The sequence below is a fragment of the Zalophus californianus genome, chromosome 1 (genome assembly GCF_009762305.2).
Source record: "Zalophus californianus isolate mZalCal1 chromosome 1, mZalCal1.pri.v2, whole genome shotgun sequence".
NCBI lineage: Eukaryota > Metazoa > Chordata > Mammalia > Carnivora > Otariidae > Zalophus > Zalophus californianus.
This window is the reverse complement of record NC_045595.1, coordinates 109,189,105-109,333,283: the sequence shown is the minus strand read 5'-3', so window position 1 is coordinate 109,333,283 and position 144,179 is coordinate 109,189,105. Positions and strand designations below refer to the sequence as shown.

The window sequence follows — 144,179 nt, the reverse complement described above, 5'->3', positions numbered from 1 at the left end:
ACTTCTGACTTCTCCACAGCTAAGATGCTGTTCATATTTGCGGGTGTTCAACTAGGGAAAATTTAGAGATATAGCAGAAAACAAATCATTGAAATTTAAAGCTTCTCAGCACTTCTTAGTTATAAAATCTTTCCCCTAAGGACCAGGTTAAACTATTTACCATTCTCCAAACTTGTATCCACTCCTCTTTGATGGGTGGCTCATTATAGAAGTTCCTCCCATCTAAACAATCTTCCTGCCGACTTCATTGTTTTCCATCTTCACCTCCCACAAACGCTTGATTACCAACATCTGTTAATTTTTCCTCATAAATAGCTCCCAAGTTCATGTGCTCTTTACCATCACCACAGCCACACTCTCATCCAGCTCCCCTGGGCTTCTGCAACAATACTGTAATCCTCTGCCAGCACTTCACACCATTGCCACAGAATGGGACCCACAGTACACTGATATTAAGGGAGAAGTTTGCTTATGGCTGGAAACAATTGGACAGATATTCTGGCTATCCCAGTTTCCTCCTAGTTGCTCCCAAGATGGAAGAGATCAATATTTTGATTTGAACAGAATAATTATGAGCAATGAAATTGAATCAGTAATCAAAAAACTCCCAATAAACAAAAATCCAGGATGAGATGGCTTCACAAATGTTCTACCAAACATTTAAAGAAGGGGTAATACCTATTCTTCTCAAACTATTCCAAAAAAAAGAAGAGGAAGGAAAACTTCCAAAGTTATTCTCAGAGGCCAGCATTACCCTGATACTAAACCCAGAGAGGGACACTACAAAAAAGAGAACTATAGGTCAATATCTCTAACATAAATGTAAAAATCCTCAACAAAATATTAGAAAACTGAATCCAACAATACATTAAAAAAAACCATTCAACCACAATCAAATGGGATTTATTCTCAGGATGTAAGGGCGGTACAATATTTGCAAATTAATCAAGATGATACATCACATCTACAAGAGAAAAGATTAAAACTCTATGATCATTTTAATGGATGCAGAAAAAGCATTTGACAAAATACAACATCCATTCATAACAACCTTTAACAAAGTAGGTTTAGAGGGAACATACCTCAACATAATAAAGGTCCTATATGAAAAACCCACAGCTAACATCATCCTCAATAGGGAAAAACTGAGAAATTTTCCTCTAAATTCAGGAACAAGACAAGGATGTCTACTCCCACCATTTTTATTGAACATAGTACTGGAAGTCCTAGCCACAGCAATCAGACAAAAGAAAAGGCATCCAAATTGGTAAGGAAGAAGTAAAACTTTCACTATTTGCAGATCACATGATACTATATATAAAAAACCCTAAAGAGTCCACCCAAAAACTACTAGAAATGATAAATGAATTCAGTAAGGTCACAGGATACAAAATCAATATACAGAAATCTGTAGCATTTCTATATACTAATAATGAAGTAGCAGAAAGAGAAATTAAGACAACAATCCCATTTACAATTGCACCAAAAAAAATAAAATACTTAGGAATAAGCTTAACCAAGGAGGTGAAAGACCTATATTCTGAAAACTATAAAACACTGATAAAAGAAATTGAAGATGACACAAATGGAAAGATATTCCATACTCATGGATTGGAAGAATTAATATTGTTAAAAATATCCATACTATCCACAGTCACCTATAGCTTTAATGCAATCCCTACCCAAATACCAATAGCATTTTTCACAGAACTAGAATGAATAATACTAAAATCTGTATGGAACCACAAAAGACCCTGAATAGCCAAAGCAATCTTGAAAAGGAACAAAATTGGAGGTATCACGATCCCAGATTTCAAGATACACTACAAAACTGTAGTAATCAAAACAGTATGGTACTGGCATAAAAACAGACACATAGATCAGAATAGAGAGCCAGAAACAAACCCACAGTTATATGGTCAATTAATCTTTGCAAAAGAGGAAAGAATATGCAGTGGGAAAAAGACAGTCTCTTCAACAAATGGTGTTGGGAAAATAGGACAGCTACATGCAAAAGAAATAAACTGGGCTACTTTCTTATACCATACACAAAAATAAACTCAAAATGGATTAAGGACCTAGATGTGAGACCTGAAACCATAAAACTCCTAGAAGAGAGCACAGGCAGTAATTTCTCTGACATTGACTGTAGCAACATTTTCCTAGCTATGTCTCCTAAGGCAGAGGGAATAAAAGCAAAAATAAACTATGGGGACTACATCAAAATAAAAAGCTTCCACACAACAAAGGAAACAATCAGCAAAAGTAAAAGACAACCTACTAAATGGGAGAAGATATTTGCAAACAACATATCCAGCAAAGGGTTAGTATCCAAAATATATAAAGAACTTATACAACTCAAGACCAAAAAAGCCAAATAATCCAATTACAAAATGGGCAGAAGATATGAACAAATATTTCTCCAAAGAAGGCATCCAGATGGCTAACAGACAAGTGAAAAGATGCTCAACATCACTCATCATCAGGGAAATGCAAATCAAAACTACAATGAGATATTACCTCACACCTGTCGGAATGGCTAAAATCAAAAACACAGACAACAACAAATGTTGGGAAGGATGTGGAGAATAAAGGAGCCCTCATGTACTGTTGGCAGGAATGTAAACTGATGCAGCCACTGTATTAACCAGTATGGATGTTTCTCAAAAAAATTAAAAATAGAACTACTATATGATCCAGTAATTATACTATTGGGTGTTAATCCAAAGAATACAAAAACACTAACTCAGAAGGATACATGCATCCCTATATTTATTGTAGCATTATTTACAATAGCCAGATTATGGAAGTAGTGCAAATGTCGACAGATGAATGGATAAGCAGGATGTGTATATATGTGTGTGTGTGTGTGTGTGTGTGTGTGTGTGTACATGCACACTGGAATATTACTCAGCCATAAAAAAGAATGAAATCTTGCCATTTGCAACAATATGGATGGAGCTAGAGAATATAAAACAAAGTGAAATAAGCCAGTCAAAAAAAGATGAATACCGTATGATTTCACTCATATGTGGAATTTAAGAAACAAAAACAAAGGAAAAAAGACAAACCAAAAAATAGACTCTCAACTATAGAGAACAAACTGATGGTTACCAGAGGGGAGGTGAGTGGGGAAATGGGCAAAATAGGTGAACTCATCATGACGAGCACTGAGTAATGTATAGAAGTGTTGAATCACTATATTGTACACCTGACGCTAATATAACACTGTATGTTAGCTATACTGGAATTAAAATTTAAAAAAAGAGATCAATGTTCTGATGCCCTGCAGATGCAGATGGTGTGTCTGTCCTGACACACGGCATAGAAAGCTCTGCACTAAATTCTCAGTATGTTAGCATTTTAAGCATTTAGTCGTCTTGTATCACCATTTCTTAGCCATGTGTCTATCACATACCAAGTACCTAATAACTGTTGTTGAATCGGTACAAACTCATTTCTAGAGCTGGTATCTTGAAACACAGATTACTCATGTCATGAAGAGCAAAAGCTTTTGAGGAGCCATAATAAAGCCTTACTTCCACAGACAATCTTTCGTGATCCTCTCTCTTCCTCATGAGGCACCTTTTCAATCTGCCCTGGACTTTTACTTGTGAGATACCCGGGCTATCACCGAAGCCTCTTGGAACCAACTCTGCATTCTTATGTATGTCTATCCTTTCTTGTGTGATATCCTCAACGCAGGATGTCCTTCATCTCATTTTTGGCCTGAGGAAACTTGCTGATCCTTTAAAACCAACTAAATGTCACCTCCTCACTTAAGTCTTCTCCAAATGACTATCTCCTTTTTGTTTTTCCAAAGTACTTCCTTAATAGTCTGTAGTGGAGATTTCAAAAAATACTGTTAACAGCTGACAGTATTCTTTTTTTTTTTAAGATTTTATTTATTTGAGAGAGAGAGAGAGATAGCAAGAGAGAGCATAAGCAGGGAGGAGAGGGAGAAACAGGCTCTCCGTGAGCAGGGAACCTGTGGGGCTTGATCCTAGGACCCTGGGTTCATGACCTGAGCTGAAGGCAGATGCTCAACTGACTGAGCCACCCAGGCACCCTGAGAGTATTTGTTTTAGGGAAGAAATTGCTTTTGTTTAGGATAAGGTCTTGATAATCCTCCAAACAGGTAAAAGGGGAGAGAAAGATCTGGCAATAAAATAAGTTGCCCAACAGCTGTGCATGAGACATGAGCAGGAGTATACGAGTGCAGCGAGTAGGGGGTGGGGTTGGGGGAAACGGCTGAGTGACATGGCGGAGTATCCTAAAGGGTTAAGATAGGGATTTTGATACTCCATTTTAGGATGTTGTATCATTACAAGGTATTGCTAAAGATTTCAGTGAAGTACGCCACACATATAAAAGCCTCATGGAGGGGCGCCTGGGTGGCTCAGTCGTTAAGCGTCTGCCTTCGGCTCAGGTCATGATCCCAGGGTCCTGGGATCAAGCTGAGCCCCGCATAGGGCTCCTTGCTCCATGGGAAGCCTGCCTCTCCTTCTCCCACTCCCCCTGCTTGTGTTCCTTCTCTTGCTGTGTCTCTGTCAAATAAAATCTTTAAAAAAATAAAAAAATAAAAAAAAATAAAGCCTCATGGATGTAGGCTTCATTTTATTTCATTTGTTTTGGGGAGGCACATTTGGTTTGAAAATGGTAGAAATAAAGGTACACTCAGAAGACAGTAAAAAATAAGGTGGCCGAGGAGAACATGGAAGCTGAAGTTGTTACGAGTTACAGGACAAACATGGGGATTTGAGTCGATCTTCTCTAGATCTCACGGGGCAGCAAAGCCTTGGCTGCTCTCTGGGTTGCAACTCAATCACAGCAGTTATCATAATCCATTTTAGATTATAGATGATTATAGCTGACGTGTATAGTCCCTGGGGCTGGATCCCATTGAAACATGGCTGCCTCCACTGCAATCATGGATATGAGACAATTGGTAGAAGGAGAGTTCTAGGCAGAAAAACAACGTGTGTCTGTGATAGTAATTGTGAATGTCACCTACTGGACTCTTAATCCCGTGCCGTACACTGTATTGCTATTTGAGAGATCTTATATAGGTCTAGCCATCGCAATACACCATAAACTTCTTGTGGGAATATCACACTTCTATGCACTCCCTTTGCATCAAATGCAAGTTTACAAACAAGCTCAAGGGTGGGTTTTATGAGGGCAGAGATGGTACCTGTTCTGTTTAGCACTGTATCCAAGGACAGTGCTTGGCCTGCTCTATAAATAAAAATAAATATTTGTTAAAGTAATGAAAAAAATTAACAGTTGCTCAGCAAATTTTCAACTAGTTTCTTGAATAATGCATTCTAATGATCTGGAACTGGAGAAATGTGATTGGCAGCTGATGAGAAATAAGACAGGAAAATACAGAATGTGCTGATCTTTATAACCTATTTTTTTTGAAGATTTTATTTATTTACTTGACAGAGAGAGAGGGAACATAGGCAGGGGGAGTGGGAGAGGGAGAAGCAGGCTTCCCGCAGAGCAGGGAGCCTGATGTGGGGCTCAATCCCAGGACCCTGGGATCATGCTGAGCTGAAGGCAGACACTTAACAACTGAGCCACCCAGGCACCCCCTCTATATAACCTATTTTTAAAGTTGCTTTTTCTTTTCTTGGTGCCAACTAACCTCACTTGATACACAATGAAAGCATGGTTATCTTAAATCTGTGTTTGATGATTTTCCAATTAATTCACAAATGAATTTCAATCTTTGCTAACAAATTGAATTGGGTCCACTAAGACACAACCTTATTTTCTGTGCTATTTGAATTCTATTCCCTTTGTGCTTTAAAGCAAACTAGAAACGCATATGGAAGTATGGCCTGAGTTGGGTTGTTAGAGGCTACTCCTAAAGGTTCAAGGGAAAAGTATCTATGAAGTGTATCCTTGCCTGTTGCTTTTCATTCCCTAGGTTTTCAAAATCATAACCTACCTGCACTTAGCTGAAACTTAGGACTGAGTTTCAATAGTTAAATATCTTCCAGTTTCTTGCAGTATCAATTTCCTCTGCGACGTGGAAACATGTTTGTTGATTTCACATGCATGAATCTTGGAGAATACAGTTCTAGGAGGCATTAAAATTAGTTACCAGACTAAAAGCTTTTATTTTTACGAGTAATTAATGTAATTAAAATACTTGGTTACATCTGATGGCATCATTTTCCAAATACTCTCATAATCAGAGTAGAATAAATACATATTGATCAAATATTGCATTGCTTTTGCCCTCTGAATTTTTATTTGAGTTTTCCAAGTAATTTTGTGTTGTATAATTTGCAGCTGTTCTCTTGTTACCCTATATACTATTATTTTGTAGTTTACTGTCTTTATTTCCAGGGACATCCATAACAAATTACCACGAACTAAGGTTAGCTCCTTCTGAGGGCAGTGCAGGAGAATCTGCTCCATGCCTCTCTCCTGGCTTCTGGTGGGTTGCTGACAAATGCCGGTGTTCCTGGCTCACAGATGCATCACCCCAATCTCTGCCTTCATCTTCGTGTGTCATCCTTTCTGTGTGCGTGTTTGTCTTGGTGTCCAAATTTCCCCTTCTTAGATTAGGGCCCACCCTAATGAACTCATCTTAACTTGATCATCAGAAAAGGCCCTATTTCCAAATAAGGTCACACTCACAGGCCTGTGGGTCAGGACTTCAACATCTTTTGGGCAGACACAATCCAGCCCATCATGGTGGCATAGTGTTGTCAAGGACTGGTGTAAGGCAAGGTGAGTAAGAAATAGAAATTTCTTTGAAGCTTTGAGCTGGGCCCTGAAGGGGCAAAGTACAAGGCCTGGGGGAGAGAGACAGAACACTTCACAAGCTGTGGGAATAGAGATTTACTGTGATTCCTTTGAATGCCATCTAACACCTGAACCAAACACAAATCGAAAGGTTTTTCTGAAAGAGATAAGTTGTAAAAAGGAGCTGGATTTCAGTCCTCACTCTGCCATTTTTCCAGCTAGGTAACCTAGTATAAGCAAACCGACTTCTGCAAGCCTCTCTCCTCTTGTCTGTAAATGGAAGATCTACTAGCTTGAAGCTTAAATGAGACACTCTACGTAAAGTACCCAGAATTGCACCTATAATTTAGCAGAGCTCAAAAATAGGTCCTTCTGGAGTGCTTGGGTGGCTAGGTAGGTTAAGCATTCAACTCTTGATTTTGGCTCAGGTCATGATCCCAGGGTCGTGAGATGGAGCCCCATGGAGGGCTCAGCACTGAGCATGGAGCCAGCTTAAGATTCTCTCCTTCTCCCTCTGCTCCTGCGCCCCTAGCCCCCACGCACTACATGCTCTCTCTCCCATAGGTCTTCCCTATCTTTTTCCTCCCATGGAAAGCCTGTGCTTCTGGGCCCAGGAGGTGTCTGCCAGGCACAGTTCTGTATGTGAGGGTTGGCCGAGGCCAGAGGGAGGGCATTGAGGAAAGTCATGGGTGACAAGGGTAGGGCTCCAAGAACTTTACTTATGCCTTAGTACATTCCCGCTGGGAGGGGAGAAAAAGACACAAGAAACTACACACGACTAGACACAAGAAACAATGTCTTCCCAAGGAAATGAAGAGAGAACTTTGAATCCAGGTACAATGGGTCTCATTCAAAGAGAAGGAATAAAGAAAGCATGGGCTTCCCTTGGGCTCTGTTTTTTTATTGTTCGCAGTGATTTACCATTCCCCTTATTTAGTCACGCTGAGACTTCTTAAGTTGCAGTGAAATAACAGTGTTAGACTTTAGACATCACCTATCCAGCTCCCTCAATTTAGAAGCGAAATCGAAGCATGTAGAGACTAGGTAGCTTGCCCAAGGTCACAGCCTCCTTCCCTCACCTCCGGTCCTATTCTCTTTCCTTCTGGAGTTGTTAATAAGCAACAGCAATAAGATCATTTTAATTTTCTGATTGTCAATTTCTCTCTCTATATGTTTAAGTGGGATTTGATTTTCTGCTTTCTTTTCCCTGCTTCAATCAAAATTGAGCTGTTTGTTGGTGCGGAGATGCTCTGTGGTTTAAGCTTGGATTATTTGAAATAGAATTCATTATCTTGGAAGCTTGAATTTGTTCCTTCCCCTTGTGGTGATCCTTCTTTTTTCTGTAAATAGTCATCTTGACATGGTTTATTACTATGTATTCCCACCATTCCTCTAGCTATTCTTACCATTTGATTTTGATTTTCATTAACTACCAGGTGTTAGGCAGCTTTGCTCTGCTCGTTTTGGGTTCATCCTCATTTTCGAATTCCTTCTTTATTGGCCTGGATGGTTTTGTATAGGCTATCTTTAATGGCTTGGCCCAATTTCAAATTACAAAATAGGTTTTAATTAGTTAGATGCTTGCCAAATCCAGTTGATTTCAGAATGAACCATGGTTTTAAAATATTTTTCACTATTTTTCATCACTGACCTTATATGATGACTTTATTTGTAATCTTGGATTTAAAAAGAAGTTATCTCATATTGATCAAGGCTGGGAATGCCAAATAATTCTAAATTTGTTTTTCATGGTGCATAAGACACAGGCATTCAAACAAAGGAATTTTTATGTTAGTTTTATATTTCCTAATGAAGCTGGTATCTTACAGGAATTTATTGCATATATACCCAGTTTTATTGGTTTCCAGAAAGCAATAGTCTCTATCTTCCCTCAGTAGAACCAAGTAATAAATAACCTTATTAGCTACCAGGTCAACTTGTGGTGATAGACATTTTGGAAGCCTATGTTGCCACAAATGTTGTTTTATTTCAACTGTTGTATAGCATATTGGTAAGTCAATTAAAAATTTCTTGGATGGACGAAGTCTTCCCCAGCCCAGTTTATCTGCACTGACCTCTCTACATGACTTATCAAGGAAGATGTTGAATCCTCAGAAGTGTGCAGTGTAAGTTGGTACCTGCCTGGCTGGACTGAGTCTAGGTTAAGGGGCCATGCATTTTCCTGCTCTCTACTTAGGTCAAAGGATCCCTGGGCATAAAGTCCTTTGGAACAAGTGCTATTCTTTTCCCAAATCCTTCAGTAGTATCCACAACTGGATTGCCCTTCTGGGTAATAGAGCAGATATATATACTTTAACAACAATTTTCTATGGGGAGGTCATGAAAGATAGTGTGAAATATTGATTGAGCAAACTCCCTAACTTTTTGTAGGAAGGGTTCAACCCCCTGAATTTCTTTGGATCAGAGATCAATCAGTCTGATAGCCCATGTAATTTTTAAGGTATCTACTTCCCATTTTCTTGTACCTCAACTAGTGTAAATAATGTTTCCACATAAAATTAAATCCCCTTTCAAATCTTTAGACCCATTTAAATATGTCTAATTTGCTCCCACGATCACATTCTGAGAACACTCAAGAACCATCAAGGTTGCTGACCCACATTGCTTGACTACATCTTGGCCTCCTCACCAAGTTAGGCTATGCTTTCTACCAATCCTATTCTAGCCTCTTTGGTTAAAATAGTGACTTGTGTGGTCATTATTTTTAAAGAATAGAGTGTTCTAATATATGCTCCATTCCCTGGGAGCTCTGCATGACGGAACCCACAGAGTCATACCGGAATTTCTTTAATGAGAATCTGCAGAATGATTCTTTGGAGGACCAGTTCTCTATCAATACAGTGTTAAGGTCAATAGAATAGTTTAGGCTTGAAAATGGTTTTGGCTCCAAAACATGAAACTCATGTAAACGCGCATAAATTATATTTCATGTGGAATGTCAGTATATTTCAATATGTTTGATATGAAGTAGTGTGGCGTTTCTGAAAATAGAGTATCCAAAGTCTAAGAAACTTAAAATGCCTTTGTTTTGCCCCTGCATGGCTCCCGCAGCCTAGCCAAAGCTGATGGGTCAGTGCCTCACCCCTGTGCCAGTTCCACAGTCCTGCCAAAGCCAGTGGGTGCAGGCAGCTTACGGAGGAGATGCGCCTTGAGTGCCTGGCTGTGGTGGCTGGTGGGGTGGAGTTTCTGGGTCCCATGTGTCTGAAACAATTGGAGAGACGGTTCTGGGTAAAGGCTGTCATCCCCAAGGCAATGCATAGACAGCAGAGTAAAACACCCCTCCGTCTTCCTGAGAGAAAGGCCTATTTACTCGTCTTGGAGCTTTAGCCAGAGGGGCAGGCATCAGGTTTGCCACACATCCAGAAGCTATGGAGCGGCTCTCAGGAAACACAGGCCAGGAGACACCAACTTTGCACTGTCCTTTGGCCTCACTACCTCCCAGAAAGGAGCTCATACCTTCATTCCAAACCCCAATTTTTTTTTTTTTTGTATCAAGTTTTATTTACATTCTAGTTAGTTAACATATAGTGTAATATTGGTTTCAGGAGTAGAATTTAGTAGCTCATCACTTACATAAAACACCCAGTGCTCATCACAACAAGTGCCCTCCTTAATCCCCATCACACATTTAACCCATCACCGCACCCCCCCAGTCCCCTCCAGCAACACTTAGTTTGTTCTCTATAGTTAAGAGTCTCTTATGGTTGCCTCCTTCTCTCTCTCTCTTTTTTCCCTTCCCTTGTGTTCATCTGGTTTGTTTCTTAAATTCCACATATAAGTGAAATCATATGGTATTTGTCTTTCTCTGACTGACTTACTTTGCTTACCATAATACACTCTAGCTCCATCCACGTCATTGCAAATGACAAGATTTCATTCTTTTTGATGACTGAGTAGTAGCCCATTGTGTGTATATATATATATGTGTGTATATATATATATATGTATATATATATATATATATATATATATATATATATATATATATATACCACATTTTCTTTATCCATTCATCTGTCGATGGACCCTTGGGCTATTTCCATAGTCTGGTATTGTTGGTAATGCTGCTATAAACATCAGGGTGCAGGTGCGCCTTCGAATCTGTATTTTTGTATCCTTTGGGGTAAATACCTAGTAGTGCAATTGCTGGGTCATAGGGTAGTTCTATTTCCAACTTTTTGATGAATCTCCATACTGTTTTCCAGAGTGGCTGCACCAGCTTGCATTCCCACCAACAGGGTAAGAGTGTTCCCCTTTCTCCGCATCCTCACCAACATCTGTTGTTTCCTGTGTTGTTAATTTTAGCCATTCTGACAGGTGTGAGGTGGTATCTCATTGTGATTTTGGTTTATATTTCCCTGATGATGAGTGATATTGAGCACAGAACCCCAAGTTTTGCAACTATCTCCAGGGGCCTCCCCCAGATCACCTGGTCTGGAGGCCAGCAGGGTTTATGATCAATTAGTGTGATATACTACATCAACAAAATAAAGGCTCAAAATCATACGATTATTTCAATAGATGTAGAAAAATTATTTGACAAAATTCAACATCCATTTATAATAAAAACTCTCAACAAAGTGGGTATTGATGGAAAGTACCTCAACATAATAGAAAGGCCACATTATGTTAAGCCCACAGCTAACATCATACTCAACAGTAAAAAACTGAAAGCTTTCCCTTTATGATCAGGAGCAACACAAGAATGCCCACTTTTCCCACTTCTATTTGACATATTATGGAAGTCCTGGCCACAGAACTTAAGCAGGAAAAAGAAATAAAAGCCATCCAAATTGGAAAGTAAGAAGTAAAACTGTCACTATTTGCAGATGATGTGATTTTATATTTAGAAAACTCAGAGGATCTGAATAGACATTTTTTCAGAAAAGATGGCCAACAAGCATATAAAAAAATACTCAACATCACTCCTCATCAGGGAAATGCAAATCAAAACCATAATGAGGGCGCCTGGGTGGCTCAGTTGGTTAAGCGACTGCCTTTGGCTCAGGTCATGATCCTGGAGTCCTGGGATCGAGTCCCGCATCGGGCTCCCTGCTCAGCGGGGAGTCTGCTTCTCCCTCTGACCCCCTTCCCTCTCGTGCTTTCTATCTCTCATTCTCTCTCTCTCTCAGATAAATAAATAAAATCTTAAAAAAAAAACCATAATGAGATATCACCTCACACCTGTCAGAATGGCTATTATCAGAAACAAAGAAACAACAAGTGTTGATAAAGATGTGGAGAAAAGGGAGCCCTCATGCACTGTTGGTGAGAATGTAAGTTGGTGCAGCCACTGTAGAAAATGTGGAGGTTCCTCCAAAAAATTAAAGAGAACTGCTATATGCTCCAGCAATTCCATTTCCAGGTATTTAAACTCCAAAAATGAAGACACTAATTCAAGAAAAATGTATGCACCCCTATATCTACTGCAGCTTTATTTACAACAGCCAAGATATGGAAACAACCAGAGTGCCCATCAATGGATGAACAGATAAAGAAGATGTGGTGTGTATGTATACAACAGAATACTGTTCAGCCATACATAGAATGAAATCTTGCTATTGAAATCAACATGGATAGACCTTGATGGTATTATGCTAAGGGAAATAAGTTAAACAGAAAAAGACAGATACCATACGATTTCACTTCAATGTGGAATCTAAAAAACAAATAAAAAAAACCACAAAACTCATAGATACAGAGAACTGGTGGTTTCCAGAGGGGAGTGGAGTGCGGGGGGCAGGGTACAGAAATGGTGAAGGGGATCAAGAGAAAAGAAATTTTAACCTCTTAACTTTCATAAAATTGGGGCCAGTACTGTAGAATGGGGGCTATCCTGAGTCCTTCCTATTTGGCATATGTTACAGTTTATATACTTCAAGGCATATTTTATGGAATTGAAGTGGACTGGGAGTTTCAGGGGACAGCAGATTATAACTGATATGTTTAGGGCTGTTGCCTTCCAAAGCACTCAAAATGACTGCTGTGGAAGAGACTGTGGATACTCATGACTATCAGTGAGCTCTCTACATTTCTCAGTCTTGTGACTAGTTTTGGCCGATAAAACGTGAGTGAAAATGTTGGCTCTCACTTCTAGCCTTGGGTGTTCTGTGTGATTCCCCCAGGGTCTCTCTCTATGTTCCCCCACCCAGTCCATCTGGTGGGAAGCAAAGAATTCCAAGATGGTGGGTAAAAATGCTAGAAGGAGCCAGATAACAGTCATGAGTCAGAGAAGAACACCCAGGGAAAATGCCCAGCTGTACTAGATATCAGGCGAAGGAGAACAAAACTTTGATTGTGCTTTCCAGTTTGGTAGAATCTTCATTACAGTAGCTAGCACTGATTACCAGGACACATTCAACTGTCCTTTACATTTTGTTTATTTGTTCATTTGAGTATGAGGGCATGGGAGTTAATATGAGAGAAATGGCTGCAAAGACACCAGAAAATTTCTTTTACTATAATTCTCTCTTGTCATATTAAATCCTGAATAGGCCTGATTTCCATACTGTCATATGGTTTGTAGTGTATAACATCTGACGTTTAAGCCCACAGTTTTCTTTTCAATAGATATTAGTCTCACAGTGGCTGCACATTCCCTAAGATTGTATCATATAGTTTCTCTGGGCACTCATATACAAAAATTTAAACTTTTGTTTCTTCCTTCTAGAGACAGATGACTTTATAATGACTCCTTGTATTTGTTAGCATACAAGCTGAGCTGCTATAACAAGCAGACTCCTGTCCCCCTAATAAAACACACTCAAACTCAAACTAGATAGAAGTTTCTTTCTCATTTAATAGTCCAGAATAGGCCCAGAGTGAGCTTTGCCAGGGACCCAGAGTCTATCTATCTTGAGACTTTACCTGCCCAGACTGAAACTAGCTCATCGACACCACATTTGTAAGTTTAGGGATGTATTATAGAGTACAAGCAATCTCCTTAAATAATATGATCCAGAAGTTGTATACTCTGCTTCTGTTCACATTCTATTTGCTGAAACATAATTACATGCCCAGCCACCCCTGAAACATAATTACATGTCTAACAACCCCTGACTATATTTAAAATATAGTCTCGAGCTGAGTAGCCATGTGCTCACAAAACTCAGAAATTCTGTTATAAAAAGGAAGAGAAGGAGAATGGGCACTGGGACACAGCAGCTTTTACCTGACAAATCACACTGGGACATTAGGCCACATTTCAGTAGCCAGAAGGGATCTGTTTATCATATTCTGTACTACTGTATAATAAGTACCTTTGTGAAGGAAAATCACTGACATTCCTGGAGATAATTATCACTGAGAATGTTGTCACTAGTTCTAATTTGAGTCTTGTATCAAGAGGTCTGCAATAACAAGGCAAACAAACACTATCTATCTATCTATTTATCTATCTATTCTATGCTATATATATAGCACCATTTCTTCTATAATGAAAGCATGTGTTATATATATCCCCCTGCCCCTTAAAAATAAAAATCTTTGTGGAAGGTGGGAACATAAGGTGTCAATCACATGGTAGTTGCTGCAATGGAAAGATTCTGCACAGGAATCTCTGGCAGTAACGAGAGATAACGAGAGACGGAGCCCACAGGTCAGATGACTATGCCCTCGGTGTCCGGCATCAGCACTCTGGGAGCCGTATCCCTGGGACCAGGTAGCTGAGTCTGTTCCTTTCGTGGGGATTAGCAGTGGTAGCCCCCTTTATGGGCACCAGAGCACAGCTACTGCATTAGGAATTGGCATTAATAGGAAGTTTTCGCAGAAAACTGGAGCCAGAGAGGAGGGAATTCTTGAGTGGTCAAGCGTGCTGGACTTGCTTTGACATGGAACATGGGTGTGGTCCTCATAGGACTTTCAGAAATATTTGGGAGGAAGTTGAGAAGATCAGGAATTTGTTTCTATGTAATGAATGGAAGTTAAGACAAAGGGAAACTGGTGACATTTGCTGTGACACTTTCTGTCCCATCTCTCCTTGATTTATAAATAGTTAATGTTCTTGATCTATTGTGTCTAGTGCTTGCAGCCTTATCTAATAGAGCTCCAAGCCTGCTGCCTCACTGCTCTTGGACTTTGTCATTGATTTGTCCTGATTCCCAGAAGAAGGAGGGGCTCCAGCATAGCACACCTTCTTTTCAGGGAACAGGTGATACTGAAGCTGAAATTAAATGAGCCCCCTCACTAAAGTATCCTCCCCCCCTATTCTATTCAACTCTGTTTCTTTTGTGTTGCCTTGACCTCCCTTTGAGTACCCTTGGCTGCTTCTGATTCAAGGCTCCACAACAGACTGAGAACCACACTAATAAGCAAGTCTCCCTTGTTCTAGTCTTTTGTCACAATTTTCTATTCTAATTATGTCTGCTTAGCACTGGTCTTGCCTCTTAACTTTAACCTGTTAATTTCATTTTCATTTTTTTCATTTAAATTCAATTAGCCAACATATAGTACATCGTGTTTTTGATGTAGTGTTCAATGATTCATTGGTTGCATATAACACACAGTGCTCATCACATCACGTGCCCTATTAATTTTAACTGGCAAAATGTCTTACCAGAGGAAAAGATATTTAAGTCACTTTATAAAATGACTCAAGAAATAGTTTAAGATTGGCTTAGTTGGAATATATTGGAAATATTTTGACAGGTGTGTTTGGTGGTAGAAGGATTAAGTACAATGACATAAACTCAACTCATGATCTCCAAACAGAAAAGAATTTGAGTGCTACAATGTACTGGGTGCTGTACCAAGCCCAAAAGGTACAGTGGTAAAGAAAACAGACATGAATTCTCGTGTGGTTTACTAGGTGTCTGGTGTCACATTAGCACAATCCCCTTTTCTGACAGAGAATCAGGCTTTAAATTTTAAATGCACTTACAACATGTACACTTTTTAGTCCAGAATTCTAGATCCCCACAATTTGGCCCCAAACTACTTTGAGAAGTGAATTTTCCTCTGGTTAGTTTTAGACAACCCCATTGCCTCTTTGAAGAACTGTCCCATTTATCAACTTCGACTCAAGTTGTTCCAGTCTCTTAGAATTCTTGCTTTGCTATTCTGCATGGAGCACTGGGTATTATACGCAAACAATGAATCATGGAACACTACATCAAAAACTAATGATGTAATGTATGGTGACTAACATAACATAATAAAATAAAATTAAAAAAAAAATCTGTCCACCATGGGGAGCCTGGGTGGCTCAGATGGTTAAGCATCTTCCTTCAGCTCAGGTCGTGATGTCCAGGTCCTGGGGTCCAGCACAACAAGGGGCTTTCTGCTCAGTGGGAGTCTGCTTCTCCCTCTCCCTCTGCCTCTCCCCTGCCCCCCCTGCATCCCACCGTGCTTGTTCTTTCTCTCTCCAATAAATAAAATCTTAAAAAAATCTGTCCATCTTTAAAACCTTAGCTTAATGATGCATCTTACTGAAGCCTTTCCTAATGATTGCAAGTGGATGTAGTCTCCTCATTTGAACTCCTTTGTCATTTCCATCATGACTAAATCAGATATCATAGTTATTCTGACTTTAGTTAACCTCCTCAAGTTAGCATTAGCCCACATGGTGCCATTGCATGAATCAGAGGAAGCCACCCCTTTCTCAAAGCACCTTACATTCATCGATTGGAAAACTGTGACATTAGAATAAGAAAATTAGAGCCATCTGTGAGAAAAGTTACAAATACACAAACCCGTTATATCTAAGACATATAAGAAGTCCCCTAGATTGTGTTACTTCAGAAGGCCACCCCGGTTTCACTTACTAGATTTCAAGTTGCCTTTGGTCATGGCCAGTGGTGTGCTGGTAAATGATGAACAGCTGGATCTCTGGGAAAAATCAAACAACTAACCAATCACCCAACCAGCCAACCCTGATTTGCAGTGTTGGCTGATCTGAAGCTTCCAGAGTGATATCAACTGGCTTGCAAAATTCATAAAAATTTAAAAATCAGCTCTCATCAGCTGGTCATAGCGGGCTCCCACATACCACAGGCTGGGCTTTGTTCATTTTTCTCTCTACAGAACTGCAGGAATGAGGAAGCCCTGTACACATGGAACTCATGGGTGTTGTACGCTGAGAAATCAGGAACATTCTTGGTGTTGCTACCCAGGACAGCTTGCACTTGCCAGTGTGACTATCTCCGCTTTATTTTTAATGTTTGAGCACTGGGGCAATATGTCTTTTTTATGACATACTCCTGAGGCTGAAGTGCAGAAGTTCCTGAGAACACAACAATTCATTAGCTTGCCCTAAGGTAAAAATAATACCCATAAATAACCTTTCAGGAAAACACAGTATGCCAAGTGCAGTAAAATCTCAAGGCTGCCTTATGATTAGTATTTCCATAGTCCTGGGTTTCTATTTTCTCAAAGCTTTGCCTGAGCAATTTCTATTTTAGCTACTTTAATGGACAAAGCCATAAATATTTTCCTGACATATTAGTGCTTATATAGGGAAGGCCTTGTTGGTAGTTAATTGGTTTGCATGCTGAGATGAAAGGTGGGTGATAGGCAAGGTTTGTTAAGTGTCAAATACCTAATCTCTGTAAGGTGAATTATGCTTATTTTATAAAGGCCAGTGTTTTAGTCTTTGAGTGAGTGAATCAGTTATGACTTCATATTAGTTGAGAATAATGAAAATTCATATCTAGTTATTTCAAATTGATGTCATACCATATACTTCACTGCCTAGTAACAGATAATAGTATTCTTTGATTTTATATAGTCGCATATATTTTGCCATTAGAAGATAATATCCGAGCTTAGCATAATTTTCAAAACGTTTAAATAATTCTGAATTATGTAACTTGCAACATTTATTTATATCATGTATTTTCTATAGCTGCCATAACAAATTACCACAATTTGTTTGTGGTTGAAAACAACACAAATCTATTATTTTACAGTTCTGTAGGTCAGAAATCTGATAGGGGTATCCTTGGGCCAAAATAAAGGTGTCAACCGGGTTGGGTTCCTTCTGAAGTCTCTCGAGGGGAGTCTGTTCCCTTGCTTTTTCCACCTCCTAGAAGCTGACTGCATCCTCTCCCTTGTGACCCTGTTCCTCCACCTTCAAAGTCAGCCATAGCTGGTGGAACTCACATCGCTTCACTCTGGCCTTTATTGCCTGTTTTCATTTTTAAGGACCCTTGTGGTTACACTAAGCCTGCCTGGATGACCCAGGATAATCTCACCCTCTGAAGGTCAGGGGAGCAACAACCTTAATTCCCCTTTGCCCCATACCCTAACATATTCACAGGTTCTGGGAATTAGGATGTGGACATCTTTGGCGACAAGAATGCATTTACATTTTTACACTTACTTTGGAGCAAACAAAGTTTCAAAGGAGTTAAATAGCTTCCCCCAAATCTCTGGGCCAATGCCATTTTCTGAGCAAAGTGAAGGTGATTTGCCTAAATTGTTTTCCCCCAAATTATTGTCTCACTCAAATTTTCAGTTTTGTTTCGAGTGTGTTCTTGCTTTTGCTCTTTACTTTTGAAGAAATCCTCTATTTAAAGTTTGCACGTTTTGTGCCTTTTCTGTTTCAAGAATGTCTAGTGAGGAAAATGATTTAAAAGGAATCAAGTAAACGACTCACCTAGAGCAACATGAAAGACAACATGGTAAAAAAGAAAAAACAAAATTCTAGTCTTTTAGCTAAAAGCCCTCATGTTTTTAAAGACCCACAGGCTTCATTAGTGTCAAGGAGAAGTCAGAGGTAACCATCAAGGTATTAAATTTCAGTGCTGCATTTGCTGGCGACCGGTATAGTATCCTTCCCTGAGAGGTGCATGTGGTTATGGCCATTTTGAAGAGGAGGAAATTGAGGCATAGAGGAGCCAAATGCTTGCCATGTAGTCATTTGGCTGGTCTTTGCTTTGACCTTGTGTGTCCCTGGGTCTATCCGGCTCTCTCTGGATTCAGATTTTTCCATAACACTGTGCCCTAGTTCCTCTGCATGATGCTATCTTTCATCAACTCCAGGGAGTTTGGTTTGCAAAATATTCCATCTGCCTGCCTTCTGGTTTTGAAAAGGCTTTGATCTTAACTCTGATTTTAACTCTAAGACAATGGAAATGCAGAGAAATCGTTATTTGCTAAATGTAGTGATTTAGCAACAGGACTGGAATAAGAGTAGAATTCCAAGTTTCCAGGAGTGGGAGGAATATCCTTATCTTCTAGCAAATGCAAGAAATGCACAGGACTTTGTTCAAAGTGGAGTGATAATGAAGAAACTTTGAAAATAGCATAAGATCTCTGAATAAATAAGGGAAGCTTTTCTTTCAAGAAATGCTTACAAGACATGTCAAAAAGCCAATGGCTAACAACGGATAGCTGTGTCAAAATTCTCAGAGCTCGTAGTCCCCTTAGCAAGAGTCTGTCTTTGCTAGTGTTAATGTGGACTTCTTACTCGTTTGTTGGCTAATGTTCTACATGAGATACACTTAGCCAATATATTTCCTTGCCTCCTTCTCCAATTGTCAAAATCCCATCCATACTACCAACTGCAACATAGGTGTTACTGCTTCTGGAATGCCTGGCATGCTAGGAAAGAAAATTTTTCTGAATTCTCAAAGTTTGTTTTCTTGTATCTCTTGGCACATCACACATTCAGCTACATTTATTTGTGTACATTTTTGATGTCTCTACTATATTAAAAGGCCAGCTGTCTGCATTTATTTTTCTTTTCTAGTGGCCCAGTAAAAGATAATCTCATAGGCCTTTTTATGTGTGTAAAGGTGCCGGATGTTTCATCAAGGAAGAAGTGAATGGATGTAGTAAATAAGTGGAGTGCCAGCCAAAGACTATTACTTTGTCTTGTTCTTCTTTTCTAATTATTTTTATTTTTGTTTCTAATACAGTACCTTGAAGAGCAGATGTTCTAGAAGTATCTATTGGTATAACTTCAAAATACTTAATGTTCTTTTAAAAATCACAGTGGCTTCTGTAAAGCCATAGAAGTACTGGAGAATACATTATTTTTCATTAGTTTTTCTTAAAGGATATGTTTTGGGAGTTATTAGCCACAAATGAGTTTATTTTGATGGGCTAAAATGCATTTTATAGTGACACAGAGAGCTTTGATAGTAAATTTATGTAGATTTTGGACTTCAACACACCCTGGTTTGGTCTCTGGCCTTAACATTTACTACCTGTGTGAAATTGGGCAAATTAGTTAACCTCTATGAAACTCAAATTCGCCATCTGTAAAACAGGAGTATCAACATTACCTCACAGGTTAGTTATATTAAGTGGAAGCTCTATACAAACAACCTATATTATGTGTCTTGCTCACAATAAATAATAAGTATTATTTCTCTTCCTTTCTACCCTTTTATTATTGACTTTCAGTCTGCTTTTCTAACTAAAGTGCATACCTTCATTTTGATTACACAAAATTAAAGTTGACACTTACTCAAAATTTAATATGTACAACGTAATCCAAACTGAGATGTCTTGCAAAGCATTTAAGAAGTATCTAGTGTTACCAGTGTTTCAGACATCTGTTTCTTTTGCTTTCTCTCTTAGGAATGGTGATTTCTTTTCTTCTGGAAAGCTACCCTTCTCTGAGGACAGGGTAAGGGGATCAATGATCATAATTTGTACAACCTCACCACTTCCCCATGCCCTCCCCACTGGGGTAGACGTGTTTCCAAAATGGGCTTTTTCTCTTGGGTTTTTTCTAGGATACTAAAAGTGGACTGTAGTTAGATCCTGTCCTTCCCCTGTGAAGGAAGCAGAGGATCTTTGAGCCTGGGCACGGTTGACCATCATGGCTTTCTTTTGGAGAAAGGCAGTCTGCAACAATAAGGTAGGCACCTGGAAAGAAGACCCGATTACTCAGCCATACCCCACATTTGGTATCGTGGATCAAGAAAATCTCTAGTTTTGGCTAAACTAGCATGAGTGTGATCTTCATTTATGACCAAAGTAAAACAGAAACACATGTAAGCAGGGAGTTACCTGGGATTCATTGTATCCTGCTGTTTCCTCCCTGTTCAGCCTCTAAATTTTAGTATCTGACCCCCAGGTAAATCATGGTGCCTCCCAGGTAGAGCATTTAGGCCAATCACTGTATACTTTACCGGCTACTGTTTTAGTTATGGGCTGTAACCTTAACCACGGCCAGGATTTGGTAAATGCTAGGGTGTTGCGTGGGGGGAGACCTGGTGGGAAAGAGTGGCAAGATTAGTATCTTCAGGGGCAATAAAGAACAAAGGACGTCTGGAGCACAGGGTTTGTTCTCAGTGAGCCACTTTGAGCACAGTCAATGGAAGGTCTGAAAACTCCCCTGCTCTGTGTCAAGCAGTGTGTGTCAAAGCCACCTTGGGAAACAGATCTGGCCTGTTGTGGGGGAAGGGGGTTCCTGACCAAAATCTCCTTCACCGGATTCCTTGGGTCTAAGTTGCCCAAGCTACGAAACTGAATAGCTTCTTAAATAAATGAACACATCTTAAATTCAAAGGAATTAGGTTTTTTTGGGGGGGGCTCAATTTCCCCCATTCCTCTCCCTTACATCTTCTCTCCCTTATTTCCTCCTTTCTTCCAAGTAACATTTTTTAGATGACTTTTAAGGTGTAATGTTTTCACCTCATAGAAATATTTAAAATGCAGAGGAAAAAATGAAATAAGGATCACCTATAATATTACCACTCAGAGATATTCCCTATTAATTTCTGGCATATATTCTTCCAACTCTTTATCTATGCAACAATATTTTAACATAATTGAAATCATAGTGCATATCTACCACTGCAGCCTCTTGATATTTTCTTTTAACAAATCTAAACAGTTTCTCCTATTTCGTTTTTTCCTTCCTATTGCTTTGATATTAAAGGTAGAGCTGCCATGAACATCTTAGCATTGCATCCTTGATGCCATATTTCAGGAGACATAGAGCACTGATAGCATGTGTTTTGAAAGATTTGCACCAAGGTAAACAGATAATCCAGATACTGTACTTGACCCCATTTTTGTCTTCCTGCATATAAACTTTTCGTATGCATTATAATTTGATATGATCAGATCAGAGATGACACCAAGTGTGTTTATAGGAGTAGAATCAGATGTTAACATGTCTGATACCTGAAAAAATTATCGTTAGTTTCTGGGTGGGAAGGGAAATTCAGAAATATAAAACAGTCACAATTGCTAGACTTCTGGTCTTCCCTCACTGTTCAAGCTGAGAGCCCATCATGATTTCTAGCAAGAGTCTATGTTCATTTTTCTGTCAGGCTTTTCTTGCACAGCCTAGAGGATCTGCTTTGTCAAATAACAAAATAGAAGCACAGTAGTTTGGCTACAAAGTGGAAAATAACAGTAGTATTTCTCACTGTTTTAGAGGAAGTGCAAAATACAAAGGCGTTAAAATTAAGACAACATTGTTAAAGAAGAGATTAGAATGCAATATACATGTGCCACTTTGACAACAGTCACAGGTGGCTCCTCTCTTCACCTGATTAATCAAGTCAAATCCTTCAGCCCAGGGATGGTGCACAAAGACAACTTTTGTTTCTGCCTAAGCCATCATCTGGTTATACCTGTGACTCTCTATAACACTTGGCAACCTTTTCACTGAACCTTTGCAAAGAAATCGGATCAGAAAACCACGGTATCTTTGGAAGAATGAGGTGGTATATGCAAGAAAACATTGGTGAAATAGTTTATGTTATTCATTTTTAAAAGACCCAATTTGAGGCCGGCAGGAAGTGTAAGACGGCCCGAATGAAAGCTCCATTTGGCCGTAACATTTTTCAAGACATAGGGGAGCCTGGAATAGGCAGAAAAGCAATACTATGAAAAACTTTGTTTTTATTTTGTATTTTGGAGACTGGAACTGATAAAAACTTTCTTTTTCCATCTTTGACAGGGCAAGTCTCATTTCCAAACTAACTGTTATCTTCTACTTTGAAAATTCCCTCTGAGACAACAGGAAAAATAAAGGCTTTAGAGAAAACTAGTAAGAGCAGCATGGACCCTAAGGAGATCAAACTTTCGTCCTTGTCTTTGAACTACAATGTGGTCTAACTGGACTCAGGCATTTACATGAATTCTGAATTATCTGATGCAGTGGTTCTTCACTGGGGGACAGATTACAAGCAAAGAAGTATTGGACACATTCTCCTTCTCTTGTTGAGAATACTGATGGAATCTAATTTTCTTTTATTTCAGGGGGGGAAAGCAAAGGCCCAAGAGAATGGATCAAAGGCCCAAGGTCACCTTGTCATTAATGGCAGGCTAGGACTAGAATAGAAGACTCTTCTCCCAAGATAGCATTCTTTCCACCTCATGCCCAGAATCCACATGGACTTTGCAGCAGGGAGGCCCACTCTTTACCAGTGAGAACCTCTTTCTAGCCTCATCCCTGAGTTATATTAGCTTCCAACCCTTAGTGCCTCAGCTTCTAAAGTCTTTCCTTGACGAAGATTTGGCCACAGTGAAATTGGACTTATGCGTGAGATTACAGATAGGCCTTACCTGATGACACAACTCCAAACGATTGGGACTGGTTGAGAGAGACCCCCACAACCCAACAATGATGCCACATACAATTAATAATATCCTCACATGTGAGGGAGGGGGAGGTACTGGTCTTCTCACTTAGGTGTATCCCTCACTCCCAGGAAATCTCATATTTCTAGACCCAGGAGATCCAGGCATTAGAAAGGTTTTTTTTCCCCCCAGAAAAATGTCACTCAGGTCCTTCCATAAGGATGGGAGTCTGATGTTTTAAAGAGTGGGGAATCTAGTGTCTTTTTGTAATTTGTACTAGTTGCTCTTCAGCTGCTCTGACAGGATAGAAATTAAATGATTCAAAGGTAGTTGTTCTCTTCAGAACTGGACGCTCCTAGTGTTCCAACCACCAATCTTACTTATAAGTGTTTTCAGTTTATTTAAGGAAATATATCCATAAGTATACTTTGAATTACCCATAATAATGGTGGTAGTGATATAAGAAGAAAAATGAGGCTATCCATGGCTAGTTTAAAACTATATTTTCAATATTTATAATAACTCGACGAAATGTTTGTGGAAATGAGCTCATTAAAATCTCAAGTGAAAAAAGATGTGTAATATGCAAGTATGTATACTCATAATTGCACTATTTGTAACAGCCCCAAACTGGAAGCTTCTCACATGCCTATCAACAATGGAATGGATGAATTGTAGTATAATCACACAATAGGATATTATTGAGTAGTGACAATGAAAGATCCACAGTCGAATGCAACAATATAGATGAATCTCAAAATGTAACACTGAGTGAAAGAAGCCAGACACAAAAGAATACATGCTAATCGATTAAAATTAATGTGTGATACTAGGAGTCAGGACAGTGGTTGTCCTTGGAGGAAGGAAGTGGTAGTTGGAAGAAGGGGTTTCTAAGGCACTAGTAATGTTTTGTTTCTTAAAGGTGCTGGTTACAGGGCTGTGTTCAGTTGGAGAAAGTTCACTGAGCTGTACGCTTATGCTTAATGAAACTTTTGGGTATACGTTATATTTTCATTAACCTTTAAAAAAAGGTAAATAAATGGGCATTTTTCAAGAAGCAAGAAAACCAACACGCATATTTTGAATTGAAATTCCCTCATTTTCATTTTGTTAGGAAAAATAAGGAAAATGCCTCTTTTGTAAAATACTAATCAAATAATGAAGTTAACCAAACTAGCCAAAAGGACAGGGAAAGAGAAGAAGATAAAGCCTCAAGAGATGAGTTCCTAGCAGGGACTAGACAGGCCCCTCCCAGAACTCTAGGCGAGTTCGGATTTCAGACGCAGGTCTGTCCGAGTTGGGCAAGCCTCTCATTTATATTCAGAAATGCACTCTCCAGAGCTAGACTGCTGGCACAGTAGGCTCCGTGAGTAATGGGCTCACAATTCCAATTTAGGATAAAAATATTTCCATCAGATGGCAAACCTGAAAAGATAAGGAGATGCAGAGCTACAAAGATGCAGTTTTGTCCTTCTTTCATAGCCAGCTCAGGGACAGAGTTTATTTTGAAAAATTCTGCTTCAGAAAACTGTCCAATGGCAATTTTTAACCCAGAGTTTGTGCTTTAAGCTTTTTATCAATATGATTGATAAGCTTAAAAAGTCTCAAATCTTCATCTGTACATCACTTTACAGATCTTAGTCCATAACTATTTATCTGTCTGAAACGTCAATATTCAATGATTACCTATAATAATTACTTAGTCATAAATGTAGTTAATAATTAAATATAAAAATTATTATTTATACATTACTACAAATCTCTTAAAAAGATCAAGTTTTGAGAGAGAGAGAGAGAACAAGAAATTGCTTAGAAAATTGCATGGACCCTCAAGAATTTCATTATCGGTGAAAGCAGGTACAATCAAAAACAGTTTCAGACATTCATTTTAGCCCTAAGAGTAGCTTAAAATAAAATGATCTCAGAATGAATAAACTGATGATTGGCAAAATCGGTTTCAAATTACATTAAGTCCCAAGGCCCCAATATGTATAAGAATTCTTTGGAAGAGTTCTGTAGGAGTGAACAAGTTGCAAATAAAAGTAAAAACAAGTAGTGAGGCAATGTGTTTTCAACCCTCATGCCACTGCTGTGCTTTTGGAGCCAAATGTATGCTTCAATCTCTTTAATCTCCCTTTGATTAGCAATCCCAGTCTACATCAAGTGGTTAATACTGTTTTCAAGAGACGACATCAACTGGCAGATCATATGAGAAACAGAAATGAATGGTAATATCTTTAGAGATCAAGCATTATTTACACAGTGAGAGTGATTGATTTGATAGACACCAGACACCCGCCTCCTCTCTCCACACCTTTTCCAGAATAACCTAACTCCATTTCTAATATGATGCTTTGTCATCTCTGTGAACTATCCCCCATGTCATTACAGTGACCTCTGTGGACAGAGTTCCCCATTTCGGTGGTGTTGGCAAGTCTAGCCAAGGGCCACACCGCTTTCGCTGAAGATCACCACACGCGGCATTTCTTTTCTGGATTCATGTATGAATTCTTGCGGCAGTGAAAGGCCTCTGAAAACTCAGGGGAGTTCTGCAAAGTCCCAATAATCCTGTGAAACAAACAAAAGTCACATCAGCATTTGATACTTAGGCCCATGCCATGTAGGAGCTCTACAGAATTTCTCGAAGTACTTCTATTGACGGAATTTGGAATTTACAGCTTGAGAGGAAAAAAAAAAGTTCTACTCATTAACAGAATTTTTAAATGGACAGGTAACAAAGTATCAGAGCACAGATTTTGAAGACTGTGTGGCTTGAATCCTGGGTATGAGTTGTATTTACTTAGAATCTCTGTGCTTCAGTTTCCTTTTCTGTAAAATGCATATAGTAATAGTACCTGCATCTTATGGTTGTCACGGGGAGTGAACTTATAAACACCCTATGCGTGTTGTAAAATAAATGAATAGTTCATATTCAGAATTGCAGTTATTATACGAAGAGTTTAGTCAAAAATAAAATCACGATTTTTCATTACATCTTGGAAGGGCTCACACAATAACTTACATATAATAGACTTTAAATAGATACTTGTTGATTTGATCTAATAAGGAAGATCATTATTTTCTTTTTTTCCAAAAGAACTTCATAGATATCAGAAACTGGATTCAGCCTGAGTAACTGGAAAGGGCTGGCAAAAAGTCAATGTCTTCTTATCTCTGACCCCAGTGGGCAAAAACAACACTGTCCGACCCACTGTCGGCACCAAGCAGCATTGGAAGGGAGAGAGAGGTCAGTACAATGATGCAGAGGTGATGTTTTCACACCAACCCCAAACCAGCTCCTTCCTTTCTCTTCCTCCCGGGACCATCCCACCACACCCACCTTGGGCTGGGAGGAAGGGCAGGGAGGCAAACAGACGAGGGTGGTGGGAAGACCTCAGGCAAGTGACAGGAGAGTGTGTTCTAATTACTGAGATCTCCGTCCACGGCAGGTGTGCTGAGTATAAATCTTTGCAGTCTTATCTCCTCTGACCCATTCTCCACACAGCAGAATGACCTTTAAAGTTGGAGTCAAATCCCCTAATTCCCTTCCTTAAAAATTTCCAGGGGCTTGAATGAAATCCAACTCCTCCCCATAGCCTCCAATGTTCTGAGGGCTCCAGCCAACCTTCCCGGCCTCCTCATAGTACGTTTCTCTTCCTGTTTCTCATCAGGTTCAAACTACACAGACCGACTTTCCATTCATCAAACCAGCCAATTTCTTTCCCTCTTTAGGAACTTCTGCTCCTATGGACCCCACTCCCTTGAAAGTTACTGCCCAGTGACTCCATGATTCACTCCTTCTCAGCTTTCATGCCTCTACTTAAATACCCCTCCTCAGAGGCTTTCTTCAAAGAATGTCCAAATTAGTTCCTCCCACCCGTAGTAGCCCTCTCGGTTCACAACGATTTGTTCTCCTTCTTCACTTTGTGACATCACCACTACACTGTAATCTGAGGGCAAAATACTGTGTATCTCTTGCTGCCTGTTGCCCTCCCCACTGCGCTCCCTGCAAAGCCTACCACAGTGCTTTGTCTACTGTAGGACTCAGTACATACTAACTGAATAAATGAGACTGTCAGCTGGGCATGGTGATTACACGTATAGGAGGAATAGGTCATTACAAAGAAAAACACTACTTAGCATTTTTGTGTTTATTTGCAACTAGGACCAACTATGAGAAAAAGCAAGCATTTCTTTTCCTTATCCCCATTCCAGGGAAGACAGATCCATACCTAATTTCTAAGAGTCTGACTTCCTAATGTGTCAACCATTACCACATCAACTATCTCTCCAGCCCCAACATCACAACTCCCCTATCCTTCAGGGAGAATGTAAACGTTTTTGGTTGTGTGTTTTTTCTTAGTACTCCTAGAGGAGCCCTAAAGATTAACAGGAATCTTCCTGGTATGGGGGTGTTGAGGTGGGGTGGGGGACAGAGCTGGGGAATTTATATCTATTAGTCCACTTGAGATGGAGAAGACTGGCCTCCCCAGTGCTGAGGAGGGGCCCAGTAATGGAGGGTTGTGTGAATGACGGACATTCTTCCCACTGTGAGCAGGGCCCTGAGAGGACCTCTGATAGGATGGCATGTTATGGGGGGGAGCCCGAACATCAAGAGCAGTGGTTCCCGAGGCCCATGCCCATGACCACCAGAAAGAAATGGAGCCACCTGACTTCAGATGGAGCCTCTGAACTGCAGACATGTCAGCAGTGACCATGGCAGGCTGGAGATGGAGACTAATTTCCTAATTTCTGGGTCTTCGGATTCCTGTACAACCCTAAAAAGGAGTACACTGAAAACTACTGAAATTAAATTTCTTACTTCCCTGCTTAGGGTGGGAGCTTAGAGATTGAATTAATTTGCTATAATGATGATGACGGTGATGATGTGTCATTTCTTATATCTGAAAGTCCAAGAACAAATTCACCTGATACTTGGTCAAAAGTGGTCATGTATGTAGGAATAAAAAGATTTTATTTTATTTTTAGTAATCTCTGTACCCAACATGGGGCTCAAACTCACAACCCCAAGATCAAGAGTCCCATGCACTACTGAGCCAGCCAGGTGCCCCAAGGAATAAAAAGATTTTAGACATCAGGAATTTGTATTGGTCTTTGGTCTTTTAAGTTTCTAGGCTCATGGACTCTGAGACCGAGAGAAACTTTGATTCGTTTAATTCAATCCCCTTTCCACTTTGGGAAGCCCTATGCGCTAGCTTAGTGGCAGTCATCACGATGACTTGATTATTCCTCAAATTGAGCAGCAAGCTCCCTGATGGACAGGGAAAGCATCTGGGATCCTGTGACAAGAAGAGCTGCTCTTGTTTGTTTTCATTTTATTAAACTTTTTTTTTTTAAAGGATTTTATCTTAGATATAATCATAGGGGCACAAGTACGTCAGTAAAATGTCCAAACCCATGACTTAATTCTACATTTGTCATAAAAACACGAGGGAAATGAAAACAAAAACAAAAAACCCACAGACCTCAAGGAAGGGAACTCTTCACAAAGCACCAATGGCAGTTAGCCGTGGAGCAACACTCAACCTAATGCGCACTCAGCTCTCCATTTCCGTTCCAGCTCTTCTCTTTCAATCCAAAAGCTTCACTTAGATCATTTGGTTCTGAATAATTAGGTCAACCATGTACCAGGACTTCACTTACCTTCCCAGGACTCTGATTAATGTCTTATTGTTTACATTAATTCTTTGGATAGATGACATAAATAATCTATTTCAGAAAGTAGATACATTATTAATCAAATGAATCCCTTCTCTTAAGAGTGGGGTCATCTTTCATTAATATTACATAAAGGACTTACATGAATTTCATGCTATATTAAAACTGTGCAATGTTTGTGTTTATGATAACAGAAGATAAATGGCTTTTATTGATTATGTCTTAAAGTGATTTATTTGAAATTTTGACCTTATTATATAAAATGTTTTATTATACTGTTGTTGTTTATTCCCTTGGCAAATAATCACTTGTTTTAAAAACATCTAAGGGATATGGAGTTGAACATCAGGTGACCAAGAAGACTACTCCTGCCTGTGCCTAACTGGATTTTTTAATTACTGAATGAGTTTTTTGCAATTAATTGGTCTTCTGACAACCTTTTGTTACTTCTTATATTATTTATTTATTTTTTTAAAAAAAGACTTTATTTATTTGACAGAGAGAGAGAGAGAAAAAGAGAGAGACAGCGAGAGAGGGAACACAAGCAGGGGGAGTGGGAGATGGAGAAGCAGGCTTCCCACTGAGTAGGGAGCCCGATATGGGGCTCGATCCCAGGACCCTGGGATCATGACCTGAGCCGAAGGCAGACGCTTAACCAACTGAGCCACCCAGGCATCCCTTGTTACTTCTTTTAAATGAATGACTTGGTTATGAGGTTAACTAGCTGCATTTATAAATAAACTATCCAATCTTTATCGTTAACTGTTGTTCATGGTTTTGTTAAAGGAAGGTCACATTGATCAGCTTATGTTCCACTATAAATTCACAAAGAAATAAATGCCTGAATAGATTCCCAGATGTGGTTTGAAGATTAACAAGTGCTACAAGGTTCACCAAAATCCAAACTGACATTTACAAAATATCAGAAACCAATGCTAATATTTAAGGCAAATAGAAGAAACATTAGTATTTCAAAGAGGATTTAGCATACACATACTAAACTCATGGAATAATAGGGAACAAAATCGCCATATTACCTGAAAATGTCTACATAAAACACTAGAAAGAATATCTTACAAAAAGTACTAGAAATTAAGCTGTGGAAAAAATGTCTTGCTTTATTAGTGGTGTTAGTTCTGTAAAGTGCCCTTTTATTCTGACTGGAAGATAATATCGAGCAATTTAAGCATCTAAATGAGCACCTTTACTATTTAGGTAGTGCATACATTGGTATCACTTTGTCCCTTTGAACTTGCTTTAAAAAAATTATCAGACCCTTATATATTGTTTAGAAGTATTACATCTGAATAACTTTAGAGACACATCTGTAGATTATATGGTAAATATTAGCATAACAACCATTCCAAGAGATGGGGATGGCTAACAGAAACAGAATTTCCAAAAAGAAGTCATTTAAATTGTGAGTTCAATTTCTAGAACATCAAGGGGAAATGTTTTTATTTTAAATACTAAAGTTTTAGGGGCGCCTGGGTGGCTCAGTCGGTTAAACTTCTGCCTTCGGCTCAGGCCATGATCCCAGGGTGCTGGGATCGAGCCCCATATCAGGCTCCCTGCTCAGCCGGGAGTCTGCTTCTCCCTCTGCCTCTGACACTCCTGTTCATGCTCTCTCTCTCTCTCTCTCTCTCTCTCTCTCTCAAACTGATAAATTAAAAAAAAAAAATTCTCTCTAAATACTAAAGTTTTAGAAGTTTATAGGGGCCCCTGGGTGGCTCAGTTGTTAAGTGTCTGCCTTTGGCTCAGGTCACGATCCCAGGGTCCTGGGATCGAGCCCCGCATCGGGCTACCTGCTCGGCGGGAAGCCTGCTTCTCCCTCTCCCATTCCCCCTGCTTGGGTTCCCTCTCTCGCTGTCTCTTTCTCTCTGTCAAAAAATCTATAAAATCTTTAAAAAAAAGAAAAGAAAAGAAAAGAAAGTTTATCTAAACTACGTAAGACTTTAGTTAGGAAGACTAAAACAATTACAGCTCAAAACTAACAAATGGTTTTATAGATTCAGCTTTATATCAAATATATTTTGCCTTCTGTTTTAATACTGCCTTAAGCATAAGGTTACAAGATCTCTATTTCAGAAATGTTTCTACACAAACCACTATGCACAATTTCTCAATAGCAATTCAATGTCTATTAGTTTTAAGGCTTTTAAAAAAATATGTTTTACTTTGTACAGCCAGGAAGCAGCCCGTTTCCAAAACTAAATGTAACCTCAACCTTTTGCCGAGGAAATCCCTTTACCTCCAGAGAAAATAATAATTTCCTTGACAAAAGGTTGGCATTCCATTTACCCTTTTTAAAAAACAACACATACTTTTCTTACTAGAAACGAAAAATAGTCAAAGAGGCATCTTTTGCACCAGAACAAAGAAAGTTACAAATAAAGTTGTGAATAATTTACATATTTTATAAAAAAATAGTATGTATTTTTACAGATAGCAAATTTTACATATTTATAATAAAATTTTTTCAGTTTAAAATTGAGGGTAGAAAACAGTTATGTATTTACCTATATATCATCTAATCAGTGATCAGTTATTGACATTCTGAACTATCCAGACGTAAGAAATGAGCAACAAAAAGCCCTTGACTCTCAGGTAATAAAACTGTTGCAAAGTCCATATATTTACCCCTGGGGATTCTTAATTCTGTTCACACCTTTCTTATCTAAAAATAATCCTAGCACTAATTTTCAAACACATATATGTAATAGATACTTCTTCTGTATTAACATTAATCTTCTTAACAACTCTCAGGATAATTTAATCCTAATTTAAAATATCTAGAAACTGAGACACAAAGGTTAAGTAACAGCTTATAAATGGCAAAGCTGTGGGTGGAACTCAAGTGTTTCTTCCTTCAAAGCTTACATTCATTTTTTTCACCAAGTATAAGGATCTGCTTTCTGAGCTAATCAGAATGAAGGAATGGGATGGCAAAGGGCAGGCAATGTAGTAACAGCAAAGAGAACTAGGGAAGAAACAAACAGGAAAACTCTAATAAAAAGCCAAAATGAAAAGTCAAAAAAGCATCTCCATATCCCCATTGGTGGCTCTTTAGTGTAGGAATAAATAGCTCCCATACTCTAGCTTTTGAGGAGTTCACTAAACTAATAAACACTAAAATGCCAACTAATAGTCATAGCAATAGTCTGTGTCATTAAAAAAAAAAAAAGCTAGGTTTTGTTCAGGATACTGTGTTAATAAGGCAATAAGGTAGAAAATGTATTGTAACAGAGAAATTTTAATCCAGTGGTTAAGATAAAAATGTTAATAATCAAGGGACAAATTTTAGCTATCAAAATCTTTCAATTTGCAAGCCCCATTCCCTGAGGATATGCCAGGTGTACCAGGTATTACAATAATATTATTTAAATTCATTAGGTTTTTATGCACATATGCTTTAGTTCATGGGGATATGGAAGGAAGAGCTTTGACCAATTAGATTGTTATCATGGCTTATGTGAGCTTATAATAATTGCCCTCTGTTGTCTTCAGAATTAAATTCCTGTATTTTCACTTCTGAAGACTTCAGTAAGGAAAAAGACAAATTCTAAAAACGAAAACAAAAAGTTACTTGGGTAAACTACAATGGGAATTGATCCAGTGACTTTTGCTGCTCATTATCTAAAAAGAAGTTAATTTGATTATTCTAGCAAGACTGAATTTACCTTGGATTACACACTTAATGGGCATACAATAAACAGTTGTTGAGCGAATGAATTTTGAAAGAACAGTTAAGGCAAATACTAAATGATGGTGATTACGATGATGATACTAGACCAAGCTGAGTAAACTCTTTAATTTGTAAATATGCTATTTCATTGTTTCATAATTGAATGTGGTTTTTCCCCAGGAGTGAATGATCCAGGCAGTATGTTTATAACTATTTTAGGAAGGGCTTTTAAAACTCAGCCCATTAATTCTCTTTTGTTCTTAAGCTATTTTCCAACTACTCTATGAAATTTTGTTTGTTTTTCAGAATTCCTGTCTGAGAAGTGTTGTTGATCAGTAAATCAGTGATGAAGTGTTATTGTATGTGGGAAGGGGGAGCATTAATAATTTAGTCCTAAATTGGATACATGAGGATCCAGGATTTAACATTGAAAAGCTGGTTAGAGTGATTCTCTTTCAATACATTGCTCTCTTAGATTTTCTGATCTCAGAAGGACTTTAGATTTCTTCTAACTCAACCTTCCACTCTACAGAGCATTTCTCTCCAGCATCCTTGATGGGTTGTCCTCTGACCTCTGCTTCAAGGTACCCTCTCCTGGAGTTCTGTGGATAACTATTTTATGTTGGATAACCTCTAATTAAACCACATTTCTCTTTATGTTGAATGGAAATCTTTCTTTGGAATGGCTACTCATTGGTGCTAGGCCTAAACTTTTCATAGCCTCTTAAAAATGTCTTTGTGCTAGCTTTAAATAGGGCCATGATTCTCATGCAACATCTTTGCTGGAATCCATCAGGCACTAAGCACAGGTCACGTACATTCTGAGGATAAGAGCAGTCAAGGCTATGCTTATGTAAACATGACATTTATCCTGTTGTGTTCTGTTGATTCTATCCATGACCCTCAAAAGAAAAAACAAAACAGTGGATGTCCAGATTTTATAGTCAGAGTTAGAAAAGGCCAATTTCCAAACGTGGAAGTAATGGGGTCAATATTGGAGCACCTTGACTGCTGTTCAAACCCACGCACCTGAAATTCCCTGGACTGTGAACATCTGTTTTAATGGAGTTGACAGCATACTCTGGCCTGTAGGTGCCACACCACACCTAGGGATAAGAAGATAAAGGAAAGTAGTGTGCTTAGGTTCAATCAAAGATTATTTGTATGGGCAGGCCCACTACCTATTGCAAAAATTAAATTGGAATTCTGCATTTCTCAACCATTTGCTCTTCAAATAACGTTCAGAGATAGGCAACCAGGAACATAATTACCATTAATATGAGCTGATAGTCTGTTATAAACAGTGAAAGTCAGTCAAGTCAAATGCTCTGCCACAGCTGATTAAAACAAGAAAACTCAGCATGCAATATCTAATTAACTATGAAATTATGATTCAAGATGATTTTCATATCTATCAATCAAGAAAGATACAATACCTGGGCAAAGTTCAAGAAGAATAGTTGTTTGTGATTTAGGTCAAGTCCAGGAAGTAATTTTTCTTCACCATTCTTTTTAACATAATTTTGATAGGCCTAGGCAGTTAATGAAATAGAAACATGATGTTTATAATTTTCTAAATTTATGTATAATTCTGTGCAAAAGACCATGTAATCCAGTAATTAACCTTTTATATTGGGATCACCATAATAATCTATTTACATATGGCAACCTACAACTATTTCATGGATTAGAAAGAAAACCAGAATTCATTTACAAATGTTCTGAAAATGTCATTGATCAATAAATGTCAGTTGAATGAATGGATGACTTATATAAATGATAAAAAACTTATCTAAATGTTGTTCTATAGATAGATGGATAAGTCTTGCCAGTTGAGAGAATGGATTGCCAAGGGAGTCAGTCTGCAATTACCATATTTAGCTCAGTTACCACTCTTAGCAAAAAAGATTTACACCAGATTTTGAATGATTCATGCCAAAAGTCAAGGGATTCCTTAAGATCTCTTAAAAATAAGTACCCTACGATTCTAAGAATAAAGATGAGCAATTATTGTGGTACCCGGAAGACAGGGCAAAATAGACTGAACCTCAGTTACATTAGGAAGAAGGAATTTAGGTTACTTGAATGTCAGAAAATGTCCTTAGTTCTTAAAATTCTATGAATACCATTGAAAAATGTAGTTTTCCTCTACTAAACATATTTAAGGAATTTACAACAAACTTTCTGAGATGTGTTACTTCCAATTTAATACAAAGGAAAGTGGTCAGTTAGATAAGCAGAAGATATATTTCATTTCCTCCTCCTTGCCATTAACACAGATTTATTGAGTCTCTATTATGCAAAGATGCTAGGAACATGGGGAAGACTTGAGCCTGCTCCCTCCTAGGGAGCTCACAATCTAGCAACAGGACAGAGCATTAGATGCTATGATTTCATGTATAAAAATTATAATTTGCTTCATTATAATAAGTCTATACTTGTTTTAGGTGAAGGTCTTCATGGAAGTACCATCAACCCAGATTTTGGTTGCATTTTTACAGCAATGATTTTTAATCTGTCTGAATATTAGAAATAACTGTGGGAGTATTAATGGTGCCAATGCCTTCCACTTCCAGGCAAGATGGAGTCAGAGGGACTGGATTTACCTTCCTGCTGAAACAACCAAATGATGGACAAAATATATGAAACAATGGTATGCATAACACTGGACATCTGGCAAAAAAGAGAATGATCCCTCTGAGATGGTAAATAAGGTAAGCCCTATAATTGCCCCAGCTTACTGTCTTAAGCATTTCCAGGCTACAACGTAGAGAAGGGAAACTCAACTGGAGCCCAAGGGATGGCCTTAGTTGAGAAGGACCCGAGAGTTCAAAACACCAATGACAGGGTCCTAAAGAGGAGAAAGCTATACAGGAGAGGATCTCTAGAAATCAGATGGGCCCCTCAAGATTCACACAGTAGGGTCTTGCCTCAGCAGGGGAGAATAATTGTCCCTAGACTGAGCACTACCCTAGTCCCATCTAACAAGTTGTAAAAGCAAGTTTGATCCAGAAGGATCCAACCATTTCTGAGGAATTTAATCGTGTCTAAGAATAAAGCTCAAAATGTTTGTAGGAAAACAAAAATGTCTAGGACCCTCAAGGTAAAATGCACATTGCCTGGCATCTAGTCAAAATATTACCAGTCATTCAAAGGAGCATCAATCTACCATCCCCCAGGGTTCTGCTGGGACTCATTCTTTTGTAAACTTTGCAGGTAGCTTAATCTCCCAAACCACACATTTGGATCATCCATGGTCACTGCCAAGACACAGGCCCTCCCAGTCATCTCTCCCACACTGTTCTGAAGCTTCCCCTTTCCTGGCCCAATCACTGAGGCCCTCCCTCTCCCCTCTAACTCATACATTTCTATGGTGGACAAATAATCTTCCATCCTCATCCACTGCATAGAATATTACACACATCTTTGTCTTAGAGAAGTCTGGTTTTTCCTGGGGCACTTTATCCCCTGTACCTTCTCAAGCAGATGCTGCTCATTGGCCCAAATGTCAGCTACCTCAGGGTTGGAAGAAACACTCAAAACTACCCTCACTCCTTTTTTGTTGCTTCTAAGACCATTATTCTGCTACTCTTTTGTGAAAATCTCCACTTTTTTTTTGTGCACATGGCATCAAATAGACCACCCTTTAATCCCTGCTCTAATCATCAAATAATGACATATTTTATGGAGGATTCACAGCTGTGTCTCCAACACTGAGAATAGTGCCAAATACACAGTAAAGTCCTCAACAAGTATTTGCTGAATGCAAGAATGAATGGAAGGCTAAATGAGATTCTAAGGGATGTTCCATCAATATACTCCTCTGGGTATAATAGTTTGGATGACTACAAGGCCATGTGTTGGAGCTATATCACTTCAGTCTCTAACTGCGTCGTTGTAACCGGACTGTGGTTTATGCTGATTATAGTTCCCAAATATTGCTTCACCTGCTGTGAAACTGAGGGTCTTATTTAGTACATTGATCAATGACTAAAATAATCCTTTTGATGAGGCACCTTTTCTAAAACATTTATTTCAGAACTTATTTCTTAGAAAAATGTTGCTTCCTCTGTGAAACTTGCATGTCTCCTCATTTTTGCTGATATAACATTCCAGGTTTCCTCTTCTCAGCCTCTCAGAAACCTAGACTGTTCAGCTCAATCATAACCATACTGCCCTTTCTGGTTAGCATACTTACCATCCCCTTTTCCCCCATGTATTTTTTACTTCCTATTCATTGTTCACTGCCTACATTATATGTGCCTTTTGCAAAAGGCTTTAAATGAATGATTAAATATGATAAATATATACTCCAATCACTAAAATGGGAAAAAATATTATTACTCACTCTGTATGCTTGGCCAATACCTCCATTATCAGCAATATTTTCTCCCAGTGTATTAATTCCATTGAGCTGTTAAAAAACAAAAGATGTTTAAAGATCCTTACCTGTATTTGGATTGTTAAGAAGGCATCGATAATGCACTTAAGATTGGATATATCTATTCTTCAAAAAGTTAAAAATAGAAATACCATATGATCCAGTAATTTCACTACTGGGTATTTACCCAGGGGAAATGAAAACACTAACTTGAAAAGATACATTTACTTACTGCAGCATTACATTAGCCAAGTCATGTAAGCAACCCAAGTGTCTATGGATAGACAAATGGATAAGGAAGAAGTGAAACATGGCAACACATATACACAATGGAATATTATACAATCATAAATAAAGAATGAGATAACATGGATGGACCTAGAGGGTATTATGCTAAGTGAAATAAGTCAGACTGAGAAAGACAAACACCATACGGCTCCATTCATAAATGGAATCTAAAAAAAGTGAATAAACAAACAAAAAGCAGAATCAAAACTATAAATACAGAGAACAAACTGATGGGTGCCGGAGGGGAAAGGGTGGGGTTTGGGTAAAATGGGTGAAGAGGAGACAGAGATATAGGCCTCCAGTTATGGAATGTGTAAGTCACGGGAATAAAAGCAGAGCATAAAGAATACAGTCAATGATACTGTAATAGCTGTAATGGGACAGATGGTAACTATACTTGTGAACATAGCACGATGTATAAACTTGTCAAATCATTAAATTGTACACCTGAAATTAAGGTAACATTGTGTGTCATCTATACTCAAATAAAATAAAAGCATCAATAAAAACAACAACAAAGATTGAATATATCTAAAACTTTTCAAGAGAATGTGAACATACATGCTGTCCACCTGCTAGGTCCCAGGAGAAGTTTCCATACTGGTACACCATGCATTGGGATTGGTCTTTAAAATTATTTGCCGACTGTTGAGTCCACCAGTCAACAAGGTCTCCATCCTTGTTAAAATTTCTGCCTGTAATATAATGATTTAAATAAAAAGGGAACTCATTACATCAAGAATTACAATAAGATATCTTTAATTCAAAAAGCAAGGACTGAAATACCACTGTGTGAGGGAACACTCAATTGGACAGGTAATGAGAGGAATTGCTCCCCTTTCTCATCCCGTGTTGATGAAACATGCACTGTGAGGGCCTGCTTTGCTGATGGGCCTTAGTATTGATCCAGGCTTTGTACCTCCGTGGTTCCTGATATCTCAGCCAAGGCCACCAGCTAAGCCACTCCTGAAATCGTGCCTTGTTTCTCTTGGATGGTTTTCATATGGACCAAGTCTGTTTAATTTGATATTTTGAGATTGAAAAACACTCTTTTTGTTCTACATTCATTTCCTATCTCAAAGCCCTCATGAGACACTGAGGACTCAGAGTTTCCCTCTACTTCAAGCACAAAGAAAGAGTCGTCCTTCCTCCTAGAGCTTTCCTGCTAAACCTAAATACCTCGATCTTTCCCTTTTTTGAGCTATAGTGGCGTTTGTTAGATGCCATGTTTTAATACTTCATTTTATCATCCTTTTAAGTAGTTACTTATGATGTAGTGAATGAGAAGAGGGCTACAAAGATAAACTACTTGAACTCACATCCTGATTCCACTAATTTCCTAGCTTTGTAACTTCGAGCAAGTCTTTCATGCGCCTCTACTTTTTTCTATTAAAAAAAAAATGGAAGTGGTATTAGTACCCACCTGAGAAAATTATTATATACTTGAATTGAGTTAATAGACATGTAGTAAGTCCTTTCCAAAATTGTACCCTTCTTGTCACCTTTTCTTTATATGGCATTAAAGTTTATTCTAGTTAAGGCTTAATTATTTTCTATTATTTTCTTCCTATCTTCTCTCCACTTGCAAACCAATTTTTGTCCTAGCTTCAACTATCACTTCCCTATGTATCTCATGTCTTTACTTCTATGCCTCTCAAATTTCATCGAAACTCTAAATCTCTTTTTGCCATTTGAGGCAGCATATAAACATTTAAGTGTCCATTATTTGCAAAGTCCTGAATTAGGTAAAGGGTGCAAAAAAAAAAAAAAAAAGGCCCTGTCTATTAGCAGTTTAAAAGTCTTACAGGCACCTTACTTTTTGATTTTATATCTGATTTTAAGACATGAATCCTGTCCTCTAGAAGTCCAGATAGATAATACGTAAACAATCATGAAATAAGACCAAACATTATCATTGGTGTTGACAAACATCACAGTGTTTTCTCAATGTGAATATTTGTGTTATTCTGTCAGAGTGCAAAGCACACAGTGCTCATCTTACAACTAGACATTTCTGATCTTCTTAAGCAACAATTTAAAGGGAACGCTAAGAGTATGATTATTAGCCAATGATACCCTGATGATTAAATGTGTTCTTGTATTGATCAAGTATAATAACTCTATTCAGGTTTATTAGGATGTGTCTCAGCCAAAGGAAAGTGTCCACTGAACTTTACCATTGTCATCGAAGCCATGGGTGATTTCATGTCCTATGACCATGCCGATACCCCCGTAGTTCAACGAGTTAGACTGCTGGGCACTGAAGAAGGGGGGTTGCAGAATGCCAGCTGGGAAGACTACAAGGAAAGAAAATGGTTAAAGATGATCTGTGGCATTCTTCTTTGATGGCAGGCCTGGGCTGGGCTTTCTGCCTGCTGAGCTACACTTCCCAGTTTTGTCAGTTTCACTTAATTGTATACAAAAATCTTCTGTGATGAAACAAATGTAGGTCTTTTATGATTGATGACAACAAAGAGTTCATCCCAAAGCGGCACCATGATCTATGATTTATAATCACAATTCACTTTACAAACTCTGCTAAGATTGTTAGCAGAACTACGAGGAGTTTGGAGCTAGGGGAAATTATCATCTTCACTCAGAAGGACTTTTCCCCACAGCAAATATTTGGGAGAAACAGTTACTTAATAACACAAATACTACTTTTTAAAAAAAAATAACACAAGTATCATTTTTAATGTCATCTCTAACATTTTATCCATCTACAATAGCTTGTTAAATAAACAGAACTACTCAATCGGAGGCATCCCCCAACCACATTGCCCTATGTTATTTTCAACAAGGCATCTATGGCTATTTATTTCCTCATTTTTGGTTGTTGTCTTTCTTATCATCCTCACCTGCTCCAGCACCTCAAATATCAGTCCTGTGAGAGCAGACATTTGTGTGTCTATATGTATATTTGTTTATTTGTTGAGTCCATTTGTTTTTTTTACTCATTATGTCCAGCACCTAAAGCTAGAATGATGCCTGGAACACAATAGGTGCTTAGGAAATATGTTGATAGGTGAATAATCAACGATAAATGAATGAGCAAATAAATTTACCATGGTGTCCCAGAGACTACTGAATAAATAAATCACCTATTTTTTATGTCTACGCTGACATCTGCATTAACTTAGCTAGCTTTCTACACTTAGATGTCTCACAAACTTTAAATTTCATGTGTCAAACATCAAACTCATCATTTTCTCTTCTAAGCCATCACTCTCTTGACTTTATTTCTACTAGTGGCATTTGAAGGGTCTCAATCACACGACATGAACATTTTCTACTTCTCTTACATACCTATTTTTTTATTTTTTAGGTATTTTATGTATTTGTTTTTTACCAAGTCTTACACCGTCTACTTAGGAAAAGACCAGGTCATGTACTTTCCTTCTAGGAGCATCTCTTCTGTTTATTTCCTCCTATCAGTCTCATTGCCATCATCCCACCTCCTATTATCATTCTTTGTCTTAAGAATTACTTGATTTCCTACATGATCTTTCCATTTCCTGTCTCACCCAACTATAACCTATCCTAAATCTAATCCATCCTGCAGCCAGATTAAAGTGTAACTTTGGTCATTATCACTCCCTTCTAAAAAGCCTTCCAAAGGATGGCTGTGATGCTTTCTAACTAAATACAGCATCTTCTTCCTGACCTTTGACTCCGTGGTCCTCTTCTACTTCATCTCTCTCATGCCCTCTCCTCTGCTCATAATGCTCATAACTTAGCAATTTCATCTTTCATGTTTTAAAATTCTAGTATCTACTGAATTATGTTCTGTAATAAAAAAAAATCTTTAGCATCAACACCTATTGCATATAAAGCCCTAAGGGATCACTATGTGGGACTCCAAGAACACAAGAGAAGGGCCCTGACCTTAAGAAATCTAAGATCGAGTTCACATAGTAGCAAATGTTGTTTCTTTATCTTTCAGGTGGGGAGAATATGGCTGAGCCTGGCATGGATTTCAAAGATAAATATTAGATGTTTACAGAGGAGACTTTAAAAATATGCTGGACAATTTAAGTGCTCTTCAGAACTTAAAAAAAAATCTGGAAAGTTGCCATAACATCCAAATGACAAAATAATTAGAAAATAAATATTGCTGCCCTTGGAGGATTTTGATGAAAGTTATACCTCACATATAGCTGCCTGAGTTATCAACAGTGCCAAGAAATTATTTTTAGCTTAACGTATTAAAATTATGTGCAGTACTTTATTAACTTAAAGTGAATACTATCTCCCACACTATGTACTTTGATTAAAATCCACTTTTTATATAAAATGTTCTTATGAAACGTGCTATCAAGACTAAACATTAACTGTAAAGATCCTGCTGCTTTAATTACATCCTGATATGTCATTCTTCAGGCAAGTGATAAGATTTTTTTCTAAAGATTTCATTTATTTATTTGAGAGAGAGAGAATGAGAGATAGAGAGCACGAGAGGGAAGAGGGTCAGAGGGAGAAGCTGACTCCCTGCTGAGCAGGGAGCCCGATGTGGGACTCGATCCCGGGACTCCAGGATCATGACCTGAGCCGAAGGCAGTCACTTAACCAACTGAGCCACCCAGGCGCCCCAAGTGATAAGATTTTTATGGCTCATATTAAATACTAGCCTTCAAGTTCAGCTTTGCAAATTATGATTTCTCCTTTTACACTGTCAGCTAAATCTCAGTGATGAGGATTTTCCCCATTAGCCAATTGCTGTTACTAGTAGACTTCATAACTTGATAACAACCAACTGCTTAGTTGTACATTTTTTATGTTCATGATTGTCAACAAGTTAGTTAATTAAATAAGTCATTGGTCCATGAAACAAAAAATTATGTTTCTTCCTATCTCCCATGCCCTCACTTCCCGGGTTTAGTTTTTTAAGGCTGCAAACAATTCAATTTTAGAATCTTTGATATAAAGTTAGATGACATCAGGTAAAATTAATTTTGGGTGGAAAAAGTTAAATATTATTTTTTACATTAAATGGATATCAATATGTTTGGAAACATTTGCTCTTGATTTTCAAGTCTGAAAATAAGATTCCTAAGAACAAGTAAGGTAACTTTACAAAATTTAATTATTTCAAGGTAGTCATACACCACCCAGGCTGAATACACTAAATAATCCATAGAAGGTTTCTGAAGCTCTATGGAACAAATGTGTGGGGAATAAGAGACAGTGAATTAAACACTTTCGGTATGCCTTCCTGTCTGGGAAATTGATTTTTTTTTTTAATTGACGTGAAGTGGCAGGGGTGCATAAAATTTAGAATATAGCCTATCTGTGTGAGTTATAACAAAAAGTGGTTGGAATTGAATTAAAAAGAAGAAATTATTAATATGAATAACTCCTTATATGATAATAAAACAAGTTCTTTTTTGCCATAACATAGAAAGGCCAATCCCATGAGAAATTGCATGTGATCTAATTTAAGGTATTTGTGTGAGGATGGAAGGGTCATTTGTGAGACATATGCTATTTTTTTTAAAAGATTTTATTTATTTATTTGAGAGAGAGCACAAGTTGGGGGAGAGGTAGAGGGAGAAGTAGACTCCCCACCAAGCAGGGAGCCCGATTCGGGGCTCAATCCCTGAACTCTGGGTTCACGATCCAAGCCAAAGGCAGAGCTTAACCGACTGAGCCACCCAGGCATCCCGAGACATATGCTATTCTATACCAATTCTAATTCTATAATGCATCATATCAAAATTAAAAGTTGTATGTATGTAAACAGACACACACACACACGCATAGCCACAAACTCACTTTTCTTTTGAAGGATTTCTTTCTTTTTTAAATTTAAAAAAATTTTTTTATTGACATATAATGTATTATTTGTTTCAGAGGTACAGGTCTGTGATTCAACAGTCCCACACAATTCACAGCGTTCACCAATGTCTATCACCCACCACATACCCTCCCCAATGTCTATCACCCAGCCACCCCATCCCTCCCACCCCCCACCACTCCAGCAACCCTCAGTTTGTTTCCTGAGATTAAGAAGAAAGATGAAGGTCTGGATCTTCAATTACTTTTATTTAAGACAATCCCCACTTTGAAGATTTAAAAGAATTCTCAAAGAGAAAATGTACACGTCAAAGATTTCTTGTCTTGCATGACACTTTCCCCTCTTCTGAACTGCTGTTATTAGCAGATAAGCATATGAAAAGACTTTAACAATTTTTCAGATTTCGAATTTCTATCTGATACATTTATCTTGAGAGTCTTTAAAAGGTCTTTCTTATTAAGAATGCTTATTGTAGCCAATTCTTGATTATTCAGAGGATAACTATTTTGTGAAATGTTGGGCCACTTTTACCTTCTTTTTCCTTTTGCCATGTGCTTCTTTGGTTTGAGGGTATTAAGTTCAAACTGAGAACATTCCCTGGTCTTCTCTGATCAGGGAATCTCTGAGGTGAACCAATTTTGAGCTGGCTCCAGGGATATGGGGTAATTCAGAACCAAGCAAGTTACTGTCTTGATCTAAACTGTGTGGATCTGCTCTACAGAGGGGCTGAAGGGATGAACCCCTACTGAGGGTCTATATGGGTCTTCTTGTTGGAATGAATCAGTATCAGGTCTGATAGGATCCAGGGTCCTTCCTGAGCTGGATTAAAATGAAGCTATATCCCTTAGTCTATCCTAATACAGAACAAAGGCCAGGCTGTCTCCCTTTGCCTTGGAATTCCATTAAAAAAGGTCATTATCCTGTTTAAGTTCAAGTCCAGAATCATCTTACACTGACAGAACTACTGAATATCAAAAAGAAGGCTTCAAAGTGGGGGCGCCTGGGTGGCTCCGTCAGTTAAGCCTCAGACTCTTGATTTCGGCTCAGGTCATGATCTCAGGGTCATGAGATCAAGCCCTGCTGTGCTGGGTGTGGAGCCTGCTTAAGATTCTTTCTGTCCCTCCCCTCGACTCCCTGCCTCCCACCCCCACACACGTGTGCGAACATGCATGCTCTCTCTCTTTCTCAAAGAACAAAACAAAAAACAAAGGGAAGCCTCTGCAGAGAGAAAGATGCTTCTAAGAAAGGGTCTGAATGGTTTCTGGGAATACATTGCAAAAGATAGACTGCACGGGTTCTGAGTTGATCATTAAACAGGCGCTGGTCTGAGTTTAGGTAATCATTGCACTAGCTAGGAAATGTATTAGCTTAGACTTTGAGCTAATTGGTTTTGATAGGTGCACATGCCTTCCTTATTATTTATATGTTATATAAACAAACTTTTCTGATTATTTTATATAATTCATTTTCATGTCATGAACCAAAATAAATTCCAGATGGATTAAAGATTCATTTAAAAAATAAAGACCATAAAAATACTAGAAGAAAATGTAGATAGTTTCTTACTTTAACTCTTCCTAGGTTTAAAAGCAATGGGGAAAGCTACAATCAAACTTTAAAATAAAATAAAGGTCATAATTTCTTTTAAAATTTGTATGAAAAATCTAGCAGGATTTTTCATCATTTCTAATCTAATCTAATTAGTAACAGAATTCATGAAAAATTGAGGTTCAGGGCAGACTCTGAGATGTTTACTTTAGAATAATGCTGAAATTATCTTCCCTTTTGATTCCTGATTGCACTTAGAAATGAAGGGCTGAACTAGGTGCACCCGGAGAAGCTGATTGTAGGGTTTGTTTAGTATACCCTCGGTAGTACTGAAACTGTTGGGTGCCTTTCTACATATTTAAAATCCTTGGGAAAAAACGGGTCTAGCTATGTAATGCTTAAGAAAGAATTTAAAGATCTCAAGGTCTTCCCAGGAAGAGAATCAATATATCTTTGTTATAGTAGGCCATTTAGTTATTCATTATATCATTCACTCATGTATTAATTTCTACAGATTCCTATAGTATTACTATTAGTGAGCATATATTTTTTTCTTTTTTTATTAAAAGTAGTTAAGTAAATGCAATCTCACACGGTTCAACCTAATATAACCGACTTTTCAACTTTCTGAGACCTTTGGAGTTGTCTAGAAAAATAGGTGATACAGATCAGGACCATCTCCACCAGAGCCAGCTTACAGAATTGCCAGGAGAACTGGATCTCTGCAAAGCTGGTTCTTGGAACCTTAAACCCTTTAAGATTTTGATGCTTAAGGAGTCCTAAAGTCAATATAACTTAATGGAGTTATAAGAGATGTTTAAAAAGTATTTAGAAATAAAATAAAAGCACTTAGACATACGATAAACCACTTAGCCACAAATGAGAACATTGCAAAAGAAAGAAAATCACTTAATGTAATTTGTACTAACTTAAAATTTGCTACTATAGTGAAAAGAGGTACATGGATGCATTTACTTTCAAGGAGTATATTCAATAAATCAGTAATTCAGCCTCAGCTGTGCTTTTATGGGGAGTACTATAAATTGGACATGCAATGCACTACAAGTTGGTAACAACAGAGGCATATTAAAGAATTATTTAGGAATAGGCCTTACCTATCTGATTTCTGCCTGAAGAGTAAAATGCATTGACTACAGCTGCTCCGCTTATCCACCTGTGGAAAACATAAGAACTCGTTACAGATTATACTATTAGTATCTGATTCAATCTGCTCACCACAATAAAAGCATTATTACTATTCCAAGATGAATCTTAACTTTCTGTGTAAAATATGATCAACAAATTAATATTAGCTCACTAGGTGAGATATCTCATTTGAAAGTATTTCTACTTCTTGAAAAATCAGAATATATCCAGGTCTACAATCCATCACCTCACTTGTATGAATTTTTGTGGAAGCAAACCCATTCAGATGTATCTTTTTGGAAATTGCAAATGGATTGACATTATATTGAAATATGTTTACCTTTATGTTCCTAATACTAGGTAAGTATACCAACAATTCTGGAGCAGTTGACAGAATATTGAAATTCAAGTTGTTAAAACTTCAGATTCAAGTATAAATTTTTCTTAATTTCCTAGTTTATTTTGACACTGAGATATCCCCTTGTCAGGTAGTTAGTTTCGGGTAATCTGCCTCTGATTACTGCCATCTTAAGTTTTTTTTTTTTTTTTAATGCAGCATTCCAGCTAATTGAGCAAAGGTATACATTTGTATGAAAACTGCAAAATGAAATCCAGGTTGTTCATAAGTAGATTTGTCTGTCTGTCTGTAGGTGCCAACGTTCCCATGTCTTTCTGCTCAGATGTTATGATGATGGCATAACAATAATCATTGTTGGAATATTACTCAGCCTTACAAAAGAATGAGATCGTACTATTTGTGGCAACATAGATTAGCCTAGAGAGTATTATGCTAAGTGAAAGATGTCAAGCAGAGAAAGGCAAATACCACATGATTTCACTTATATGTGGAATCTAAAAAACAAAACAAATGAACAAACAAAAAGCAAAAACAGACTCATAAATACAGAGAACCGACTGGCGATTGCCAGAGAGGAGGGGTGTGGGGGCATGAGCAAAATGGGTGAAGGGGAGTGGGAGGTATAGACTTCCAGTTATGGAATGAGTAAGTCACAGGGATGAAAGGCACAGCACAGGGAATATAGTCAGTGGTATTACAATAGGGTTGTATGATGACAGATGGCAGCTACACTTGTGGTGAGCATAGCATAATGCATAGAGTTGCAGAATCATTGTGTTGTACACCTGAAATTAATGTAACATAGTATGTCAACCATACTTCAATAAAATAAAAAACAAAATCATTGTTATGCACCTTTTTGCAACAGGAGTAATATCCCCATCTTAATGGACCATTACATATATTTTTATACAGTCAATGAAAAATGTACAATTCTTGACTTCAGATAACCTCTTAAATGTCAGCACACATGTATACACTTAAGACAATCCTATGTTATTAGCTAATGGCTTCATTGTAGTTATACCACCTTCAGGACAACAATTAATGGGCAATTATTATCCTACTTATTGAAGGAGTTTACAGTAATCAGTACAATGAGATTAAATCAGAACTGTTTCCAGACCGTGCTTTGCAAGGTAAGCAGTACAAAGTCAGCTGCCCATGTCAGCATTTTAGCTACAATTTCAGTAACTATTGTGGGATGTCAAATGGGAGTCTTATTTTGATCTCTCAAAAAGAACTGAGAGAGGGCCACATATAACTGATAAATTGTAATTAAGTATGGGCTTTATCTCCAATAACATGATGAAGACATTCATATAAAAAATTGGGGAATTAAAAAAAATCCAGATAACATTTCTGTGAATTTTTCTTCAGAAAGAAAATAAGTTTGAAGACAGAGGGGAGATGGTTGATCAATGTGTTTCTTTAGTTTGATGTCACTGTCATTTTAAAAAGAGAAGAATATTTTCAAACAGGATGGTGTGACTGATACAGCAGTTTGTCCCAATTTCATCACAGCTGAGTCATCAGTATTTTAATTTCTTGCAGGTTGAGGATTACAAGCATATAATTGTATTTATTTTAATTCAACTCTACTCAATTTCCACATGATTTGTGACGACTCACAACAAAAATATGCAAACCCGGGGGTGGTAAGACTAAAATCAAGAGATCAGGAACTATACAGAACAAGTAGATTTTGTTTGCGTGACCAAAAAGCATTACAAAAGGAAATACTTATATAAGTAAAAATCATGATCAGGAAAAATGATTTATCAGGACTATGTTTACCTATATTCACAGAGTTATTATGACTTAGGTTCAAGTATGGTTCTAAGTTGTCTGGCAGGAGGGACAAAATGGAATATGTGCTCAGGCTCCCCGTGAGGAGAAACAGCATTCCTTACAGTGACTCTTTAGAAAGGCATTTCTGATGTGTCCTCAACATTTTGATAGCAAATATGGCAGCAGATTTTATGCATAAATAGCTTAAAATTATTAATTTTAATTGTTATAAAATTGATTTGACATGTTTCCAGATCTCAGTTGTTTTAAGGTTCAGTTTCTCCATTATGAACTGATTTAGTAACAGTATACTCTGCATGGACTTTTACAGGTAATCACAAATAATAGGCAAACTGGTTCTGAACTCAGGCACACGCTAAAAAGGAAAGACACAATGTGCCAATCCAAAATGTGTTCTTAAAATAAGTAGAGTACAGAGGGAAGGAGTTAGATATATGAAACTAATGTTTCACACAACAACAGAACTCAAAAGCAGGGCATAGATGAAGTTTATACACCCTTTTCATGTTTATTCCTTTTGTAAAAATAAATGTCATACCTTTGTTTTAGTGCTTTTCTGCTCTTCTCTTATATTACCGTGAGGGGTTTAAGATTGCATTTTGATTCATGTTTATAACTTTCCAGGAGGGAGTGTTTTACATATTAAAATGTCCACGGTGAGTTATACTTTCAAGAAAATACGAAGCTATTTATGACCACAGAACTCTCAAATAAAATTAGAATTATGGTGGTTAGTTCACAGAGCACGGGTGTGTAGTGTTTGCCTTTTCTTCCTTGAGAACTTTCACCATGCATCATCAGACCACCACCCCTGGGTGAGTACCCAGATTCAAAAGCACAGAGCATACTGTTCCTGGGAATGACAGGAACCTATAGTACTGTGATCGGACCATTACATCTTTTTTTTTTTTTTTAAGATTTATTTATTTATTTGAGAGCGAGAGCGAGAGAGAGAGAGCGCATGCGTGTGAGTGAGGGGTGGGGCAGAGGGAGAGGGAGAGAATCCTTAAGCAGACTCCCTGTTGAGCGGGGAGCCAGGACACAGGGCTCTATCCCAGGACCCTGAGATCATGACCTGAGCTAAAACCAAGAGTCAGCCACTTAACAGGCTGATCCACCCAGGGTGCACCCCTGGATCATTACATCTTAAATAAAATGATGATAACAGCTAGAGGTTCAATGTCTAATACGTCTGGTCAATCATGAAATATCTCATTACGTTACAGTAAAAGCTAAATTAGGGCAAAGAAAATATTTTTCAAGTTAAATGGTGATGTAACAAAAACTATAAGTTATTCTGATTTGGATGCAGCCCAAAGTTTCGGGAAAAGCTTCCATTTATGGGACACAGAAATTTGATGCTAAATAGCAGCACAGAAAAGAGAAACTGCACGACAGAAGAGAAAACCAAATGGAGGTGATTCTCGCCCTAAAATACTGGAAAGTGCAGGTTACTTGAGAATACCTTTCAAGTCCAGACTGGAGGCCAGACACTAGCAGCCTCCTGGAGCAGGTATCAAACCCAAGAGATGAAGTAGTACCCTGTTCTTTGATTTTTCTTCCAGCCTCCCATGGTCTCTGTGTGTAGGGGTTTGGGTGTGTGTGGTGTTCAGTGAGGAATAGGAAAGCAAGAAAGAGGAGAACTTTATTTTTAATTTTGGAGCCATAATTTTGTCAGGTGAACTGATTCCTGTTTGGAGGCATTCAACAGAACAAAGAAGGGCCCCTATAAGTAGCATGGCCCTCAAAGCTGAGCTAACAGTGTGGATGGGAAATACAACTGAAATACCCTTGAGAGGGGGACCAGGTGTTTCTCTTCTATCTCTTATTACCCTGAAGAAGCCAGGAGGTGAGGAAATGAAAGCACAAAGACATCATTTTTACAGCAAGGAAAAAAGGCAGAAGTCGACAGCCTGATCCTGCAGACTTTTGGATGTAATAAACCCACTGGATTGCAAAAGCACCTGGAGTAAAACGCCTCTTTTACCCACTCATGTGTAACTTTCAAACTTAAAACAACAAAATTGTTAATGCCCCTTTCCCTAAAAGCGTTCAGTTTCCCAGCATCTAGTGGTCCCAGAGCAAGTCCTTTAAAATCAGCAGTACAAAACAATGATTTTCTCTATTTCCCTCAAGTACTGGTGGAAAGGAGAATTCTCATTTTGCAACTGCAGTAACCACTGTAACCCTTTACATTTATTCATATTCTCTCACCAAGCCTTCAGAGTTTCCTAGATACCATCCATCTTTCAAGCCAGTCATAGAAGACAGATGACACCTCCAGTTTTCAGGTATAGAAACTAAGGCACAGCATGTTTTTCTGACTTTTTCCTAATACACTTACAAAGTGATACAATTCGGAAAGGCATATGTAAACTAAAGGGAAAGGGGAGCCTCTCATCTTCCGCTCCAGCTCAGTACGATGATGAATGCCATTTCCTTGCCAAACTCTTTAAAATATAAGTGCTCATTTTTATTTACTTATCTTCAATATACAAAACTCACTTTTATTTATATACACTAGCAATGAACAGTTCAAAAAGGAATTAAGAAAACAATTCCATTGACTAGAATCAGCATGCTGTACATTACATCCCTATGACTAATTATTTTATAACTGGAAGTTTATACATCTTGATCCCCTCTACCTCTATTACCCACCCTCAAACCACCCTCTGCCACCCTGGCAAGTACCATTCTGTTTTATGTATCTATGAGTTTTGTTTGTTCATTTGTTTTTTAGGTTCCACATATAAGGGAAATCATACAGTATCTGTTTTTCTCTATCTGCCTCATTTCCCTTAGCATAATACCATCAAATTCCATCCACATTGTCAGAAATGGCAAGATTTCGCTCTTTTTTATGGCTGAGTAGTATTCCATTGTGTATATGTGTGTGTGTGTGTGTGTGTGTGTGTGTATGATGTATATGTATAAATATATATATATATATATATCTCACATCTTCTGTATCCATTCATCCATCAATGAACACTTAGGTTGTTTCCATATCTTAGCTATTGTAAATAATGCTGCAATAGATATAAGGAGTGCATATATCTTTCTAAATTAGTGTTATTATTTTCTTTGAATAAATACCAAGAATTGGAATTGCTGGATCATATGGTAGAGTTCCATGTGTACTTTTAGGAAACGCTATACTGTTTTCCACAGTGGCTGCACAAATTTATATTTTCACTAATAGTGCACAAGAGTTCTCCGGACAACACTTATTTTTTCTTTTTGGCAATCATCATTCTAATAGGTGGAGGTAATATCTCATTGTGATTGATTTGCATTTCCCTGATTAGTAACATTGAGCATCATTTCATGTGCCTGTTAGCCATCTTGTAGGTCTTCTTTGGAAAAATGTTTATTCAGATCTTCTGCCCATTTTTTAATTGGATTGTGGTATATACATAGACACACACACACATATACACACACATATATATGTGTGTGTGTGTGTGTATGTATTTTGGATATTAACCTCTTATTGTATATATGATTTGCAAATATATTCCCCCATTCAGTAGGTGACTTTTGTTGAGTTAATAGTTTCCTTTGCAGAAGCTTTTAATCTGATGTAGTCCCACTGTTTATTTTTGCTTTTGGAGTCAGATCCAAGAAAATCATTCCCAAGACCAATGTCCAGGTTTACTGCCTAGGTTTTCTTCTAGGAATTTTAAGGGTTTCAGGTCCTACATTGAAGTCTTTAATCTATTTTGAGGTAATTTTTGTGTATGGTATATTTCTCTAGTTTTATTCTTTTGCATGTGGCCAGTTTTCCCAACACAATTTATTGAAGAGATTATCCTTCCCAGTATATTCTTGCCTCTTCTGTCATATATTAACTACCATATATGTGTGGATTTATTTCTGGGCTCCCTGTTGTTCCATTGATCTATGTATCTGTTCTTGGGCCAATACCATACTTTTTTTTTATTGCTATACCTTTGTAATATAGTTGGATATTAGGGAGCATGATACTCCAGCTTTTATCTTCTCTCTCAAGATTGCTTTGGTGATTTGGGATCTTTTGTGTTTTCTATACAAACTTTAGGATCTTGTTCTGTTTCTGTGAAAAATACCTTTGGAATTTTGATAAGGATTGCATTGAACCTGTAGATTGCTTTGGTAATACGGACATCTTAACACTATTAATTCTTCCAATCCAGGGGTATGGAATATCCTTCCATTTATTTGTGTCTTCTTCAATTTCTGTCATCCATGTTTTTTTGGTGTACAGGTCTTTCACCTCCATTTCTCTCCTGAGTTTGGTGACATCTTTAAAACCATTACTTTTAACTCTTTATCAGATAAGTTAGTTATCTCCATTTCACTACAATTTTTTTCCTGAAGTCTTAACTTGTGCTTTCATTTGGAACATATTCCTCTGATTTCTCATTTTGTTTGACTCTTTCTGTTTGTTTCTATGTATTAGGCAAAAAACTGTTGAAGGAGTGGTCTTGCGTAGGAAAGGAACCTTATCTTTCAACTTTGCCCTAAGTCTTTGTTGCCTCTCAAGCTTTGCAATTGTCAAAGCAACCTGATTTATTCGTCATAGGTCCCAGTTGTTGATGGTGTGCCAAGATGTGTCAGTGCTCCAAAGAGTGGAATCTCTTTAGTACCCAGTTTCAGGTTGATTGGAAGGCCCTCAGGCAGCAATATCTGAAGTGTGCAAGTATATACAGTTTTGAGGGACTACAATCATAAACCCTGCTGGCCTCCAGACCAAGTGATCTGCAAGTGTCTCTGGGTTATAGTTATAAAAATTGGTACTTCAGAAGAGTGTATAAGCTCCTTTTTGGGAGGTACTGGGGAGATGTAGTGCGGCTGAGGGAGAGCACAAAGATGGTGTCCTCCAGCCTACATTCTCTGAGAGCGCCTCCATAGCCTCTAGATTTGTGGCAAACTTGAAATCTGCCACTCAGACTGAAGCTCCACGACAACAGATCTTTTTATAGAAATACTGGACGTGTGTTTCAACCTGCCGTCTGTGTAGTGCCCTGAGGGTGCTTGCCTGCCAAAAACCATCTCTCAAATTGTTACAGTCCTATGGAATCCAGGAACACAAGCCCCTTGGCCACCAGAGCCAGTTAATTAAGGAACACCTCTGTGTTTCCTGCGTGCACTCGCTGGTTTCAGCAAGGCAGCAGAATAGCACAGAGTGAGGCACTCTTGCATATGCTATCAAGGTAGAGAGAGCAAAACTAGTACCCACCCCTGCCTCTGTCCCCACAGAGTCCCAACAGGCCAATGCCCTTAACAGATGCATTAAGATTAGCAAATGAATTTCCTTCACGTATAGTCTAGGCCCTTTTCAAACTGCTACTTTTGTGCTGGTCCCTGGAGTGAATTGAGTCTGCAGGTGAGCCCTTTAAAAGAGTTATCTCCATTCTCTCCACCCCTTTGCATCTCTTGGATTTGAATCCCATTAGTTTTCACAGGCAACATCTCTCCATTGCAGGTCTCATGGGTTGGGGTGCCTGAGGTGGGGAACAAACTCCTCACTCCTCAGGAGGAAGCTCTGAATTTATGAAATCCCTCCTGATTGTGGGTCACCGTACCACGGATGGGTTTCTGGCAAGGCCACCTATCTGCCTCTCCCACCCATCTCAATTTGGGCCTTTTACTGTTTGTCATAAAGAAACTATCCAGCTAGTTTCCAGGTCTTTATCAGAGGGAATTGTTCTATATATAGCTGTAGATTCAGTGTGTACATGGAAGGAAGTGAGTTCAGGATCTTCCTATGCCACCATCTTGGACTGCCCCTTTGAAAGTGCTCCTTTTAAAATTGCCTCACAAAAGAGCCTAGATGTCCATCAACAGATGAATGGATAAAGAAAATGTGGTATATGTACACAATGGAATATTATGCAGCCATCAAAAATGAAATCTTGCCATTTGTAATGAAGTGGATGGAACTAGAGGGTATTATTATGCTAAGCGAAATAAGTCAATCAGAGAAAGACAATTATCATATGATCTCACTGATATCAGGAATTTGAGAAACAAGAGAAAGGATCATAGGGGAAGGGAAGGAAAAATGAAACAAGATGAAACCAGAGAGGGAGACCAACCATAAGAAACTCTTAATCTCAGGAAACAAACTGAGAGTTGCTGAAGTGCAGGGGGGTGGGAGGGTTGGGGTGGCTGGGTGATGGATACTGGGGAGGGTATGTGCTATGGTGAGCACTGTGAATTGTGTAAGACTGATGAATCAAAGACCTGTACCACTGAAACAAATAATACATTATATGTTAATAAATAAATAAATAAATAAATAATAAAATTGCCTCACACTTAGGTTTCCCCCTTACCCTAATACACTTCAGTATGCAACGTCTATGCTACATGAAGTCTTTCTAGAAGACCCATCATGACCAGACTAAAACAACAGCTACTATTTAATGAACACCTAAGTTATATGACAGGCACATTATGCGATATATAATACAACCACCTGATAAGGCAGAAATAGATGTTATTTTCCTCAGTTTGTAAAGGAATCATTGATGCTCAGAGATATTATGCAGGTTGTCGAAATTTACACAGTAAGTGTCAGAGCAAGAATCTTAACCCAGGGCCACCCACTCTGTCTAACTCCCACATTCCACCATCCCCCCATCCCTAACCTGACTGCAAAGCACAAGCTCTTTCCACTGTTCCATAAAGGGCAGTATTTTTTACCCAAAGGTAAAAGCACAGTAGGACCAAAGGGTCCCATTAAACTATTCATTGTTGTTTCATAAGAGTTGTTAACATAACTGAAGTACTCTGACTCCTATTCTTACACGACATTGGGAGAATCCACTTCTCTTTCAACCAAATGCAACAGAAATCACTAACCTGGTTTTCCCCCCTAGAAGTCAACCAATTGCATGTGGTTCTAAGTTTGGCAACAAGGCACAAACTTGTACATTTATATGCACAGATGTATGGCACCTTCACTTATGTGATATACCAAATTCAGAGAAATTCCCAAACTGGGAAATATATGGGTGGGTGGATCACTTCTGTCAGAATTTTCTTTCTTTTTTTATAAAAATATTTTATTTATTTATTTGACAGAGAGAGACACTGCAAGAGAAGGAACACAAGTAGGGAGAGTGGGTGAGGGAGAAGCAGGCTTCCCACTGAGCAGGGAGACCAATGCGGGGCTCGATCCCAGGACCATGTGACCACGACCTGAGCCAAAGGCAGATGCTTAACGACTGAGCCACCCAGGCACCCCTGTCAGAATTTTCTTTTGGTGACTTTTTTCCTGATTTAGAATAATCTTGTGATCTTTCAGGAAAGAACTGAAACTTCTTCCATCCCATATAACCCTTAGCAATGATATAACTTGACATTATTGTCTGTCTAGCTCTATTAGACAGTAACTCCATGAAGGCAGTGATGTTTTTTTTAAAAATTGTAGTAAGAACATGTACCAGAAGATCTATCTTTTTAACACATTTTACCACATTGAAGTATACATTATTGTAAACTGTAGATACAATGCTGTACAGAAGATCTCTAGAGGTTATTCATCTTGCTTAAGTTAAACTTTATACCTGCTGATTAGTAACCGCCCTCTCCTCCAGTCCCTGGTGATCACAATTCCATTCTTTGATTTTATGAATTTGGCTCTTTTAGATATCTCATATAAGTGGAATCATGCAGTATTTGGTTTTGCCTGTCTGGCTTATTTCATTTGGCATAATGTCCTCATGTTCATCCATGTTGCTGTATATTGCAGAGTCTCCTTCTCTTTAAAGGCTAACTGGTATTCCATTGTTCGCATATACCACCTTTTCTTTATTCATTCATCTGTCAATGGAAACAAGTTGTTTCCACATCTTAGCTGTTATGAATGGTGTAATAAACATGGGAGGGCAAATATCCCTTAGAGATACTGATTTCAATTCTTTTGGATATATATTTAGAAGGGGGCTTGCTGGGTCATACAGTAGTTCTATTCTAATTTTTTGAGGAAACCCATACTGTTTTCCATAGCAACTGCACCACTTTGCATTCCTACCAATGGTGTGCAAGGGCTCCAATTTCTCCACATCCTTTACCAATACTTGTCTTTTTTGTTTGTTTTATCATGATCATCCTGACAGCAGTGATGTATTAGCTCACTGTGATTTTGACCTGCCTTTCCCTGATGACTAGTGATGTTGAGCATCTTTTCATGTGTCTGTTGGCCATTTGTATGTCTTCTTTGGAGAAATGTCTATTCAAGCCCTTAGCCTATTTTTAAATTGGCTTATTGCTTTTGTCGTTATTGAGTTTTAGAAGTTCCTTATATGTTTTGGAGATTAACATCTTACCAGAAATATGATTTGCCCTATTTTCTCCCACTTCATAGGCTGCTTTTTCATTCTGTTCATTATTTCCTTTGCTGTGCAAAAACTCTTTGGTTTGATATAGTCTCACTTGTTTATTTCATGCTGTGTTCTCAATTGTATCTCTAGGGCTTAGAACAGTTTAGGGAACATGAGAGGCACTCAATGTGTCCTCCAAGAGAGATGACCCTCTCATCCTGGGATGCTGGAGGGGGGAAGGCACTAGGCCTAGGTGAGGCACTGCTGCTATGCAGGCTGTAGAGAGCCATGGCCACCAAGAACCATGCACCAACTGAACATCATCCCCTCAAGATGGTGCACCAGTGTAAAGATTCCAGAATTCTTTTGCAAAATTCTCCTAGTTTAAAACTTCATTCTTTAAATTATTTAATTGCCCTCTCTATTTCCCCTTCCCCTCTAAAAACAAAACCAAACCAAACCTTCCTTGGATGCTAATTAAAAAAGCAGAAATGGGGGCACCTGGGTGGCTCAGTCGGTTAAGCGTCTGCCTTCAGCTCAGGTCATGATCCTGGGGTCCTGGGATTGAGACCTGCATTGGGCTCCCTGCTCAGTGGGGAGTCTCCTTCTCCCTCTCCCCCAGCTCATGCTCTCTTTCTCTCTCAAATAAATAAATAAATAAATAAATAAAATCCTAAAAAAAAAAAAAGCAGAAATGTTTTACCCCTATCACGAAGAGCACTAAGTAATGTACAGAATGGCTGAATCACTATACTGTAAAACCTGAAACGAATATAACACTGTATGTTAACTATACTGGAATTAAAACAAAAAAACTTAATTAAAAAAAAAAAGCAGAAATGTTTTTACTACTAAAATGTGTTTTGCTTATGGTCCCAAAACACACTGTAAAAGCACAAAGCCTGTCAGTTTAATGGGAGCATAAAAGATTGGAAATCTAAAATTTTAATCTATTACAACATGTGTAGGACATGAGCATTCCAAGGCTGATACTGACATGGGGAAGTAGAATGATTTGTCCAAGTTTGGTCTAGCTGTTATTCTGTCTTTCTGGCTCAGTAATACTTGATGAGCCAAATAATCTTTTTTGTAAATCTTCCCCACATATCTATGCTCATGGAGATTCATTTGTGTCTCAAGTTTCCAGCACTCTGCACACCCACCCTGGACAGTTCCTATCAACGCCAGCTCTGTACCACCTCATTTACCCATATATAACTTACATAATATATATAATGCCCACATATATAATATAACAGCCCTCCATACTGTTTTTCTTTGGATAACCAAGCTCACTGATACAGGACTTCATGAGAAAGAAGACTGGCTCTAGAAATAATATAGTGAAGGGGAAGCATCAGAAGGGATTTTTTTTTTTGGTATTATTTATTTATTTTTATTTTTAAAAAGATTTTATTTATTTATTTGTGGGAGAGAGAGAGCACAAGCAGGGGGAGCGGCAGGCAGAGGGAGAAGAAGCAGGTTCTGCACTGAGCAGGGAGTCTGACGTGGGACTCGATCGCAGGACCCCGGGATCATGACCTGAGCCGAAGGCAGACGCTTAACTGACTGAGCCACCCAGGCGCCCCCAGAAGGGATATTTTATAAAGAAGTGAGGTACTTCTCTACCTCTGGAAAGTATGTTCTTTTTCTCTTGAGTCACTTGATGTGTAGAAGCCAAGGAGGAAAACTGTTTGGCTCTTATCAACCTTCACAGTTAGGGCCATAGAGTCTTAATGCTGGAAAGAACCTTAGAGATGTTATACAGTCTAAATCAACCCGCTCATTTTATAAATAAGGAAACTACATGCCTTTTAAAAGGCCACAGGTGGTAAATGGCAGCACCAGGACACTGAGACAGCTCATGACTCACTGCAGTGGCAAAACTACAGTGTCACTTCACAGGTGCCAACCTTCTTGTCGTTTTTGGTGGTGTTGGCCTTTCAGGAAAAACCACAGAGAGCCACAGCTGTTGCACTGCCAGCCTCAAGGGGGCCAACTGCTTGTTTGGGGGACTGCTGTCACCCAATTAGCTCAGATCAGAAAAAAACAGCAGGCTTGAAGAAAGAAAGGGGAAGACAAATGAACCAACCATTCTGTTTTGTTTTAATTCTAGAGACTCCTCTGGTCTCATCCATATTAATTTAAATGCTGACATGTTGGGGCGCCTGGGTGGCTCAGTCGGTTAAGCATCTGCCTTCGGCTCAGATCATGATGCCAGGGTCCTGGGATCGAGTCCCCCATTGGGCTCCTTGTTCAGCCGGGAGCCTGCTTCTCCCTCTGCTTGTGCTCTCTCTCTGTCTCAAATAAAGATAAAATCTTAAAAAAAAAAAAAAAAGATGCTGTCCTAGCACTTTGTTTCTTTGTTAATAGCACCAACCAAACTCTGCCTTTTATCCGATATAATTGTTACTCACTTGTTTCTTGCCCTAGATGGTGAGCTCCTGGATGCAAGGCTACATTTTATTCCTCTGCATCCTTTATAGTGCTTAGCATAGTGCTTTGCACGTGGCAGCCACTCAATAAAATGCTTATTGTACTGGTTCCTGTCAATGTCTCTGTTTTTATTTTGATGCATAACAGTGGGAAAGATACAGCAATGAAATAAGTCTTTGTAGTTTATAGTAACTCCGTGGCTCAGTGGTCATGATTTACAAACACTGCCACATCACAATGATATCACAGAAAGTTCTGTCCTAGAAAACGAACAGAATAACATCAAGTCTAAAAAACAAGAGGGGTGCCTGCGTGGCTCAGTCGTTAAGCATCTGCCTTCGGCTCAGGTCATGATCCCAGAGTCCTGGGATCGAGCCCCACATCGGGCTCCTTGCTCGGCGGGAAGCCTGCTTCTCCCTCTCCCACACTCCCTGGTTGTGTTCCTTCTCTCACTGTGTCTCTCTCTGTCAAATAAATAAATAAAAACTTTAAATAAAATAAAAAACAAAAAAGGAACTCTTTTTTTGTTATTGTTCTTGTGCACTTTTTTCTTTTTAGAGTTTTGTTTTTTCTATTGACTCTAAGTGAATAATCATGTTCCCGGAAGTAAATCATTATAGATCATATCTAAGTAATTTTGCCAACGGATATTATATCCTCAATTTAGCACTATTATTATCTGATAATATGACATATTTGAAATTCTTTACAAACTGGCACCAAAAACCCAGAGAACATAATGTTTGAGGTAATTTTGGAAAACACTAGGCACTCAGAAACCGCAAGAACCAAGCTTTTTAAATTTAAATCCCTGCCCTTTGCAATTGTCAGCTGCTCAAATGGGCAGGAGGCCGTTTTAGTGAAATGGTTAAATCAGGTATATCACGTACAGACTTCCTGACTTTCTCAATTTTTTGAATCTCTTAAACAGGGAGAACAGCAGAGAGCTATTGCCTAACTTCACCAACCATGATGGCGAAATGGTGGGATGCGATAACCTTTACCCTTAGCAGCTGAGTCAACTTCATTAGCATGATCACAAACTGGCTATTGTAACATTTTTGAACCCCATAAACACTGAGGAAGTGTCTACATTCCGTTCATCAGTGTTCAAGCTCTAGTGACAGAAATGCATGGTGTTCTGCTTTTAACAAGGGCTAGTGCAGGGAAAGGTGAAAAGAAAAATGCAATGGGGTGCTATGAATAAGGAAGTAACGTTCCAGTTGAGTCCAACAATGTATAGGTTTCTGTTAGATGAACAAGGGCAGAAAGGGTGGTCCAAGGTAAGGGACAAGGAGGAAGAAAAGATGGAGCAATCACTTAAAATAATTCCTATGGCTGGAGCTTTGGGTAACGCTGGAGGTGGGGGTAGGGTGAATCTAAAGGAATTCTGGAGAGCTAGTGGGAGGAATACAGAGCTTTGTACCTGTTTCATGAGACAGGCAACACGGATATCCTGAAAGGTTTTCATCAGGAAATAACAGGACTCAATCTGTGTCTTTAAAACAAATCTCTAGGCTTGACACAGGACCAGTACATGTGAACACATCTAGATCAGGATGTCAGGTGCAGGGGACCTTCCTAAAGGAAAGCACCAGAAGCATTCCCAAAGGAAATGAACAATGTTCACTGAGTAACAACTGGCAGGTCTGGAATTCTTGTTCAGCAAGAACCCATACCCCGCTCCCAGCCTTCAGAAAGAAATAGCCTCAAAACTGGAGATACATCCCACGGTACCGCAGGTTTGGTTCAAGACTCATAAAGCAAAACTCAGGAAACTCAAACAACAGCAATTAGCTGGGGTGGAAGTCAAGACCAGCTCTTCCGAGAAACATGGATGCACCTCCAGCACCCCCTGATGGTGCCTACCCTGCTTCCCTGGTTTATACAGATCACCCGATACCTTCCTTCCAACTCAGCCTATGCTCCAATTTTAAGGCTCTCCCAGACCGTTCTGTTGGCCACACAATAGTCCATTTTGGCTACTGCCAAGATCCTAACATTTACTCCCTTTGTCCATTATGGAATCTCAAATTCTTTCCATAAGCTTCACTGCTAATTCTTTTGGTTCTTCATCTCCACAAAGAACTTAACGAGAGAAGCTAGACACAAAAGGTCAGATATTGTAATGATTTGCAATGATTCCCATACAAAAGACAGATACAAGATCTATGCAATATGGATGCATTTCAAAAATATCTCTGTGAAAGAAAAAAGACACAAAAGTGCCCGTGTGGTGGAATTGAGCGGAAAGAGGTGCTAAACAAACATTGGGATGGGGATGTTTCATGTTGTAATTAGGATGGCAGTAACCTGGATGTATAAATTCATCCAAAGACACAGATCTGTAACTCTATTATTATGCACACCACAAAAAACAAACAATCATGTGACAGGATGGAGGTGTTAGCTAATGTCACGGTGGTAATTATTTTGCAATATATAAATGTATCAAATCAACATACTGTACACCTTAAACTTGCACAGTGTTGTGTGACAACTGTATCATTAAAGCTGGAGAAAAAAATTTTAAATTATATCTCAATAAATACATATAATGGGACTTCTAAAAAAATAAATAAAAATAAAAAATAAAAAAATCTCTAGGGCCATAGTATGGAGAATAAGCTGAAGGAAAATAAGATGACTGGTGATAAGATTAGGAAAAAATTTGTAATAACTCTGGTGAACAATGAGACATGTCTGAATTTAGTCAGTGACCATGGAGATGATAAGATGCAGATCCCCTCACAATACGTATATAATATTTAAATAGCAGCTGGTGGGCATAAACTTTTTTTGTGAATGGGGATTTGAAGTAGATATCACTGTCAAATGTCAGAGATGAGAGAGAGGGATCAGTCTAGAATGATGAGTTCCTGATTTCTGTCTTGATAGCAATAAGATGAAAGTTGATGAAAGTATGGGGAAATAGGATATGGGGAGAAAGATGATCAATTTTTGCCCAAAATGGCAAATGCTGTGTTTGTAGGGTCAGTGGAACACCTACATAGAGGTGTTTCATAGGTAGCTAGACATTTGGGTTTGAAGCTCAGCAAATGAATCTGGGCCAGGTACAAATATTCAGTGGTCCTAACAATGGTAGAAGATGCCAAGAAGCACACGAGTTTGCTCAGTGAGGAAAAAAAAAGGTCCAGAAGTTTATTATTTGGATAATCGACTGAATTAATTTAAATTAATTGCTGCCTCGAAAATTTAATACATCATTTCTCTACAATACCCTACCGTGCAAACCCTACATAATCAATAGTTTTTCTCATCTCTGTCCCCTCAGTTGTGGGTATGGACACCTATTTCTCCTGCAAGACCATGGCAGTGAGGACCTGAGCATCTGAAAATGTAATTCTCTGAGAGGTAACTACAAACAACGAGAACAGAGTAGACACAGTAGATGTTTTCTGCCTGGACAGACACAGTGAGGATTTGAACTTGGTGCTACATAAAAAAGTAAGGAAAACATAGTGACTTTCTTACTATTAACCAGTTACAAAATGGGTCCAAAACCATCACTACAAGAAACCTCAAAAAATACAAGGAACTGTACAGTCCTAATGATTTGATGTGATAATTGTCAAAAGTGCTTGCAACATTTGGGAAAACAAAAAATAAATTTTAGGAGGGCCTGGGAGGCTCAGTCAGTTAAGCCTCTGCCTTTGGCTCGGGTCATGATCCCAGAGTCCTGGGATCGAGTCCCGCATCAGGCTCCTTGCTCAGTAGGGAGCCTGCTTCTCCCTCTGCCTGCCACTCCCCCTGTTTGTGCTCGCTCTCTCTGTCAAATAAATAAATAAAATCTTAAAAAAGAATAAATTTTAAACCTAAATTGCCAAATTAAAGCTTCACCCTGTAAAAAAATTCACAAAATTAATAAAGGACAGTATCATTAACAAAAAGGAGCTAACACTAACTCAGGGGTTCTCACCTGAAGTTGGGGGGGTGGTACTGAAAAAGATACCAGTATCCGGGTCTCCATCCACAGGCAAGTACATCACAAGTGAGGGTGGTGAAGTTGAGGCCTCAGTACTATTTCTATTGCCCCCCAGACGAGTCTGATGTGTAGCCAGAGTTTAGAACCCTTGTACTCAGTACACAGGCAGAAGAAGGAGAAGAAAAAGAAACTAGGCTGGCATGGCACAGAAGACCTTAGAAGACATATTGCACTTGTGATTGACTATCAAAAAACTCATGGGAAGGGCCCAAAATGTTCTAGTGAGCTATGCATGCTACCGATGAAACATTCATTAAAATATTGTAAGGGCACCTGGGTGGCTCACTTGGTTAAACATCTGCCTTAGGCTCAGGTCATGATCTCTGGGTCCTAGGATCAAGCCCCACATTGGGCTCCCTGCTCAGTGGGGAATCTGCTTCTCCCTCTCCCTCTGCTGCTACCCCTGCTTGTGCTCTCTCTCTCTCAAATAAATAAATAAAATCCTAAAAAAAAATATTGTACACAGCTTTCACTTGTGATTATTATAAGGGAAGAGGACTCAGGAGAAAATCAACACATATGATGAAAGGGAATGAAAAATGCAAACTGTATTACAAAATGATTATAGAACTTTGGGCTGCATTAACTTCAAAAGAAAACATCAAGTAATAATTCAACAACTATTTTTAAAATTATGAAACAGTCTTCTGGTGTCATATGGGTGCAGGTTATATTAGCTATTTTCAGAAACACCACCTGACAATATTTCTCTGTAGATATTTTACACGGTACTGACAATTATGAATTGTGAGCATATGTATTTTTAAAGAAATGAAAATCTTCAGACTTGTAAGAAACTTCTCAGATTATAAATTTACCCACTGCATATTCTTTTTGGTGACTTTTTGTGGGTTTCTAGAAATAGGTTTTCACAACTGATTATAACACAAACCATATGAACCCATTCTCCTTCCTTCTTTGTTAGCTAGGGCATAACATTCTCCAGCCTTTGCAGCCCTGTTTTTAGCACCAGACAATACAACACTTGCTGCAGTATAAACCCTGAGGTGAGCAAAAGAAATCAGTCTCTCTTTCAGGGTACCTGACATATTCAAATGTTCTGTAGGGATTAAAATGTATTGGCATTGTCATTTAGGAATTTTGTTCAACCTGTTCTTGGTTTAACTGGGAACAGAACAGCCTGCCATCAAACAGTCCACTATCACTTTGTACCTTTCCTGACACAACATTTCCTTTCTGGTGGTAGAGTTTATTATATCATGTCCTTGTAATGCAATATAATATAATATAATCAAGGTTCACCTTCGATTCTACTAGTTCCCAATGACACCTGGACTTAGTGTTCTAGAATAGTAGTTTAATAAATGAATAAATGAAAGAATAAATGAGCACATGAATAAACGAAGCACCTCACTGGCATTATTTTGTCCATTACCATGCAAATCAAGGTAGTATGTTTATTTTTCATTTGCTCATTCATTCATTCATTCATTCGGTTTTAACTGAAAAACCTTCTATGTGTTCAGCACTGTGCTAAACAGTCAAAAGGAACGATAGCCCCTCTTCTCCAGGAGCTAAGAGTCTAGCAAGAAAAAGTCAATATAAGCAGCTCTAGGGATCTAAGTGCACAAACACACGTTAATAAATATGTTAGCCACACCCATTTAGTTGAAAACTTAAGACTAAACTGTTAATGTTAATATGAAGTAAGAATGCCACTAATAAGCAGAGATGAAGAGACTTTGAAGGCGACTCCCATGATCTATTTGGCTGCCACAAGGTTGAGGGTGTTACAAGGAGCAGTCTAGGAAGGGGATGGGGCTGTGTGATGACTGGCCCATGGAAAACAGGTGGGGCTGGGGGTGCAAGACCATTCTCAGTATTGTAGGTGAGGCCTCACAGAAGGCTTGCAGGAGCTCTGGGTTACTTAGGCTAAGGTGTTCTTTTTTTTTTTTTAAGATTTTATTTATTTGACACACACAGAGAGAGAGAGACAGCCAGAGAGGGAACACAAGCAGGGGGAGTGGGAGAGGGAGAAACAGGCTTCCCGTGAAGCGGGGAGCCTGACGCGGGGCTTGATCCCAGGACCCAAGGATCACGACCTGAGCCGAAGGCAGACGCTTAATGACTGAGCCACCCAGGTGCCCCAGGCTAGGGTGTTCTTGAGAAACTTGTCCACAAACAGGTAACAGTCTCACAGAAAGCTTGAAAGAGCTCTGGGTTACCTAGGCTAAGGCGTTCTTGAGAAACTTGTCCAGAGTAGAGGAAATAGGCAGTAAATGAGAGGAAACCAAAGAAATGGGGGTAGCCTGAGGACACCTTAATAAAAAAATTTTTAATTTTCTTAAATCTTTGACCCATCTCTACTATGAGAGTCTTAGATGCTCTTGGAGGTACTCACTCCATTGACAGACATTGTACTTTTTTAACATTATTTTAAACCGACTTCTTTTTCTTAACCCAACTATGAGGGACAAAGCCCCTTTTCTGAATGAATATATATGAAACAAATATACATACTCATCCTTGTCCACCTTTTCTCGGAGCTTCTTTAGCTGTTTATTTTGGCTGAACTTCAAGTTTTGAATTATGTTCTCAAAGTATTCATCTTCCCTGTAGTTCAACTATATTACATAAAAGATTTTGGGAAAATTAGTCAAAATTTTTGCTAAAAGCATAGGAGATATGTTCTTAAATTGTATCAGTTAATAAAGTTAACAGAAAGCATTAAAACTTACCAAAGAAGGATTTAATTCTCATTAGCCTAGTTCTATATTACAGATCACTGTTGCTTTAACTGAATCACTACTTTAGCCTATTCTTCTGTAACTAATCAAATGAAACCAAGTGTCAGACAAGCTTTCCTATATTGACATTAACCCTTACATGACAGATGAGACAAGAGTCCATTCTTAATTTAGTACTTACTATGTCCGGGGCACTGTTCTTAGCGCTTCATATATTACATGTTTTTAATCCTTACAATATAATATAATCTTATGAAGATGGGTTGTTACCACCATTTTAAAGCTGACAAAACCAAGGCAGACTATTAAGTCACTTGCCCAAGTTAGTGAGTGGTGGAGCTGGAATTTGAACCCAATGTCTGTGAGTCTTTGCTCTTAGCCACTGGACTCCTGAGACAAGGGCCCCCGGGACTCACATGCTACAGCCTGTTCATTTACAAGAAATAGTCAAGCTTTTCTATAAATTGGAAGAGAGGAGAAGACACTGTGGCTTGCAAACCCCTACGTGACACCAGTAATCAATGGATTAGGAATCACTGTCATCCCCAGGTCTGGGCAAGGATCACCTTATTGTCACCAGGGTTTCAAAGTAGTTGTGGGGACCACAAGGTTAGCAACAGGACCCTCAGCTGGGTCTGAAATCAATAGCATAGTGACTTGAATCGATTCTGTTCTCTTTTCGTTGTTACATTACCAGAGAGGAATAAAATCGCTTCTGGTTTTCAAACAGTAGGTTTTTGTTTTGTTTTATTTTTTAAATACAGAGGCATGACCTGGTTTTTATCCAGTGGAGGAATAATTGGAAAGTGGAGGAAAACTGAAGACTTGACTTTTCAGGCCTGTACAAGATGAGATAAGGAGCCTGAGGGCCGCCTGTTGCTCATCACTCTGATGTCTACCCCTTGATGCACTTTAAAGGACACCAGATTTTCCCACTACTGTTAAATGGACTATATGGAAACCAAAATAACAAACGCAAATATGAACCAGGCCGATGAAACAAAAGGCTAAAACCAGAACATAGTTTTGGCTTCAGTGTAAAAGGCTTTATATAATGAGATCTTTGGCTTTAGGCTACTTCACATAATTTCTGGCACCCCACAGCTAGAAATGACATTACCACCAGTCCCAGGTATCAATAGCACAGTCTTCGTAGAGACTTACCTCGAGGTATTCATTATTCAGTTTATTATCATTTGAAATAATGTCATCAGGATAGCCAATTCTTTCTTTAATGGCTAAGGCCTAGGAAAATTAAAACATTGAATGTAAGGGCGATTATATAACTTCCAAATGCAAACATTATAATTTGCCATGACTAGCAATTGAATAACTTGATCCACATTGCTTACAAAAATAGTATTTGACAACACTTAAATAGAGATCTTTGAAATGGCTTCTCCCTAGGGTTCAAAATAAACAAAAAACAGTTCTGAAATTTTGCTTCTAATACCCTATTCTCATATGCTCCAGCTTTCCCAAGAAAATCAAAATGAAAACTGACAAGTCATTGTTCCACACATATTGTACTTCTATGAACTTTTTCTCTGAAAGGCTTTTTTCTTCAATTTTATAGGAGGGGTAATATTTAGAGCTTCCATTCTAGCAGCTTATAATTATCTTTCCACTTCACTGAGTTGGCTGAGAAAACAGATATGGGCTTCTAGGTTTAGTGCTAATATTCTTTCTGAATATTGAGTCCTGGTGTTTGTATGTTCTCTTTTGGTCTCCAAAGCCAGTGTACCTACCTGCCCACAATTAAATGAGTGGCATTATTTAAAAAAGTAGAGAACAGGATTTTCCTTGTTATACCAGCTCATATTGACCGCTTGCTTACTATCATTTCTAATTTTTATTTTTATTATTTTAGAATTGTTTACTTTTATTATTTCATTATTGCTACTTGTTTCCTATGATTTCTATTTCTATTTTTTATTTCTCTCATTTTTCTCAAAGATATTTGACTTTTGATTCTATCATATTACATTGTTCTTAAATAATTTAATTATGTTACAAATCTGTTTCGTAAGCACAGGATTTCCACAGCAGATCAGACAGGATATGTGTCAATAAACCAGTTTGGCCCAAGTCTGTTTTCTTGTAGATTTCCACGCCATTGCCCATTACAATCAGCCTCCTCTTGAAGGCTTTTTATTTTCTAGAAGACACTTCCCCAAAGAGTGTCCTAAGAGGCACAGAGTCTATAGAAATGGGTCTACATAAAAAGGATTTATTGTCCAATACTTTGGGTAAATACTGTGACAGAAACATTAAGCAGGCTTCTTTACTGCAGTCTAAAATGTAATGAGTATTAGATATGGTGCCTTAAGTTCATACCCTAGAAGCATGTAACCTAGTGTAAGGTGGGAGCAGGGAAGGCTTCCTATAGGAAGCAGTTTCCTAATTTCTTTGAGCAAGGGACTCTTTTTTCATGGAACTACTTATGGGTCCATTGGCTTGTGATACCACCTTGGGAAATGATGATCAAGCACAATCCAGTTGGCTACATCAAATAGAACCATGTCACAGATAGCTAGAAGAACATGAAAGGAATAAATCCAGCCTGAACTTCTGAGGACCAAGTCGGTGATGGAAAGATAGATATATTGTAGTGCCTAAATTCTAGACCTAACCTAGCAACAGCTTTCGGATAGCTGAAAAAGATAGTCCTTTCACATGCTTTAATCCTGGAAAAGAACTAGACTACCATTTGGTTTTTGTATTATAATAGGTTCATAAAATTTTTCTGTATCAGTTTGAAGAATGGTCTGTTCTTGTGACCTCAACTACAGTGGAATTATCAGATTGTATGTGAATACTACTTCCAAAGCATATACAATTTCCACTGGACATGTTCCTTCTAGTTTTATATAGTTATCAAGACAAATGATCATAGTGAATTTAAACCTAAGATTTCCTTAGACATCTGACACCTTTGTTCTTAGGCAAGATATTAGAAGTCCCAATAACAGATGCACAGTGGGGGTAGGTAGGAATAGTTATAAAAAGGCTCCCTCAACATCTCTTTAACTGTAAATCACCATGTAATACTTAAGTAATACATCCCCACCTTACCTTTGCTTGACAGAAATTTAGTATTTTTCTCCCTAGGTCATATAAAAATCTAAATAAGGCATGTTTTAAAAATTGAGCTGGAAATCTGCCGTAAAAATTGAAAGGATATTTTTAGGCTTTGGTAGAGTGCTTTTGGATATGTTTTATAAAAAGAGGAAAAATATGAACCACTGATAGTATCTTTCAGATCTTTATTGTTCATATAGGATTTTCTTCTTATTTTCTGAAGAGTCATTTTTAAAAAAGAAAGGAAAATCGGGGATCTTTCAAAATTTTGAATTGAACACGGAGAGTAGGAGTTTTTATTATCTCTTTGTAAAGAGATAATAAAAGGTAAAAATCGTAGAAACAAATCTTTATCCATGAAAACTGTTCCTGGAAACATGACATCTTGAAGGAGATTGCTTTCATTTTATGCAATCCCTGAATTTTTTTTTCTGAACTTCTTTTAAAAGTTGATCTTTTCTTGTAAAGAAATTGTTTAATAGTTAGCTCTGCCTTATTTATTTATTTATTTATTTATTTATTTATTTATTTATTTATTTTACCTTCTCCTCAGCTTTCTTTTTCGTTTCAGCATCCATCCAAGTGAGGTCATCTAAAGTCTGAATAAAAACCTCACGGATTTGTGTAATCAAATCCTCAACCTAAAACCAAAGGAAGAGAAGACAAATTTAGGAGTTGAATTAATTTTTGGTAACACAGATTTTAAAAAATAGGGCTATAAGCTGTCTTTATAGGACTCAATAATATGTTAATGCATGAAAATTTATAGATAAACTGTGATATAAACAAATGGATATATATGGATAATTATATATATATATTTATATGTGGATAATTATATTTTTAAAGGAATCTTGCTACTACCAACACTAATGATTAAATAGGTCTTATATATGAGTTAATTAAAAAATCATCTTTAGAATATAATGGTTTCCATGATTATAAAAGAATTCACATAAAATAGTAACTGTCATCACTGTTAGTAGTTCAATTAAGAAGTAGTATTTTAATAGTTTCTTTCACTTTAAGTTCCATTGTCTTCATTTCAATAACAATGAAAAATGGAGTACATTTTTTAAATATTTCAAATAAATTCTGGTTTACTTTCAAAGTTTTTCAGAAAACACTGATTCTTGGTCAAATTGCTAACAGAAGACTTTACAAATATCTCTATCATCAGAACACATGAGTGGATACTCTGAATACGCTTTTGGAAAATGGACAATTGGTTTTGGATTAGACAATATTAAGATGAAAAGGGCAAATATAAGGAAGAAACAATTGAGAAGATGCAGGAGTAAAATAATCTTGTATGCGACTTGAAATAAAAACTGTTAAAATGAAAAAAAAAAAAAAGATTAGAAACATAACCAGACCCTTGGGGGAAAGAGGAGGAGATTCACTGAGAAATAACAACAAATTATGATTCTGAGATTCTCTGCCAATTAATAAAACTAGCCAAATTATGAACTATTGTAATTGCTAATCGATGCAAACAACTAACTGATATAGTATCGTGCTGCAAACATTACCACATGTTTACTCTCTCCAGCAAATGCTGCTTCCACGTACAGCCTTCCCACAGCATTTTCCATATTTCCATTGACATAGTTTGCACAACGTCTCCATGTTGCTGTTTCTGATGTTGTGCCATATAGGGCCTATGGGTAAAAGAAAGGAAATGGCATCTGAACACAAGTAGATGGCCACAGCAAAGGAGAACACACATTCCACAGGACTCTGTTCTTTATGTCCCTTAAGTTCTTGCAAATGTTCATTGCTTCTCCTCACAAGGCATGTTGTCCTTGCCCACGACAAAATGTAATCCAATTGGACAGTTTACTTATAAATAGTCCGAAAACAAGGTATATTTTCGGTAGCATGTCCCAGTAGAACTTTAGGCTATTACAGGTGAATATCCTTCTAGACAGCTTCAGAAAACAACAACAAAATGCCCCCCCAACCAAAACCAAACAAAAAAATAATAGTTCCAACTGCATAAACATAAACATGAAGTAATGTTCAATTTATGTAACCGGGGAGAAATCTGGTATACAAGAAAACACATTCCTGTTTTTTAATGTTTTGGCTGAACTTTCAGTACTCAGAAGAACTGTATGTATATAAATTTAAGTACTAATGAGGGGATTAACTGAAATAAGGGAAATTGAGCAAGATACCATTTTTACATTCTTTAATTTTAAAACTTTGTCTACATTTTCTTTCAAAGGGTAAATGCTAAAAATTTCAATTAAACAGTTATTTCGTTTCCATAACACCAACCAGTACATTTGCCAAAATGTCTCCTTCTTCTATCCCTCCTGCTCTCTCCCCTCACCACGAGACTACTAGGATGATTGTTTAAATAGTGAAGGTACAGCCTAATAAAAGGCCTTATGGTTGTCCCCAGGTAGGTGTACTCTCAGTGGATTGTCTATATCAATGTAGTCCATCTGTCTGTGTGTCTAGTGTGCTACAAGCACCTGAAAGTCAAATTAATTGAGATATATACCCTTGCAATTACTTTTAACACAACAGAAAACCAAGCCAGTATTCTTTCACAAACTGCTCCAATAACCAAATGCATCTCCTTCCAGAGCATTTCAATCATGGTGCCAGAATAGACAATCATAGGATGGCAAAGCCCATGAAAGCTGGCTTTCCTAGGCAACATAGCCTAAATATGGGTGAAATAACCAACACTTGGCATGTTGACTCTTGGCAAAGTTCACCATATTCTAGCACTGTACATGGCAAGCCTTCATAACCATGTATCTCTTTATGCTTTAAGTCTTAAGAAAAGAGATTTTTTCTTCACCTTGCGGAAAGCATTTCTGGACTCCTTGTAGGTTCGGCTGAGGCTGCTTACAAGATCCATTATGAACCGCCAGGACATTAAATTTTGAAGATCTCTGTATAAAAAAACCCACCACCCAGCAACAGAAAAGATGAGGCTGTAAAGCTTCTAAAGAGTGATATTAAATGTAAATTTTGAGGACACAGACACTCTGACATACCTACCTGGCAGAATATTTGGTAAGAGTGAGCTTAAGTTTGGTTAAATATTCTGGAGCATAAACAACCACATCTTCCTCATTTGGAATATTAATATTCACAGTTGACATGATTTCATTTGTGAAATTTGACCAGCTGAATGGCTGGAAAAAAGCAGGCATAAAACATTCAGTAATTTTGGATTTCTCTTCTTGGTTCTAAGACTCAATTATGGTTATGGAGTCAGACATGGTTAAGGTGTCATTTGCATCACTCTATAATTATCACGATGGTCAGTGTGACATTTGTTTGGAATTTTTCCTCCATTGTTCCAATCAGTTTTTGAATAAAAATTAGTTCTGTAGCATGATTATTCAGATAGCAGCATTAAACCAACCATTTAAGAGCAAAAGCAAAGCCTCTAAGGATAGAGGATATACAGCTAGAAATTTAGCTCAGTGTCATCCATCTTGGTCTAACTCACACACACAAAAAAGAAATCTAGCTTTAAAAATAAAACTTCCTTGGTTTATGCAAAAATTTAAATGGGTATAAAGTGTTTATCTTTTAAAAGTGTATATAACAATCCATTCAAACACCATAATACACCTCAGTGGAGATCCTGCTATAAATGAAAGCATACTATTGTCATAGGAAAGGTACAGTAATGTTATAGATACAACATGAATGGTCCAATGAAGCCAAACAACACATTTGAAACTATCAATATTGGGTCTATAGGTGTGCAATTTTTACACTTTGGAGCTGCCAAAAGATGAAATCTTAGCTTTTATTCTCTAAAAGGGAATTGTGGTTATTCAACCACCAGTAGATATAAGAAAAAACCCATAGACATGGAGATTATGCAAATCTTGCTGAAATGCCATATTTCAGTGTTTGAGAAGTTTATACATTTGTAAGTATATAAATATACTGGTCACTTATTAAGTATTAAGTGCTATATGCTTTTCTTGATTCTCTTTGGTGGTTTGGACCATTCTTTCAAAATAGATTTATGAAGCCCTTATTATATTAAACAGTTCTATGTGACAAATTCCTAACAATAGGTCATGGCTTTACAAAGCCCCCCCTTTTTTTAATTGTAATTAGGGCCAAAGAGAATTCTATTACTGAATGTGATAGTTTGTAGATTTTTCTATCTTGCTTCACTTCCCAATCATGTGCATCAACTAATACACAAGAATACATACATAGTCCCCAAAAGAGATTACTGCATCCTAGCTAATGAATTACTACTATTTAAATGGAATTTAGGAGACAAATTTTTCTTATTTCTTGTGTTCTATTTCTCCATCATGGCTCTGAACATCTCGATAGATGGCCTTGATGAGAATATGGCAAGTTCTATAAATAAATTATCCTTTTTAGGAGTTAAAAAGAAATCTAGTGATTTTATTATTTGACTGTCCAAGTCCAGTGGCTATATAATGGTCTCTCAAAAGGATTTTCCATTTTAATGTTTTCCAAACCCTTTGCTACAACAGTTCCTAGTATCATTGCACAGCTGCCTTGAAAGGAATTTCACCTTTGAAGTTCACTTTAACTAAAGCAAATACAATGATTTCACATAGGTCTGTATTTTTCTTTTTCCAGTCTTATCATGAAGTCAAATGGTTGGTGTCATCTGAATTCATTTTGAAGTTCAATTTATTTCAATAAATAAGTAATCACTGAATTTTAACAAACTGTATTTCATTGTTATAGTTTTAGAAATGGCACAATAACAGAGAACACGAAACTTGCTACTTACCTTTCCACCGATCTCTAGTGAAAAGTTATTTTGGATCTGGGCTAATGTCATTTTGTTGTAAAGAAGCATGGGGTCATTTCGATCTTCAGGTTTAGTTGTAGCCTATGGATTTAATTTTTGATCATTATTTTAGAACTAAGAATACTTCAGAAAAACATAACTGTCTATGAGGGGAAAAGAAATATGGACTAGGCACAATATAATTTAAGTTCTGTTTTGTATACTTGTTTATGGTTAAAATAAATTCACATCAAAAAGAAAATTCAGGAGATTTTAAGTATATTCAGTAACAATCATCAAGATTTGGCTACTGTGTCAAGCATAAGATTCTTCAAAAATCTTTTTATGCTTTGACAACCACTGAACCCCCTAGGCAGTGTCCACAGTCCTCTTTCCTTCTAAGGGTCATGGTCAGCTCAGTTGTTTTTGTGATTGTTTTATATAATAACTTTCTCAAATACAGTCATCTGCAATATATCTCTCAAATATTCTCTCCCACTTCCTCATTGCCACCATTCAGTATCCCAGTTAAAATCCAGACAAGAAAAAAAAAGAGCCACAATGACTTCTTCAAGAATTTAAAGCGAGAGAAAAAATTCCTAGTAAACAGCAGTTATCTGAGTAGAGTGCTAGCACCTTCTACTTTTGTGACTGTCCTCCTATCCTGCTTAACCAGTTTAGTATACTCTATACTCAACAGCATCCAGTTTGTTTGTTTGTTTATTTATTTATTTTTCACGGAATCAAAAAAGAAATACAATAACAACTCCCCAACTAGTGGCTGAAATAGGAAAAAGCAAGAGAGATGAAAGATGGAAGTTTAACATGGGAATTATTTCTCGGAGACAATGGCTCCAGTTTTCCCTTTAGGTCACTTAATTATTTAAAAAATCATTTATTGAACATCTGAACGGAATAATAAGCTGGATAATGCCAGAGATGCACAGGTGATTCAAAGAAGACTAAGACCTCACCCCAACCTGAGTCTAAGGAGAAGAAACATAGACACAAATCATTCTGAGGTAAGATATGACTATCAGAGAGCTAAGGCTGATCAAAGGAGAACATGGTCTGGGAAGGTGTAATGGCAGAAACCCAAGGCAATACACTGTTCTCCTCTAACAATTCCGTTTTCAGCACAGAACCACATGTAACCCATCCAACTGCTATTCATCCAGAGGTGGCTTCAAGCAAAGTCTGGTTCTGATTGGAGATTTTGGGTGGCATGTAGCTCCAGGAAAACCAAAATTGCCCTCAAAGATCTTTAGTCTTCAAGATTCTGATGGCAGTGGCAAGCACCTGGGGATTCAGGAGCACAGACTGTTGTTTGCAATGTCAGGGAGAGCCCTGTAGATTCTAGACTGAAACTGACAGTGGGTTAAATCAGTAACCTTGATGCTGCTTAGACAGAGTTCACTCCTTGAGACTGCAGACTCTGTTAGAGGAACCTCAGACAAGAAAGTGCCAATTCAGACTCCAAGCGTTCATCTGAAACTACAGGAAACTCAGGAAAACATCCGATGGCTTTGCTGTTCCTGTCAGATCCTCTGAGCCAGACTGACAGTCGGAACTCAGTCACACTGAGCCATCACGTGGCAATGTTCAGGGACTAATATTAAGCAGAGGGATAGTCAATCTCTGTGATCACCTTAAACTTTAAAACAAACTAAAACTACACACATCAAAACTAAAACAACTTTGCTGAATAGTTAGCGATCACATGTGTCCTGAGTCTCAAGGACATCTCAACAACTGTTTGACTCCAAACAGTTAGGCTTTTGGTATAATCCACTTATAATTGTTAATTAAGTGTATCTAGTTTAATATTTGTCAAACTTAGTTATGTCTCCTTGATGTCAGGAACCCAGTTTACTACAAAATTCTAGTTTCAAAGGTCTTCTTAAAGTCAATGATTCATTACTGAGCTAGGCATTTTTACCAGTTGTTTAAAAAGTTGCCCTTTTTACCTTTATAATATGATAGATGAGAAAGAAAGAAAAGAGTGATACACTGGGGTGCTTGGGTGGTTCAGTCAGTTGAGCATCTGCTTTCGGCTCAGGCCATGATCCCAGGGTCCTGGGATCCAGCCCCACGGGGTTCCTGGCTCAGCGGGGAGTCTGCTTCTCCCTCAGCCTCTTCCCCCCTCCAGCTTGTGAACTCTCTCACTCACTCTCTCTCTCTCTCTCTCAAATAAAAAATAAAATCTTAAAAAAAAAAAAGAGTGGTAACATTATTCAATGAATGAGAGAAAATGTGTTTTACATTGGCAATTTCTTTTTCCAATTCCATAACTCTCTTCATTTCCAAAGAAAGCTGGTTTTCATCGATGGGCAGTCCTTTCTCCTTACGAATCAATCTGGCCACAGAAATCATAAAATCCACATATGCTGTACAAGCCTGGAAGAAATAAATAGCAATGAATTGCTGGAGAACATTCTAAATATTTATCATGGTAATTTAACTTAAAATTTATTTATTAATTTTTGGTAACACATAAAGCACAATAAAATAGAAGGCCTTTTCTAAATCCTGAAAGAAATGCCCGGCACAAATTCTTAGAAAGTCATCATGTGTTTGAATTAGAGCAGAACAAAAAAGTATCACTTTGAAAGTACTAAGTAATTTATAACCATTTGGTTTGGGAGTTCTATAATTTTCCATTTTTAATCATTATTTTAAATTGCCTTGCTAAGAATACAGTTGCAGAAACATTTGATAAGCAATACCTAGTATTTTTTCTTAAATAATAATAAATTCCTTTCCTGAATTCCATTTCTCAAGTTTTCTCTGTTTATACATATCTTATATATCTTTTTAAACTGTTCATGAAGAGATGGCCACAGACTCACATAATATTATCAGGATATCTTTACATCTCTTCTGGCCAAGCAGTTGTTTTTTGTTTGTGTTTTGGGTTGTTGTGGGTTTTTTTTTTTTGTTTTGTCTTATTTCTTTTTTTTTTTTTTCTGTAAATGAGAGTGTGTTCTCATGAGGTCCACAAACCTGGGGGTTTTAGTTAATTCTATAGTTGACTCACATTAATACGTTAATGTAAAATTTCTAGATTTGGCTATTGGCTCTTTTCTAAGGGCTAAATTCTTTCCATTTTATCTTCACATGCATTTTAACTTTGTGAGGTAAGCCATAAACTGGTTATATTATCAACCTTTTACAGAATATATAATTGCCTTATTCAAATTCAGAGTGGCATCAACAGCAGGAAATTGAATACCACTTTCGTAAATCTCAACCATTGCTATTCAGCCATTATTATCCATCAGCAATTAAAATAAATTATGGGGGAGCAAGACGGCAGAGGAGTAGGAGACCTAAACTTCGTCTGGTCTCAGGAATTCAGCTGGATAGGGATCAAACCATTCTGAACACCTACGAACTCAACAGGAGATTGAAGAAAAGAATAGTAACAACTCCAGGGCGCCTGGGTGGCTCAGTTGGTTAAGCGACTGCCTTCGGCTTAGGTTATGATCCTGGAGTCCTGGGATCGAGTCCCGCATCGGGCTCCCTGCTCAGCAGGGAGTCTGCTTCTCCCTCTGACCCTCTTCCCTCTCATGCTCTCTATCTCTCATTCTCTCTCTCTCAAATAAATAAATAAAATCTTTAAAAAAAAAAAGAATAGTAACAACTCTGAACAGAAAAGCGACCACTTTCTGGAAGGTAGGATGTGTGGAGAAGTGAATCCGAGGCTATATTCGGGAGGATAGACGGCAGGGAGAGGGGGCCTCTGTTGGCCGCTTCTGGAAAGAGATAGAGCAGCAGAGCACAAAATCAGAACTTTAGAAATTGGCTCTGCTGAGGGACGTCGCTCCAGTGGCTAAGCAGGGGGTGGAAACCTCGCAGGACAGTGTGGTCTCAGGACCCTCGGGGTCACAGAAAGCCCGGGGGTGCCTGAGTGTGACAGAGCTCCCAGGTATCAGAGCGGGGAAGCCAGCTGCAGAGATGGAGCCGAGGCTCAGGCTCTCAGCTCAGGGTTGCCATAAACTGTGATCCACTGCGCGGTTGGGCCACTGCTCCTCCAGCAGGGACCCAATAAGTGGCAGATCCGGGGAGACTCCCCTTCCTCCCCCGGGAGGAGCGGCGCGGGAGCGCACCGCAGGGATCTGCTGGGTTTGGAGACTCCACACGGGGTCGGGTGCCAGAGATAGCAACGCTCGGTCACAGGCCGGGTGAGCACGGAGTGTGGCCGCAGACCGGGGAGACGGGAGTGACTGCTTTTCTCTGGGGGCACACTGAGGAGCGGGGCCCCGAGTTCTCAGCTCCTCTGGGGCAGAGATTGGGAGGCCACCATTTTCACTCTCGTCCCCCAAAGCTGTACCGAGAGCTTGCAGGGAACAAAAGCTCCCGAGAGCAAACCCGAGCAGCTTGCTTAGCCCCGACAGGCAAGGGCGGGGCAATTCCGCCTCCGGCAAAGACATTTGGGAACCACGGCAACAGGCCCCTCCCCCAGAAAAATCAGCAAGAACAGCCAGCCAAGACCAAGTTTACCAATCTATGAGAACGGCAGAACTCCAGCGCTAGGGGAATACTGCACATGGAATTCATGGCTTTTTTACCATGATTCTTTAGTCTTTCAAAGTTAATTTTTTTAACTTTTTTTTTGAATTTTTCTTTTTCCCTTTTTCAACCAACATCTTATCAATCCCTTTTAAAAAAAACATTTTTATTTTTCATTTTTAGAGTCATATTCTATCCCTTCATAGTAGTTACCCTTATTTTTGATATATATATAAGTTGTTCTCTCTTTAAAATTTTGAGATACAGTTTCTTCTAACAGATCAAAATATACCCTAAATCTCTAGTGTATGGCTTTGTTCTAGTCTCCTGCCTGATCACATTCTCTCCCCCTTTTTCTTTCTTTCTTTTTTTAAATCTTCTTTTTTTTTCAAACAACTTATCTTATCAATTCCTTTTATAAAATTTTTTATAATTTTCATCTTTACAGTCGTATTCCATCCCTTCATCATATCAACTCTTATTTTGTACATATATAAGTCTTTCTTTCTTTAAAATTTTGGGAGGCACTTTCTTCTAACAGACCAAAATACCCCCAAAATCTAGTGTGTGGCACTGATCTATGCACCAGCCTGATCATATTTGATCATATTTGATCATATTGTTTTTTATTGTTTTGTTCTGTTTTTGTTTGTTTTTATCTTTTTCTTTTTTTTTCTCTCACTTTCTTTCCCCCTGGTTTCAGGTCTTTTCTGTTTTGTTTAGAGTACATTTTCTGTTATATACCCTGTTATATACTCTGTTATATATATACCCTATATAACCTCTTAGCATTTTGTTCTCTCATTCGTCTATTCTCCCCTGGACAAAATGACAAGATGGAAAAAAATCACCTCAACAAAAAGAACAAGAGGTAGTACTGTCTGCCAGGGACCTACTCAATACGGACATTAGTACGATGTCAGACCTAGAGTTCAGAATCATGATTTTAAAGATACTATCTGGGTTTGAAAAAAGCATGGAAGATATTAGAGAAACCCTTTCTGGAGAAATAAAAGAACTAAAATCTAACCAAGTCAAAATCAAAAAGGCTATTAATGAGGTGCGATAAAAAATGGGGGCACTAACTGCTAGGATAAATGAGGCAGAAGAAAGAATCAGCGATATAGAAGACCGAATGATGGAAAATAAAGAAGCTGAGAAAAAGAGAGATAAACAGCTACTGGATCACGAGGGCAGAATTCGAGAGATAAGCGATACCATAAGATGAAACAACATTAGAATAATTGGGATCCCAGAAGAAGAAAGAGAGGGGCAGAAGGTATATTGGAGCAAATTATAACAGAGAACCTCCCTAATGTGGGGAAAGAAATAGGCATCAAAATCCAGGAGGCACAGAGAACCCCTCTCAAAATCAATAAAAATAGGTCAACACCCTGACATCTAATAGTAAAACTTACGAGTCTCAGAGACAAAGAGAAAATCCTGAAAGCAGCTCGGGAGAAGAGATATGTAACCTACAAGGGTAGAAACATTAGATTGGCAACAGACCTATCCACAGAGACCTGGCAGGCCAGAAAGGACTGGCATGATATATTCAGAGCACTAAACGAGAAAAATATGCAGCCAAGAATACTATATCCAGCTAGGCTGTCATTGAAAATAGAAGGAGAGATAAAAAGCTTCCAGGACAAACAAAAACTAAAGGAATTTGCAAACACGAAACCAGCCCTCCAAGAAATATTGAAAGGGGTCCTCTAAGCAAAGAGAGAGCCTAAAAGCAGCATAGACCAGAAAGGAACACAGACAATATACAGTAACAGTCAACTTACAGGCAATACAATGGCACTAAATTCATACCTTTCAATAGTTACCCTGAATGTAAATGGGCTAAATGCCCCAATCAAAAGACACAGGCAATCAGACTGGATAAAAAAACAAGACCCATCAATATGCTGTCTGCAAGAGACTCATATTAGACCCAAAGACACCCCCAGATTGAAAGTGAGGGGGTGGAATACAATTTACCATGCTAATGGACACCAAAAGAAAGCTGAGGTGGCAATCCTTATATCAGACAAATTAGATTTTAAACCAAAGACTGTAATAAGAGATGAGGAAGGACACTATATCCTACTTAAAGGGTCTATCCAACAAGAAGATCTAACAATTGTAAATATCTATGCCCCTAACATGGGAGCAGCCAATTAAGGCAATTAATTACAAAAGCAAAGAAACACATTGACAACAATACAATAATAGTGGGGGACTTTAACACCCCCCTCACTGAAATGGACAGATCATCTAAGCAAAAGATCAACAAGGAAATAAAGACTTTAAATGACACACTGGACCAAATGGACTTCACAGACATATTCAGAACATTCCATCCCAAAGCAACGGAATACACATTCTTCTCTAGTGCCCATGGAACATTCTCCAGAATTGATCACATCCTAGGTCACAAATCAGGTCTCAACCGGTACCAAAAGACTGGGATTATTCCCTGCATATTTTCAGACCACAATGCTTTGAAACTAGAACTCAATCACAAGAGGAAAGTCAGAAAGAACTCAAATACATGGAGGCTAAAGAGCATCCTACTAAAGAATGAATGGGTCAACCAGAAAATTAAAGAAGAATTAAAAAAATTCATGGAAACCAATGAAAATGAAAACACAACTGTTCAAAATCTTTGGGATGCAGCAAAGGCAGTCCTAAGAGGAAAGTATATAGCAATACAAGCCTTTCTCAAGAAACAAGAAAGGTCTCAAATACACAACCTAACCCTACACCTAAAGGAGCTAGAGAAAAAACAGCAAATAAAGCCTAACCCAGCAGGAGAAGAGAAATAATAAAGATCAGAGCAGAAATCGATGAAATAGAAACCAAAAGAACAGTAGAACAGATCAACGAAACAAGGAGCTGGTTCTTTGAAAGAATTAACAAGATTGATAAACCCCCGGCCAGTCTTATCAAAAGAAAAGAGAAATGGCCCAAATCAACAAAATCATGAATGAAAGAGGAGAGATCACAACCAACACCAAAGAAATACAAACAATTATAAGAACATATTATGAGCAACCATATGCCAGCAAATTAGATAACCTGGAAGAAATGGAGGTATTCCTAGAGATGTATAAACTACCAAAACTGAACCAGGAAGAAACAGAAAACCTGAACAGACCCATAACCACTAAGGAAATTGAAGCAGTCATCAAAAATCTCCCAACAAACAAAAGCCCAGGGCCAGATGGCTTCCCAGGGGAATTCTATCAGACATTTCAAGAAGAATTAATACCTATTCTTCTGAAACTGTTCCAAAAAATAAAAATGGAAGGAAACTTCCAAACTCGTTTTATGAGGCCACCACTACCTTGATCCCCAAACCAAAGACCCCATCAAAAAAGAGAATTACAGACCAATATCCTTGATGAACATGGATGCAAAAATTCTCACCAAAATACTAGCCGATAGGATCCAACAGTACATTAAAAGGATTATTCACCACGACCAAGTGGGATTTATCCCTGGGCTGCAAGGCTGGTTCAACATCCGCAAATCAATCAACGTGATACAATACATTAACAAAAGAAAGAACAAGAATCATATGATCTTCTCAATAGATGCAGAAAAAGCATTTGACAAAGTACAGCATCCTTTCTTGATCAAAACTCTTCAGAGTATAGGGATAGAGGGTACATACCTCAATATCATAAAAGTCATCTATGAAAAACCTACAGCAAATATCATTCTCAATGGGGAAAAACTGAGAGCTTTCCACCTGAGGTCAGGAATGCGGCAGGGATGTCCACTATCACCACTGCTATTCCACATAGTATTAGAAGTCCTAGCCACAGCAATCAGACAACAAAAAGAAATCAAAGGCATCCAAATCTGCAAAGAAGAAGTCAAACTCTCACTGTTTGCAGATGATATGATACTTTATGTGGAAAATCCAAAAGACTCCACCCCAAAACTGCTAGAACTCATACAGGAATTCAGTAAAGTGGCAGGATATAAAATCAATGCACAGGATATAAAATCGTATACACCAACAACAAGACAGAAGAAAGAGAAATAAAGGAGTCGATCCCATTTACAATTGCACCCAAAACCATAAGATGCCTAGGAATAAATCTAACCAAAAAGGCAAAGGATCTGTACTCAGAAAACTATAAAATACTCATGAAAGAAATTGAGGAAGATACAAAGAAATGGAAAAACGTTCCATGCTCATGGGTTGGAAGAACAAATACTGTGAAGATGTCAATGCTACCTAGAGCAATCTACACATTCAATGCAACCCCCATCAAAATACCATCCACTTTTTTCAAAGAAATGGAACAAATAATCCTAAAATTTGTATGGAACCAGAAGAGACCCCGAATAGCCAGAGGAATGCTGAAAAAGAAAAGCAAAGCTGGCGGCATCACAATTCCGGACTTCCAGTTCTATTACAAAGCTGTCATCATCAAGGCAGTATGGTACTGGCACAAAAACAGACACATAGATCAATGGAACAGAATAGAGAGCCCAGAAATGGATCCTCAACTCTATGGTCAACTAATCTTTGACAAAGCAGGAAAGAATGTTCAATGGAAAAAAGACAATCTCTTCAACAAATGGTGTTGGGAAAATTGGACAGCCACATGCAGAAGAATGAAACTGGACCATTTCTTTACACTACACACAAAAATAGACTCGAAATGGTTGAAAGACCTAAACGTGAGACAGGAGTCCATCAAAATCCTAAAGGAGAACACAGGCAGCAACCTCTTCGACCTCAGCCACAGCAACTTCTTCTTAGAAACATCGCCAAAGGCAAGGGAAGCAAAATGCACTATTGGGACTTCATCAAGATAAAAAGTTTTGCACAGCAAAAGAAATAGTCAACAAAACCAAAAGACAACCGACAGAATGGGAGAAGATATTTGCAAATCACATATCAGATAAAGGGCTAGTATCCAAAATCTATAAAGAACTTATCAAACTCAACACCCAAAGAACAAATAATCCAATCAAGAAATGGGCAGAAAAAAAAAAAAAAAGAAATGGGCAGAAGACATGAACAGACATTTTTCCAAAGAAGACATCCAAATGGCCAACAGACACATGAAAAAGTGCTCAACATCGCTTGGCATCAGGGAAATCCAAATCAAAGCCTCAATGAGATACCACCTCACACCCGTCAGAATGGCTAAAATTAACAAGTCAGGAAACAACAGACCTTGGCGGGGATGTGGAGAAAGGGGAACCCTCCTACACTGCTGGTGGGAATGCAAGCTGGTGCAATCACTCTGGAAAACAATATGGGGGTTCCTCAAAAAGTTAAAAATAGAGCTGCCATATGATCCAGCAATTGCATTACTGGGTATTTACCCCAAAGATACAAATGTAGGGATCCGAAGGGGTATGTGCACCCCGACGTTTATAGCAGCAATGTCCACAATAGCCAAACTCTGGAAAGAGCCAAGATGTCCATCGACAGATGAATGGATAAAGAAGATGTGGTATATATATATACAATGGAATATTATGCAGCCATCAGAAGGAATGAGATCTTGCCATTTGCAACGACGTGGATGGAACTGGAGGGTGTGATGCTGAGCGAAATAAGTCAATCAGAGAAAGACATGAATCATATGACCTCACTGATATGAGGAATTCTTAATCTCAGTAAACAAATTGAGGGTTGCTCGAGTGTGGGGGGAGGGATGGGGTGGCTGGGTGATAGACATTGGGGAAGGTATGTGGTATGGTGAGCGCTGTGAATTGTGCAAGACTGTTGAATCACAGATCTGTACCTCCGAAACAAATAATGCAATATATGTTAAGAAAAAAAAAAAAGAAGATAGCAGGAGGGGAAGAATGAAGGGGGAGAAATCGGAGGGGGAGACGAACCAGGAGAGATGATGGATTCTGAAAAACAAACTGAGGGTTCTGGGGGAGTGGGAGGATGGGTTAGCCTGGTGATGGGTATTGGGGAGGGCACGTTCTGCATGGAGCACTGGGTGTTATGCACAAAGAATGAATCATGGAACACTACATCAAAAACCAATGATGTAATGTATAGTGATTAACATAACAATAAAAAATTTAAAAAAATAAATTATGGTCTCACCTTGTTAAAATTTACTCAATATTCAAGTTCCCAGCATCAGCTTAATGACAGACAGAGAACCATGATTGGGGAAGTCATGCCACACAAGGGTGGGATTAACGGGTATTTCTATGCTCCTAATACTTATTCCTGGGGCAAATACAAAGGAAGGTTATATAGTGCTTAACACTTTGTAGTTTCAGGAGGGTTTTAAACCCCCTACTCATTCATTATCAGTGAAAGGGGCACACTTCTATTCACTGTGAGTAGGAAAGGTACATCTGAATTTACAGCTACTCATCAAGAGGATCAAACATAAAACTTACAGGGAAATAAGTATTTTATCAAGCAAGATGTATAGGTATTATCAGTTTGAAAATCAAGAGGACAGCTTAAGGTAATGTTTAGATACAGGCATTCCATGACCTTCAGTAAATGCTAAGTAAACTGTTCCCCAGGGAGAGGGTTTCCCTTTTTATAGATACCCTGTAATGCTGGGGTATCTAGCTAGCATCTCTATACATGGATCTGCTACTCATTTGAACAAACTATTTTCAGCTGTGGGCCTGTATTAAAACCTAATCACTAAGGTAACGGGGATGAAAGGATGTTTGTATGTGTATTCTCACCAAATCCATTCTTTTCCTATTAAAAGGCAATCAGAATTCTTGTTTCACTTGGAAGTAAACAAATATGTCTGAGTTCATATCTCACGGGCCCAACTATTCCAAACTATAAGCATGCAATGTTTTGAATTAACTATATTTCAAATAATATGAATTCATCTGCATTCAGCAGGGAATTACTACTATGAAGGAAATGGTAATTTGAATTTTCCAATATCAGCCTGCTGAGATTTTTGTTCTTTTATTCTGTGGGATGCTTTTTTTGTTAATGAGGTAAGAAAGCAGTAACAAGAATGGTCTCCTGTACTTCCTTGACTCTGCAAAGTGGTTCTACTCCAGTATCTTTATCTTTACAGATACATTTAAAGACTATAGAGCTTGGCAAAAGGCAAGCACAAGAACTTTGGATGGTGCTTCTAGTCTGCCAAGCAGGTGAAGTTTCTCAGAAAACCGGAAGCATAGGATATCAGCAGGGTCTGGGATGCTGGACTCTTTAATACAGCTACATGGAATACACTACTTCCTCTAATAAGCTCCATTACCTGGCAACTATTCCAATGTGACTGATTATAACATGTGTCTTAGTATCTTGATTATCTTTCCTGGCTGCCAAATTTATCTAGTAGCTGTCAGAACCCAGGCTTACTCCTGCTGTTAAATCCTTTTTACAAGATATGATTCTCTACCCTAATGTTTTAATTTTCTTCCTTAAGATATTTTGTAGATATGTAATATGGCAAATGATAGTAATTGTCATGATTTGGGGAGAAAGTAATCAACATATATTTTAGCATTTAAATAGTAGGTTGGCTAGGATATTTTTAAAATTGAAATCCAGTGTTTCTATTTTGTCACTGAGAGAGCAATTAGTTACCAGGACAAGGTCAGAGCCAACTATCTTGACAATCATAAGGGAGTTTTTGTTGAAGCCTTCAAATGGCGAATCCTTTATGTGAAAAAGAATCCACCTAAATACCTGCATAGCCCTTCTTTTAAAAATAAGACATTGTAAATCCCAACTCCTATAATAGCAGGTTCAAAGATGATCATTGGTTTTACATGGTTTTATGGTAAAATCCATAATAGCAGTTTTGTGAGTTTTGAAATTACACGCTATCAACAAGATGATATTTACTAACACCCAAGACCATGAATTGTCACTCTAAGTAGAACAATCTTCATTTTGCAGGACCAAGCAATGGTATTTATAAATTGGCTCTGTTCAGAAATTGGGCTTCTGCTGCTTAGAAAAAAGCTGGTATTTGTTGGTTGCCAAAGAGAAAGACAGCAATGACATTTGACTATTGTCCTTTAAACTTTAGTATCTTTGTCTAGGAATAACAGCAAGACCCAGGGATGAACAGATAGCTTTCCAGTTAGATTGGCTGATATTTGGGTACTTTGGTATGACAACCACCTAAGGATGAGGAGTTTCACTTCCAAAGATTCTGTTCCGAGACACCCAGCTCTTACCAGTTTTCTGCCTTCCCTTTCTAGGGAAGGCATACGGAGCATGAAGTGACTGAAAAGTCACAGAACTGTGCTCTTCTTAGCTACCGATGCCCGGGGATTTTTAATAATGTTACACAGAAAGTTTCCTGAAGGAACACACAGGGGACTTCAAGCAGGAAAGCTAGGTTTCCCATCAAAAAGATCTCCCCCACGCCCCCCACCGTTTAAACATCATTGTCAGGGAGCATGCAGCTGCCAGCACATGGAGACTTGCTTCCCAAAAAGGGACGGCAGTTATCCAGAATCACACAGCCATTCCTGGGGACCAGAAGGCAGAAAGAGCCCCTGGTCTGAGCAGGATAAACAGAGGAACAAGAGGATCCACTGTGGACCAGCATGGGGACTCTTTGGAGCTTTCATCACATTACTAATGAGGAGAACCTTATTGTGTAACTTCTAAGGTTTATTGCACATTTGGGGGAAGATGCATGTAGTTCCTTTTATAAGCCAGATTCAATCCATCTCAAAAAATCCTCTTGTCAATGTCACACAGCCAAAACGAGTCTTGTCATACTCACTAAGCCTCAAGTTTTAAAGCTCCTTTATGTCTCAGCTTCCTGTGGCAATGATGAAGTAGTGGGCATTCTCTGAGGAGGGGTGCTCTGACTCAGAGGTGCTGGGAGTCAGGAGATACTGTCTTCCTTCACTCAAATCTGGGATAGAAATCCTTTCCATGCACTCGTGTGACATCTCATTTCTACTGCTGTTCCAGGTAGCTATTGCAGAAAAATGAAATCACTCCAAAACTCAGTGACTTAAAACAAAAACACTTTTTTCTAAACACAATCATTATGAAAAATTGAGTATGAACTTATAATTTAATAAATTATATTAAAATATAAAAAATAAAAGCTCCTTTATGTTTTGTTAAATACAGATGCCTGGCCTGGCTAAAACCTCCTGACTATTAGTCACCTGGTGCCCAGAGGGGACAAAATGAGGTCAGCAGTATCCCTTGTAGGATCTGTGCTATCAAGTCAGCCAAGGAGCAGCCAGAGTGGTCTTTTTAAAAACCAAATCAGGGGCGCCTGGGTGGCTCAGTCAGTGAAGCGTCTGCCTTCGGCTCAGGTCATGATCCCAGGGTCCTGGGATCGAGCCCCTCATCGGGCTCCCTGCTCGGCGAGAAACCTGCTTCTCCCTCTCCCCCCCGCCCCCGCCCCGGCTTGTGTTCCCTCTCTCGCTGTGTCTCTCTCTGTGTCAAATAAATAAATAAGAAATTTAAAAAAAAAGAAAAAAAAGAAAAAAAAAACAAATCAAATTACATCGAAATTATCCACCCACCCCTATCCCTAGTCACTCACCTTATATCATATCACCTTGTTTTGTTTCCTTTATAACACTACTGTCTGCATTCATCTTATTTCCTTAAATTATTTACTTGTTTCTTTGTTTTCTATCTCCTCCCATCAGAACATGAGTTCCAGGTGAACAAGGACCTTTTCTGTCTTGTTTCCTCAGTATCTCTACTGCCTAGAAAACTATCTGTCACATAGTAGAAGCTCAATAAATGTCTACTGATTTAAAAAATGAAGTTAAATTTTAAGTATATTAAGAAGTAAGTTTCCCTCACTTCCTGAGACATCAGATTCTCAGCCCAAGTCTGGAACAGTTTCTCTCAGCTTGTATTTTGGATAAGTGGGCAAACAAAATCCTCTCTAGGTTTAACTCAGTTCCAGCTTGCACCTGCTCATCTAAAGGACTGCAAAGCTCAGCCTGTGCTCCTTCCTTCTTTCCTGCTCTGCATTTTCTCTTATTCAGATACACAGACTCTGGATCATCTCTTTCTGGCTTCCAACCATCCTGGCCATGTTCCAAGTCCTCTATCCTTAACCCTCGAACACCTCCATTTTTTATAAACCCCCAGTTTTTCTAAGAGGATTCAATTTCCTCCTGACTCTGAACTCCTTCTTCCCGGCCATGCCTCATAGCGCTCACTCTCTCCTGTAGTTCTCCTTTCCCACTCCTGCCCCACCTCCTCGGGCTCTCATCCACTAGACCCAGGGACTCCCTCACTTTTCTTTTAGCCCTGAAATGCTCTGTTCAAATAATTATCTCCTTGGTGTACAAGCAAGTAACATAAATCATGATGGATTGTCTTAGAGTATGTAGATGTGAAGGTGTGGCTCCACAGAGCCCTGCCATTGACGCGCAGAGGTCTCAGGTTTGGAAACTGCTACTCTGGCTGATTCTACCCTCTCAGACAAACACAGGGCGTATACATATCTCTAACCCAGTTACGCAAAAATATTTAGGGTTGCTAACTTACAGATTTCTTTACAAAAGAGGACAAGGTAACAATTAATCTAGATAATCTACAGAGAGAAAGAAAGGGAAGCTTTGAAAAACAATTCCCATTTATCTCCAAATACAGAGTTCAGAGACTCTTCTGAAGGTAAGTGATTCCTTAAGAAAATTCAGGCTGTCATTCCTTTCAGTGAATCAATCAATATACAAGAGCTTCCTCACATAAGGCTGGTTCCATTGAAAAATTCCATGGATGGGATGATTATTTTTTATGGCTAGTGTGTATCTTTCATATTGTTTTCCTTGCATGAAATTTATACCCTTGGAAGGGATCGAATTGTTTCAAATCTCACTACTTCTGTCCTTTGACGTAGTAGTGTGTCATTCAAGTTAATCAGAGTAGGTTTCTATTGTTTACAATTCATGTTCTTAACTGACACCTGGATCTTTTAATCTGAGTTTAAGTAAGTCATTTTACTTCTTTGGGTCTCTGTTTCCTCATTTGTAAGATAAGGGTTTGGACCAAATCCTCTAATGTCCCATTTAGCTCTTTAAGTCTGTGCATGAGTAACTCTAATTATTAAGAAAATATAGGATCCTGGGGTGCCTGGGTGCTGCAGTTGGTTAAGCATCTGACTCTTGGTTTCCGCTCAGGTCATGGTCTTGGGGTCATGAGATCAAGCCCTGTGTCAGGCTCTGTGCTCAGTGCAGAGTCTGCTTGAGTTTCTCTCTCCCTCTGTTCCTCCCCACTGCTTTCTCTTTCTTTCTCTCGCAAATAAATAAATAAATCTTAAAAAAAAAAGATCCTGTCATGTAAAACAATATAAGAATATATATCTCTGGTTTCTCTTGCACTAGAGCCATGTTCCCTCTTTAAGTGAGAGGGAAAGTACAGAAAATAAAAAGGAAAAGTGTTTTAAGTTTAGAAAAATAACCAGAGAAATACAATATGCATTTCTCAAAATATAACATTTAAAACTGCCAGAATAAAAGCACATAATAAGTTTGAAAGGCAGGAAGATCTTTTAACAAGAGAAAAATAGGTTTTTTCTTCGAGGAAGAAGGTGAGAAATAGTTCTTGGAAAAAAAATGCATCATCTATTTTCATTACTTAGTTGTCTAACAGCACAAGGCATTTTACTGTTTTGAATGCCACATAATTATCACAACACAAAAATTCCATTTGGAGGGTATCAAAAGCAAAAAAAAAAAAAAAAAAAAAACCACCAAAAAAACAAAACCAACCAAACAAAAAAATACCAAAAAAAAAACCCCAAAACAAAACAAAACAAAAAAAACCCCACGCTTTCATGAAGCAGAATGGGCATAGGAGGTCAAGGAGGACCTGGGGAAATGGGCTTAGGTAATGATTTGATCAAGATCTATGATTAGGGTCATTTTGATCAGAGGGGGTGTGACCCTCCCTCATCCCCAGCCCCTGAAGCATATCTGCAGAACCAGACTCCACAGTAGAGTTTGAAAATCACTGGCTAGCATGACAGGCAAAGAAACCAGGTTTCTCTAGTCAAAGATGGAACATCTTTCTTGGTAAAAAGTTGGTGACCTTATGTTAATCCTCAAAACTTCTCTTGGTTATTTCCAATAAAATAATATGGAATGCAAAAGTATGGGACCCACTGAATGAGTGAATACATCTCAGGCAAACTGAATGTAGCAAAGAAAGAACTGGAGATTAAAAAGAGGAGAAGGGAGGCACAGTTGTGAGATGTGTGTAAGATGCTTAGGAAATACAGCCTGTCAGCTACTGAGGTTCTAGATCTCACACTTGCCCCAAAATCAAGATGAGGAACTAGGAAGGACCTCGAAGGACTGGGTGCTTCTACTTTCCCTTTTCTTTCCTCTCTTCCTGCCATCTTCCCCTTCAACTGTTCATCCACTGATTTATCCCCTGATTCATTTAGTATTCATTTGATAATTCATAAGGGTCAGAATCTGACCTGGATACTGGAAATAAAGCAAAGAATCAGTGAGACATGCCACTGTTCTCACTAATTTAACAGTTTCCTGGGGGGAGGGGGCAGGGAATGACCTTAAATAAAAAAGTATCCAGAAACCCATGTGATATGAGAACATAAAGGTATCTTCATCTAGTTAAAAGTTCCAGGGAAAGCCTTCATGAGGAAGTACAATTTAAATGTCAATTTAAAAGGTGAGGAGAAAGGAAGGGGGCTGGGCAGGTGGCAAGTGTGTATGGAATGTTCTAGACAAAGGGAACAGTATATATAAAAGCCTATAAGGGAGAAAAATCAATGCAGACCAGTCATAGACAGATACAATGGTATTAAGACTTCTTCCAGGTTTATGACTTTCCCACTAGCTGTCATTTCGTTAGCTTGTCCTTTTCACCATTTTTTTTTCATGAAGCAATACAACGCTGAGGAAAAAGTATTTAAGGGGGTTAACTTTTTTCAGAGATAGGAAGGTAGTGGTAAAACTAGAACTTTTACCTGATAGCTGGCTAGAGATGCAGAAGAGAAACTAAGTGAGGGATTACAGGTGGAAGTGGCCATCATCGAAGGGCACCTAACTTGAACCGATGATTTCCAAGCTGTAAATACCAGTGCTGCTGGGTTTTCTCTATCACTTGCTCATTTAAAGAACCCTACTAATATAAATTAATATTCTTACAAATTTGGAATGATGTAATGGAAGGAGCAATGGACAGGGACAAAAGTTCTAGCTCTGGTTCTACTATTGCTTTTCTGAGTGTTCTAGGGCAAACCTCAGAGCCTCAGATTTCTCTCCCATGAACTTTATAAATATATTACTCATTCCAGATTTGATCACCAATGCGTTGTTTGACTATAAATATTGTATTTCCCCGACCAGCAGATGCAAACTGTAGCAGGACTCTAAGATCCAAGATCCCCTTCTTCCTTTTAGTAACAGAACTTTCTTCCCCATCAACCAAATTTTAAAGAGGCACATACATGACCACTGAGCTGAAGGCTACATTTTCCAGCCTCCTCAATACTTAGTTGTAGCCACATGACAACATGCTAAGCAATGGAATGCATCCAACTTCTGCATCACTTACATAGAGAGAAACCTCTTCTTTTTCCTGTGGCATGAAATGTGAACAGAGAATTGGTGAACCAACCCTGCCCAAATAGACTAGTAACAAACACGAGAAGAGGTTGATGTTCGAGCAATGAGGTGGTCAAGGAAGCTTCCTTCCTCGCCTGGACTGCCTGCCTCCTTCTGTACTACCATGGGAGATAGAAATAAGCTTCTCTCTGGTTGGAGCTTCACTATTTTTAGGTCTTTCTGTTACCGTAGCTTCACCAGGACCCAACTAACTTACAAACTCAGCAGCATACAGGGACCAGGAAGTCAATATAAATTAATAGTCATCTAAATAAGGACTACTCAAACCTAGAGAACAAATGCCCCAGTGGAAAGAAGCAAACAGCTCTGTCCATTGCTGCCACATGGGAATGCAGGCCTAGGGTTTCCAATCCTACTAATTTGTCAAGAAATCTGGATTCTCAAGTAAAATCTTACAAGTTTTAAAAATATTGGCAACTAAAAACGTGGAAAATAAAATGTTTTCTTAACATTTGGTGGCAAAAAAATAAAAATAAAATAAATAAATAAAAATAAAAATAAAAATATTGGCAACTAATCCCAAATTTAAAAACACGACAAAACTGCAGGTTAAACAAAAATGCCCCTATATAGACTTAAGCTTATGACGGCCAGTGTGTGACCTGTTCTAGATGATGAGATAGCACTGAATATAAAATGCACAAATACACCCTCATCTTAACACACCTTTTTTGGGGGGAAAAATAAACTTTATCACATTAAATGTATACACTGACTGCCAGGTCAGCCTTGATATCAGAAATGTTAAAGTACAAAAAAACCACATATTTTTAGGATTGGAAAAATCTGCTGTTTTTAGGGCACAATCTTAAATATGAAAAACAACCCAGTTGATGATGATGACAATGTAATATAATGAGTCAAAAATTCCTCAATCACCCTCAGCTCTGCAATAGGAAGTAGCTCGAAAAGCCTATAATAGCTGCAGCCCACACAGTAACTAGATTATCATGAACTCAAATACCCCACCTCCATTTGACTGTCTGTGCTACTGATTGTGGCCTTTTATAATACATCTTTTTCTTCATTTCAGTGTTGGGTAGCCACTCAAAAAGATACTGTACAGTGAATTTAGTCCATGTCATTTAAACTTAATAAGGCAAAATAAATTTTGGCATAAACATATTTAGCTAATCATTTTCGCTAAGTGGTAAGTTCAGCCATAACCAGTACGTTGTAACCCATCAGGATCATCAAATGTAAACTTAATTTACTTCTGAGTTACAAAATAATGATGAGGAAAACATTTATAGAACTAACGTCTTTCACAAGTATCTGAAATCCATCCCATGGCTGAGTTTATCTTCTGTTGTTTTTTTTTTTTTTACATCAATAAGCCTAAGCACATGGACATAGCGTGAGCGCAGTAAGGCTCTGAGACAATACAAAACACCCCAGGATGTCCAGCAGTTTTCTGTGGTGTAGGGTGCCCCTTGGCTCACGGACCAGTGTTAGAGTCAGGAGGTGGCCGCAAAGGTTTGTCTGAACCCGAAGCTCCTACCTAGGTAGTTCCCTAAAGTGTCACATCCAAAAGCTCTGAAAGTGTACTGCAGAGTAGGATGTGTCTCACCACGGACCACTCCCTGATCCTCACGGGCACCACCCTAGACCATGATTCGTCTGTTCAGTTTTTAAATGACTCAGTTTATAGAGGAAATGAAACACTTAAAATTCACTTTTCAAAATGGGTCATCTGACTTCAATAGTAAGAATCGAGACACAAATCAGGAATTCCAAGTTTTCTTATTTCTCAAGAGACTTTCATTCATTCTGCTGAGGACATTCATTCAGTCAAAGGAAGCTCACTATTATGTATAATATTAAGCATCTGTTCTGGGTGAAGAACACAGAGGGTTAAGTTTAAAGCTGGCCTTAAGTCTTTTTCATTATTTATATAAGTTTATACCAATTGTTCCCGTAGTTTTGTGTTTTTGTTTGTTTACCTCTTCATATATTCCAGTGCACTCATAGTAGTCTCTGGAAGGGAGGCCAAGCCGAGGCTGGTCAATCTATAAGAAATATACAAAGAAGAAAACAAACCGTTCAGTTGATGTGGGACAGGTGGACAACATATGAGCATGTCTATCTATGTACGAACAAGATCCTAGTGTTCTTGCTGTTTATAAGGGTAACAATCAGACAGTGAGTGAATACAAATTAGGCAATGGTTTCCACACCACTTAGAAGTGTTACACTGATGGGTAGTTAGGCAATCTGGAAGATTATGCTGCAGGTATTTGAGGAAAACCAAAGAAAACTTGAATAAAAATACACTGGGAAGGATTTTTTAATGCAAAATAGAAGGGGCAGGTAGACAAAAACATGTTAGAATCTAGGACTTGGAAGTTTCTAAATTATACATTTACAGGACATTTGGCTTCCTGAGATCCTAATATGCTCTCCTGGGGGACATTCTCTTCTATTCTCACCCTTAATTGGGATGGAAAAAAACAAAACATTGGAAACCTCTATGGTAACTCTAGAACTGTTTGGCTAGGGGAAATCTTGCCAGAGATTTTTTTTTGACATCCCCTACCCTAGGGGGATAGAGGAGACTTCTCCTCAGTTCTCTTCTGCTCTGCTCAAATTCTGGCAGCTGGGTGTGTGAAAGAGGAAAGAAACAAGGCTCTGCTCTGGTGTGTCTGGTCCATTGCCTTCCAGTGAGAGCCACCTGGACACACTCCCAGTTCTGTGAGGTTGCTTCCTATGCACTGCATGGTTAAATGGGTCCGGGGCAAGTGAGAGCACAGATGGATTAGAGTGAGAAAGCCAGCAGCTGTAAAGAGCCCAGGACAATATGAAAGAAACAGAACCCAGAGGACTGGTATGGAAAGAGTCAGAAGGTGTCACCAAGGTAGGGCTCAGCCCCTTTCCAACCTTCCAACTCCCCCTAGGAAATCTCTCCATGGTGATCATGGGGGATGCTGGCACTTAAGAGCCAAAGGAATGAATTCTGGAAGGAGAAAGGGGTCGACTGTAGAAGAGAGCTGGTTTCAATCTCTTTTATGATTTTGATAAAAATGGCCATAAAGATTTATGCAATAGTGACATAAATACGAATCTGTGACTTGCAGCTTTTGGGGTACTTTCTTTTACAGGAAACCAAATAAAAGTTCTGTAAATGTTTTAGTTCATTCCAAACATACTCATTAAGTATTAATCTCATCTTAGGTGGCACCTTAAGTAAACCTAAATGAATGGCTTACATGAGAAAAAAAATCGAATAAATCCATTTTAAAAGAATATTTTATTTACTTTCACTGAAAAAAAAGTTCAAATATTCTTTAGTAACAACCAAAATTGTATTCAAAAACCCTTTTCTATGTTCTTTTTGGAAGCAATTAGAAATTTTGGTTTCTAGACTTGCATTACTTATGTAAACCAAACCATGCTCTTTTCATGAACACACAGAGAAATCGGGTGCTTTTTCTAAATAGGAGGCCCTTTCATTTCTTTATTTTACGAAGAAAGCAGTATCTAGACCTACGGTAGCAGAAGGGAGAGATGAATGTCTAAAACACAGCATTAAGAAAATACTTCCAAAATTGGGAATCCAGGTATTGGGGACAGAGCACGAATTTATTACTATCTTGCTCATGCAATTCAAATGAGAATATGCATTATTTCTAAATATCAATAACAATGTATGTAGACATTTTATTACAATTTTTTAAAAGATTTTATTTATTTATTTGAGAGAGAGAGAATGAGAGATAGAGAGCACGAGAGGGAAGAGGGTCAGAGGAAGAAGCAGATTCCCCGCTGAGCAGGGACCCCGATGTGGGACTCGATCCCGGGACTCCAGGATCATGACCTGAGCCTAAGGCAGTCGCCTAACCAACTGAGCCACCCAGGTGCCCAACATTTTATTACAATTTAAAGATAACTTTGGCTGTCAGCCACACAAACTTACATGAATTATATGGTTCACAGAGTTCTTATCATCAGTGCCGACAAAAAAATTAAGAATGACCTTTTTCCCATATTTAGAATTCAGTTGTGCAATAGATTTCTCAGCTGTCCAAGAAGTACCTTAAGCAATGAAAGGTGAAGTATACTTTTAGAAGGTTTAGTGCATTAATATGATACTATAATAACACAGATTTTACATGGAAATTATTTTTTTAAAAAAGAGGGAAAAATTGCCTTACCATATGTTTGCTCCCAGTTTTCTGTTGCTACTGGCCAATCATATATATCTGGTAACAGACTGAGTAGAGGTTTCCCACCTCTGCTATCAATGGCAGCTTTTGAAAACAATGAAAATAAATTCATTATGAAGTCTTTGCATATTTGGGCACACTGTTAATGAGATAAAATGGAGAGCACTTACATTCATTTATACAAGATCTGTACAATGTTTTTGCTTTCTGCACTGCTACTATATCTTCAGGTTTGGGTTCTTGAAGAACATCTAAAATAGAGCATTTAATAAAACACATCAATAAAATTGCTCATTTGCAGCTGTAATTAACATTTGCAATGCGGGTTCAGAAAAAAAGCTTGTTTTTGTGTACGTAGGTTCACTCCGTCCCCATTCTAAACTCTATAGGAAAAGCTAAACCCCTTACCTTATTCCTAGTGCAGAACTGGGAGTTGATGTCATTAGCCAAGTTAGATGAAAGTCTTTTTGACGAGATTATCTTTTTTATGAACAGTGAGGTGTACTGCTCTGCCATACATAAAGTACTGTTTTTGAAATTGAGATTAAAAAGAAATAATAATGCAGAGGAATATGGAATTTAATATGATAGTCTTCCACCTATGGCTGGAAATAATTATCTTTGTGTGATTGTACTATTCATGCTCCAAATAAACTGACTGAATTATTCTACTTGTTTGGAAGTTTGAAAATAGCAAAAATTGTGTTTCTACAAAGTAACTTCTAGAAGAGGGGAACACAGAAGATGGAGGATAGCAGAAGACTAAACAAGACTTCCTCAGCTTCCCAAGGCGAATGTCTTAGATGGGTTAGAATAAATATACCTGCTCTGGCATGCAAATGTCAGTAACATCCTCGACACAGTAACGACTCAATACTGACTTCGACCCAGGACCAGAGTGGAAAAACAATGGAGGTGGTGTTTAGTGGCCATCAATTAATTTCTTCTTATGTGAAATGGCATAAAGATGCCATCTATAAGAATGACAGAGCTTTATCGTATGTGTACCCACACATGAAAGCAGGAATGCTGAGATGCCAACATATCCATTTCAGTGTTACCAGCCTCAGAGTGACTTAGTGGTGAGCCACAAAACTTGGAGGGATTATCGACTTTAATCTTCTGTGGCATTCTCCATAATGGCTAAGAGTTGTATCTTTAAAAAATGGATATATTAAGAGAGAAATCTTTGATGCATAGACACAAACTCCACTAACCTTTCAAAATGACTTCTAGTTCATCTCTTAAAATGTCAAAGTTACTGTAACGGGAGCTGGTCTCAGGAATGACGTTGCGTTTCAACCAGCCTCCACAGGCATATTTAAAAAAGTCTGTACAAGGCTCAGCAGTAGCATCCATGTTCTGGATTAGTCGAGCGGCTGAAAGACCAGAGAAAGAACGAGACAAAATGAAGGATGTATTTCTTAAGTAGTTTGGAAGGTGGAACAAGAGGCTTGTTGTTTCTCTTTTATGATCAAGTCAACTGGACTGATGCTCCTTTTTCTTATGTTACTGTCAATTGAAGAGGAATGATGACTATGTATAGTCCTCCTCTCCTTTATTATAGTTGGTTAGGTTTATTTCTGAGAGGTCTTGGTCCTCCCATCCTACATCTCACCCCCACCTCCAAATAACTGAAGTTCTTGCTAGTTCCTATCTCAGATGAAAAAAAGAATACTAGTCTGCCTTTGCCAGCCTGAGCCCGGTCCTGACACAAGGTGTCTCTTCACTCTGGTAACTTCAGCTGCTAACTCTACTCTTCAAGGTGCTGTGACTTTTGAATGTCTCTGACACTCCAAGGGATGTGGGATTGTTTTTTTTGTTTTTGAGTAATCCTTACACCCAACGTGGGGCTCGAACTCACAACCCTGAGATCAAGAGTCGACTGCTCCACCAACTGAGCCAGCCAGGCGCCCCTGTGGGACTGTTCATGGATTTTATCATTTTAGTAAAGATCTGAAGCTGCCGTTATTACTTCTTGGACCTTGCTTACAATATTTTTGCAATTCAAATTGGACATCTGATTTGCATTTGTTTTTGTAGAGTCTGTCATTGTAAAATTGGCTGTAAGCTTGTTAGCTTTTCTTATGTCCACTCTTTTATCTTTGAGAACCACGATGAAAATGCAAATGAGCCAACAGGGAGTATTTACAGTGTGCAAAACACTGTGCTAGGTACCGCAGTTGATAGAAGGATGCATAAAATATGAATTACTGCCATTGAGGAGGATATTACGTCCAGCAGGCCCAACGCCCACAGTTTCTAACACCTGGAATAGTGAGAAAACCTTCCTACTGACCTCCCCACATTCCTTCTCCTACGAGTTGAACTGTTCTGCGGTGAAAACAAAAGAGCAATTGAGAACGCAGCTGTATCGCGAGAGGATAAGTTCTCAAACGAGCTTTTGAAAATACTTTGCTTTCTGAAGAAATTAATTCATTAATTAAAAACTTCAAACAATGGCTGAGGTGTGCGGATTTTTTTTCAACTGGGAATGATGGCTCAGTCTCTATTCCAGCTGAACGTCAAGCCCCCGCTTCTCATCACCTTCTGGGTGTGACGCTAAACTGCGGGTTGTCTCCAGACCAGTCCTCTCTGGACTTGTGCGCAATGGTGTAGAGCACGACCCGTATCACGGCCTCCCAGGTTTGAGCCTTGGGTAAAACTCTGTATTTCCCCCTGCCCTTTAGGCTTCTTGGTAACTCTTTTGCCTCTTTTCTGTACTCTTGCCTTGATCAGTTTTTCTTCTCACTCCCTTTTAACTGGCAGTCCCCCATCTACTCATCGTGCTAGGACCCTCTCTCTCCTTGGATACATCCCACGCATCTTTCACAGCTGAAACTTCCCCAGATACACTTTTGTTGGTCACTCTCCCACTGGAAAATATCAGTGGTTTGACACTGCCCAGGTTAAATTACAAAACTCTTTAAGTTGGCCTCTAAGTCTTTCTGAGAGTAGTCAAAAGTCTCTCTCTGCCTTTTCTCTTTATATCCTGCCTCTGTGTTCTTACACTCTCTGCTCCAACCAGATAGGCTTGCTCCATGTGCCACGAACACTCTTGTGTTTCTCTACCCAGTACTGTTGCTTCTCTCTCCCTCACCCCACCCTTCTAACTTCTCTTCCCTTTCTTCCCAAATGCTACCCACTATTCAGTGTTCAGCATATGTCCCATCTTCTCTCTGAAGTTCCCATGACTCCACACTTCAGGGACTCTTTCTTTCTCTGAACTCCTGAGAGCTCATGGCCTCACTCAGTCTTGAATGCTCAGATGAGGTTTCTGATTGTGGACACCTACTGTGTCTTCCCGACCGTTCTGTTGATGAACTTAGCCTCTTTGTATTCCCATCACCTAGCACCTCATAAAAGGCATAGGCATAAATGGTTATGTGTGACCACCACACTGAGTCATCTGTGAGTCCTCCTGTCTCCTCCCACACACCCCCTCCTCCACTCCTGCAGGTCAGAACAGTTCTCATCTCCTGGCCTCCAGTCCATCCCATCCTTGCAATGCCCACTGTTTCTGCTCTGTTTTGGGCCCTCCTTCTCTTAGGCTCTATCTAGGCCCTTTTGCCCAAGTTATGGCCCCAGGCCTCTCCCTACTCCAATCCATCCTGTGTGCCAGTCCGATTATTACCATAACATTTTTGCATGCCATTTCCACTCTGAGGTTTTCAATATGCTCCGTCTGCATTTATAATAAAATCCAGAAAAATATATAAATAATACAAATATAATAATAAAATCCACACCTGACACTAATATAACACTGCATGTTAATTATACATGAATAAAAAGAAAACAAATAAAATCATGGATGGAATAAATGACCCTGGAAGAAATTTAAAAAAGAAGAAAGATCCAGATCCCACAGCATATTCTCACTCTGATTTTATCCTGTGAAGCTTCTCTCTCCCCACTTCCTCACATGTGCCATAGGCCCCAATTTAAATGACTGTGCTCAGTTTCTGCTGTGAATGCCTATAGTTTTCTGCTTTTGTAACTTAGACCATGGTGCATCAACCCCTATTAAAATATCCTTTTTAATTTTTTCATGTTTAGAGATTTCAGGCATTTCCAAGGCTCAGTTCAAATCCTCCTTCTTCAAGGACTGTCCTCACTAAATCTGTATCAGCTGCCATCGTATTCATTTTAGTTGTTGTTGGAAAAACCATGAACCCCTCACCTAGACTGTGTGGTTCTGGTAAAGAAGGGAATGCGCTTTCCAGGTCTCTTACAGAGCCTCATGTTGCACTCAATCAAGATTTGTCAGTAAAAACTCTAACTTGAAATGTCAGGTAGAGCTGAGGAAATTGATTTCAAAAAGGTAGAAAAAGTAATTCCCTTAAACGTCAAAGGAAATGAAGAGATGATGACAGGGGAAATGAAAATAAAGACCCTCAACACTTGGAGAATTATGTAAAAAGTGAAAAACCAGAAAATTGGAGGCTGAAAAAAGTGCTAAACAAAGATGTTCTAAGCATACATTTTTAGCAATTTTATGTAACTGTTGTCTTTTAAAATACTTTTTAAGTATTTAAACTGAATGTGGTAGAGGGAACTGCCATTTTGGGAGCACTTCCATTTTCTTCCCCTCCCTGGGGAAATGGATGGTTTATGTCCTAACACCACAAGGAGCAATAAACTCCGAGGGGGGAAGAGCAGTGAACGAGTAATGAGTGAGTAAAATGAACAAGGACACTAATGAGCAAGTCTTACTGCCAGTTTGGAAATATCTCATGCTCTTTTAAACACCTTGAAGAAAAAGGAGGAGCAGTGGAGCAGCTCCATGCTTGTGAGCACAAGTCCGCTGCCATGTGAAATGCCTCTACACTTCTCACATCTCCCACAAAGGAAACAAGTGATCTTTCCCCGCTCAGGTTGAATTCGTACTTGACACCCAGTTAAATGACTTCTATCTGGAAAACAAACCAAAGAAGCAGTGTTCAAACAATTTGTGAGGGCTGTGCAGGCCAGAGATAGGAAGAGGCAAATTTGCCAACTCTTTCCTGTGCCACTTTTTAAAAATTTCCCTTTGACCAGAGAGCTCATCTGAGCATGGGCGCTTCCAATCACTTCAAAGAGTGCTCTCTGTTCTGGTGAATATTTTGGGGCCATGGGCCAAGGCAAGTCATGAGCTAGCACTTTTATGCTGGGTCTTTGATCAAGCTTCCTTTAATCTCTTATCGTGGGTTTGATTCTCGGTTTGCACCTTATCCTCCGGACCTCCTCTGTGCTGACTTTTCTTTGAAGTCAGCGGTAGACCTTTGGGTAGAAGGGCTGTAGGAAACAGACACACAACTGTCAAACTGGTTGTAATTGTTTTTATATTTTGCACTTTGTTTTGAATTACTCAACCTCTCCACAGAGCCACACCTGGGCTCTTCAGATGTTTCCTTATCTGTGTGTTTCTGACTTCTGAGTAAACAAGTGTGGTTTAAAAACAAATAAAAGTACTCACCTTCATCAGCAGACATAAAAAATGATGTAGGAAAGGCAAACGTATTGACACGGAATGTTGCTGACCAGATGTTCGTGAAGTGAAAGAAACAGTACTTACACTTTTTAAAAATCTATATAAAAGCACAGAAAGTCTAAAAGACGTTTACAGCAGTTATATCTGGGTGGGTGGATTATGAGTGTGTTTAATTTTGTATTAGTTGCTTATCTTTATTTTCCAATTGGTATTAGATGAACATGCATTGCTTTTGCAATATGAAAAAAAAGCATTTTTAATTTAAGAAAATAGTCACATAAAGACAAGAAAAGTAATCTATTAATAATGAGCTTATTTCTTCCGAATGACAATTCCAAATGTTCTAGGCTGATAATATATGACACACCATTTTTTTCCTAACTAATCTTCTTGTAACATTCTCCCAACTTCCTTGACTATAGGAATTTTAAAACAAGCTCAACTACCGTCTGGGAAGTTATTAATTACTGTATTCATTACCAAGGGTCCATTGTGTGGGTATGGATTAGAAGATGCTGTATAAGCTGGGAAAATGTTTGGGGTCCTTAAATCAGGCAGACCTGTTTTGAATCCCTGAGCTTCACCACTTTTCAGTTGTACAAGATTAAGTAATTTCCCCAAGATCAAGCAGCTAGTAAATGATGGAGCCCAAGGCCTTGCACTTAGGCTCCCATGGGGGCTCCATTTCACCACCCCTTCCCTCATATTTTGGGTAGACCAGATGGGGCTGTGTGAGAAGCAGTGATCTGCATTCTCTCTTCTTTTCCGCTCCTTCTCAGCTGCCCTTTATTTTCCGTTTGCCCTCTACTTCCTCCCCTCCCTGCCACTATGTAAACATGGCTTCCCTCCTTCCCTAATGTCAACCTTATCACCAGCACCTAGCCCTGGGTCAAAGGTAGGAGAAAGCGTCAGGACTTGGAAGGTCTGTAGTATCCAGGAAGAAGGAAGAGGTTAAAACAACAACAGATGAATTCATCACAGCAGGGCAAGCAGAGAGGTGAGTGGCAATGGAGCCCATTTGTACTCAAAGGCACGTCCAGAAGTGCACCTTCTTGAAGTGGGCATGTAGCAGCATTCCTGCCTAATCGATCTTTGGATATAATCCACTGGGTTCTGGAGAGTGAAAATTCTTAGGGATATGTTTCAGAGCAGTACTTTTCAACCCTGGCTAACCATGTGAATCACCTTAGAAGACTTTTAAGCATCCAGATGCCCAGAATTCACCCCTGATCAATTAAATCAGAATCTTCGAGATGGTCCAGGCATTTTTTTTTTTTAAGACTTCCCTAGTGGTTCTAATAAGCAGCCAGGGGAAAACCATCAGATTAGAGAACAGAGAAACATGGAAAATGAGGACAAGATATTCCAATACCATACTCATACTTACATGAATCAGGCATATTTCTTCTTGCTTTTCCGGTCTGTGTCAATGGGCTACCGTCATGACAACCTATATTTCTAACTGCATTTCAGTCCCTTATAAATCCTTGGCACAGTATTTCAGGAAGCCACACATGTGTCTCCTGTGTACAAGCCCACTCCCCACCTCCCAGTCCTCCACTCTATTCTGTTGCCTTTGGCCTCTACAACCTCGCACCCCAGCCCCCACCCATGACCCAGCTCCGGGTGTAGGAACTGTGTGAAACTGCCTTTCTGTCATCTGTCATTGTCCTGGAGGAGTCCCAAGGAGACTCCTGGTGCCTCCAGGTAAATAGCTGACTTAACATTTTACTTCCATGCCTCCCTCTCCCAAGACCACAAGGACAAATAGGCCTGGTTTGGGGGAGCATATAATAACAAAACCTGCACTCCGTTCAGAACTATTTCTCTTCTCTGATGGGCAAGGCTTTGTTCAAGGGACATTTTTGTTTCTATTCCTCTACCATGAGCTCTCTCTAATCTCAGGAGGCTCCTGGGCTGCTCAGGTGACAGCCCTGAGGCACAACCACTCCACCAGTGGCCAGACATAATTAGACATGATGAAACGCCAGTTGCACTAGAATTCCTCTGCCTGTCAGCTCAAGAAGGGGAGATCCTTGGTCTGTCTTTGAATGCCAATGGCTTCCATGCCACATGATCCCCCTTTCCTACCTGTATACCCTGCTTTTTTTATTTTAAATATTTTATCTATCTATTTATTTATTTATTTATTTGCGAGAGAGAGCGTGCCCGTTCACACACGAGTGGGGGGGGCAGGAAGGGGCAGAGGGAGACGGAGAAGCAGGTTCAGTGGGTACTGAGCAGGGAACACAAGGTGGGGCTACATCCCAGGACCCCTGGATCACGACCCGAGCTGAAGGCAGACATTTAACTGACTGAACCACCCAGGAGCCCCTATACCCTGCTTTCCAACAACATCAATAGTTTGCTAACTGAAAACAATATTTTGGGCACTATGCACAAGAAATATTTCAATGTTTATACATGTACATTCCCTAGAGGCTAGTTTTCTGGTCTTGTGTGTGTGTGTGTGTGTTTAAAGAAATTTCTTCATGTGTCAAGTGCTCCTGGGGAAACTTCAGTAAAATAAGGGAAATCAGAAATAAATATGATTGGCACAAGCAGCAAATAAATAAACTGGATAACATAAAGCTTTGTGTTGTGGCACTTTATTGTGGACTTAACCTTATTTAAAGTTGGTTCCTACTTAGTAGATCACTGATGCTTTTCCATGAGAATGAACTCATGGGAATTATGAATATGGTCAACTCTTTTTATTTGATGGAGTTTGTTGTAAAGTCACAACTAACACTGAATTACCAAGTACAGAGTCATCGATCCTTGGGAAAATACAGGGTTGGGTTCTTATGAGCCTCTGATTACACAGCATTTTCATCAGCTGATCAATACATAATCTTGTTTTATGTGTGTTTTTATTTAATTGAAAGACATTTTATTTAATACGTATCATTGACTCATTAATACTGAACTCACGGCCAATAACGCTATAACTCATGATGGAACAAAGCTAACTAACACAGGTTTTTTTCTTTGTAAGGCACAACACAGCTTTCTGGTGCTTAGAAACACTAACAGCCCTTCAGCACTATGTCTGGGAGCCATTTTAAACCAGGAGATTACCAACAAAAAGCACAAAAAATATGAAAAATACGGCATTAAATAGACCAAGAGAAGGACCCTTGCTTACAGTCCTTGTTGGACCTCAGCCAGGGACACAAGTGGAGGGCGACTCACATCTTTCACCAACTGCTCAGGTCTGCAAATGACCTCAAAAGCACCACAAGTATTGATTCTGGGGTTACAAATAAATTTTAGCCAGTAGGGGAGTTAGCAAATAGGGAATTCGCAAATAATTAGAATCGACTATACTTTTGTCCTTCATTCCTTTGAGGCTTTTGATCTATCCAGGAAATGTACAAAACAGGCAACAATATTAAGTGGGAATGGACTTAAAGAATTTCATCCTCAATTATTACAATTATATTTTAGTGTCAAACATTGTAAATAGGTTAGGCATCTATTTACAACATAAGTGCCACACATCTGATTCTACGAAAAAATTTCTTTTCTGACCCTCTTACTCTGCATGGAGCTAAGGTTTAGGGAATGGTACATGAGCAAAACTGTTTTCAGCTTGTTCTCTCCAAATCAGCCCAAGTCCTTGGCTTTTTGACTCCAAGCCACACAACATTTTCATTTCATTTCCTTAAAATCACTATAATCAACCTGGCTTATGACTGTTCTGGAAGTGTCCAGAAGAGGTCAGAGAAATGTTGGGGTACCCAGGAACAAATGCTCTTGTAAAGACCTTAGGACACCCATTTCTGACCCAACCTTCTGTCCTAAATGTTTGTCTTATTAATAGACATTGAGCCTGATATTAGTTACTAGGCAAATTTGACAAGTTAAAAATCTTTTTTGACAACATTCTGAAAGTATTGCTGACCTCATTCCCCTGCTGCTACCCTCCTCCCACCATTGCCCAGTCAAAATTAAGGCAAAGTCAGAACGTTTTGAAAGAACACAAGGAAAATGCAATGTAATCACAACGGGTCACAAAGGACTCCATTCAAAAGGCAGTAATGTGGAAACTAGAATCTAGGGGACCATTCCTGAAGGGAAAATGACTGAAAATTAGCAAGCACACAGACTAATGCTAATAAAAACCAAATGGTTTTCGTTACAAACATTCTGGATTCTTCCACGGTCCACTCCTCACTTTTAAATGAAATCCTTGTCCCCAAATTACTTTTGTGATACCTTGGTTAAAGAAAGGTTGGGGTGGGGGTGGGGGGAGTACCTCATGCTGAATGTAATCTAGACTGCTAGTTTATCATTTAATCAACCACTCCCTGTCAACCACTAGTTAAGTTCCAGCTAAGCCAAGGTCACGTCTTACATTAGTCTAAATGATCAGCACCAAGAAAAGCCATCATTATACATTTGTTCAGAAACTGTCTGTGGATTTATACAAGTAGATCTGAGGGAAGCATAGTGAATTATTCTGTAGAACAACTCTCAAGAAAGGAGACCAATTGGGGCACCTGACTGGCTCAGTTGATAGAGCATGCAACTCTTGATCTCAGGGTTGTGAATTCAAGTCCCATCTTGGTTGTAGAGATTACTTAAAAAAAAAATTTAAAAAAAAAAGAAAGGAGACCCTTTATTTTGTGTTTTAGCTTGAGCAATAATTAGTTTATAACTATTTTATATAAGCATGTGACCAATTTACCTTAAATGTATAGACAAAAACACACACATGTGCACATGCACACATTTCTAAATGCTTAACCTGGAATCCATCTGCTATCAGATTTACAGATAAACTCGATATCAGGTTCACATATAGAGTGTAAAATATAGGATCTTCTTTTGGGTTCAGCCAAAGATGCTCATGTAATACTACTACTGCTACCATTACTAATAATATTCAGTGGTTGACATGTATTAGGCACCAAACACTTACTGCTCGAGAGGCACGTTTCTAAATTCTTTAAAATTTGTTTTTATTAAACTGTATATGGTAACTCTATTTTTGTCCCCATTTTAGAGCTGTAGAAATTGAGGATGGTTGTTGAGCAATAAGACCAAGGTTTGACCTCAAGCAGTGGTGGCCAGAGTCTGAGTTCTTCTGTGATGTTAAATTGCCTTTCTGGCTTTAAACTTTTTTTCCTTATTAATTGCTCCACACAGTAAGACATATTACCTCTATTTTAAGGAAATCTGGGCACAGAGTGGTTACATGTCCAAGATCACCAATATGACTTTAGATAGAGTGTAGGTCTAATTTTAAGTTGACGTTTTTAATACAGTATCATTCTTCCATATCCAAATAACATTAAAGAAATTTCAGAAGCTACACAGAGAGGGTAAGAGAATCCAAATTAAATTATATGGCAACCAGTTTTTTGGAGGGGGGAGAAGGTTTGATGCCCAATTAAGGTTTTAATCGCTCTATAACATGAGTATAGCTACATGAATTCTTTTCACCTCATTTGACTTTGAATTTTAGAATCTGTTGAGATAATCACAGAAATCTCAAGCCTAATGGACCCACAATAATAATCATTTTTTGGCTCTCCCCAAATTCTTCAGCCTTATCTTACAGCCCATTTAAATGAATGGCTCACAGCAAAGAGAGCACAGTCAATAATTTTCCAATAGGGATTCCTCCAAAATTCACAACCCAAAACATATTCTGTTAATAATTGAAAGCCCTGAAACTGTGTTACTGTTAAGTTAAAGTGCCATATGTCTAAAAATAATTTTTCTTTTCCAGGTCCAATTTGCATTTTGAATCCTAAAAGATTCTTTGCTAGCAAAAAGCTATTAGAGATTCTCCTGCAATTTAAATACAATATATCACTTAAAATGTTACCAGGGCTGCACGTTGATTATAATGTTAATGAATAAAAATGCTCCTCTTTGAGGAAAGATATTGAAGGTGATGAAAAAGGTTATGTTGTTCCCTCAGTCACTCCCATCAGGTAGACCCCAAGCTCCCTGGACACTGGCAGGTGTGTCCGAAGAGGAAGCAGGGAGCTTGCATACCCATGTTTCTCCCATGTAAGCATTTTGTTATTTCAGGTCATGTTATTGAAAAAGAATGATCAGAGCAACTTCAGTAATAGGTAATTACTGAGAATAACTCAAGACATTCTGCCTTTGCATCAGTTTTGGTTAGAGAGTGGTGCAAAAAGACCGCAGCAGGAGGATAAGCTGGGTCATCAGTGCTTTTAGACTACTGAAGTCAAAATCGGTTAAGAAGGCTCTTCTCTAGTGAGCACTATTCAATTCCGTACGTATAACAAACTAAGCGCTGAGTTGACATAAGGTTGTGTTTGGCTCCACATGTTTATATTTTGTAATGAATAAATAGCTTTTTTATATTATCGAAAACACAGAGGATTATGCTCAATCATTTGCCTTCTCCAAAAAAATTTTCTCCTTGTGGAGCATGAAAAGACTTGGAAACTTTTCATTTCATCTTCACAAATATTTTTGAGTCCCCCTATATATCGAACACTATTCAGAACTAAATACACCACAGTGAATAAAGAGCCATAATTCCTGCCCTCAGAGCTTGCAGATTTTCCTCTGAAACAAGACTGTTTCCTTCATAATGTACATGAACTCCTCTAAAGTAACTGTATCTAGCCATGCTCGGTTCTCACTTTCAAATTGCTAAGCTTACCCAGTATTCAGCAGACGGGTAAAGCTCCTATTTTATACGTAATCTAAGACAAGGAGTCATGTGCAGTGTGTCTGTGTGCTTGTGGTCGCATGTGTGAGCCGACCGGGAATCTGGATGAGCATGCTGTGAATGAAGCAACCAGGGATAGGGAGAAACAGCAACGCTCAGCTAATTCAGGGCACCCAAGAGAAGGAACGCACAGGGGCTTCATGAGACAAGAGCAGAAATGGGCTGCGGAGAAGGACAGGAGCTCCGAGAAAACTAGAGGCGGACAAGAAGAGCCAGACTAGTGGTAATGTGGGTCCTAGAGAGCTGGAAATGCTTACCTGAGTAGGAAATGAGTTGAAAATTCTCCCTGAAACAGGAGAATAGAGGGAAAGAGAAATACCTCCAGAAATTGTTTCCTTGCCAACCTGATTCGAGCTTGGGAGCATAGAATTAGCAAGGTAAATGAAACAACTGGGAAGAGAGTGACTGACTTCCCTGCCAGCAGAGGAGACAGATGAGACAGAGGAAGGCTGAACTCAGGACCGCCGAGAGAGAAACACAGAGCAAAGAAATCTGACTTCTCTAAGCAGGACAATGCCTGAATGAGGACACTTCTTTGTGACCATATTTGTGTATCGGGTGCCCTGACAAATCACTTTGCCTAGACAGCAGTGGTTTTGTGACCTCAAGATCAGGAATCCAAGAATAAATATAAGAAAATAAATAAATAATTTAATTATTCAACCAATATGTATGGACAACTTACTATGTGCCCTGCACCATGCTAGGCCCTGTAAACAGAATGACAAGTAAGATAGAAAAAGTCAAAGCTTTTATTGCAGTGGGCAAAACTAGACATTGGACAACTAACTACAAGTGAGATGTGAGCTATGGGTGTGCAAGGAGTGCTGGGAGTGAAGGAAGAATTAGCTGGGCAAAGGTGGAGAGGAGCATTTCATTCATTTATTCATTGGTCATTCAACAAATATTTGAGTAAGGTACCAAGCTGTTTTCCAGGTTGAGAAGGTGGGTGATGGCCTTGACATATGAGGACTGGAGTGTAAGAGGCTACAGGTGTGGAAAGGCAGGCCAACCTCTGAAGGAAGGATGCAAGATGGACAAAGGATGAAGAGCTACATTCCCAAAGCTTCAGCACCCCGGAAGGAGCCCTACCTCTCTGTGACTAGTGGAAACAGACAGGTGGGAACTAATAAGCAGGGGCTTGGCCTTTGTCACCTTGTCCAGTGAAGGGGAGGGATTTGATCATGGGAAAGAGTATTTACTCTTGTGGAGGCTGCAGGAAACAGCCAGCCTTGTCCTGTTAAGTCCTCATCATGGGCATGACATGGAGACAGCTTTCCTTTTATTTTCTGTCTCCACGGCTGGTCACAAAGTTCTAAAGCATCTCTTGGACACATGCCCTGCCATATTGGCTTATGATTTTCTGAGCCCTTGCTTGGATGGATCTTCTCCATGAATCCAGAGATCTGGTGGACCACAGACGTTAAGCTGTCGGCTGACCTCCTCTATGTTTCATACCTCACGGCACCATTTGTATGACTACATGGTGAGGTGAAAGATGGAGCCTCAGATCATTAACAATGACAAGAGTTACCAGTACGAGATGCACAATTCCTGAGAGATAACTCAAAGTATATTCCACAGAATATAGAAGCAATAATAATTGTAGGTACACTCCCCACCCAGAGCAAGGAATCTAATCCCAATACTTTGCACAACGAATCGATAATGGACATTCCAAAAGAATCCTTCCTTCTCAGTTAAGTAAGCCTTTGCATAGTAAATTATCACCATCTGTTATTTAAAAGCTTTGAAAAGCACACATGTACTCTATCAGCATCTTAAAACATTTTGATATGACTTCTTTTTTCTGTTACTAAGCTTGCAGTAAAAATGACTTTTATTGTTCATTTAAAGTCAGATAGGCAATATCTGAAAAAAATTTAACTTTCCACACATAAATTAGATTTTTTTGTATTAAATAAAACAAGACAAAAACATGATTCTTCCAAGTTTTTAAAATTAATAGGTGTGGTAGTTGATGGCTGAGGGAAAAGCAGGATCCTTGGCTTCCTGTGTTGACATACAAGATTAGTGAGCAGTCCCTCCCTCGGTAAACGAAGAAACATTTGGGCTCAGGTAGAAGTAGTCTGAGCCAGTCCAGTGAGACTGAATCCTATTTTAGCTAGACTATAAGGGTCAGCAACAGAAGAAGTTCCCAGCTAAGAGCAATGGAGGGATGAAAACCCACAACCAGTTGTGACAAAGGAGCTGTGAACCAGCAGTGTGTTGATCCAAGGAAGTTCTGTAAGTTCTGGCAAAAGGTAATGTGGTTAAGAGCTAAGCTACGTTTCAGGCCCAGAAGACAGGGAAGGAAAAGCTGAAACTCAGTTTCCAGAGGTGGGGAATGAGCCAGAAGTGAGGTCCCAAAGGACAAGGTAAGAACCCACGTAACTGGAGCTGGGGTCTGCGGCAGCTCAGGAGGCATGAGACTAAGCAAATTTGGAGTCAGAGCCACTGACCGTGGCCTGAGTGAGTGCCTGGGCCTGAAATGGGTCTGACCCTGCCCCATGGGCCCTGCATGGAAGCCAACGAGTTTGTAAACTTTGCAAATCTTCTCACTTCTTTTCTTGGTTTTAAGTTGACTACCATAGTTAAAATATATCATGTTAAGTTTCATAGTGTCTATTTCTACTATCTTATAATCCCTTTGAAAAGATTCATATTTGCATGGATATGAGTTTATGGGGGCTTTCAAGGTATCACTCATGCCATTTCTTCTCGACATGTTGTTATATCCTTGTTACTGGATAATATAGATAGTGCTTTGAGAAATTTTCTGTTCAGTTAATGACTTTTTATATATTGCTTCCTTTACTCGATCCACTCAAATATAATTAAATTATTTCTCTGAACAAATACAATTATTAATATTTTGCTCCTTGGCTTCTAAGTTAGTGAAATCATTAATTGCTATATACATATGTTTGGGGATAATGAATTCATCTGGTCTCAGACTAGCAGAGGTATCAAAACATCCTAATTTCACTCAGGTAATTTCATTATACCAGAAAATTAAGCCCATGGATTTAACAAAAGCTTTCTTTTCTGGAAGTATTTTTAAGTAACTACTGGATCCTCAAGCACATCTTATTATAAGTCTTTAATGATTTGGGAGTTCTTTAAATAAGAATTTCTTTGAAGTTCAGGAAAGCCTTGATTAACCAAAGAAACTATTTAAAGATATGGCTTGGGCCATAGCCATCATTTTTTAGTTGACTTGCTTGTTTCTGCTTTAAGCATCAAGCACAGAGAAACAGACACAGGGCTGGCTATTGGTTGCTTGCTAATTGATTCCAATTTGACTGCCCATTGATCTAGTCTGTGCTGTGGACTGAACCCCCTTTTTTTTTTAGCTTCACAGCTAAGGTCCTACTGCTGTTAGACTCCTCTGGACTGAAGTTTTTTAAAAAGATATTTTGGGGTGGCTGGCTGGCTCATTTGGTAGAGAATGTGACTCTTGATCTTGCGGTTGTAAGTTTGAGCCCCACGTTGGGTGTAGAGATTACTCAAATATGGAATCTTTAAATACATACAAAAATACATACATACATACATACATACATACATACATAAATTAGGGGCGCGTGGGTGGCTCAGTCAGTTAAGGGTCTGCCTTTGGCTCAGGTCATGATCTCAGGGTCCTGGGATCGAGCTCAGCATGGGACTCCCTGCTCAGCGGGGAGTCTGCTTCTCCTTCTTCCTCTGCCCCTCCCCCTGCTTGTGCTCTCTCTCTCAAATAAATAAATAAAATCTTTAAAAACCAAATAAAATTAAATAAATAAATAAAAATTATAAAAGATATTTGGATTTCTAAAATGTGACAAATCTATTTTGGGTTGTTTTCTTTTTTTTTTAATTTTGAAGGAAGATTGTGCCTCTGAGAAATGTTTAAACAAACATTTTGTTTTAAGATAAGAACTCAAAGATTCACTCTGAGTGAAAAGATAAGTAAAAATGAATTCATTAGTAATTCTCTCAAGTGGAGCTCAACAACAGTATGCCAGACAGGTGGCCCTCCACCATTTCCTCTCGCTGGTTGCTATTTACCCACTTGAATTATATTCAATTACATATGACAACGTGTGAGCCAAAAGCCCTAACCTGTGTGAACTCATTTCTAGATCAGGTGGCACACCCTACTAAGACTCTAGAATCTTAACTCTTGTCAGCAAACATTTACCTCCATTCAGAAGGAAATCTCCTGCAAACTTCTCCCTGGAGTAAGAAAGATATGGGTCTGGGATGTGAGAGGAAACAGGATTAAAGGAGCATATTAAGTGTTTAAGTAATAAATAAGTATTAAATTAAGTCTTTACGTATTAAGTGCTAAGCCTGCTCACTCAGTGCTGCCACCAGCTCTCTGCTTTAACCAAAACCCCTCCTCCTGAAGCTCCTGGGCCCTCTAGCATTTCAAGACACTGAAAGGCACAACTAGCCTTCTATTATCACTCCAAGTAGCATCCAAATCATCACTCGCCATGGGGCTCATTTAGGCTTCTGCCAGTTGACCATTCCAGCCTCAACTACCTTATTTCTTTAACTGTCTAGACATTAATCGCTGTTTATTAGAGATGGACACCTCAGTCAGTCATCCCCTCCATGAAAGTTCCACCACCTTCCCAGGTAATATCAGGGACTGTGGAGACCACCTCTGGTCCTCTTCAGCTATAGAATTTCTTAACCTTCTGACCTGTCATGACCTTCCCCTCCACTCCACATCAGTACATGCATTTTTTATGGTAACATCCTGATGTTGCCATCACCCAGAATAGTTCTACCTCTGAAATCTTCAACTTGAGTAACCTATGCTCTGACCTTCTGATCCTTAGAAGTGTTTCTCTTTCTTTATTCCCTCTATACCTGCCCTTGAACTTCACCGAGAACTCTCAGCCCACGCCCACTCTGTTTTCCCTTTGCCTTTATCTTCTATCCAGCCTACATCCTGTAGTGCCATCATTTGAACCATCATCTCATCAAAGTATTTCATTCCCTTGCCCCCTGCAAGTACGCCTACCCTGAATCTACCCAGCTGCCCTCCTTTCTCCTCCAATTCTAGGCTGAGATATTTAATATGTATTTTATATATTGATTGATTGACTGCCTCCTTTTTCATTGCGAGCTTCTTGTGAGCAGGGACTTTGTTATTCGCTTCTCCATCCTCAGCAACTAGAGCAGTTCTCAATAAATACCTGTCGAAGATACACTCAGTGATGCTGGGAAAACCCTGTAACTGCCTGGCTTAATACCATTTCAAATAATGGCCTTCAGCTTCAACAGGGTTATCAATCCTGTGCACAGCCTTCCTACATACTTGGCCCTGGTTAGCCTTCCCTTCCCCTCTAATACACTGCCCCCTTTCCAGCCTTCGATACTCCTGCTTTCTTTGCCAGGTTTTGCTTCTTACTTCACAGCGAAAAGTGAAGTAACTGGATGATGAGTGACACACCTTCCTATCCTTCCCAGCCTCCAGACGTATTTGCATTCAGACCACCATTGCCTCTTTCCTCCTGGTAAGAGAGGACGCGGGGGCCCTCCTCTGTCGAAGAGGAGTCCTGCCATCTTTCCCCTGGATATATACTCTTATGTCCCCAGGAACAAGACTTACCAATTTTCCCACCTTCCTCCTGAAACTTCAACTTCTTCCTTTCTGCTTTCATTTCTCATCTTAGCAACCTCTCAGCTGCACCTAACTCCAGCGATCTAATTTTTAACATACTCTCTTCTTTTTGCTTTGGTAATTTTACACCTCACTGCTTTTTCTTCTCCCTCCCCGACTCCTCCTTCGTCCCTTTTGGAAATCTTCATTTCCTTCCTGGTAAATCTCAATCACATCACGCATATGCTGATGGTTCCTGAATCCTTATATCCAACCCTAACTTGGCCCCATGGAAGACTTACTGGTATCTCAAGTCTACACCGTCTCAAAAAGGACCTTTTACTGCATGTTAAAATCTGTCCATTCTCTCCACCCTGTTACCACTCAAACCCAGACAACCATTAGTTCTCATCCAGATAAGTGGGCAGTGGCCTAATTTCCTGCCCACAGACATTCCTTAGTTATAGTCAGTAATCCTACCCAACAGTTCTCATCAAGTCATGCTTCATTTAAAACCCTTCCTTCTGTAATTTCTCGGTGCTATTAGTAGAAGGTCCAAACACTTTAACATGCACTACAAGATCCGACACCTGCTTATCTCCATGCCAACATTCAACACTTCCCCGTCTCTTCCCCACTTTTACATCCTCAGACATACCCTCTATGACTTAGCCCTACAGCTATCCCTTCAGTTCCCCAATCTTGCCAGGCTCCCCCTCACACCTGGGACACAGAAATGCTATTCCCTTGTATGGGTAAGTCTTAGCCTCCACTTTACCAGGTGTGAGCTAGATAGCAGGCAAGCTTGAGAATGCTACACCTCTGCTTAAAATCCTTCAGATTCTCCCTGTAAGACATTTCTTTATTTTCTATAGACTTTAGGAGGAATTACAAGCCATGCAGTACATGATCAAGCCCCCATCTACTTTTCTGGTATCATGACTTGCTAGCCTGGTGCATCCTTCCAGCCATCATGAACCATATGCAGGTCCTAAGCTCACCAAGCCTTCACTGGCATGTTACATCGAGCGCATGTACATGCTGCTCTCTGCTCCACCAGCCCCGCAATCTCTGACTATCCTTCAGAACTTAGTGGGTGACTTTTCCTCTTGAGAATGCTTTCCTGGCCCATTACAATCACTCTAGCTGCCCACTCCCATGACTGATCTGGTTCAGCTGCTCCTTTCTCAGAGGGCCTAAAGCACATTCTGCTTGTCTCTGTTATAGCACTCATCTAAACCATGTGGTCATTTTGTTTCTTGGTCTGTTATGCTGACTGGACTACCACTTTCCTAAGGACAAGGGGGTATCTGGGTTCATATTCCTGGGTGTCTAGAAAAGTGTCCAACATTTAGAAGGTGCTCGCTTAATGTTTTTAGAAAAAAATCAATAAATGAATGGAGAGATGAAGGAATAAATGAATGAATGGATGAGGAAAGAAGTGGTTCTGAAGTCTCTATGAAAACATTCCTGCTCACATTATTCCTGGGACATTTGAGAGGACATGCCATGTTCAACTGCTCCATTACTAGCGGACAAAGTGGCCCAGTGCCTCACCCACTCTTACTTTACACAGGGTAGCACAGCCTGAAATTGCACCTGTTAAAGCAATTCATCGGTTAACATACACTTTCTTTTCAAAAACGCAAACATCCGCATAATTCTTACATACCTTAATGTCAATTGATTTAGTTAAAATGTTTTTCTTCCTGACACCTAACAGAGACCATTCCACTGAAGGAGCAGGAACTTTTGTGTGTCAGAGATGGTTTGGCATGGGTATATTTTAAAAGCTTCCCCAATTATCCTAATAAGCACCCCGAGTGGAGAATCACTATTCTTCAGCACTTTTCAGACTTTATTATGCACACTATTCTCCTGGCGACTATACTAAAATTGCAGCTGCAGATTCAGTAGGTCTGAGGTGGGGCCTGAGAATGCACACTTCCGCAAGTTTCCCAGCTGATGCTGATGCTGATGCTTTTGGCCTATGGACCAGACTTTGAACAGCAAGGATCCGGTTATTCTCCTATTGCGGCAGGTCTCTGGCTTATTTACTTTAAGGGGGTCAGTCAGTGGCAAGGGAAGGGCCAACGGTGAGAGTGTGCAAGGGTGGGCATAGGGTAAGTACGCATTCAAATCAGTGTGCCTGCAGGTAGGTTTTGCTTTATAGGAAACATGGATCTAAGTGCCCATTTCTGAATCCGCTCATTTTAACTTCTTCACAGGCTGACCTGTCATCCCCTGTGCTAAGATAGAGCACAGAAGTCAAGGAAAATGTTAAAAAGGGATGAAAAATTTTACCCGAGAATATATAGGAGATACTACTCTCTCTCCGTCTCCCTCCCCTTCCCTCTCTCTTTTGACCACGCTTTCGTCTTTAAAAACATATTGACTGCTTTTTGATTCTCCATAAGTAGCTTTAAACAGTGCATCTGTAACCTGCATGAAAAAAACACATGAAACGGAATATATCTGTGCATTATACCTACGGGGCATCTCCCCGAAGGATGTGTAATGTGAAATGGGCTGTCATTAGTCTTCACTGTTTCTCTGTAAGATGAGACACTGTAATTCCAATTTTGTAGATAAGGAAAATAAAACGCAGAAAGCTAAACTGACTTAATTAAGATCACATGCTAAGAACACAGGATGTGGCCAAAACTTGCATCCCAGTTCCCCCATGCTACATTGGCTTAGTGGAAAAAGAAGCCGTAATCTTTCAAAAGATTGTGCCTTAATTATTCATAACACGTTTATCTCTTTGAAATACAGCTTACTATTTAACAGCCTTTCTTCTACCCACATCTACTGCTGGAATTTGTCTATATCCTATTCATCCAGTTATTAACCTATTGAAATGAATCCGAAGTGGCCTTACAAGGCAACATAAATTAACTCCTACACAACGGATGAGAAACAAAAAGGAGGATAAGAATAATGCTAATGAGTCAAATGGCACACAAAGAGGTCCTATGATTACCAGGTAGAAACAAATTTGACTTTTACTAGCAGTCCAGGTGAAAATGGAAATATTTCACGGGTCGCACATATGAAACCAACACATTTTCCCAAAAGCAGGACTATCCATGGTAACTGCTCTGTGGTAGACCCCATATTCTGACCTTGTTTCAGAAATGGCTGGTCCACCTAGCCCTCCGATACCACATGCGTCTCTGACTCCCTCTGAAAGTGAAACCCTGGCTCATGCAAACAATGCTTCCCATGTCCGATTCCGAAGTAATTTTAACTTCCTACTTGATTTTCTGTTTCCAGAGACTCTCGTCAACATTACCCTCATTAAATCCAAGAATAGATACTCGCTCAAATGGAGAAGCTTGAGTTAGGTTATTTAGTGAAGATTTGGTAGGCACTGAAAACGACACATACTCATTTTGAATTGCAGAAATGGGACTCAACATTTAATAGCAATCAGAAGATCAAAATATAATTTTATAGGTAGACATTGGGGAGATGGAAAAAAGGGATGAGGGTGGTTTTGTTTTGTTTCTTAATGGTGGTATTGAGTTACAATTTGCATACCATAAACTTCAACCAAGACTTTTTAATAAATTTATACAGTTGTACAAAACCATCACCACAATCCAACTTTAGAACACTTCCACCACCCAAAAGTCTCCCTTGTACCCATGTGCAACAACCCTGCCCCACTCCCAGCCCCCGCAATAGCTATCCTGCCTTGTGCCTCTTGTAATTTTACCTTCTCTGGAAATTTAATGGAATTGTATAATAGGCCGGTTTCTGTGTCTGACGTATTTCACTTAACATAATGTCTCTGAGGTTCACACATACTGTTGTATATGTCAACTTTTTATCGTTGTGTGGTATTCCCATTTATGGCGATACTGTATTTTGTTTATTCACCTGTTGATAGACATTTCCATGTTTCCATGTTTGGGCTATTATGAATAATGTCGTAATGAGCAATCACATAAAAGTTCTTGTGAGGACATGTGTTTTCATTTCTCTTAAGTAAACACCTAGGTGTGGAATTGCTGGGTCGTATGCAAAAAGGTGTGTTTAACTTTTTATGAAAATTGCCAAATGTTTTCCAAAATGATTTTTACATATTCAGCTGGGATATACTGAGGTGTTCTCCATTCCAACAATGTATGATGTCTCCAGTCTCCACATCCTCACTAACACTTAGTACTTTTTTTTTTTTTTTTACAGCCTTTCTAGTGGGTATGAGGTGTGGTTGTGTTGAATAGAGAGAATGTAGTCTAGTTTTCAGTCAGTCAGAAATAGGATCAAAAGTAGTCTCCCCCACTCCACCGCTACACTACACTATCTCCTTTCCTAAATGATCGGAGGGAATGAAATCTTTCAGGATTCAAGGGTTTGGGAATTTGCCCCTTATGATTTTTTAATTCTCTATTTTTAAATTTCCCTTAAATAATCTATTAATATTATCAACTTGATCTTCATATTATATCAGAGAGTTACTGGAAAGCACCTTGCTAGCCCACGGATTTGGTGATGAACAGAAAGCACCTTGCTAGCCCACGGATTTGGTGATGAACAGAACCTGAACAGAACAGGTTCCAGACCCTGGAACCACAGAGGGGTCTTCCCCATACCTCTCATTCTCCGATGGTAAGTGTAAAGCTAGGGTCCTCATCCCAGCCTAAGCTACAGTTTATAGCCACTCTCCTTCCTATATAGGTAATTTTCACAGCTGTAAAACAAACCTTAGGATTCCAAATAAGCTTACCAGGCATTGCTAATTTTCTTCCCCTGCAGTCATTTCATTCAGCTTATCTATGTTTTCCATGCCTTGGACAGGCATTTAGGGGGAAAAAAATGACAGTGCACTACTGCTTAAATTCTACCCAGCAGGTAAGAAAAATATGTTACATATGTTTGTATTTATCACATAACTGATTCCTTTCTTGGAAAGGATTTGATTGACAGATGCTAATTTTAACTGGAGAATTTTTAAAGCATGTATTGCTCCACAATTGTCAGGAGAATGATACCAGGAAAGCTGCCCAAAGCAAACTGTCACATGCCACATTTAAATTAACAAAGGTGCACTTCAGCCGGCTTCCACTAAGATACCTGCTGTGGATACCTGCTGTGTTCTTATTGCCTGGAGGATTTTTTCCATCTTAATTACATAATGAAATAGCCTCATCTCCTACTCTGAAACACTGGCCCGTGCCTGGTAGCCCTCCAGAGTCATCTGCAGTCGTTCCTGGACTGATCTAGTTGTGCCATTTTTCTTCATGGAGACTTCTGGGCTGTTAACAGGCAAGAAAGGAGAGACCAGGGCCAAAAGTGAGCCAGAGAGTCCCTGTTGCTTCCAGGAAAAGGCCAGCTGGTGCCAAGATACCTCACCTAGGGCATTACCAGAATCTGACCCTTGCAAAAATAATCAGGAATTTGAAGGTTCATATTCAGAATATGAATACATTATCTCACCATGCTGAATCTATCTTTCAAGTGAACAGAATGTCCCTTTTCTTTCTATTAATAATTAAATACTCATCAAAAGTTTGCTTGGTAGAAAAAAAAAAGTTTGTCTGGTGAGTAGAAAATTAAAGGGGAAAGGAAATGAACAGTTCTGAGAGGTCTCATCCAGGTCTCGATGCTCCATGAACCAGTCTCTCGGGGCTACCAAAATACAACCTGCACAATTGTACAGGCAGTCTTTCTTTCTCTCTTGTGCATTGTATTGCTCATGTATCTTAACTTGGCTTCTCTATCCCCTGGACAGTCTAAGACAACACTGCTAATTAATATTTGCTTCTTTAGACCCCTCAATTCCAGGTTGTTTCTGATGTACTAAAATCACTGATGAAGATGCTCAATGTTCTCAGTAAAATAGCTGGTTTCTGGACTGAAGAGAGATTTATTTATTCTCCTCCTTCTCAGTGTGGATTTAATTATTTCAATTCTCAGAGAGTCTTCTTATGCCTCTTAGCATTAGGTTCTAGCAGGAGGGGAGACAATCTGCTTCCATATGTACAAGACATAGGGTACTAAAAGTTGGATAGACTCCTAGTCTCCTTTGAGGCAACATGGAGAAGGGGTCATGAGTATAAGTTCCAGAACCAGACTGCCTGGGGTGGAATCCTAGCCCACGTTGGATCATCTGTAAAAATAAGACATAATGGTACCTACCTCACAGGGTCATTATGAGAATCAAATGTGTTAATACATATAAACTGCTTACAGTAGTGCTAGACACATAAATATTCAGTGTTAGCTATTATTATTTTATTGTATTATATTCTATTATTATTCACCTGTATTTTATTATTACACTCCTCTACAAATCTATTTAACATTCTTTCCCTATATCTCTATATTACACCCCTCGATTTAGTAATGAAGGGGCAGCTTGGTGGGAAACACTCGTGTGTGTATGTGTGTGCATGTTTCAATTCTTCAGAGATAGCCTTAAAATAAGTAAGTATGGAGGGTGTCTTAGGTCCCTCTCACTGCTCCAACAAATTACCACAAACTTACTGGCTTAAAACAGCAGAAATTTACTATCATGGAGCTCTAAAAAGTTATCAGTGCTGCATTCGTTCTGGATGCTACAGTGGAGAACCATTCCTTCCCCCCTCCAGCTTCTCAAGGCTGCACACATCCCTCGGCTTGTGGCTGCCTCACTCCAACTCTGCTTCCTGCGCTTCTGTGGTTGTATCTCCTTCTCTGTTTCTAACCCTCCTGCTCCCTTCCCCTTAAAAGAATGCTTGTGATTACATAAGGCCACCCAAATAATTCAGGATAATCTCCCGATCCTAAATTTCAAGATCCTAAATCAGATTTGCAAAGTCCCCTTTTTCCAAATAAGGTAACATATTCACAGGATCAGGGGATAGGAAGTGGCTATCTTTAGGGAGGCATTATTCCACTACAACAATGGGAAAGGCACTGGATGATCTCTTGAGATCATTCAAGCCAGTGATACCTAGTTGGAGGTGATTCTACTGTCCCAAGGGGACCATAGCAATGTCTGGAGACATTTTTTGGTTGTCTCGAGTTGGGAGGGGAATGGTACTAGACATCTAGTGGGTAAAAGGCCAGGGATGCCGCTAAACATCCTACAATGCACGGGACAGCCCCTTCCCCCAACAAAGAATTATCCGGGCCAAAATGTCAACAGTGATAAAGTTGAGAAGCCCTGATTTAAAGCATGTCATTCCTTGAAATCTTCTGAGTTAGTAAGGTTGCAGTGCCCAGGAAGCCAGTTTCAGGATTTAGATTTACATGGAGAAGTTTGAGGAATCACAAGCAAGCTCTCTAACTCCATATTTTTGACAATCTTATAGGGTAAATAAGAGATGAATAATATTACTCATGCTTTAATAGTAGGGTTTTGAACACTGCCTTAACTTGTTATTTGTTAAGTAGTGTTTGTTTTATTTTAGGTTTGGTGTAATCTTTCAAACTGATACATTTCATACACAGGCAAATTATCTTTAAGTATGTATTATAAACATCATTTGTGTATATTACAAATGCTCAGATTTAAAGTACCTAACACCAAATACATTTCAAGATGCTCCACAGCCTTCTATAATATTTCATTTTTGCCTCAGTATGACTTGACTTCTATCCCTTGACTTCAAAGAATCAAAGAGTTTTTGTTTTTGTTTTCCCCTGGCTTGTAATTTATTTATTTTTATTTATTTATTAAGTTAACTCCACCCCCAATGTGGAGCTCGAACTCACAACCCCAAGATCAAGAGTCGCATGCTCTACCGACTGAGCCAGCCAGGCGCCCCCTCGTTTGTAATTTAAATGTGTCCGGTGATCCTTCTGAGTGGCTCAGAGAGCAATAGGCAAATAGACAGTCTATATGTGAGCTCTTGTGGTGATTTCCCATCAGGTCATTCATATTCAGTTTACAGGGCTGGTTAGGCTGCTAGGAATCTTGTAAGCAAGGTATCAGGCTATTTTCCCAAGAGCTTTATTGGCTCCATAAAGTCAACTGTAGCTCCTTAACAATGTCTGGTCATACCTGAGTCTATGCATGTTTCTCTCAAATGTGACATTTCAGTCAAAACCTGGGCATCATGACCAATGTTTCCAATTATGTCCCCGTCAGCCCTCTGCGGACAGCTGGGTCTCTGGGAGCCTGTGCAGCTCCATGATCACTTGCCATGACATCCTTATCTACCCAGAGAAAGATTTAAGTTAGAACCAACTTTCACTGAAAATAAGCACCTTGTCTAGCAATACCTACGTTTCCAATTCTCAAGGATTTCTGTGCTTAGGTGTGAATTCTCCCAGTCTTTTGAAGTCATCTAGGATTGTCAGTGGGAGACTTTATATTCTTTTCAACATCCTTTTATCCTGTCTCCCTCTTCCTTTCCATCTCTTGGACTCTGCTCATTCCCTTTCTTTCATACTTTCTTCTGCCCAACCATTCCCCTAGAATTTTGTTAATTTGCAGCAACTTCTAGAAACAGTAGTTGTATCTTCTATAGCAGAAAAAGTTTACTAACCAGCAGGGGACTGTGGGTGTGTGAGCAGGCATGGGTGTGAATACTGTATCCACGAGAGTGAGTTTCATCTTTATTTTGTCTCCCAGGAAGTATCGTAAACATCAAAGTATTCTAACAGCTTGTAAACAAACAGAGCTGAATAAAAACAGAGTTACTCAGCAACTTTGTTTACCACTGACACTATTTCTATAGTATACATTTCTCTGCCAAGAAAGAGTTTTGCAAGTGTTTTACATTTGGTATGATTTCTAACCTACAATTAAAGGATACATGTCACTATTAAAAAAAGCCAGAGCCTCACCCCTAAGCAGTAAGTCACATCTGAGATTCCAGATTCCAGGTATCACATTGCTAATTGGGGTAGGTACCACTAGAGGAACCTACTTTGATCTCTACGCCTAACTAGGGAAAGGATTCCGTTTCTTCAAAAACAAAATAAAAAAGAAAGAGAACAACGGAGTGAGAAAGAGAGAAAGTGTGAGAGAGAATCTATAGACTAAGAGACTTAAAAAACATGTCAAGTGTATTAAGGACAGAGAAACTTGGAGACGATTAGAGGTTGATACGTAAGCAGGAGTTTCTTGAAACAGGATAGGTCATGAGCATATAGTAAGAGCAGCAGGTAGAGAGAAAAGTGGGGCAGGGTTTGGGGGAGGAGCAAATGGTAACTTTGACAACTTGGGCCCATACCGATTCTGGCACAGTGACCCTGGACATCTCCCAGCCAGGGTATCTGTGCAGCCATTTCCTGGGGAATAAAGAATCTGCTCTTGTTCTGGGAAAGTCCTTGGATGGGTAAGTCCCTGTTAGTATGTTGAGCAGCCAATGGCTGATGTCCCAATCAGGCCTCCCTCCAGCCACCCACATCATGTCTTAGGTGTCCTGCCGGTGCACATGAGGTCCAGAACGACTATAGCAATGAAAATATCAAAAAACAATACAGAAAAACGAAGGGCAAACATTCAGATCATTAGACTATCACCTAAAATCCCGAGATATTTTCTTATCATTATTTTGCAAAGGTCAATGAATAGCAAAAACCCAGATAAAACCATCTAAATGGTTCAAATGGTTCAAAATCATTTGGGACAGGTTATTTCTTGAAAGAAATGTAAACATTAGGAAGGAGGTTTAGAATCTCCTGCCAAAGGAGACAAGAGGTAAATACCGTGTTCATATCCTAGGGTGTTGTGCTCAGCTGCGACCTTTCTTCTTGTCAAAATGTTCTCTTTTGCACCACACTCTAACTGATGTGACATCTTACAACTCCACACACTTTCTCTGTTCCCTTCTCTGACTTTTCTTTTCCTTCCACTCTAATTCTTGGTGTCTTCTTAAGTTTGGCCCTTATAGCTCATCTCCGTTTTGGGAACTCAAATATTCCCAAGGCTTCACTTAGCACCCCTGGACAGATCCTAAATGCACTGCATGAGAGATCTTCTTACGCTCCGTCTCTACTTTTCTGCTGTCTCTCCCCACTTGCATGTAACCCCTGGCTCAGACACCACATGTCCAAATCCATATTAATCACATCTCTCCCTAAAACAAACTTACCTCCTAACTTCTCTATTTCTGCGCGCATTGCCACCATTCTCCTGAGTCCTTAGGTTTTCAAATTTGGCCTCATTTTCAAATCCTTCACGTCCTTCATTGAGTGAGTCCGTTCCACCGAGCCATCCCATTCTCCCTTCATGTTGTCACGTAGCTCTCTCATCCCACCGCAGGCTGGCTCTTCAATGCATACCTGCATTACAGCGGCCTCCACCGGCCCACCCTCTCTGGCTCAGGGCTTTGCACTCAACCCACCCAACCCGGCAGTCCTGGAATCATCGTTCAGCTTTTGCCTTAGTGAGTGATCTCTTCTGTAAAATAGCCATTTCTCCTTCACTACAACATCAAGGCTAACACATGGATTTTCAAAGCCCTCTACAATGTGTCCCTATTTATCAAGCCTACACATTCACCGCTTCTCAACATGACTTACTCCTGTTGTTCTTTCTCGCTGTATGGCATTCCCTCTTCTGTACCTCCACTTCCAAACCCTAGCCCTGTTTCAAGGTCCCTCCCAAATCTTCACTTCTCCATCCATCTTTACAGACTACATTTCACTCTCTCCTTAGTTCTTACCCCTCTCGTGATCTGCATCGAGAAAGTAACATAATGATACGAGGCTCACCATTTCAGTGTGTTGATTTTCTTTCTCCAACTACATGGCAAGCTCCATAAAGCTAGAGATATAGTTCTCTATCACCCTACTAAACACTCCAGGTATGAAAAGACTGAATTCTTTTTTAGAATAAACTAGCTAATTAATCTACTACTTTAATACATTTAGATTTTCCTCGACTATAAATAAATGAGGTATAAGGAATAAAAGTATAAACAAAGAAAATGTAGGGATGGTTGCCTATTAGCATTTGATTTTTAAATGTTATACATTACTTGTAAAACTATTAAATTTAAAAACCATCTTCTTACCTGATTTTATGCAGTCTGACGACTTACAAATACCATCTGGAAAAAGAAGGGTATATGTGTAAATATTTGCAGTACAGTCTTCTAATTTCTCCCTATCATTTGTTCTTTTAAAAACTGCCAACTAAATAATCAATTCCTTAAAGGAAGAGCTAAAACCTGAGTATTTTATATCATTGTCAAAAGCTAGAAAAAACATACAGAAATAAAATAGGCAAATCCTAAATTTAAATTTTTTATTATGAAGAAAGCAGTGCATTCAACAGTCTCATCTCTACCCACTAAGGTCTATTAAATTGAAATAATCAGTCGTTTTAGTCTGGTAATTTTTTTTTTTCCTATTAAGGAACCAATCTTTTCTAATCCGTATCGTGAAAAACTTCCAAGACTTAAATTAGACCTCTTAGGTCCTGTGGAGCCTTTTAGAATTTCAATGACACAACAAATTTCACTAACTGAGGTTGGCCATAAAATTGTGTACACTTTAATCAAATAAGATTATACATTAGAATCCTAATAAAATAAGCATGAGTGCACTAAATACACTTGGCAATTAATAACTTAGCTGAAACATAAAAGACATTGTACTTTAGTCCGAGTTAACTGTTTTGACATACTGATGTTACATTTTATAAAAGAATCTTTATGCCACCATCCTGAAGCGTCCCTCTCCTTAACACATTCGTTTGGCAGATGAAAAAAGCGTAAGATGAAGATTCCACTCTCCTGTGCATGGATGTGTGCACAGGTGTGGGAGTACCTCACCATCATAGGTCGCATAGAGTGCGATCATCGTCACAGCGATGACGGTAAGGAGGAGGACAAAGACGGACAGACTGATCTCCAGTGGGGTCCATCGTTGTCTCTTTGGCCTTGGAGTGCTGATATCAGTTATATCCATCTGACTTTCTGATCTGCCCATCACCTAAAATCTATAAAAATTTTTTAAAGTCTTTAAGTACTAATAACAAATTAATAAAGAGAGAATAAGAAGAGGAAATGTATGTACAATTTTCCAAATGCTTAATGCAGCTAAATAAAAGTAACAGGTTAATTCATTTTAAATAGAAATAAATTGTAGTTGTTGTTGTTGAAAGTCAGAATTTTGATTCTGAAAACAAAGAGTAGAGAGCCAATGAATCTGACATAGGTCACAATCTTTCTTTCTTCCTTCTTTTCTTTCTTTCTCTCTCTCTCTCTTCCCTTCTTTTTTGATATATCACTGAAGATCCAAACAAAATTAGACAAGAAGACTCGGGTAATACTCACATAGGATTCCTTTGGCAGTTCATAAGCAAATAACTGATGCACCATCATACAGCAAAGTTTTAAACTCACCCTTCTGAACTTTGGACAACGTCAAAGGTGAATTTTATATCTTGTACCAGTGGCTTCCTTTATAAGCATGGAAATCAATGACTAAATACTTCGAGGTTTTGACTAAGCAATAATTTGAAACACGAATACCGATAAAAACAAAAAGAAAACACTTGTGATGGTTAATCTTTAGTCTTAAAAACAACTTTTATTTTTACAGTTCAAAATTACAGCTACTGCTGATGTGGGTATATATTAACTGGTTAGACAACATTCTGAAAATGGTCACTCACTAAGTCAAAAGTCAGTGGTTTACACCCAAGGATGAAAGATACTAACCCTAATGTTTCTTGTGCAATTGAAGAAGGAAAAAATATATGATTAAAAAAAATTCTACCCTGCAGGTCAGGGTAACAATTGTTAAGATACTTATTTAATTTGTATTTAAATTAATATTAATTCTTCTACTAATACTAGCTGATATTTATTGAGTACCTCCCATGTGTCAGTCACTAGTTCTTAGTGCTTTACACGTACTAATTGATTTCATCTTTGTAAGGTGGGTATTAATATTCCAATTCTGTACTTGAGGAAACTGGGGCACAGAAAATTCAGGTAATTTGCCGAACTACACAACTAGTAAATGTCCTTTAAAAAGAACACATTTGGTCACTGCTAGAAATAAAAATATATCATATCACAATAAAAGCTATTTTAGATCTTATTGCAGAAGTTTTGGGGAGGGGAAGGGAAATCGTGGGGATGTAAGCTTAAATATTAAATTTCATTATGTTTCTTTTAGAGGCCTCATGAGTTTTTATCGACCATCCACCAAAACTCAGACTTCAATTTTTCTGCATGACTGTAGAAAAGAGCATCGTAAACTAACAGACTAGCTGTTTATAGCTTGATACAAATTAAGCATATAATTTAGTTCCTAGATGAAGCGACTGCTCAGAAATACTCTTAGAGTTAAAGATCTTTGTTGAATACCCACAATTCCCTGAGAGTGTGTTTTGTGGAAACTGAGGCACAGGATAAAGTCGAAATAGAGTCTATATTTGAAGTGTGGCCTGAGAGATCTCGCTGATAACTAGGAATTTAATCTCCCCAGTGAGTTATTAATAAGTGAGCGACAACTGGACTTTAGACTTCTGGATACAAAGTCTTAAGCATGCTGTTCTCTTGATTACACGAGACTATAACCAAGGACAGACTATCAAATAAAAATATTTTATTAGACCATGAAAACTGTGTCTGCTCAATAAAAGTAGAATGTAATGTACCTGAATGTTAAAATGTCTTACTTAATGGTTATGTAACTCATGTTGGCTTAGTCTCACAGCCCCTGAGGTTATGATATGGAATTGCATTGATCATGGTCCTTGGAGTTTTAATAGGGATGGTGATTGGGGAAAGAAAAGATGGAACCGAATTTAGTACTTGGACACTGTATTTTCCCAGTTTCCCCAGAAGAATTCAAGAGCGACCTAAAGAGCATCTGAATATTAATCACATTTACCTTTCTGGAGCATTTGTCCTCCTGCTCTAATGTTTCAGAAGACAATCTAGAGAAAAGCATTTCTGAAATAATAAGACCCGCTTCTCTTTTTAGTTCTTAGAAACAACAATCAGTTTGTCTAGAGCTAGGAATCAGGGCAGCCACAGGGTTAAATTAAAGGTGCTCTTTGGCACCACCAGGCTTCCAACTAGCAAGAAAACTAGTAGGCAGGCATGTCTTTCTTTCTCGCTGCTGGGTGACTTTTTCCTCACTTCTCCTCCTTGCCCTTGAGATGGGGGTACAGAGGCAGCTGGGTTCTCAATAGCTGTGTCCCTAAGCCTGCAGAAACTGTTATAGGGAAATAAAGGCAGCGACTAAAGCTGTTAGTTCTTTTGCTGGCATCAAAAGGATATCATCTTTGAATCACCTGCAAACTCCCCATCTGCCCCTCTTGTAAATGCTCTGCAAAATTTTAGTCTTTTGCTCCTAAGTAGCACTTTTGAACAACACTGAGCAAAAACAGAAATGATGCCAGTGTAACTTCCTAGTTAACTGTCACTCATGTCCAGATACCTGTGGTGGATTCACTATTTTCTTGTAAGAAAACAGGGGTCAGAATCTCGAACATCAGGATGGAACATATCACCAACTCCCAGCCACTGGAATATCCACCTCAACCACACCTAACCCCATTTTAGGGAAGGCAGAGAAGGGAGCAATTACACAAAAGAATACAAAAAAAAAAAAAAATATAAAGTTGGTACTTACAGTTCCATACAAGGTAAAACGCCATAAAAAATGCCTAACACGTTTAAAATGCTGCATCTCAATTTAGAGGTATGGTCAGAAAAGCTTAAACCGAAAAGTAGACACTTCCACAGGAGAGGACAGAGTTCTAGAAGCTCTAACCCAACAAGAAATCTGTGAACTTCAGCTTAACAACATCACCAAAAGAATAAATGATTATTTGGCTTAAGTAGAAACTGCATTTCAAAGCAATATAACGCAGCAATTCTTACACCAGTTGAGAATAGGCATCACTTCACGATAGAGTCAAATCAAAGACCCTACAGGATAACCGTTTTTGTTAAAGGGAAGTCTATAAACCAAAGCGATTTTCATCTTCACAGCACTTGACCACTTTTAGCATTTCTGCAAGCCCCTGAGGGTACACTACTGAAACAGTTTGTATTAGGGAAACTGAGGCACAGGAAGCAGGAGAAACAGGTTCCATATTTAGGCTGTGGCTGCAGAAGCTGAGGAGGCAGGTATTCAAGAGAAATCAGCTCCCCTTTTTGCCAGGACATTAATTTGTAGGTGTTCCCCGGGCCTGGGATATGGAGTTCTGGACACAAAGTACCAAGCACATCACTCCCATAGGCAGTGTAGCTATTTAATAAAAGTCACAGCATCGAGTTCAAGAAAGTATCGGACAAATTTCTGTATGTGCTGGAACCCAGAAATAATGCAAGAGAGTGAAGACGCTGCAAGCCTTCAAAGCCGTTCTGCCGATTAGCAGGTTCTAAATGCTGACACTGCAAGTCAGGTACTACTTTTCAGTTTAATAAAATTAGCACTTGCATGACCTATGGGGGAGGAACAGACTCAATCTTAAGTGGCTAAAGAGGAACGTTTGGCTGCAATTACCCTTGTTTCCAAATAATACAAATAGAGTGAGACCGATTAGGTAAGGAAACTTTCATCTACATAAGAACTCCCCTCTACTCCCGCCAACCAACCCTCCGTGATTCAAGCACGCTATCAGCATAAATTATATAATAGGAAACTAAGGTTAAGGCAAGATGAAGAGGTGGGATAAAGAAATGATCTTCAGGTTAGGAAAAGTAAAAACAGAAAAGTGAGTTCCAAATGAGGAGAGAATCTGATAGAGACCAAAATGAAAACAAACCTTGCTTTAAAGGAAAAAAAAAAATCAGTGTGCAGCGGAATGGCAAATTCCCAGCCCCCAAATCAGTCCCCCTGCAATTCGGTAGCGCTGATGTCGGCAACCAAACCTAACTCCCCGAGGCAGAGGCTGCAGGGAGCTGTGGCAAGGAACCTGAGGAGTCGACCCGACATCACTCGCAGAGCCCTCCTCCCAGGTCACCCTCTCTGCCCCTTCCCCTCACTCTTCAGGTCCTAGTTGTGGCTCCTTCCTAGGGCACGCCTCCCTCGCCCACGGCCGCAGGGTCCCGGGCGCTCGGTAGCGCCGGACCCGACCCGCCGTCCCTGCTCCGCGCGCCTCCCGGGCAGCCGCTCCCCTCGGTCGGCTGTGCCCGCCCCGTGCCCGTCCCATCGGCTCCCACCGCCCGCGCTCTCGCGCCCTTCGGACCCTTCTCCCCAGCTGCCAGGTGCTGGCTCGCTCTCCCGGGACTCACCAGTGGGATTCGGGAGAAGTTGGAGGCTGCTGAGCAGACACATCCCGACCAATGAGCGCGCGGGGCCGGGCGTGGGGAGCCCCGCCGAGCGCCGGTCGGTCGGTGCGTCCGCCCCAGCGCGCCCCGAGCGGCGCGGGCTCCGGGCTGCAGGCGGCGGCGCCGAGCCAAGGCCGGACTCCGGGAAGGTTCCGGGTCCCGCGGCGGCCGGGGACCGGGGGGGAGGGGGGGAGCGAAGGGGAACCGGGCATCCCTCGGACCCGCACCCGGAGAGACTCACCGTGGCCTCTCAGCAGATCCCGCGCCGGGAGTTGAGTGGCTGCTCCCGCCTGCGCTCGGTCAAGCTTCGCCACTTGCACATCTCCGCGCCCCGCGCGTCTCGGCGCCCTCACCGCCCCCCCCCCCCCCCCCCCCCCCCCCCCCCGCCTCACCGCCGCAGGACGAGCGTGAGGAGCAGTTCCCCGGGTGACCTGAAGGTTTCCGCTAGGTCTCCCGAACCCTGTCACATCTTGTGTGGGGGCCGGGTGTGCGAGTGTGCGAGAAAGCACCCACCCCCCTCTCCACCTCACCCTTCCCAAAAGGGCTTTGCCAAATATTCTTGGAATTGCTTAGCTTCGGGGCTTTCAAGAAAACAGTACATTGCCTCTACGAGATTGTGTAGTGCTGATGAAGGTTCCGTTGCTCTCCCTAGTCAACCTGAGACAAAAATGATTCTCTTCTCATATTCTTCTTCTTTCGCTCCCTTTCTCGCTCCTTTTCCTCCCTCCATCCAAGCTTCCTTCCTTTCTCATTGTTTAGGTTCTCTCCCTTCCCCTTTTTTGTTTTCTTTCTGTCTTTCTTTTCTTTCATTGCCCCCTCTCTCCCTTTTCGTTCTTCCTGTCTTTCTCCTCCTCTCTTTGCTTTCCCTCTCTTCCTTTCTTTTTCTTGGCCAGACCAAAATGATGTCAAGAGCTATATTCTATACTGAAACTCCCCACTCCCACCTCCTGACTCTTGGGAATCTAGTGATGTGTATATCTGAAGTTGGGGATGGGGAGTGAGAGAGTCACAGGAAAAATAGACTAAGGTGTGTCTGCTCTACCTACTAAATAAAATTAGTTATGTGTTCTGGACCCTTGTCATTTTAATGGAGCCAAGCAGCACACCATTTTCATATAAGACGTGCGACTCCTTCTCAGGGAAGTTTTAAGAAAAAGAAAATACTTTTTGTACAGAGACGATTCCTTTATAAAAGCTGCCTTTAGCAGCTGTAAGTGTCAGGGAGCTCAGAACAACTAGACCTTCCCTATTGGTTATGCTGTTGTTTTGCTTACATAATTTTTAGTTCAGTTATTCAATGCCAAGCACATATGAGTAGCTTTCAGAGTGATCCCTTTCCTTTTTCGAATCATGTCTAATTGCAAACACAGAGACCCGCACACACACACACACACACACACACACACACACACACACACACACCCTGGGGAAGTCATACTGAAATACAGGTGACTTTTCCTGAACTTGCAATTATCTGTTTTCAACATCAAGCGACTGACAGATTTTACATTCTTTACATGCTAGAGCTGAAAGGCAAGGAGAAAAAGTGATACTTGCTAGTGAAATAGTAAATGGAATACAATGGAGAGACTTTTTTCAAAAGTTAAAGCAATCATTAAATAACTGGACTAATATCGATAAATCTAATATACAGCCTTCAAGAGTACTCTCTCCATGTCTCTATGCTTTACTCTCTCTTGGTGCATGTGGTAGACGCCACTTAATCCTCACGCAACCCTAAAATACAGACGTTAATTGCCCTACAAATGAGCATAAGGAGCTTGCTAAGTTAAAACCATCCAGAACTGTTTCAACTGGAATGTGAACTGTTGAAGCCATTTCATTCTCTCTCTCTTTTTTTAAGATTTTATTTTTGAGTAATCTCTATATCCAACGTGGGGCTTGAACTTACAAATCCCAAGATCAAGAGTCCTGTGCTCTACCGGCTGAGCCAGCCAGGTGCCCCTGAACCTTGTTTATTTTGATTCAAATGCTGAGTTACTGGTATCCTCATTTTACAGAAAGGACCGAAGCATACATAGGTGATCTAAAATTCATTGTGTGGGGCGCCTGGGTGGCTCAGTTGGTTAAGCGACTGCCTTCGGCTCAGGTCATGATCCTGGAGTCCCGGGATCGAGTCCCGCATTGGGCTCCCTGCTAGGCAGGGAGTCTGCTTCTCCCTCTGACCCTCTTCCCTCTCGTGCTCTCCATCTCTCATTCTCTCTCTCTCAAATAAATAAATAAAATCTTAAAAAAAAAAAATAAAATTCATTGTGTGAAAAACCTAGATCTTCTAACACTCCGGTGCTGAATTTTCATTACTGTTCAGCTAAATTACCAAAATATTATTTCAACCTTACACAATCAACAGTGAACTAAAAGGAATTAGAAAAGTCCTTTCTTTTTTTTTCCCCACTTAGCCAGTCCTCAGTTTCTTCATAGCGAGCCCCATGTATTAAAAATGTAATACATTTATTCTCATTAACATAATACTGAATGTTGGGGCGGTGCCATGGCCAGAATAATCCCCAAATTTGCATATCAACAGGAAATGCAAGTCAAACTTATGCGTGATCTTAACACTTCTATTTAAACTTTTCAAGCTACATTTTGTTTTCCAATTTGCACAAAAATTTTAAACAGGAAAAGTTCTTTTGGAAGGTAATAGAATATCCCTGCAGTTCATGAATATCCTATTACCAGTAGAAAATAAGGCAGTCTGGTTTGTGTATAGTGCCTCTAAACTTATAGCTGAAAGTTGAAAATAAAGGTGATTCATTTAAATAATCTTTTAAAAAATAAAGATTTATTAATGAAAAAATTTTAGGCTATTCTGTTATAAGCATATATCATAGTTTTAGTCCTGTCTTGTTGCTGGAAGAAAAACCCTACAGGAAGCCAATTCAAAGATCCACTCTTGATAAGGGTATTTTATGGGAAAAAAAGAGTGGATATATAGTATACAGCAAAGGAAAAATGGCATGGTTAGTTATCTGTAGACTGTCTTTCAGCTGATAGTCAAGTATGTTTCCCACAAGAAATCTAATCTCATAAAATTTACCAGAAATTTAAGGGTTTTATCAAATATGCTAAATCCCTTCCCAGAAGGAGGTTATGCTAGTTTGAGAAGATTTCTCTTTTGAGGGATCTAATAAAGAGCCCCCAGGTGATGAAACTCAGAAAACTGAGATTTACAAAGGTTGTCCAAGGTCATGCCATTTGGGGAGTTGCAGAAATGGAGGAAAAAGTAGTCCTCCTGGGTACCATGCGTAAGTTATTAAGAATGGAATGCATTGGTTCTGGCGAGTTGCAGAATAGATCCTTAAAAGCTGTCCTTAATATGCAACACTTATAAATGCTTGATAAAAGTCTTTTTTTAAAGGCCCTTTAAATGCACCACTGAGCCAGCAAGAAAGTGAAGGAAAAGCCAAAATCCTAAAGAGCCAGGAATTCAGAAAGCCTTGTAAGTACTGAAGATGGCGCTGCCCTGGGGGCATCTCCTTATCTTTGTAGGCCTCACCAAACCTAGAGCTGCAATTTTAACAGGACTTAGAAGTGCCAGGGACAACTAACAGAGCAAGGTGAAAAGTCAGGTCACAGACTCCTACCTAACGCTGAGGCCACTGAAAAGAAACATCTGTAGTGCAAAGGTGAACTAGAAAAAAGAAAAACAAAACTCAAACCTTATTCCCACCCCCTCCCTCACCTGCCCACCCCAAACATAAATATGTTTGCTTTTTTCAGCTTGACTCAGGTAGGTATATTTATGCCAAAAACTTCTGGTGAAAATTCATAATCAGGCCAGACTTCAGACGGAGAGTAGGGCTAGGATTTATACTAATTATGTGACTTGAAAATTCCCAAGTTAAAAATCTATAACAAAGCAGTTCCAGCTAGACTATGCCAAACAAAAATTGAGAGAATTATTATTACTTTACTCTCACTAAAGGAACTTACTGAGGATGAATTTATGAAACAAAATGATACTGAAGTAGGGAAGCTGAAGGCACTCCATTTTAGAAAGGCTCCATCTCTGCTGTTGGTCTGCTAGGCCCCATTTACTCAAGTTCCATATTTTGCCTCTGAATAAGTCAAAGAAGCTATGTTCCCACTTCAAGGGAAAGCAAGAAAGTGAATTGTTCTCTGAATTTTGTCCTAGGCCCCAAACACCTGATAACGCCTAAGACGAGCCAGATCCCAAACATTTTCCAGGACATTAGCTTCAAACAAATCTCAGCTGATGCCTGGTGGCATCAATACCACTACCTTCAGTAATTTATGGGATAACACCTACTGTTCACCTGACACTCACCTTTGATTGGACCCAACCACGGATTCCTGAAGAAACACGTACCCTAGATCCTTTTCCAATATAAACGCCTAGCCCCAAGCAATGACGCGACTCATTCTCCTTTCCTTTCCAAGTCTCCCAGACGTTCCATCTACTGCTATTCTCTGTCAGTCACCCTATTCAATAAACTGTTTTCATTTTCTCCAGCTCACATTTGATTTCTATCCTGTGTGAAGCCAAAGACCCTCTTGATAGGTCCTGTGGGACCCTCCCCTGGTTTCCTGGAGTCAGCCTGCCTGAGTTAGTCTAGATAGATCAGATATTAAAGAAGTTTGCTTAGATTTACCTATGTTGTTACTATATTCTTTGCTAAAGAATTTTTTGCTGAAGAATTTACCTATGTTGTTACTACACACTAGTAACAACATAGGTAAATCTAAGCAAACATTGACTGAAAAAAAAAGTCTGGGCATACAGACGGCCAACAGACATATGAAAAGATGCTCAGCATCACTCATCATCAGGGAAATACAAATCAAAACTACAATGAGATAAATACCCAGTAGTGCAATTGCTGGGTCATAAGGGAGCTCTATTTTCAACTTTTTGAGAAACCTCCATACTGTTTTCTAGACTGGCTGCACCTACTTGCATTCCCACCAAAGAATGTAGGTGGGTTCCCTCTCCGGGTATTTACCCCAAAGATACAAAGGTAGTGCTCTGAAGGGGCACCTGCCAATGTTTATGGCAACAATGTCCACAATAGCCAAACTATGGAAAGAGCCCAGATGTCCATCGACAGATGAATGAATAAAAAAGAAGTGGTATACAATGGAATATTATGCAGCCATCAAAAAATGAAATCTTGCCAATTGCAATGACATGGATGGAACTACAGGGTATTATGCTAAGTGAAATAAGTCAATTAGAGAAAGACAATTATCATATGATCTCACTGATATGTGGAATTTGAGAAACAAGGCATAGGATTATAGGGGAAGAGAGAAAAAAATGAAACAAGATGAAACCAGAGAGGGAGACAAACCACAAGATACTCTTAATCTTAGGAAGCAAACTGAGGGTTGCTGGAGTGGAGGGGGGTGGGGGGATGGGGTAACTGGGTGATGGACATTGGGGAGGGTGTGTGTTGTAATGAGCACTGGGTATTATATAATGAGACGGATGAATCACAGACCTGTACCACTCCTGAAACAAATAATACATTATATGTTAAGTAATTGAATTTAAATTTTAAAAAATGAAAAAAAAAAAAACTACAGTGCTATATCACCTGTCAGAATGGCTAAAATCAACAACATAAGAAACAACAGGTGTTGGTGAGGATGTGGAGAAAAAGGAACATTAGTGCACTGTTGGGGGAATGAAAACTGGTGCAGAGCCATACTCTGGAAAAAAGTATGGAGTTTCCTCAAAAAGTTAAAAATAGAACTACCCTCTAATCCAGCAATTGCACTACTAGGTATTTACCCAAAGACTACAAAAATACTAATTCAAAGGGATTTATGCACCCCAATGTTTGTAGCAGCATTATCACAATATGGAAAGAGCCCAAATGTCCAACAACTGATGAATGGATAAAGAAGATGTGATATGTGTATACAGGGGAAGAGTACTCAGCCATCAAAAAGAAAGAAATCTTGCCATTTGCAATGATCTGGATGGAGCTAGAGTATAGTGTTAATCGAAATAAGTCAGTCAGAGAAAGATAAATACCATAGGATTTCACTCCTATGTGGAATTTAAAAAACAAAACAAACAAGGGGGGCGAAGAGAGAGGCAAACCAAGAAGTAGACTCTTAACTAAAGAGAACAAATTGAGGGTTACTAGAAGGAAGGTGGGTGGAGGGATGAGTTAAATAGGTGATGGGGATTAAGGAGGGCACCTGTTGTGATGAGCATCAGGTATATGGAGATGTTGAATCACTATATTGTACATCTGAAACTAATATTACACTGCATGTTAATTGGAGCCTAAATAAAAACTAATAAAGGGGGGATAAAAAAGATCAACTGGAATACTAGACAATAATGGTGTATAACTTGAGAGTTTAATTAGAGTTAAAGCACTTTACAGCACTCACTTATATTGCTAGAAAGGGGGATAATGATATTGATTAATTTTAGACTTTATTAAATTAATTATACATGCAAAAATTACTAGTGTAACTACTCAGTGAGGAGAAATAGAGTGCATAAGTTCAAATGTTGCAGAGAGAAAAAACTAGAATTAATAAAAGGCAATCTAAAGGAAAATAAGGAAAGAGAAAAAAATGAAATATTAGAAAAGACATACAGAAAGCACAAAAATAAGATGGTGGAAATAAATCCAAATATATCAATTACAATAAATATAATTGGACTTAATTCTCCAGTTACAGGACTAAGATTGTAACATAATAAATAAGCAAAAATGCAGCTAGCTCTCTTCTATTTAAGAAACAAACCTAAAACATAAGACTATAAAATGGTTGAAAGCAAAACGATGGATAAAGATACATCAAACAAATATTAACCAAAAGAGAACTCGTGTAGAAATATTGTGATCAGACAAAATAGACTTAGATTTGACCAAAAAAAAAAGACAGTAATCAGCTCAGCAGGGTAATACAATTCTAAACTTGATTACATCTGGGAGCATACATTTTAAATATGACAAAAAATGGCAGAATAACTACAGAAGAAAATTAATAATTCATCATGATAAGGATGATTTTAATATACTTTTCTCAACATTTGATAAATCACATGCACAAATCAGTAAGGACATAGAAGATCTGAATAATGATACTAACAACGTATCTAATAGAAACATATTGAACATTTCACCCAAGAATTGGAGAATACACACTTGTCCTTGATAAGTAATCTTTATGGAAGCTGTGGGCTAGATTTTGGGCAAGGGAGCTTCTATAGTAGTTTGCATCTTAAAGCTTCTTTCCCTTTTTTTTCCCTATCTGTTGAGAATTACCTCCCTGAAGTTTGCATTTCAAGGAGATGGCCTAGATAAGAAGATAAGAGTTAGTTTAGCTTAGGGGAGAAGACCAAAAAAAAAAAAAAAATCCTATTGGGTTCTGAATATCAACTTCTAGTTTGACCAACCATTAAAAAAAAATCCTTTTAAATATTCTTCAGTTTCAGCTGGGAAACAGTAAATATTTCTGGCAATACTAAACAGCACCTTGGACTTAAGAGACATCCACAAATTGAGTGCAAAAGCTATTTTATTTTTCTCTCTTTATCAGGCACTACACACAGAGATCTGAAGAACTAACTCTGGTGAGAATCCTCACCCTTAGCTGGCTTCTGCCAGTTTCCCTAGGATTTCATCTGCAGGCTACATGTAGGGTTTAAAGCAGAAGGTGTAGCTCTGGTATCTACCAGAATTTGGCAAGGTTTTCACTAATTTTAATTTTAGTTTCCCCTTGCTCTTTAAGGGGATAACATAGCAGTTTACTGGATAATTCTCAAGAGTCTCGTCAACTCTGGGAGGGGTCCATATGGAGGTCCTCCTTTGACAATAGATACAGGGGTATCCATGAGACCTCTGACTTGATGAACTTTCGTTTACAGTATTATAGTCTCCCCTTCAGAGTGGAAGGACAATTTAGACAGAGGATAAATGATGGAATGAGTGCTATAAAGGAGGAAGGAGCGGGGCAGTAGGAGTTAGGTCCATCTTTCGTTTTAGGTACTTCTTGTGTCATTTTTGTGTGGGTGATTTTTTTTTCAACGCAGTTATTTTGGAACCTTGAAGCCTTTTGAAGCCTTCTGCATACCAATTAAAATAGGTATCTCATTCTGTTTGTTTAATTTGGGAACACTATTTTTAAGTGCACTTCTTAAATGATCTTATTTATTTGGAACAGTCCTCATAATGGCCATTGTAAATTCCCTCCCTGAGGGCTGGCAGAAATTTTGTAGGACCCTAACCACAAATGGAATCCAACCCACATTTCTGTCCAGCCATATTTTGGAAACCCCAACCTGAGAGTTACTAAGTTCTCAGGAGACAAAAAGTTTTTTGGCAAGATTTTGTCATTATTGTAGATATTTATAAGTTCCAGGACCATAGCAATTAGACATCAAATAAGTAGGTACGCTGGAAGGTGGCACACTTACCTCCTTAGAATAAGGATCCCATTCTTCTTCAGCTAAGCCTTTGGGTCTCTTGGAGCCAAACTAATACTAATGAAGATGTGCTGCAGGGATGGAGATGGTGTGGTGTTTTAGAGTGAACCTCATTGCCCAGAGATTTTCTCAAGGTTGGCAGGTGAGCCAGTGTCAATTTAACCTGTTCTGGGACCAACTTATCCTAACCTGGGAGTCTTTAGAGTAGGTGGCAAACACTCTAACAGCTTTTAAGTGCTCACCCCATGCCCATCAAGTTTTGTGGCTTTTTATCTTCCAAGATTTCCATGAACACTAGCCTTTACTTAGTGGACGCAGTCCAGCTTAAGCTGGACCCAGCCTGATCCCTGATCCAGTCCAGTTCTTAGGTTAGATCCAGTAAGATCTTGGACCCAACCCAGTTTTTAAGTTGAACCCAGTCCAGCTACCAGCGTTGCCCAAAGTGGAATCTAAGGGTTGGGGAGGCGACTGAACCAATGGACCCCAAAGAATGGGGACTGCAGATTGATTGCAAACAAATGGGGAAATCCAGCTGCCACTAGCAGTTCCCAACATGGAATCTGGGGAAGGATTCCAAACAAATGTGGAACTGCCAACTAAGCCCCCAATGTAGAAATCTGGGGACAGAACCAAGGGCTGGGGTTTCTAATCAAATAGGGAACTGACTGGAAAGTCGATTAGATCGGGAGCTTGACCATAAAGAGAGTGGAGCCCAGAATTGAGAGGAACTTACCCACAGCCCTCGGAAATGGCAATGGTGAGAAGGACTGAACTCAAAGGGTTCTCAGGTTACCACTCCTGTTTTTCTTGTCCTCTCTGAAGCTATCAGGAGTTTGCATCTGATGTTTGCCACTGCTGCCACCAAATCTGTTTTAAAAAAGTCAACTGTGGAAAGTTGAAGATCTAATTGGCTTTATTCAATGACTCATGAATCAGGCAGCAGCAACCCAGCTAGCAAAGAGAGGAGCTTCAAAGAGCTGTACAAAATGGGAGATTTTTATAGGCAAAGGGGTCAGGGACTATGGAAGAGTGGGTTATGTCATCTTCCTCTGGGGACTGAAAGGGGTCTATCAGGCAGATTACTCCACTACCCCTTAAACCAGATTGACTGGTTTAAGATTACATTCCAGGGAGAGGTTGAAATTGCAATTACATTAGGTATTAAGTCTTGGTTTGCTGAAGTGGGGCTTAGCACAAGTGACTCGATTTGGGACTTATTTGTTCTTTTTTTTTTTTTTTTAAAGATTTTATTTATTAGAGAGAGAGAATGAGAGATAGCAAGCACGAGAGGGAAGAGGGTCAGAGGGAGAAGCAGACTCCCTGCTGAGCAGGGAGCCCGATGCGGGACTCGATCCCGGGACTCCAGGATCATGACCTGAGCCGAAGGCAGTCGCTTAACCAACTGAGCCACCCAGGCGCCCACTTATTTCTTCTTTTTTAGCAGTATATCTAAGAGCATGTCTTTATGACCTTACAATAAGAATGATTTCAAAGCCCAAAAGTTTTAAAACATAAAGAGTTGGATAAATTTAATTACAAATTAAATTCTATTTGTTTGCCAAAAAACTTTGTAAAGAAAATAAAAAGCAGGGGCACCTGGGTGGCTCAGTCGGTGAAGTGTCTGCCTTCGGCTCAGGTCATGATCCCAGGGTCCTGGGATCGAGCCCTGCATCAGGCTCCCTGCTCCGTGGGAAGCCTGCTTCTCCCTCTCCCACTCCCCCCTGCTTGTGTTCCCTCTTTCGCTGTGTTTCTCTCTGTCAAATAAATGAATAAAACCTAAAAAAATAAAAATAAATAAATAAATAAATAAATAAAAAAGAAAAAGCAGTGCACTAAGGAAAGATCTACAACATATTAAGTGGACAATTATTGGAATATATAAAGGACTGCAAATTAAAGCCAGATAATCCCCCCAAATGGATAAAACACAGACATTAAAACAAAGGCTAAGTAAAAATGACCATAGCATATAAGATACACTATCTCATTAATAGGTAAATGCCAATTAAAACTCCAACATAAACCCAAGTTTTATCCAACCTGACTTCTTACACATCACTGGGAAGAGTATTTGTACAATATGCCAGAAGAGAAAAAAAAAAAAGTTGTCCTTGGGGCGCCTGGGTGGCAAGTTGTTTAAGCATCTGATTCTTGGTTTCAGTTCAGGTCATGATCTCAGGGTCCTGGGATCCAGACCCGCACTGGGCTCCACACTGAGCTTGGAGTCTCCTTAAGATTCTCTCTCTCCCTCTCCTTCTGCCCCTCCCTCCCGTGCTCCTTCTTTCTCTCTCTCTCTAAAATAAATAAATAAAATCTTTAAAAAAAAGAGTTGCCTTATAAAGGGCAAATGATATTGGCTATCTTTTCAATGGAATTTGGGGCATTGGCTAGCACAGAAGTGGGAAAACTTCCTCTGTAAATAGTTAATGTTTTAGACTTTGTCCACATATGTTTCTGTTGCATACCTTTTGTTTTCCTTTTAAAACTCCTTAAAAATATAAAAAAAGTATCTTAGTTTGTGGGGTCTATACAAGCAGGTACTAACCACTACTGGATTTGGCCAGCCAGCTACCATTTGCAGATCTCTGGCTAACAGATTCCCCAGGATAATCTGACTTTATTGGGATATATACCTTGGGTGGCTTTTTATTGACCATGCTATTTTGCAACTATAAAAAGGTAGCCTTTAGTGGAAACCAATAGTAATGCAAATGCATTTGTTTGGGAATTTGTAGGAAAATGAGAGCAATGGAAATGGTTCGTGTTTAAAACAATGCCAATAAATCTTTTCTGGCAAAGATAGTAATGATTTCCATTGAAAAGACAGCCCCAAACATTACATTTCATTGTCCTAGGCCAATAAAAGTTTGACAGGCCAATATAGAGTTGGGAAAAACCACACTTTAGCAAACTATTTTGGAAAACATTTGCACTATCTGGAAAGTTGAAAAAGCACATGATTTACAATCCAGCAATTCTACCTGCAGATACATATTCTAGAAAAAAGCCTGCACATGTGCACCTGGAGATATAAGCAAGACTTCATCACAGCATCATCTATAATAATAATAATAATAATAATAATAATAAAAACTGGAAACAATACAAAAGTCCATTGATGAGAGAGTGGGTAAAATATTGTAATACATTCATAAGATGGAATACTAGACTATTACACAGAATGCAAAATAAGTAACTGCAGCCAAACAAATCAGTATGGATGGTTCAGAAAAATAATGTTGAGTGAAAAAGAAAGCAAATCCTGTGCAGGATTATATAGATACAAAGAAAACAAAAGATATGATGATTTCGTAATCAAGGAAGCCATAGATTAGTGGGTAAGAGAAATGCAAACAAGCATTTACAATAGAACATGGTAATTTTCATAATTGAGTTATATACAAAGTTCATTTGATGTATGATAGGCAACTTTTTACCACTGGGCATATCAGAATACTTCATCACTTAACACATTTTTTGTTCGATTTGAGGAATTTGCTAGATAGAGGAGAGGAAAACACATTCAAGACAAAGAGAAGATAGAGAACATTCTCTCTGCCTTGAATACTATATGAGAGAAACATTGTAATATTTTGATGACTTCAAATGGTTTAATATTGCTGAAACACAGAAGGCATGGGGAGGGAGAACAGATGGGGAGCAGTGTCTTGAGAGAAGCCTGAAGAGGTAGGGATCAGATAATGAAGGAATTTTTACAAACTGTGTATACTTTGTTGCAGGCGATAGACAATCAGGTGGAATTTGATCAAGGGAGCAGGAAGCTCAGAGTGTATATGAGAACTCCCAGGCTGCATTGCTAGTCATGGAAAGCATGGACAGAGGAAACAAAAATGTAGGCAGAGACGTCTGTTAAAAAACTAGTGCAATGACTCTTCTAAGAAATGTTTTTGAGGGCGCCTGGCTGGCTCAGTTGGTTAAGTGTCTGCCTTTGGCTCAGGTCATGATCCCAGGGTGCTGGGATCAAGCCCGGCATCGGGCTCCCTGCTCAGCCGGGAGTCTGCTCTTCCCTCTCCCACTCCCCGCTTGTGATCTCTCACTCTCTCTCTCAAAAAACAAACAAAAAAAAGAAATGTTTTTGAAATAACTGAATGATCTAAGGCGTTTAAAGATTTTCGAGGTGGAATCCAGAGGATTCGTGTTTTTTTAATATTGAAGGTAAAGAAGCAGCAGGAATCTAGAGTGACTCCTGCAGTTTGGGACAACGAGGTGAATCTGCCACTTCACTGAGATAGGGAACATTTAGCGGTGAGCAGTGGATAGGATGTTGGACATCCTGTTGAAATTGTAGCATTTCTCTCACGTGATAGAATATAATGATGGGATGTTCGTTGCTTCCGGCAGGTCAGCAAAACTGTCTACATCATTTGTTATGGGCCAAACACAATTATTAACTCTGACGATGGGACAAGTAAGACTCAGAAACATTGTAACTTCAAGTTTCAGGCACCAAGCAGTTTTCTGATTTGACCATAACTGATGGATTGAAAATTAAATTTCAAAACATGGAATTGAGCCTATTCTCCAGCTAAACTGTTCCATGTGGTCTGATATTGCAGGGTAGGAAAGTCCCAATGGGGACATGCTGCACTTTCCCCTCACATGAGGACGTGACTAAGCTCTCAATTACAGAGCTGTGTTCATCCCCCCACATTCCCGAGCAGCTCTGAAATTCCTTTATTGACAACATATAGAGAAAGGGGAAGAGTGGGGACTCTGCAGCACAGCTTGTGTGGACACTTGGCATTCACAAGCCTGGAACCAATTCTAGCTCGGAGGGAGGGCTGTCTGTGGCAGGCACTTTGAGGATGCCCATCACCACATACTAAGGAACATGTGCATCTGATTCCCTCCCATTAGACCTCTCTGATGCATTTCCTGTGGACATCTGTGGCAAGAGCAGGGAGTTGAGTACTACACCACAGCAGCGACAGGAAGAACCCAGATTGGGGACAGCTGTTCAGCCTTGGCACAGCCTACCTTTAAATCGCTGGTTCTTTCTGACTCTGACCTTGAACGGGGGTGCTGATTATAAATAGTCGAAACTAGGACAGGCAAGATAAAGAAAAGGAATGTGGCTTCTAAGCAACCTCTGAGTGGGAAAGTTTGCATCTTACCTTGATATACTCACATGGTAAATGTAATCAATTCCCAACTTCTCTTGGATCTGTAGTTTCCAGGAAAAGTGCCAAATGAAATAGAAATATCTTGATTTTAGACTCTGACGGTTTCTACTTTATGCCCCGTAGCAATTCATTTGCAAAGATAAAGCTTATCTTTAACCCCAACATTCTTTTTTTTTTTTTAAAGATTTTATTTATTTATTTGACAGAGAGAGACAGAGCAAGAGAGGGATCACAAGCAGAGGGAGTGGGAGAGGGAGAAGCAGGCTTCCCGCTGAGCAGGGAGCCCGATGCGGGGCTCCATCCCAGGACCCTGGGATCATGACCTGAGCCGAAGGCAGACGCTTAACGACTGAGCCACCTAGGTGCCCCAACCCCAACATTCTTAATCCTTTCCACCAGTCATTCATTCTTACCAGTTCAGATTATTGCATTTACCTACATTCTTTACATCTAAATGAAGTCTTGAAAATTCACCCTGATCTGTACATGCAGATGTATGCACATAGAGGCTTTTAGTGTATATTTTTTGTATAATGTTTAAAATATCTGAATGCCAAATCCTAAGTAAAACTCACTGCTGTAACTAATTGTTATAAAATCTTTTCCAGTATAGTGATTTGGGAATATTCTTTCACAAGTTTGTTCAGTATGCATTAATACACCGTATCTTCTAAAATTAGGCCAGAAAAATTAAAGAAATGAAAGAATTAGTAGGATCCATTTGACTAGGGCAAAATTTATGTAACTGAAAGCTCCAAAAATATTAAACAATGTGCTCTGTCTTGTTTGCGCTCCTAGCAAACTAACTGTATTATCACAGAAGAGTTATTGTCTGTCCCCCAGCCCACCTGTGATATCTATGGTTATTGGCGGAGGTGGCAATTACATTCCCAAGGGAAACTAATCTCTTCCTGGTCCCTCTGGTTATGCCCATTTCCCTGCTTCTGGAGCTGGGGAGGGAAGCAGATCCCAATAAGGTATTTCTGCTGGGATTGTCTGACACTGCAAAGATAAGGGATAGGTTTAGTCACATTCTTGCTAAATTAGCTAGCATCAGGGTATTAAAATAGCTAAAGGTAATGGAGCCTA

The 144,179-nt window shown here is 39.2% G+C and overlaps 1 protein-coding gene across 6 annotated transcripts; it reads right to left on the bottom strand.

Moving 5' to 3' along the window:
• Positions 1 to 23,757: 23,757 nt before the first annotated feature.
• On the bottom strand, positions 23,758 to 129,872 carry MME (membrane metalloendopeptidase). 6 transcript variants are annotated; one of them, XM_027584793.2, is made up of 24 exons: positions 129,748 to 129,872; positions 125,040 to 125,206; positions 124,278 to 124,313; positions 111,901 to 111,957; positions 96,738 to 96,899; positions 95,691 to 95,771; positions 95,509 to 95,604; positions 95,271 to 95,389; positions 93,301 to 93,366; positions 75,536 to 75,670; positions 73,274 to 73,375; positions 71,530 to 71,666; positions 71,327 to 71,420; positions 70,041 to 70,169; positions 69,051 to 69,149; positions 66,592 to 66,672; positions 65,201 to 65,304; positions 45,762 to 45,820; positions 39,482 to 39,601; positions 37,866 to 37,999; positions 36,984 to 37,049; positions 34,072 to 34,167; positions 33,665 to 33,741; positions 23,758 to 25,839 (listed from the first exon to the last, which is right to left on the bottom strand). In XM_027584793.2, the coding sequence occupies exons 2-24, from the start codon at positions 125,194 to 125,196 to the stop codon at positions 25,740 to 25,742; spliced, it is 2,307 nt and encodes a 768-aa protein (XP_027440594.1). In that variant the 5' UTR covers positions 125,197 to 125,206; positions 129,748 to 129,872; the 3' UTR covers positions 23,758 to 25,739. The 6 variants fall into 6 exon arrangements, with proteins under 6 accessions (XP_027440594.1, XP_027440598.1, XP_027440597.1 ...); XM_027584797.2 differs by lacking the exon at positions 129,748 to 129,872 and adding an exon at positions 129,471 to 129,583; XM_027584796.2 differs by lacking the exon at positions 129,748 to 129,872 and adding an exon at positions 129,222 to 129,405.
• Positions 129,873 to 144,179: the final 14,307 nt, after the last annotated feature.

What these genes read in the sequence shown, in the direction of transcription:
- MME (XM_027584793.2), bottom strand. Translation starts at nt 125,196, where the DNA reads ATGGGCAGATCAGAAAGTCAGATGGATATAACTGATATCAGCACTCCA. An exon ending in AGATTTCCTTCTGAATGGAG is followed by an intron (nt 96,900 to 111,900) that starts GTAAATGTTTGC and finishes CTGGTCTTTCAG; the next exon opens with CCGCTCGACTAATCCAGAAC. An exon ending in CCAGAAATGCTTTCCGCAAG is followed by an intron (nt 70,170 to 71,326) that starts GTGAAGAAAAAA and finishes TTTTACCCATAG; the next exon opens with GCCCTATATGGCACAACATC.